General features: G+C 49.6%; 37 protein-coding genes across 37 annotated transcripts; 23 read left to right on the top strand and 14 right to left on the bottom strand.

The window, feature by feature from the left end:
- Positions 1 to 3855: 3855 nt before the first annotated feature.
- On the top strand, positions 3856 to 5564 carry PG994_009546 (uncharacterized protein; the record flags this gene model as incomplete). Its single annotated transcript, XM_066860955.1, has 5 exons — positions 3856 to 3957; positions 4040 to 4178; positions 4273 to 4491; positions 4586 to 4653; positions 4737 to 5564. 5 exons carry the CDS (start codon positions 3856 to 3858, stop codon positions 5562 to 5564), a joined length of 1356 nt encoding a protein of 451 aa, XP_066713125.1.
- Positions 5565 to 6513: 949 nt separating this feature from the next.
- Positions 6514 to 8183, bottom strand: PG994_009545 (meiotically up-regulated protein; the record flags this gene model as incomplete). The annotated part of the gene is made up of 3 exons (XM_066860954.1): positions 6514 to 7739; positions 7807 to 7977; positions 8057 to 8183. The coding sequence occupies 3 exons, from the start codon at positions 8181 to 8183 to the stop codon at positions 6514 to 6516; spliced, it is 1524 nt and encodes a 507-aa protein (XP_066713124.1).
- Positions 8184 to 10348: 2165 nt separating this feature from the next.
- PG994_009544 (uncharacterized protein) lies at positions 10349 to 11215 on the top strand (the record flags this gene model as incomplete). The annotated part of the gene is made up of 4 exons (XM_066860953.1): positions 10349 to 10395; positions 10477 to 10486; positions 10553 to 10694; positions 10935 to 11215. The coding sequence occupies 4 exons, from the start codon at positions 10349 to 10351 to the stop codon at positions 11213 to 11215; spliced, it is 480 nt and encodes a 159-aa protein (XP_066713123.1).
- A 966-nt stretch (positions 11216 to 12181) lies between these two features.
- On the top strand, positions 12182 to 14027 carry PG994_009543 (5'-nucleotidase domain-containing protein; the record flags this gene model as incomplete). Its single annotated transcript, XM_066860952.1, has 2 exons — positions 12182 to 13281; positions 13340 to 14027. The coding sequence occupies 2 exons, from the start codon at positions 12182 to 12184 to the stop codon at positions 14025 to 14027; spliced, it is 1788 nt and encodes a 595-aa protein (XP_066713122.1).
- Positions 14028 to 15266: 1239 nt separating this feature from the next.
- PG994_009542 (uncharacterized protein) lies at positions 15267 to 16076 on the top strand (the record flags this gene model as incomplete). Its single annotated transcript, XM_066860951.1, has 1 exon — positions 15267 to 16076. One exon carries the CDS (start codon positions 15267 to 15269, stop codon positions 16074 to 16076), a length of 810 nt encoding a protein of 269 aa, XP_066713121.1.
- A 941-nt stretch (positions 16077 to 17017) lies between these two features.
- On the top strand, positions 17018 to 18177 carry PG994_009541 (oxidoreductase; the record flags this gene model as incomplete). The annotated part of the gene is made up of 2 exons (XM_066860950.1): positions 17018 to 17596; positions 17641 to 18177. The coding sequence occupies 2 exons, from the start codon at positions 17018 to 17020 to the stop codon at positions 18175 to 18177; spliced, it is 1116 nt and encodes a 371-aa protein (XP_066713120.1).
- A 270-nt stretch (positions 18178 to 18447) lies between these two features.
- Positions 18448 to 20427, bottom strand: PG994_009540 (ferric reductase like transmembrane component-domain-containing protein; the record flags this gene model as incomplete). Its single annotated transcript, XM_066860949.1, has 1 exon — positions 18448 to 20427. The coding sequence occupies one exon, from the start codon at positions 20425 to 20427 to the stop codon at positions 18448 to 18450; it is 1980 nt and encodes a 659-aa protein (XP_066713119.1).
- A 1295-nt stretch (positions 20428 to 21722) lies between these two features.
- PG994_009539 (uncharacterized protein) lies at positions 21723 to 22369 on the top strand (the record flags this gene model as incomplete). The annotated part of the gene is made up of 3 exons (XM_066860948.1): positions 21723 to 21770; positions 21837 to 22118; positions 22151 to 22369. 3 exons carry the CDS (start codon positions 21723 to 21725, stop codon positions 22367 to 22369), a joined length of 549 nt encoding a protein of 182 aa, XP_066713118.1.
- Positions 22370 to 23449: 1080 nt separating this feature from the next.
- PG994_009538 (HRQ family protein) lies at positions 23450 to 25075 on the top strand (the record flags this gene model as incomplete). Its single annotated transcript, XM_066860947.1, has 3 exons — positions 23450 to 23945; positions 24020 to 24488; positions 24586 to 25075. The coding sequence occupies 3 exons, from the start codon at positions 23450 to 23452 to the stop codon at positions 25073 to 25075; spliced, it is 1455 nt and encodes a 484-aa protein (XP_066713117.1).
- Positions 25076 to 25443: 368 nt separating this feature from the next.
- Positions 25444 to 25892, top strand: PG994_009537 (uncharacterized protein; the record flags this gene model as incomplete). Its single annotated transcript, XM_066860946.1, has 2 exons — positions 25444 to 25711; positions 25822 to 25892. The coding sequence occupies 2 exons, from the start codon at positions 25444 to 25446 to the stop codon at positions 25890 to 25892; spliced, it is 339 nt and encodes a 112-aa protein (XP_066713116.1).
- Positions 25893 to 27025: 1133 nt separating this feature from the next.
- On the top strand, positions 27026 to 27552 carry PG994_009536 (uncharacterized protein; the record flags this gene model as incomplete). Its single annotated transcript, XM_066860945.1, has 2 exons — positions 27026 to 27246; positions 27342 to 27552. 2 exons carry the CDS (start codon positions 27026 to 27028, stop codon positions 27550 to 27552), a joined length of 432 nt encoding a protein of 143 aa, XP_066713115.1.
- Positions 27553 to 29537: 1985 nt separating this feature from the next.
- Positions 29538 to 31080, top strand: PG994_009535 (fucose permease; the record flags this gene model as incomplete). Its single annotated transcript, XM_066860944.1, has 7 exons — positions 29538 to 29781; positions 29852 to 29922; positions 30078 to 30175; positions 30244 to 30337; positions 30416 to 30538; positions 30624 to 30702; positions 30755 to 31080. 7 exons carry the CDS (start codon positions 29538 to 29540, stop codon positions 31078 to 31080), a joined length of 1035 nt encoding a protein of 344 aa, XP_066713114.1.
- An 862-nt stretch (positions 31081 to 31942) lies between these two features.
- On the bottom strand, positions 31943 to 32227 carry PG994_009534 (uncharacterized protein; the record flags this gene model as incomplete). Its single annotated transcript, XM_066860943.1, has 1 exon — positions 31943 to 32227. The coding sequence occupies one exon, from the start codon at positions 32225 to 32227 to the stop codon at positions 31943 to 31945; it is 285 nt and encodes a 94-aa protein (XP_066713113.1).
- A 1085-nt stretch (positions 32228 to 33312) lies between these two features.
- On the bottom strand, positions 33313 to 34671 carry PG994_009533 (uncharacterized protein; the record flags this gene model as incomplete). The annotated part of the gene is made up of 1 exon (XM_066860942.1): positions 33313 to 34671. One exon carries the CDS (start codon positions 34669 to 34671, stop codon positions 33313 to 33315), a length of 1359 nt encoding a protein of 452 aa, XP_066713112.1.
- Positions 34672 to 35976: 1305 nt separating this feature from the next.
- Positions 35977 to 37849, top strand: PG994_009532 (major facilitator superfamily domain-containing protein; the record flags this gene model as incomplete). Its single annotated transcript, XM_066860941.1, has 4 exons — positions 35977 to 36141; positions 36275 to 36661; positions 36730 to 37002; positions 37028 to 37849. 4 exons carry the CDS (start codon positions 35977 to 35979, stop codon positions 37847 to 37849), a joined length of 1647 nt encoding a protein of 548 aa, XP_066713111.1.
- A 1210-nt stretch (positions 37850 to 39059) lies between these two features.
- On the bottom strand, positions 39060 to 40203 carry PG994_009531 (uncharacterized protein; the record flags this gene model as incomplete). Its single annotated transcript, XM_066860940.1, has 4 exons — positions 39060 to 39177; positions 39251 to 39309; positions 39335 to 39788; positions 39854 to 40203. Coding segments are annotated over 4 exons (981 nt in total), but the record flags the coding sequence as incomplete, so codon positions are not given.
- Positions 40204 to 42011: 1808 nt separating this feature from the next.
- PG994_009530 (polyketide synthase) lies at positions 42012 to 50856 on the top strand (the record flags this gene model as incomplete). Its single annotated transcript, XM_066860939.1, has 5 exons — positions 42012 to 42347; positions 42430 to 44015; positions 44059 to 47429; positions 47482 to 49904; positions 49972 to 50856. The coding sequence occupies 5 exons, from the start codon at positions 42012 to 42014 to the stop codon at positions 50854 to 50856; spliced, it is 8601 nt and encodes a 2866-aa protein (XP_066713109.1).
- Positions 50857 to 50898: 42 nt separating this feature from the next.
- Positions 50899 to 51400, top strand: PG994_009529 (NRPS-like enzyme; the record flags this gene model as incomplete). Its single annotated transcript, XM_066860938.1, has 2 exons — positions 50899 to 51186; positions 51239 to 51400. The coding sequence occupies 2 exons, from the start codon at positions 50899 to 50901 to the stop codon at positions 51398 to 51400; spliced, it is 450 nt and encodes a 149-aa protein (XP_066713108.1).
- A 14-nt stretch (positions 51401 to 51414) lies between these two features.
- Positions 51415 to 52133, top strand: PG994_009528 (lovastatin nonaketide synthase; the record flags this gene model as incomplete). Its single annotated transcript, XM_066860937.1, has 2 exons — positions 51415 to 51483; positions 51540 to 52133. 2 exons carry the CDS (start codon positions 51415 to 51417, stop codon positions 52131 to 52133), a joined length of 663 nt encoding a protein of 220 aa, XP_066713107.1.
- A 44-nt stretch (positions 52134 to 52177) lies between these two features.
- Positions 52178 to 53911, top strand: PG994_009527 (lovastatin nonaketide synthase; the record flags this gene model as incomplete). The annotated part of the gene is made up of 1 exon (XM_066860936.1): positions 52178 to 53911. One exon carries the CDS (start codon positions 52178 to 52180, stop codon positions 53909 to 53911), a length of 1734 nt encoding a protein of 577 aa, XP_066713106.1.
- Positions 53912 to 54825: 914 nt separating this feature from the next.
- PG994_009526 (uncharacterized protein) lies at positions 54826 to 55758 on the top strand (the record flags this gene model as incomplete). The annotated part of the gene is made up of 1 exon (XM_066860935.1): positions 54826 to 55758. One exon carries the CDS (start codon positions 54826 to 54828, stop codon positions 55756 to 55758), a length of 933 nt encoding a protein of 310 aa, XP_066713105.1.
- Positions 55759 to 56198: 440 nt separating this feature from the next.
- PG994_009525 (uncharacterized protein) lies at positions 56199 to 58171 on the bottom strand (the record flags this gene model as incomplete). The annotated part of the gene is made up of 4 exons (XM_066860934.1): positions 56199 to 56352; positions 56431 to 57242; positions 57423 to 57688; positions 57754 to 58171. The coding sequence occupies 4 exons, from the start codon at positions 58169 to 58171 to the stop codon at positions 56199 to 56201; spliced, it is 1650 nt and encodes a 549-aa protein (XP_066713104.1).
- Positions 58172 to 59355: 1184 nt separating this feature from the next.
- Positions 59356 to 60864, bottom strand: PG994_009524 (uncharacterized protein; the record flags this gene model as incomplete). The annotated part of the gene is made up of 1 exon (XM_066860933.1): positions 59356 to 60864. One exon carries the CDS (start codon positions 60862 to 60864, stop codon positions 59356 to 59358), a length of 1509 nt encoding a protein of 502 aa, XP_066713103.1.
- Positions 60865 to 62725: 1861 nt separating this feature from the next.
- PG994_009523 (uncharacterized protein) lies at positions 62726 to 64547 on the bottom strand (the record flags this gene model as incomplete). Its single annotated transcript, XM_066860932.1, has 5 exons — positions 62726 to 62982; positions 63046 to 63418; positions 63600 to 63702; positions 63770 to 64230; positions 64485 to 64547. 5 exons carry the CDS (start codon positions 64545 to 64547, stop codon positions 62726 to 62728), a joined length of 1257 nt encoding a protein of 418 aa, XP_066713102.1.
- Positions 64548 to 65084: 537 nt separating this feature from the next.
- Positions 65085 to 66317, top strand: PG994_009522 (uncharacterized protein; the record flags this gene model as incomplete). The annotated part of the gene is made up of 2 exons (XM_066860931.1): positions 65085 to 65835; positions 65908 to 66317. The coding sequence occupies 2 exons, from the start codon at positions 65085 to 65087 to the stop codon at positions 66315 to 66317; spliced, it is 1161 nt and encodes a 386-aa protein (XP_066713101.1).
- A 482-nt stretch (positions 66318 to 66799) lies between these two features.
- On the top strand, positions 66800 to 68184 carry PG994_009521 (uncharacterized protein; the record flags this gene model as incomplete). The annotated part of the gene is made up of 2 exons (XM_066860930.1): positions 66800 to 67397; positions 67454 to 68184. The coding sequence occupies 2 exons, from the start codon at positions 66800 to 66802 to the stop codon at positions 68182 to 68184; spliced, it is 1329 nt and encodes a 442-aa protein (XP_066713100.1).
- A 347-nt stretch (positions 68185 to 68531) lies between these two features.
- On the bottom strand, positions 68532 to 69439 carry PG994_009520 (2-5-dichloro-2-5-cyclohexadiene-1-4-diol dehydrogenase; the record flags this gene model as incomplete). The annotated part of the gene is made up of 3 exons (XM_066860929.1): positions 68532 to 68751; positions 68813 to 69080; positions 69145 to 69439. 3 exons carry the CDS (start codon positions 69437 to 69439, stop codon positions 68532 to 68534), a joined length of 783 nt encoding a protein of 260 aa, XP_066713099.1.
- A 3245-nt stretch (positions 69440 to 72684) lies between these two features.
- Positions 72685 to 73874, top strand: PG994_009519 (uncharacterized protein; the record flags this gene model as incomplete). The annotated part of the gene is made up of 2 exons (XM_066860928.1): positions 72685 to 72802; positions 72916 to 73874. The coding sequence occupies 2 exons, from the start codon at positions 72685 to 72687 to the stop codon at positions 73872 to 73874; spliced, it is 1077 nt and encodes a 358-aa protein (XP_066713098.1).
- Positions 73875 to 74293: 419 nt separating this feature from the next.
- On the bottom strand, positions 74294 to 76348 carry PG994_009518 (uncharacterized protein; the record flags this gene model as incomplete). Its single annotated transcript, XM_066860927.1, has 2 exons — positions 74294 to 76000; positions 76223 to 76348. 2 exons carry the CDS (start codon positions 76346 to 76348, stop codon positions 74294 to 74296), a joined length of 1833 nt encoding a protein of 610 aa, XP_066713097.1.
- A 2920-nt stretch (positions 76349 to 79268) lies between these two features.
- Positions 79269 to 80870, top strand: PG994_009517 (glucooligosaccharide oxidase; the record flags this gene model as incomplete). The annotated part of the gene is made up of 3 exons (XM_066860926.1): positions 79269 to 79735; positions 79787 to 80324; positions 80397 to 80870. 3 exons carry the CDS (start codon positions 79269 to 79271, stop codon positions 80868 to 80870), a joined length of 1479 nt encoding a protein of 492 aa, XP_066713096.1.
- A 105-nt stretch (positions 80871 to 80975) lies between these two features.
- Positions 80976 to 82162, bottom strand: PG994_009516 (uncharacterized protein; the record flags this gene model as incomplete). The annotated part of the gene is made up of 4 exons (XM_066860925.1): positions 80976 to 81439; positions 81489 to 81678; positions 81780 to 81934; positions 82042 to 82162. 4 exons carry the CDS (start codon positions 82160 to 82162, stop codon positions 80976 to 80978), a joined length of 930 nt encoding a protein of 309 aa, XP_066713095.1.
- A 14222-nt stretch (positions 82163 to 96384) lies between these two features.
- PG994_009515 (uncharacterized protein) lies at positions 96385 to 99021 on the bottom strand (the record flags this gene model as incomplete). Its single annotated transcript, XM_066860924.1, has 3 exons — positions 96385 to 96483; positions 98433 to 98642; positions 98668 to 99021. 3 exons carry the CDS (start codon positions 99019 to 99021, stop codon positions 96385 to 96387), a joined length of 663 nt encoding a protein of 220 aa, XP_066713094.1.
- A 936-nt stretch (positions 99022 to 99957) lies between these two features.
- On the top strand, positions 99958 to 100248 carry PG994_009514 (uncharacterized protein; the record flags this gene model as incomplete). The annotated part of the gene is made up of 1 exon (XM_066860923.1): positions 99958 to 100248. One exon carries the CDS (start codon positions 99958 to 99960, stop codon positions 100246 to 100248), a length of 291 nt encoding a protein of 96 aa, XP_066713093.1.
- Positions 100249 to 100535: 287 nt separating this feature from the next.
- PG994_009513 (uncharacterized protein) lies at positions 100536 to 100718 on the bottom strand (the record flags this gene model as incomplete). The annotated part of the gene is made up of 1 exon (XM_066860922.1): positions 100536 to 100718. One exon carries the CDS (start codon positions 100716 to 100718, stop codon positions 100536 to 100538), a length of 183 nt encoding a protein of 60 aa, XP_066713092.1.
- Positions 100719 to 101816: 1098 nt separating this feature from the next.
- PG994_009512 (uncharacterized protein) lies at positions 101817 to 102096 on the top strand (the record flags this gene model as incomplete). The annotated part of the gene is made up of 2 exons (XM_066860921.1): positions 101817 to 101883; positions 101948 to 102096. The coding sequence occupies 2 exons, from the start codon at positions 101817 to 101819 to the stop codon at positions 102094 to 102096; spliced, it is 216 nt and encodes a 71-aa protein (XP_066713091.1).
- A 957-nt stretch (positions 102097 to 103053) lies between these two features.
- Positions 103054 to 103317, top strand: PG994_009511 (uncharacterized protein; the record flags this gene model as incomplete). Its single annotated transcript, XM_066860920.1, has 1 exon — positions 103054 to 103317. The coding sequence occupies one exon, from the start codon at positions 103054 to 103056 to the stop codon at positions 103315 to 103317; it is 264 nt and encodes an 87-aa protein (XP_066713090.1).
- Positions 103318 to 103453: 136 nt separating this feature from the next.
- On the bottom strand, positions 103454 to 103798 carry PG994_009510 (uncharacterized protein; the record flags this gene model as incomplete). Its single annotated transcript, XM_066860919.1, has 2 exons — positions 103711 to 103798; positions 103454 to 103681 (listed from the first exon to the last, which is right to left on the bottom strand). The coding sequence occupies exons 1-2, from the start codon at positions 103714 to 103716 to the stop codon at positions 103454 to 103456; spliced, it is 234 nt and encodes a 77-aa protein (XP_066713089.1). The 5' UTR covers positions 103717 to 103798.
- Positions 103799 to 121896: the final 18098 nt, after the last annotated feature.

The raw sequence follows: 121896 nt of genomic DNA, 5'->3' as shown, positions 1-121896 counted from the left end.
GTTGTCAGGAGACGAGGATAGCTAGACTGTTCCTTTTTTTTCGGCTGGAGGGCCGGGACAATGATATATCACAAATCTACCCCAGGCCCGGGCTGCAGGCTGACAGGAGAGGTGCCATCTGCAGGTTGAACAGTAGTCTTCTATTCGTCTCCTGAATCCTCGGCGAACTGCTTAACTGGTCGCCACGGACTTGAACACCGTAGCACCACATAGGTAAGGCTTTCAGAAGGCTTGGTGTTCCTATGGAAATTTTCCAGAAACTTCCCTGGGCCTTTCGACTTGGTCCAGGCAAAGATTGTTGCCCAAATAGGGGTGCTATACTCGGTAGCATACTGTCAAGAGGTTGCTATCTGCTCGTTGGTGCCAGGCTGGTTCGGCATTGAATCGAATATGGAGAGAAGAAGAAAAAAGGAAGAACCAACGGCAACAATGCATAAGCAAGGGAGCCGTCTCTGCCCAGCTGGTACCATCGACTCCCGGCCATCGCTGCTATGCTTTGACTCATTGAGCATACGACTAACCGTGTCACAATCTTGGCACAATTACGCCATGGTCGAGAGAAGGTTAGTGTTGAAAGTACTGATCGTTTCCCCAAAGAGAATTGGAGATATATACCCCTAGATGACCTTAACGCCACACACGCATAGTCTCTACAGGTATCTCTAGCATTATGTACTAATTAACAAAGCTGGATAATATAGCAATGTCTGTCCATATTGGCAGGAAACCTGTTTACTTATGTTGTCGACCGGTTTGACAAGGTTGACACATTTTGCTGCTTGTAACTCGATTTTGAGTGTTTCTTATACAACCGTGATTAGGCGTAAAAATGTAGGAACACTCGTTAAAGAAAACTCGGCCTCCTCTCCTGTAATGTAATTCACCATTTTGGACCTTGCGGGAATTTCTACCTGACGATTTGCCGCCGAACACAGCTTACGAGGGGTGGATACTGGACTACTTAAAGCCTGTCGTTGTTTCTTGACTTACCGATGCCTCTTGACGATATATGGTTCAAGCCTAGAAGGAAACAACAAAGTTTCAGAAGGGCAGGCTGTTTGTAAACAGAGTTATATTAACGTGATCTAAAACACGGTGCGATGTCAAGGTACTGGTTTAGGTGACTATACTGTATATCATCCTCGTTTCTAGATCGCCTCTCAGATGTAGCGCCGTAAACGCCGGTAGGAAGTCGAGGTAATTAAACCAGCGAATTCAGAGGAGACATCCAATAGGTTGCTTTGTCTCTCGGACTCGGCGAGGCGCCACCATTCTCGAAGGCTGGAGTTATCAAGCCGCCCGCGTCGTCTGGTTTACTTTGGCCGGTGCATTACCTAATAGACCTGCCATGTAAGATCATTCACGTCCATAGTCACACTGCATTCCGGCATTCGTCCCGGGAGAGTCGGGGGTTCCACACCGCCAGATACGGGTAGATTATCGGCTGTTGTCACCCCAGCACGCACATGGCCGGTCGCCCCTTGCCCGAGAGCAGCATGTACATACATGATTGATTCACCCCTTACTTACGAAAGCAGCCGCCTCCTAAACAGAACTGCTGCAAGTTGATGAAGTGCAAAGTCGAACCATGTTGGCGAGCAAGACCAATGAGTCCCACCCACTGCCACTGCAACACACTTTACAAAAACAATTTTGGCGAGTGTTTCATGAGCATCCTGCACGCTATCCTGGATCCCACGAGGTGGTCGACCCACCGCTTCGAGTAATGTGTTCAGACTAAAGCTATACTCCTTATTCGTGGCAACTAGCGGGCTCTTAGTGCCTTGCTCCCTCGAAGCATGTCTGGACTAGATGGAAACCCACCAACTAGTATTGGGTAGAGCACGACGGTGGCTATCTCAGAGGCGATGAGGGGGGGGGGGGGGCCGATCAGTCTTCGTAGGACGGGGCAGGCGGGGTTCAGATTTCGTCCATGTCCTTTCTACCTGGAACTGTCCTCTTGAACAAGAACGAGGATGGCCGGCACTTCCTGGATGCCAAGATGCGCCTCTGTCTCCTAGCGGCAGGTTCTTTACTAAGCTAACCGTGACAGAAAATCGGTGCCGCACTAGATTACTATTCGTATGGGCAAGCTAGCGAAGCTTTTTTCGTATAGACGGTGCTAGTACGAAGTAGAGTGAGCCCAAAACCGCTATTTGATGTGATATGGCGTTGTCGGTTCTGACGGCAACGATGAGGTAGGTGCTGTGTGGGTAGCTACCCCCTCAACTGCACGTTGATTGGCGCTGCCGTTTTGAATAGACAGTCTGGCAAAAAGTGCGGGTGCGGGCTATTTATCTGTCAGTGACAGGCGGAGGACGATCTAGGTGACTTCGGGCGCAAGAACTACGTTTTATAGCGGCTGTCAACTAGATGACAGGTTGACAGAGAAGTAGGTGAAAGAACGGCTGGAGTTACTGACAGATAGCCTAGAGTCGCTGACAGATAGCCTGGAGCGAACCATGGTGGCTCTGCTGCAAGTGTCATCTATCTGACTACTGGTGTTTCCACGTGTGTTGGATGTAACACCGTCGCAAAGCAGGAACAAGCCAATTGCCAATTGCATGATCGCAAAAGAAGAATCTCCCTCTTTCCCAACACTCTCTGGTCGGACTTGTGCCGCCCTTAGTGGATGGATAAGCTAGCACCCGAGCTTGGCAGGATCTATTGACCCAAGCCCACTAAGACCGATCCAAGTGGGACACACATCTTAACCTGCCTTCGAACCTACCACCGTCTTGGGACTAGAAACGGCTATGTTACAGTTGCATCTGGCAATGCCACCATGTTACTTCCCGGAAACTCCCCTTGCTTCCACGATGGCAACTCGCTGGTTCTGTGAAAGTGGCCGAACATGGACACTAAAGATAACAAAATTGGACTAAAAGACACGGCAGAACGAGACGATGTGGAGGCTTTCTCGGCTCCGACATTGAGCTCCGTGCCGTGTTGGTGGGTAGCAGCTGCGCTAACATGAAATCTAGACAGGAAGTAGTATGAATTGAGAATCCAAGAAGACCAACACCATAAAATTAGGTAGAAATGCAGCTCAGTCACTTGTCAGCCATGCAGTAGTGGCCGTCTCATCACGCTGCACGAATCTCCAGGCAGGAGGATGCTGCTATTCCCGGCAAACATCACGGTTAATTGGAGCGGCATACTCCGTATGTCAACAGGGATCTTCGCAATCCGCATTGACAATCTCAGGCACGCTAATCCCCGGGAGCGCCGCGCTACCGCAATCGACGCGGGCGGGACAGGCTACTACGATTCGCTGACTAGCTGAAAAGCAGCCTTTCCAGTCAATAACCACTGCGACGATCCGATGCTCTAACGGAAGATCCCATGCACGAGGTATGCGAGGTATGGCGATCGGGGAACCCAATCGCAAATCCCGTAACCCGTTTGGGCGGATCGCGGTTCCCCTTCTTGCCTTTTTAGCATCCCCTGACCGACTAGCACACCACGAATCGATCCAGAAACCAGGGAAATTCGGTAGTGCCGTCGTCCGGGTAGATTGATTGGGTCGGTATGGTCCGTCCGCGCGAGAGAGCGCACCGCACTCTCACTGTATTACATTGTGTGTGGAGAACCTCGATGTAATAGTAGGCGGGAATCCCTTTAGAAAACATTGAAAATCCTCGTGGGTTATATGAAACCCATCCATGGTTCCCCTAATGCTGTTCATGTCATCCTCATTACCGTCTAGCATGAATCGTATCAACTCGACCTAAATGTACGACCACTGCCACCACATGCCTTTATCGATACCTGGAACTACTGCTCGGTACCACTAAAAGACGAGTGCTGGTGCCCGCCGTTCCGGGACGTCGAGTAGGGCGTCACCCGCGCGCCATGAGGCATGGACGGGGATGTCTCCTGATACTCGTGACGCTGATATTCTCGCTGTGTCAAGCAAGTCTGATCGAGTACACGGCCGAGATTCCTAAATGCGGGGTAAGAACGAGAGATCTGTTTCTTTCTGGATTATGATATATACCAAGAGAAAGAGAGACTGACGTCGAGGTTGTCTCGCTAGTTGACCTGCTTGCGGCAAGCCATACCCGCATCGGTATGCCACACCTTCACCAACGAGACATGCATCTGCACCGACCCGGACCTGCTGGAAGCCGTCACCGAGTGCGCCTCGAAGCAATGCACCATATTGGACCAACCTAGTACGTTACACCCCGAAGGATCACCAGTAGTCGCAACTCGCGGACAGGAGAGAGAGACTGAGGGCATTCACGAACTGACCCGCGAGTACTCTAGAGTTCGCCAAGGTTCAAGAACAGGCATGCAACAAGCCACAGCGGCGCCGGTCCATGGTCGACGAGGTCGTCTACGTCGTCATCGATGTCATCACGTTGATATGCATCATCATCCGCATAGTCGTGCGATACCAGATGACTTCCACCATGGAGTTGGACGACTGGGTTGTCCTGGCCATGGTGCCGGTATGGGCCGCTTTCTTGGGCCTGGGACATTACAGTACGAACCCCCCCCCCCCCCCCCCATCTTGTCTATCCACTTACCTCCCACTGCTGAGTCGACCTTTCCACCGGCTAACGTTCTTCGGTCGCAGTTCGCATAGTGGCAATGGGTCGCGACATCTGGGATGTTGACCCGCAAACAGTTACTCGCGTCCTAAGGGTAGGTGGTCTTTCCTCTTCCTTTCCTTCCGCAGGAGCGATCAATAAGTTAGATATGCTGACCGTTGCGCCTCCCCCAACCAGGCCACCTTCATCGACGAGCTCCTCTACACCCTCACCCTGTCGCTGTCCCGGATCGCCGTCGTCATGTTCCTGCTGCGCGTCTTCGACCTCGCCCGCTTCCGCGCCATCGCCTGGGCCGTCATCGGCTGGATCGTCCTGTACGCCGCCGCCGTCCTCGCCGCGACCATTTTCCAGTGCGTGCCCGTCGAGTACAACTGGCTCGGCTGGACGGGCCAGTACTCGCGGTCGTCGTACAAGTGCATCGACGTCAACGCGCTCTCGTTCGCGGCCGCGGGCATCGGCATCGCGCAGGACTTGGCGATTCTGGTGCTGCCGCTGCCCATCATCGTGAACCTCAACATGGCGCTGCGCAAGCGCGTACACACGCTCGTCATGTTCAGCCTGGGCTTGCTGGTCGTCGTCACCAGCGCCGTGCGGCTGCGCCACCTCGTCCGCTTCGAGACGTCCGACAACCCGACCTGGGACAACGTCGACGCCATCATGTGGACCCACGCCGAGGTCAGCGCCAGCGTCATCGTGGTCTGCTTGCCCACGGTCCGGGCTGCGCTGGCGTCGTTCGCGCCGCGGCTGCTCGGTTCGACGGCGGCCAAGACGCCCGGGAACTCGTCGGACAAGACGCCCTTGTCGGGGCCCAGCGGTGGCGGGGGTTCGAGCACGGTGTCGGGGTCAAGGTCCAGGGCGCGCCGGGAGCGGTACGAGGGTCTGGACGACCAAGACGGAGGAGAGGCCGGCCCCGGGAGGTTCCGGTCAGCAGGAGACGACGATATTGAGCTGACCAGCAGCCATAGGCCGATATATCAGAGAGGGCGACGACGACCACGACAATAAGGCCGTCAACATCCACCACACCTTCTACCATAATAATAGCTCGAGCGGCATAATACTGGAAAACGAGAGGAGGGTGGCGGTGGTGTCTGGAGGAGGAAGGGAGGGGGGCAAGCCGGCGCTTCCGAACTTCAGTCATCCTCCGGGGCTAAGGTAGGCCAGGGGACCGTGCAAAACGCTCAGGTCTAGGAGAAACGAAAGCATGATTTGATGTAGCAGTAATGAAAACGAAACCAATATACCCAAGATCACGCCCACTTAAGCACACCGCAAGACATATTTTCTTGATTGACGCGCTTACTTACATACGAAACGAGAGTTGTGGCCATATGACCCTTCAGTCCCCAAACTGCTGGCTGTATGGACGGAACTTTGAGAATCCATCCTAATTGCCCAAGCGACAGAGACAAGTCGACTACTTATCTGAAGAAGTCAAGCCGAGTCAAATAACCTCGTCACGAATCGAGAGAGATATGAACAAATAGAGTCTTTGCAAGAAATAGCATTATCTTCTCTCGGCTGGCGAGAAGAGGATCCAGTCCCTAGATTCCGTATCCTTGAGTTCGCTCATGCGCGCGCCCATAGTCTATCAAAAGGAAGGAGTATTCGTCGGCAATCCCAAGACATAATATAGAAAAAAGAAAACTCCAAGCGCTATGCGTTTCGTGCGGGAAAAGCTCTCCACACGTCGTCAAAGATCCACACCACCCTCCCCTCGTTATAGGTTTTCCTCCCTCCTGACTGAAACTGTTGATGTTGATGATGTTGTTGTTGTTGTTGTTGTTGTTGTTATATATTTATATATAGAAACCAATCCGCTTGCGTGTATTAAAAACAGATATCCGTAAATCAACTTCGTCTTCGCCTTCTCCCTCCCTTCCGGTAGAGATTATACCACACCAGAAGCATGAAAAGAGCGAGACTACTAATGTGAATCGACAATTTAGGCAGACTACGATAAATAAGCCAAGTCCCGCTTCGCCGGGATAGAAGGCGGGGGCTTCTTCGCACGGCTGGGCGGCGGCGGCGGCGGCGCCTTCTTGCCCGTGACAGGAGCCCCCGTCAGACCGACATTGCTCGTCGTCCGGCTGAGGCTACCGTAGCTGGTGGCCGGGCTCTCACTGCGGTCGTACTCGGGGCTGCCGCTGCTGTTGGTGGCGCCGTCGTAGTCATCACCGAAGACGTCGTTGCCGTTGTTGTTGCTGTTGGTAGAGATACGGCTGACGGGACGCAGGTTACCCCGCAGCGAACCAATGTTCTGGGGCGCGGGCAGCGTCGCCGGCCGCGGCAGCGAGGGCGGCTTCCGGTAGCTCGTGGGCGAGGTACGAGAGGGCGAGACGCTGTTGTTCTCGTAGGCGCTGTTGTAGGTCGAGGCCCGGTTGATGCCCGGCCGCGGCGACACGGGCGTTTCCGCGCGCGGGTTCGCCGTCGAGAGGTAGCTGTTGGACCGCTCCGAGCGGTTGGAGCGGATGGGCATGCGCACCGGCTCCGGCTGTGGCTCCTCCTCCTCTTCTTCATAAACGTCCTGGCGACTGGCCCAGCGCTCGACGCGGTCGCTGCTGCGCGCCGTGTTGCTGCGGCTGCGGCTCTGCTGGCTCTGGCTGGGCCGCCGCGACATCCCGCCGCCGCCGCCGTACTCGGACTGCCCGCGGATCGTGGGCACGGACCCCTGGCCCGCGGGCCAGCCCGCGCGCGCCCGGCGCAGCTCCTCGGCACAGCGCTCGTGGTACTCGAGCTCGGCGTCGAGGAAGTTGGTCAGGTCGTTGACCGTCTCGGTCTCGACCTCTTTAATATCCTGCATGCGCCGGAAGACGTCCTCGGACGACTCCTCGTACTTGGCCTTCGCCGCGCGCAGCTCGTCCTCGAGGCGGAAGTCCTCGCGCTTGGCCTTTTGGACTTTGGTCGTGGCGGCGTCGTAGGCGAGGCGGCGGTTTTCGAGCTTTTTGCGGGCGGCCTGGGGAAAAGACGTTTTAGCTTGGGAGTCTCGTACGCGGCTAGGGAGGAACCGCAATGTCTGCCTGAGGGGAGGGCGGTTGCAATTGCCTGTACTTGGGGAACTAACCTGGTATTCCTTCATCATGGCAAGCGAGCGCTCCAGCGACTCAAGCCAGTAGGCTGTCGCCTGGGCCGAGTAGTTCTCTTGGATACCGGCAATCGATTCGTTGGCACGTCCCATAACTAAAGCAGAAGGAGAGATATCAGTAAACACGTCTTGCGCTCTGTATGTGTAGGATGCTGTACATACCGATGAGGCAGTTGCCAAACTCGGAATCCGGCTCGAAGTCCTCGCCATGGCTCATCATCGTCCGGCCCATGTAGCTGATCGGCAGGCCCTTCTCTTTGTCTTCGGCGCTCTCGCACCGCTTGGAGATGGACTTGGAATAAATGTTCATGGATTTCTGGAGGCGGTCCATTCCTGTTCAGAGAGAGAAATGCAGTAGTTAGCGAGCTGTCGCACACAATCGGAGAAAAAGGAGTCTGTAGTGAGGTTGTACCGTCATGCCGTAACGCCATTTCCGTCTCCAAGTTCTTGAAGTCGTCCGTCATGGCCGTCTTGGCCTCGGAGCCCATCTTCTCCCCCGCCCATTGGAAGGCCCGGTCGAATTTCTTGGTGATACGCATTTTCGTTAGGGGTTGGGTGAGTAGTATGAAGCGTGTGACGATATCAATTGATTATGGCCAACGCTCTCTCTCTCTAATAATAAGAAAATGAGTTGCAAGGAAAAAAAAGGGGTTGCTGTTAAACCAGTGACAGCAGCAATAACAATAGTAAGTAGCAGAGCAGCAGCAGGTCCCTTTTGATATGTATATCTGATACAATCAATGACAACTTTCCACAATCACCCGTTATCGCAGGCGTGGCTATGCTGTAGCGGAATGCCAGACAACACTAGCTAGGGGCAGAGGGGTAAGGGGACGGTGGTCTAGAAACGTAGATCAAGGCAGTGGCAATGTGCCGAGATTAAGGTGTTCGCTGTGTGTGGAGATGATCGCTCTCGTGTTAAAGCCAGGCCTGGCTAGGGGGTGGTTGGCCGTGTGCCGGGGGGCGTGTGTGGAGGGACGTAACCCAGAGTGGGATTCGTGAAGTCACTTTGCTCCGTATTGCTATGGTAGAGGAGTACGTTACCAGCCCCCGTTAAGCTGTCACGTAGCGAGATGACGGATTCTGGAAGGCTCAAACCGTGGGGAGAGAGAACGGCCGAGTTTCATACACCAATTTGTTCGGGACGAGAGGACGTGGGTGGGACTGGGACTGGAGAAGAGAGTTGTGTGTGAGTTGGGCGAGGGCGTGTTCTTATGATTCTTATGCTGCTTCTTTATTACTGATTAGTTCGAAACCCTGAGACGCCAGATCGAGTAGCGAAAGATTCGGTTGAAACGTCCCCCGAACAAAAAGGCCAGCAGGCTCGCCAATAGCTGCGACTGGGGGCACGTCCAGACCGGCAAGCTTATCGCTAAAAGGGCCTGGTTCTTATTAGAGTTGTGGTAGCAATGGAGTATGCAATGCTCTCTGCAGGGACACCTGCATCACGAATATGCAGAGTAGTAGTATATGCAGGTGGTTGAACAAAGATGGGAGGGGGTCCAGTCTCCAAAGGGGGCCAGGCCAGGCAAGCAGGGCGCTTGATTCGCCGAGGGCAGAATTTAGGCTAGATTCTAGCGACGAATTGGTTGGGATGGTCCCCGGGGAAGGGCACCGTTTAAGGGAAAAAAGGTACTAAAGAAGCAAGCCGTTGGAAACAAGATGTTGATAGTCGGCTGTCGCCGTGTCGCTTGCGCAAGCTCTTTGTCGTCTAGTTCGTGTTTTTATTCGAGGTTGGTTCGGTATTAATTTACCTCCTATGATAATTCATCATCCATCAAGGTTGTACGGAGTACTGGATGAAAATTCCATGATTGGCGACTGATGCCAACCGCCTTCTTTATGGCTGGTTGCTACGCAGCTACGTGTCAACGTGTACACGAGCATCCAACATGATCCCAGTTCATATCGTCGGATATGAAGTCGTATGTGCTAGCCACCAATTAAAAAAACGTTGCTGGTTACCTGGTTCTGGTTTTTGTTGACTGTTGATTGTTGACCTTGTTCAGTCGTCTCACCGAATATTCATTAGGGAAAATGCGAATGCGAATGCAATCTCGCGTCATCCTGTCGATGACCTGATATTGATCCCACCGACTGGCTATTGCACGCCGTGGAACTGCCCATGTTGCTGCCATATCACGAGGGGACGCAGGCCTCAACTGCGCCTCCATAGTTTCCAAAAGCGCGCGCCTTTCTCCAGTCCTTTTCCCACGTCTGCTCGTGTCTTTTGCTGGCATCGTCTCGTCCGAGGCATGGCTGTTCCTGAGTTGGACGATTCGTTGGCCAAGATCCAGTCTTCCGGTCCTGGGTGCGCTGTAATGTAAATGTACCGGCCGCGCGGCTTGGCGGGTTGGCCCTGGGAGCGGGTGCCCGCCAAAGGGGAGGGGAGGGGGAGGTCTAGTGGAAAAGCTCAGGGACCCTCTTTTCTTTGTTCTATTTTTCCCTTTCCACTCTTTGCTCGATGTTCGATGCAGAGACCCAGAAGCATAACATAGCATGATGTGCGTCTGCAGCCTGGCTTGAAACAAGCGTCCAGCTGGTGCAGAAGAAGAACACATGATCTGACGAAATCTCTTTGTCTTTTGCTCAGTAACCTAACGTACTGGATTTGGAAATGTTTCCTGCGACATCGATATCGGCAGGGGTAGACGAAGGGCCCAGGTACAACCACCCCCTCCACCCCTTCCCGATCTGCAGAGAAATGCTCCAACAACGCGCACCTGCTGGAGAGGGAATAGCCTATGCAGAGTGCGTCGAGAGGCGTCATCGGGAGAGCTGCCCGTCTGGGGCATACGGCCCGAAAAGATGCATCTCGTAATAATCGCCAAGCTTTCGTACAGTACGTATATCTCATTACTTGATATGCTTATTCAACATACTTACCTACGGAGACTATGTTCCTTAGCTCCACGAGGGGATATGGTGGTTCGCAGTCAGTGGTAGGTTCAATTTAGGAGACGCAACAATAGCCGCTGGCTTCCACGCCAAGCACGTCACCCTCAAAGAGAAATTGACTACTCGTGAGAAGGGTGTCCCTGAAGAAGAAGGTTAACGTTATTACAGTAATGGTAGAGGCGCTTGACTCAAGCCGTCAAATCAATCAATCAATAGTAGGATTGTGGTTGTACTGTATCCAGTTGGTCTGGCCTAAGTATTGGAACCACACCCCATTACGTACAGCCCAATGCGTTAAAACAGAGCTGCAGTCACTGGACCAACCACTGGACCGCTGCACCGCTGCACCACTAATGAGTGCTGCTGAGTCCTGAGACTGGCACCTGCTTCAGGGCGTCTCGCTGGCGAAGCTTCCACCCCCAATAACAGCACTCTCCCCCCAAACCGTTTCAGCCTCAAGAGCGCTGCACCAATCGACGATCATGCATCAACTGACGACGGCACGGAAAAGGGAACTATCGATGCCCGTGCCACCTTCAGACTCTTTCGCATTTTTGGCGCCCTGATGCGTGATGACGACTCGCGCCGATTATTTATAGCGTGGCCCATTGCCTGTTTGGTTAACCTCGAGGGCAAATCGCCAGCGCTGCACGCTGCTGATGCCCACAGTTGAACTCTCCGTCCCATCTCAAACTTCCAGCTGGCAGCTTCCGTCGCCCGTGTCGGGAAATTCGTAATGGCCCTGCGCCATCCTGACGGGAGCGGCGCTCCTCTGCACGTCCGAGAGCAACGCCCAAAGAGTTTCCATGCACTCCTATTGCATCATTGTCACGGCTGCCCGTCAGCGAGACCGCAGATTGCTATGTCATGCATACAGGAGTCGGGACACTTGTTACGTCGTGCATGATTCTAGACATCCAGAAGGGCCATTTGATGACTGTCTTTTTTCTTTTTCCCTCTCGTCTCCTTTTTTTGAATGCCTGGGTACGGTGGTTGGTTGACTCGCCTGCTGCTTGACCCCCAAAAGCACTGGACTCATTCCACTGGATAGGCCCTCTTGGCACGCCATCCCAATTGCGACCGACAACCAAAGTTCCTGTCAATTGGCGACTGGGATGGATCGCCCACCAACGGACACCGGCGGTTAATGATACCTGCCGAGCCCCAAGGTAAATGTGAATAATGAAGGAGATATCCTTCACCGCATGGAATATATACCTTATGTTTCTACATATCCGTACAAATCTCCCATCTCCAAGGCCGGGCACATCCCCCCATTGCAGCAGCTGTCTCGGAGCGCCAAGCAGCCAAGATGCAGGCCAAGACACCTCGTCCTCGCACGTGGGAGCTCTGATTTGTCGAAGCTGCACGCGGCCGACACCGCTGCCCAATTCCCGCGCCGCCGTGATAAGATGATGCAGGCCCAGATCGTCGCCAGGCTTTCGGCTCGGCTGCCGGAGCTGATAACGAGGCATGTCTGTAGGAAGATCGCCGGTAGGATCTCAGTAGCCAATCGTTTAAAATCTCGGTGATGGATGTCTTGCCATCGTAGGAATCGTGTTTCTCGTGTTCTCTGCTCTGCAGGCTTCTCCCGTCATTGCCATTGAAATTCACCGTTATGGGTCGAGTAACGTCCACGATGTGCACGCTCGTGACCGCGGCTGCTGCATTGGCTGCTGGCCTGGCTTCGGCCGAGGATGCGCTGTACAGCCGCCATCTGTCCAAGCGGTTCATTGACGATGCTGGGAACTTCAACATCTCGTTCTATCATATCAATGACGTGCACGCCCACCTGGACGAGTTCAGCGCCGCGGGCACCGACTGCACCAAACCCGAGCGGGGCTGCTTCGGCGGCTATGCCCGCGTCAAGACGGCCATTGAGGAGACGCGGCCGGACCACCCGGACAGCCTGCTGCTCAACGTCGGCGACGAGTTCCAGGGCACGCTCTTCTACACCTTCTACAAGGGCGAGAAGATCGCCGACACGCTGAACGAGATCGGCTTCGACGCCATGACGCTGGGCAACCACGAGTTCGATGGCGGAGACGATGCGTTGGGCGACTTCATCCAGAACCTGACGTTCCCCGTCGTCGCGGCCAACATCGTCTCGGACCACCCCGTGCTGAACGCCTCCATCAAGCCGTACCACGTTTTCGACGAGTACGCGCTGGCCGTTATTGGTTTGACCACCGACGCGGTGCCGGACATCAGCAAGCCGGGCAAGGGTACCAAGTTCGGCGACCACGTCGCGAGCATGCAGGCCACCATCGACCACATCCGGGCCACCGAGCCGGACGTGAAGAGGATCGCCGCCATCACCCACATCGGCTACGACGAGGACATCAAGCTCGCACAGGCCACGCGCGGGCTGCACTTCATCATGGGCGGGCACTCGCACACCTTGCTGGGCGACATGGACGGGGCCGCGGGCAAGTACCCGACGGTCGAGACGAACCGGGACGGCGACGAGGTCTTCATCGTGACTGCCTACCGCTGGGGCGAGTATCTGGGCTACATCGACGTGACCTACGACGCCGAGGGAAAAGTCCTCGCCTACCACGGCGCCCCCGTCCACCTCACCAATGCGACCAAGCAGGACGAGGACCTCCAGGAGCAGGTCGACGAGTGGCGCAAGCCGTTTGACGCCTTTGCCGCGCAGGAGGTCGGTACTGCCAACGTCGAGCTGGACCAGACCAAGTGCCAGAAGGAGGAGTGCTACCTGGGCGACTTTGTCTGCGAGTAAGTTCTTTTTGGCCCCTATCATATGACTGATTGGCTGATCGCCTAACACGGATAGCGCCATGCTCCAGTATCGCCTCGACGGCGGCTCCGACGCCGCCTTCGCCTTCACCAACGCGGGAGGGATCCGCGCCACCATCGACGCGGGCCCCATCACGCGCGGCGAGGTGCTGACGAGCTTCCCCTTCGGCAACGCCGTCGTGGAGCTCACGTACACGGGCGCGGAGCTCTGGAAGATTTTTGAAGGGGCCGTCTCCAAGGTGAACCAGTTCAACGGGAAAGCGCTCGGCGGGTTCTTCCAAGTCAGCCGCGGCGTCAAGGTCGAGTACAACCCGCAGAACGCGGTGGGGAAGCGGCTCGTGCGACTTACGGCCGGCGGCAAGCCTGTCGATATGCAGAAAGAGTATGCCGTCGTCACGATTGATTTCGTCGCGACGGGCGGCGACAATATCCTCGTGCCCGTAAACGAGGGGAGCATCGTGATTCTGGATACCATGGACGAGGTCCTGGTCGACTACATCAAGGCCAAGAGCCCCGTCGACTTCGAGCTCGGGGGCAGGATCGCCGTGGTGGACGGGCAGGCGGCTGAGGGTGGTGCTGCTGGTGGCAACGCGACGGGGACGACGCCGAGCACGGGCAGCCCGGCCGGGCCTACGCCTACTAATGAGGCCTACCACATTTCGGGGGTGGGCTCGTCGTTGGCGCTGCTGATCTTTACGGCGATGCTGTATTACGTCGTGTCGTAAGCTTGCATTGTACATAGAGAAGCGAAGAGAATAATAGCGTAATGACGCATGACGTACTTCGAATGAAACGTAATGAGGGAATGCTTCGTGTCGGTCAACATCGAAACAGCGCCCCAGAACACACACTCTTGTTTCTGGTCATGCATTGTCTAATCATTCAACACCAAAAGCTTGACTGTTGTTGGTACTTCTCATTACTTCAGTTGCCCTTCCCCTTACCTTTTTGCTACCTAGAGTCCATCTTGCATCTAAAAAATTCACCGCGAGGCAATCAGTTCTATTGGGTCAATTTGTCTTCGTGGATGTCTTGTTCAATTGCCATGTTTCTGCGATTACCAGGAACTCTATCGTCTTCACGAATATATGTATCTCCGACCAGGCCTCCTACCATCGCCAACCACAGTGCCCCGAAACCTTAACACCCTCGAAAAGAGTTCGCCAAACACGATGACAGAGTCCACATCTACTTTACTGTCCAACATGGCTAGATGCAGTTGCTTGATGCAGTTGCGAACCGGCGATATACCTCGCTGGATCAGGCAAATCTCAAGCCAGCAGTGGTTCCAGGAAGAAATCCAGCAATCCATTCGACAAGAAATACGCAACCATTCAATTAATCATCCTCTATTTTGTATTTATAGTAGAAATCGGAGAAAGTCATCGTGGATCAGACTATAGGCATCACAGCTCGGGTACGGTTCATACAGAACTCAAACATATGGGACTATGAGGATGTCCCGGAGATAGCTTGAAGAAGGTATATATGAACCTGTCCAGCTCCCATTTGTCAGTACTGCTGCCAATCATCCCTGTGATGTCCCGTACATTTCCTTGGTGGCTCGAACACAGACTTATCGAGCCCTGTCCTTGGTTCAGCAACGTGTATTTCCTACTACCTCCTATTCGTATATCGAGAAGTAGCGACAGCGACATACCGACGCATTCTTCCTTGAACCAGTGAAAATGCCATCTAAACGATCGCCACCACGCCTGCCGCCTCTGAGGCCCCAGACAGAGGGACTACCACCAGTCCCGCCTCTCTCTCCTCTACCCCCCCCCCCCCCAGCAGCATCCCCTCCGTTGCCACGCGCCGGTATGCAACCAGTCCCTCGCGGCCTACATCTCGACCAGTATCGGCTCGACCAGTATCGGGGGCTAAACGACATACGTCCTGACGCTCCAGAAGGACCCCTGAAAAGATGCACATGGCTCAGGCTGCCAAGGACCCCGGAACTGGACATGTCCAATCAAGATATCGCCGCTAATCCTCTGGGGGAGCTTCCCCTACGACTTGCAAAGAATCGTGATACCCCGGTGGTTACTGTGCCACTACCTCGCGTCAAGGCCTCCCCCACGGCCCCTGTGGGGGCAGGCATGGCAACACAAATGAAGGAAGAGAGTGGCAGTCCGCCGAGCGTGTCGTCGCCACAGCTGCCTCCTCCTCCTCCTCGGCAGCCTCGCCTACGCGGCAGGCGTCAACCTTTGCCTCAGTCCAGAGCCCAGGCTACGGCTAGGGATGCATTCCAAGTGTTTGCCATAACCGCGAGAGAGGCGGATACCAACCTTTCCAACTCGAGCCCAGCATCATCGTCATCACCACCAACTGCCCCTTCTCCGGTGTTGGAACCGTCCGCACCGGCGGCAGCGGAGGCGGCACGCGAAGGGCCGCACCGCAAGACGGATCGCGCGAAGAAGAAGGCGGCTGCCATAGACGGTGACGAGGGTGAGACCAACCCCAACGGGCCGTGCGACCACTGCCGCAAAAGCAAGGACAGGAGGAAAAGCTGCCGCACCCCCAAGAGCCGCAGACTCGGCATTGCGTGCAATCATTGCACTCGGCGTAAGACAAAGTGTGAGCAGTCGCCATCGGCCCAGGGGCCCGTTCACGGGGGTGCGCCTAAGAAGGGGGACGCTATGGAAGTGGACAGTCCATCACCCCCGAGTCGGCAGGACTACGATCCTGATGAGACAGAGAATGAATACATAGAGGAGGCCGAGGAGGGGGCCATGTATGAGACCATGAGAGATGACGCAGTGTCTCCCAAATGAAAGCGACAGGCCTTCGAATCGGATGAGGACGAGGAGATACATGATGATGCATGAGTTATTTCGGCGGTCATGCATTCATGACATGAAAGCCTAAAGCTCATTAAGCTTCTTCGCCAACCGACTTCTGTCGTCCTGTCCAACGAATTTGTGAAGAAGAGATCGGCGATAACCCAAGAGCGTCATGCTTAAATGGCAAGCTTCCTTTTCTGTGGTCTTTTGTGTGACGAGCCGCTACGCGAGCTTCTGCCCGAGCTAGATTGAGGTGAGTGAACAAGAATAACGTGAGCAGGCAAGGAAAGGCTTGCTAATGTGTGCTGCACCTTCAGGTTTTACCATTCACCACGACGCCGGTGCCGTCGCAATTGGTGACGGGGGCAACGCGATCGCAGGCTGGATTGGAACCAGAGTGCTTTTCTTCTTGTCACCTCCTTCCGTCGTACTAGCAGTTTATCACTGTGTATCTCTTTAATTCTAATCTAATCATATGCCATCTTGTTGCTCCCTTGCAACATCTCATCCCCATCCTTTCCGGTTCAATCGTACTACTGCACTCGATTGGTCCCTCACCTCAAGTTGCGATCTCGTGGCACTGCAAACGAGCCAAAACGTCGGCACCAAGCCCATGTAACGAACGCGCCTGCCTAAAGGGGCAAGGGGGGCCACAGATCTCGGCGCGCACCGTCGGATCCGGGGATCCTAACAAACGCACCCCTGCGACAACCGAAGATAACAGTGTTATGGTTGATTGATTATTCAGTCAGACCGTGGAGACATACTTCCCCGGCCGGAAAAAGGGAGAGAAAAAGATAGAGTAAACATTCAATCTGCATACACACCAACACTTCGAAAAGTTTCTTGTTTCCCGAATGCGAGTGGGCTGGTGATGATCTAGACCCCGTCTGACACAACCAACTGACAGCCAATCGCACCACCCTTTCACCATGGCACCAGTCAGCACCACCGCCCTCTTCCTCACCGCCGCGAGCTTAGTAATACTGGTTGCCGGCTCACCCACTGCTGCTGACCTGCCCAAGCCCGCCTGGACCCTGACCCCGACCCAGAGCACCCAGCGCTTCCGCGGCCTCGCGCCCGTCTCGGCCAGCACGGCGTGGGTGGCCGGCACCAACGGCACCATCCTGCGGACCGAGGACAGCGGCGCGACCTGGATCTCGGTCGGGCCTTCTTCTTCTTCTTCTCCTCCCTCTTTCAACTCTTCCACCGCTGCCGAAGAAGAAGCAGCATTGGAGTTCCGCGACATCGCCGCCTGGTCCGCCTCCCACGCCGTCGCCCTCAGCATCGGCGAAGGCCCCGCCTCGCGCATCTACGCCACCACCGACGGCGGCGCCTCCTGGCATCTAGCCTTCGCCAACGCGGACCCGGCGGCCTTCTACGACTGCCTCGCCTTCTCGGAGACGGACCCGTCGCACGGCATGGTCATGAGCGACCCCGTCGCCGCGGAGGACGGCCATTTGCATTTCCGCCTGCTCGAGACCCGAGACCAGGGCCTTTCCTGGAACATTGTCTCCTCCGCCCAAACGGGCATGCCCCCGCCCGCGACGGCGAGGCGGGCTTCGCGGCCAGCGGGACCTGCCTCGAGACCAAATCGGGTCGGTGGTATCTAGCCACCGGCGGCGCCCCGCCCCTTGGCCGCGTCTTCGCGAGCGCCGACGACGGACTTACCTGGAACTCTTCCGTAACCGAGACGCCCATCCCCGCTGCCAACGCCTCGCAGGGCGTCTTCTCGGTGCGGTTCCGGGACGCGGCGCATGGGCTCGTGGTCGGCGGCGACTACGAGGACCCGACGCGGTCGAGCGGCACGGCGGGCTGGTCCGACGATGGGGGCGTCACCTGGAGCCCTGCCGATAAGTTCCCGGGCGGCTACCGGTCCGGTGCGGCATGGGTCTCCGGTCTGTGTTCGAAGGGTGCGGCTGGTGCTGGCGCCGCTGTGGCGGTGGGACCGACGGAGTCAGACTTCACGCTCGACGGGGGCAGGACGTGGCACGGGTTCGACGACGGCAGCTTCGACGCCGTCGAGTGCGTCGGGGGGCGCGTGTGCTGGGCCTCGGGCGAGAAGGGCCGTGTGGCTCGACTGGTGTTTTGATTTCACCCAAGAACCATGTTAAGACTTTTGAGTCTTGTACTTCTTGTAGAATACTTCTAATACTAATTATCAATCCCATCTTGACGGCTCTTCGGGATCCTGCTTGAAACATGGCAGCAAAGTGTCAAATACTACAGTCACGAAAGTAAGTCATGTGAGACTCAACACCAAGTAAGTTCAAAAGTAAAATTCGTTATTATCATAAACAATCAAAAGAATGGTATCATTCGCATCATCATCAAACAGGCGGCAACGAGCCACTAACATCAATCACCACTCTAGTCTATCATCACACGTCAATCCGACATCGTACCGCTCGTTCCCCTTCCACACCTGCGCCCCCGAGTTGCACGCCGCCACGATGGACCGCAAGTCGCTGACCATGCCGCCCGGCCCGCTCGCGAACACCGTCGTGGGCCCGCATATCGTGTTCTCGACGAACGCGCCCACAATCTTCTCCAGGTCCGGGTGCGTGTCGAAGTTCTCGCTGCCGCCCAGCTTGCGCACCTCCATGGACTTGACCGACGCCGACGAGGCCGTCGAGGACTTGGACGAAGACGCGCCGACTTCTTTTACAGCGGGATCCTCGTTCCCGGTCTTCTTCTCGTCGCGCAGTGAGGGCGCGGGACTGCTGGACTCGCGCGTCACGAAAATGTGCACGACGACGCCGTGCGTCCGGCTCGCCCGGTGGATGGCGTCGAGCTCCTTCTGCACCCACTGCATGTCCGGCTTTTTACGGATGGCCCAGATGAGCTCGATCTTGCGGTTCTTGGACCCGGGCTGCGCGATCAAGCTGAGCAGCACGGGGAGGACGTAGGTGATGCCGGTCCCGCCCGCGACGCAGAGCACGTTGACGTCGGGCGTCAGGTGGTCCGTGATGGATTCGCCGTACGAGCCCGATATGACGACGGGCGTGGTTGCCTTGGCGTTCTCGGCTAGTTTCGCAGCCGCGCGGTCCGCCAACTTCTTGGTCTCGCCCTTCTTGGCGCGTACAATGTACGAGTGCTCGACGACGCCGTCGCGGAGCTCGGGCAGGTTCAGTGGCGTGAAGGGGTGCGACTGCCAGATGCTGCACTCGGGGAAGCAAAGATAAAAATGCTGGCCGATCTGCCAGGCCTCCTGGGAGTGCGCGAAGTCGAGGCGCAGGATGTCGCCGTGCTCGGCGTCGGGAAAATGGGTCAGGGTGGCCTGGGCCGTCTTAAAACCGGTCTTGCCGTCGGGCAGGATTTGGTAGTGGGCCAGGCCCGTCCGAACCAGGCGCACGGCGCGGTCGAGGAACCAGAGGACGAGGGCCGGGATCATGAAGCATGACAGCTTGTCCCAGTGCGCGTAGCAGGCGCCGATGTAGATCATGGCGAGGACGTAGTGGGCCTTGCGGAAGAACTCGTAGCCGGTCAGGCGGATGACGGGCGGCAGGCTCAGGACGAAGATGAGGAGCAGCAGGATGATGGCCACGCAGCCCCAGATCATGTAGGTCTGGGCGATCCACTCGGCCGCCACCGACGGCTGGGGCTGGTACAGGTAGGCCTCGATGACGGTCCACGAGATGGTGTGGAGCAGCCCCTGGATGCAGATGATGTAGCCCAGCCAGCGGTGCAAGAAGTTGAAGCTCTGATACGGGACGCCGGTCAACAGACTCAAGATGGACTCGCGGCTCGAGAGCATGATGGAGAAGGGCGTGAGGGCGTAGGCGAGGATGCCGATGCGGTCCGACCAGGGGCCGAGACTGGTGCGGGTGTTGTAGACGCCGGGCATCTTCTTGACCGGCGTGACCCAGGTCTCGTAGACGAGGCCGACGAGCGAAAAGATAAGCAGGTAGCCGGCGCAGACGGCCAGGATGAGGACCTGGAGCCGGGTGGTGCGGCCGAAGACGGCGCGCACCGAGTCCGGCAGCAGGTAGGAGCGGACGAGCGCGGCGGCAGTCCGCTTGACGCGCGAGCCGCGGCTCACGGTGGTGGCGACGAACCGCTCGCTGTCCAGGACCAGGACCTCGTCGGCGCGCCGCGAGGGCCAGAGCTTCCGGCCGAAGGCCCACACCAGGAGGATGCCGCTGACGACGGCCCACAGGATGCCCGCGTAGAGCATGCTCACGTCGTGGCTATGGTAGACCAGGTCAAGATAGGCACATGAGCCGGCGTCGTTGGTGCAGGGCAGGGCGCGGTCTGGGTAGCCCCAGTGCTTCTCGAAGGCCGTGGCTTCGCTAAGGTTCTGGATGTGGCGGCCGGAGAGAGGCGCCGCGATGTCGGCCATGGTGTCAGTGGTGGAGGGCGCACACACGTCAGGGGTAATGGGGGTAAAGGAGGGATACAAAAGAAGTCTTGCTTCCCCGCGAAATAGGCAGTGAACGGACGAGGCCAGATGGGCTGACGGTTTGTTGACTCGCATACGCATGAGGATGATCAGATCAGATCGAGTGACGGGAACGTTCAGGAAGATCTATGTAGGTACCGACCAGGCGAGCGGCACCCGATATACTTAAATGGCGTTGCATCTTGCGGATCCATGGCCGTGGGTTTCGCTATCCGACGGAGCCTACGGGGAGGGACTTGTTTCGTCCGGTGCTTAGGCGACCCAGACCGACCCAAGCGACCCCAATGGAGCAGGCATACCGATGGTGAGAAGGTTTCTTCATCATCGTGCTCACAGTCACAGTAGTAAGTGGTACATACATGATAAGGGTCCCCGCGTGTAAACCAAGAAGGGCCAAGGTACTGGCCCAGAAACTTGCTCAATTGGCTACGGAGTCCCTCACCCAGTCTTGGCCCGTATAGGAGAGTTTTGAGTAAGGCGATTGGCTAGGGAGTGTCGGAGTGTTTCGAGAAAAGAGCTCAAAAAGGACAGATGCCAAGGTGAAGATGGAAAACAATTGGGTTTGGTAGAGAATGGGAAATCCACTCTCGCCTCCCGTGTCAGGGTGCCATCGTGCCGGCGGAGACGTGCCCTCGAGATGGAGCCTTTTGCTGGAGTTGGCCAGCAACTCTCGCTGTCGCTAGGCCGGATGCAGCAAGACGAGAAGAATTGAGCACATTTCTAGGCTCCACCGCGATGCCCGTAGCGCCGTCTTGGCGAGCAAGTTTCCCGCTCATGCTTGCAATTTCCAGCCTGAGCTCCGTCCGTTAACCTTCGCCGCCGTTTCAGGGACGCCCTGCCATTTGCAATATCAGTAAAAGTATCAGCAAAAAAGTCAGCGCCACGGATCCAGGTCGCTGGAATAACCGTTGATATTCACCGAGTGGGAGAGGAAGGTTCCAATGCTCTGGGTCCCTCGCTTGACACCGTCATTCTGCTTGGTATCTCCGTTAGGAATGAGGAATGAATAATAAGTAGGCACTAACGCCCTGCAATTTCCCTCGTCGATGTTTCGGTTACTGCCATTGACTGAACATTGAAATCCATCAATTGGAGCTTACTTGAATTCCTCGCTCTCCATCAACACCAAGGACTTACATAACAACATCTTGCTATTGATTGAATTCATCCGGTCAATTGGGAAAGGAAAATCACATCGCCTGCGTCGCCGAGACTCTCGTTAATTAACAGTCACAATGGACATGAACATGGACCATGGCGGCGATACTGGCTGCAAAGTATCGGTACGTACCCCTCCGCCATCTCCTTTCGGCGACAGAGCAGCAGCAGCCAGCTAACAAGACGCATAGATGTTATGGAATTGGAACACAATCGATGCCTGTTTCCTGTCCTCGTCATGGCACATCCACAGCGAGGGCGCCTTCGCCGCGACATGCATCGGCGTCATCGTGATGGTGGTGGTCCTCGAGGCCCTGCGGCGCGTGGGCAAGGAGTACGACGCCCTGATCCTGCGGCAGTTCCAGCGCCACGTCGCCGCCCAGCGCCTGGCCGCCTCCAAAGACAAGAACGTGAACGCGACGTCGTGCTGCGGCCCGCCGGAACCGGAGGAGGCCACGCCGAACCGGCCGCAGGTCATCACGTTCCGGGCGTCGCCCTGCAGCAGCTGACGCGCTCCGTCATCCACGCCGTCCAGTTCGGCCTGGCCTACATCGTCATGCTGCTCGCCATGTACTTCAACGGCTACATCATCATCTCCATCATTATTGGCGCCGGCATCGGCAAGTTCCTGTGCGACTGGATGGTGCATAAGGTCCTCATCGATGGCGAGGACGGTGCCGCCAAGGTGGTCGGCATTGAGGAGCCTACCGTCTGCTGCGGCTAACAGCCACTGAGTGTATCAGAAACAGCGTTGCGATGGATACATCATCTTTTGGGGCATCCCATGTTCTACTTTTATTTATTAAGCCATCACGAGCTTACGACAGCGTGGCGTTGGGGGGTTTTGGTTGATCTGATTTGAGGTAGACTTCGGTCATCTCAGCGGGGAGCACTGAGAAGCACTAGGCAGCGTGACAGTTTTCCAAGATACTTTTCGAACTATCATCATTCTTCCTGTTCTTATTATCATTTACTGCGAGATCTGCACGTATGCTTCATGCCGTGGCAGATTAATCTGATCATTACAGGTCGTGGTTGTGATGGGATGATGGTTATTCCAGCGGCTACTGGGTGAAACGTTGGTGTAATCATGGATTGACAGATGTTGTTGGAATAAGTAAAGTATGTTAAGGGCAGAACGGTGGACTAATACCGCAGCCCTGGCTTTGACAAGGTGCCACTGCCTGCTTCTCTATACTCCAGTGCCAAACTGGTCAGCATCCAGCCAAGGGCGTCTATTTGCACGATACGCTGGACCTTGATGAGCACTCATAAATCCATTCAGAGGGAAGTGTCAAGTCTTATCTTCCAGGCCTGGAGGCTTTTTGTACTAGATGCGGCACTCTTGTCTTATCTTAACCCCGCAAACAGCGCCGGCTCTTGGAGCAGAGTAGGGAGGGAGGGGCATTTATTACTATATCCGGCAATCTCACCCCCCGCCCTGCTAACCCATCACCCACTGCGGCCGCTAAGATATCCCCCGTCTGCATCTCTCGTGTGCGCGCCGTGCTATTGCTAACGTCACTGGTCTGGCGCTGGGGGGAAATCAGCCCAGATAGCGGGATGCATTGCGGGGTGATGGCTGGTTTTGCCCAACGTCGGGGTGCGACAACATAGTTACACCCTGATACGGAGATATCAAGAGGACGCAGGGAGACAAGACGATGATGAAGTATAAATGATTGCCCATTGATGAATCTCCCTTTTTAGTGGTGCTGGACCGTACAGGAAAACCTTATATTGAGCTTCACTTTTGTTACAGGTCTGTCGTCCGGTCTTTTTGCATCACATCACGTTTCGAAAGATGGATTTATATCACGTAGCTGGCCCATACCCGGCCTTGAGCATCGGGGTTCTCCTCGCCGTTTTGGTAGGCTTGGGCGTCACATTCATCAAGCGTAGGCGCCTGAGCCTATCGCCACCACCCAGTCCGACGTATAGCAAGACTTCCTATTCTAAGAAAGAACCGTACCCAAGCTCTGTTGTCTTTCCGCCATCACGCCGCAGCGCTCTGGCTAAACTTTTACCATCGTCGAAGCTGGCCAAGAAGGACACGACCCTCGACGTATCCGAGTTGAGGCGCAAGCAGCTTCCCACCACACAAACGCAGGACCTCGACAAGCCCGACCAGTACACCCCGACGGGCATCTCGACCCAAGAGATCAAAGCCCTGGGCGCCTTTCCCGACTATTCGGTGCTGAGCGGCGTGCCGTACCCCAAGCCATGCCCTTCTTTCGATATCACCAAGGCCGCCTTTCGGCCATTTCGACCTTTCCGATGGACCTACCACCAGACAATGGGTAAGTAGGCTTTTTCTAATCATGCACTTAGCCCCACACTTCAACAGCATCTGACATCGGGTTACTTTACAAAGCGGTCATGAAAATGGAGCCCGACTACTGGCTCGAGCTGGAGAGCAACTACTTCCGGCGCATGAAGCAGCGCCAGGAGCTCCTGGCGGAGCACGGCGAGAAGATCATGTTCTGGACGCCCGGCTCGGAGCTGGCGAGCCGCGAGCTCATGGAGATGGTGCTGCAGTTCCTGTGCCACAAGTACCCGCACTACTTCCAGCTCGAGAACGACAACAAAGTACTTCGAAACCAGCTGCTCCAGACCACGACCGACATCGCGGCGCTGCACCCGCTCGAGGTGCTGTTCCGCAACGTGCCCGAGGACTACGCCGTCATGTGCCGCAATGAGCAGGACGGGCTGTACTACCTCCGCAGCGCCATGATCTGCAGCTCCGTCGGGTGGAACATCGGTCTGCACAAGAACAAGGTGTTGCGGGCCATCCACGACAACGTGCCCCAGTGGGAAGAGAAGATGGCCTTTTCGGTCGACAGGTAAGCCAGGGTCCTCGAACAAAGCATTGCATTCTTCACTTCCCAATCACGCATCATGGCCGAAACTATATTAGCTGACACATGTTGGATTAAACAGATGGTTCACCAAGCTGCCCGTCGACCAGCCCGTCCAGCGTGGCTCCTGGGGCATCGAGGACTGGGAAGCCTTCTTCGCCCCGAACGGCACGCCGCGCAGCGCCTTCGCCGGCAACGAGGCGGCCTGCCGGATCGAGGACCTGCAGCTGCGGTGCGACTGGCAGACGCTGCGGCGGCTGCCCGTGTCCGGCGCCGTCATCTTCAACTTCAAGGCCGTCTTCAACAAGCTGACGGACCTGGCGGCGGAGCCGTACGTGCCCGCGCTCGTGCACCGCGTCGTCACGCTGGGGCCGCGCGACCTGATCGGCTACAAGATGGAGCGGCACGTCGAGGCGATCGCGGCCGAGCACCTGGCGAAGTGGGCGCGGCAGCAGGTCGAGGACGGGCTGGTGCCGGCGAATTGGGATGTGGGCACGCTGGAGCAGCACCCCTATTTCCCCGGGTGGAAGGACACGATGGTGGATGGCTTCCCGGCTTGTCCGTGTGTATAGTGTTGTTGTCAGTGACAGAGTAGCGTGAGATATGAATTGACAGAGTCCGAAGCCTACAGGTATACCAACGAAGTGTAAGCTGAAGATGTCCTCACTGTTGCTATTGAACCCCTAGAAGCCGACGTTACAGGGCAGCCCCTCCACTAAATTTAGGCCTGTCAGTTCAGACTGGGGTGGACTCTCAGTGGACCTACTTGGCACTTGGGGGAGTCTAGGCCCAAACTGATAAGCACGGCAACTGACCCCACTAAAATTTTATTTTCGAGCATCCCACTTGGAATCCAGCCTGCCAGAACTTTTCGCCCGACGTACTTTACTTCTTCCAATTCAACTCTGAGCATTCCCACGAACGAGCGACTTTGCCCAACATGCCTTCCGTCAAGAACCCCAACGGCCCCTCCAAGAACCGCCTGGCCGCCCAGCGCGCCTCGGCCAAGAAGAAGGCACAGAAGTCGTCCGCCGCCGGCCAGACCCGGATCCTCAAGAGCGACGCCCGCCGCGGCGCCCGCGAGGGCATCCTGCCCACGAGCGGGCCCAATCGCGCCCTGAGTGCCAAGAAGCAGCGGAGGGTGGAAAAGGCGCGGGCGCACGCCCTGAAGCGCAAGATAGAGGCCGAGGGCGAGGTCGAGACGAAGGGTGAGTTGCCTTTACTTACTACTGCGACTACTGCTTGCGCCGCCGCCCCCGCGCTCAGAGCATTGAAGAACAAAAGACAGCCCTTGCTAACGTCGGATCTTTCTGCGCAGATGCTGCTGAGACTACCGAGACGAAAGAAGCCAAGGAGGACATGGACATGGACGCGGAGAACATTTCTTGAGCCAAACCAACTACGGCCAATACTCCACACTATGCAGAGAGCGCCCAGCCGACGTATCGCGGCAAACGAATAAGTCTGCTGGCCTAGTCGCGACATGATGTTCGAGGCCTTTTCCTTTCCCCTGAAATCGCCGTCCGATTTACGAGGCCCAAGATGGAATGGTCAGGTCAAAAATACTACAAGCTGCCGGAGAGATACAGTTCTCTGGACAATGGCGCTGTCCGGATGATTTGTGAAGGACAGGAGCGGCAGCAAAAGATGCGACAAGCAGATATAGAACCAAGGTGCTTGATCAGATACCCGCGGTACAGAAGTGTACTGGACGAAGCGTTATTGCAGAAAACCACAAGGCAAGCATAGCCGTAGGAAACCATAACCCCCATGGAAGTCTCAGCTAGCCGAGATGCAATGAGACGTGAAATCAATAAATTATATCCCAAAATCCCCCATGTTCTCTCGATGGACGATTACTTCTTTGAGCGGCCTGCCGGTCGAAATCACCAATCGATTTGCGCAATGCAACCTAATCCATATTGTCCAAGCAACCCTATTCGGCGACTCTCCACCTTGTCGCCTCTTTATCCGGCCAGCTATCTGACCTGAACTCGAGATCGTCAGGGACCTAGAAGGGTATTTTTAGCATCAATGGCATGCACATATAGCCTAAACCCGACTGCCCCTACTTACCCAATCCTCTCGGTCGCCCCCTTATCAATCTGTTCTTGGCCTTCATCTTTCCTAGCTTCACACCAGCACATTCGCCAAGGGTCCTCGTCCGATAACGATCATCAGCCCACAACGGACTCATGTTACCCGGGGATTGAATAGGGATACATCGCCCACGTCTGCTGGATTTGGAAGGGACGATGCGACCTTATCCGGGATCCATGGGAGATAAGGGAATCAAGAGATATCACCGAGACGGGTCCTGAAGTAGTCCGGCCGGATTAAGATAGATAAATATGTAAACCTGAGGCTACTTTCTTGCTTGTTCTGACATCAGTTTTTTCTTCAGAAGAAGAAAGAAGAGGGGAATTTCGACTTACCTCCGTGCCACTCCCTCCAACTTCGCCACAAAACTGAGCCGCCTGTCTCATGAGACCTCAACTGCCTCCCCAAACGACCTCTCCAAGATGACGAAGACCTCCGCGTCGCTTTTCGTCAGCCTGGTGCTGCTACTGTCCTCGCCGGCCGCGGCCGAGAACTTCGGCGCTTCGTGCGAGATGGTGACCGTCCAGGTCAGCGGCCGCACCATGACGGGCGCCTGCCACGCTGTCTCGGGCGAGCTGGTGTGCTCGAGCCTGGACCTGAACGGCTGCGTGACCAACTCGGACGGCCAGCTCGAAAGCCCCGGGTAAGCCTCACAAGCCGGCATTTCTCGTGTTGATACCTTCCCTGAGAGCTTGTCGTCGTTCCCCTTGGAAACTCATGCTCAATACATACTTGTAGGGACGGATACTTCTACAGTTGCCGTAACTGCTCCAACGGCAAGACGGACTCGGGCTTGCTCTTGGACGACCCGGCGTTCCTCCACTGCGACTGCAGTGCAGGGGACAGCAACTGGAACTGGCCCATGGCTGTGATTGATATGAGTGAGTCCCCTTCCCTCCTTTCTCCATCTTCGTCCAAGCAGCTCCTGGATAAGTACGGCAGCATCTGAGATGGGGAATGGGCCACTTCGGATGAATGGGCCAACCATCAAATTGGATTATAGACACATTTGTTTCAAATTCGAATGGCCGGCTTCAATGTGGGAACTCTATTGGGGCTGTCATCGACTGTTGAGTCAGGGGCCCCCTTATTGGGGTGTTCACTTGCAGAGATGTATGCTAAGGGTAGGACGTTGGGGAGCCTGGAGACTCAGTCGGTCTCAATGGTAAACCATTACGGCTTATGAGATAGCTGGCAATAGACAGAGACGCCCTTGGCCATTCAGCTTATAATATGGGCGCATTCCTACACCTTCTCAGGGATCCCGTGAAACAAGTGAGGGATAGTCTCTTACAGACCACCACGAGGCCCAAACATCCCCAAGCCACCCGTGTATCTCACCGACTCTGTTTCATTCAACCAGAGTCTGCACTAATTCTTAACGGCTGCTGTGTTCTGATCGCTGATATACTTCTGCGTATCTACTATCATATGCCCGGTGGGCTGAACCTGGGAAGATTCCCCGTTATTTTCTGTCGATGGAATGAAAGAGCACAACACTGGTTCTGTACGGCCGTCACTAGAAAATAGAACGTAAACGCCTTCATCCGGCCCATATCTCCGGTAGCTGTAAGCTTTGCTCGAAATCTAGAAGGAACAACTCAATAACTGACCAATCCGGAATGACGTTTGAAACTGGTTGCGATCCTCATGTCTATACCCACAAGGGGGGGGGGGCAAAAAACGAAAAGAGTGGTACTGCGAACTGCCTTTGGGTACATCTACCCGAAAGTCAAAACGAGCTGTAACGCAGAGACGCACTTTCACCGGACTTCGGTCCGCAATCCAATGGAAGTCAGGCGCCAGGGGTATGGGAAAGATGGGGGTTCGCGAAAACCTACCTACACTGCCACGCAAGAAATGGTAGATCGTGTATGAGCCTTTCCTCTAGACTGGGGAAGAGAGGACCTACTTACTATATGAGTTCTCAAATCTTGAAACTCGGAGAAGCAAGTTCACCGGAAGATAAGTGCTTTAGTCAGGAGACAGAAATGTATATTTTGAGTCTGAACTTCATACTACCGCACTTTACTCTCTTTCACGCTCAGTTAGCCAATCGTATCATCTCTCCGAAATCAGTTAATTACGTCACAGTTGGGACGAAGAGCCTATGTGATGAAGTAGCGTAGTGAGATCCATACTCGACATACTTGACCCGCTCAGCAAGACTGGAGTCAGGAAGCCATCCGAACTCGACAGATGCCGAGTCAGCTTGTACACTGTAGTGGTTTCAGTGCGAATAATTCTGGATTTCAGCATGGCCCGATGTTCAGCCTCACCACTTAACCCTGCTCAAAACTTCCTTCATCTGATCTAGACCATAGCCCTGAAGCGCCGGCGGAAGCTGCTTCCCGAAAGCTGATTCGCTGCCCTTCTATTCGTGAATGGCGATGTGATTGTCCACCGCATTCCAAGATGCCTCCGCCAAGCACGTTATACACGCCTCCGATAGGCTCATCTAGACACATCAGATGATCATCGGGTTGTGTGAGCCGCATGAAGCAAGAATTGGAGGCGGTTTTCTCTCTTTGTAACCAATGGGATTCTACATCGGACTAATGAGAAACATGACTGCGCCCATCCGAGCCACTTGCCACACGTTGACCTGCGGCACCGCGTTATGATCAACGTATCGAGATTTGGGCCAACCGTTATTAGAGCGACTTAGAACGGCTTTTGCATCAAGCGGCAGAGGGGTAACGTGAACCATGGGGCCCGGAATTAATTAGGGAGATCATCCATACCTGGCCAGGACTTGGCCACTTGGGACTGTCCTTACTTTTATCTGGAGAGCAAAGGAAAGGAAGAAGATACATAAATAACCCAAGAAGCCAAGCGGCGCGGCGAATCTTCGTCCCCTCTTGTCAGACTACCAATGCATCCCGTGGTCAGTCAAGACCTCAGCACCTGACCGGACAGCAGTATTACATAACCATGGACAACCTCTTGGACGACCGCTACATCAACACCGGCGACCATAAACAAAGTTTCTTCGATCCCGAGTCCAAGGTTCCGACCGTCATCGGCGTCTCGGTGTTCTTCATGGTCCTCGCGGCCACGAATGTGGCGGCTCGACTCTATACCCGTGTCCGTATACTGCGGATGACCGGACTGGACGACTGGTTGATCCTATTCGCCTCGACCCTTGTTATTGGGCATGGAATCACACAGTGTTGGAGTACGTTTCTTGCAGCAGCACATTGGTGAGACTGCCAGCATATCCCATGATGGCACTAACCAGCTTGCAGTGACGAACTTCAACCTCGGGCGCCACGTGGGATTCATGACCGGGAAAGACGAGTTCACAACTTTCATGAAGGTATGTCCTGATCCAGCCTGGAAGCCGGACATTCCCTGTTCGAGACAGCATTCCTTTTAGATGTCTTATTCTCCTACCACGGTGCTAACGCAGACGGGACCAAGTTGTTTTATGCCTCTCTGATCACGTATAATGCCGCCCTAATGTCCATCAAGCTCGCGTTCCTTGCGCAGTTTTATCGCATAATGCCCGGAGGAGGAACAACCAGGCGCATTCTCATCATCATTAGCTGTGTGATAGGACTCTGGTCAACGTATGTACAAGCACTATGTGCATGTAATGCCTCAAGTATACTGCTGCTGACGATTACCAAACAAACAGGTCCCAAATGGTCATCGTTATTCTCCAATGTCATCCGGTTTCTGGTTTCTGGGCTCCCACGCCTGATACCGTCTGCATTCCATCCATCCTGGGTGTAAGTCAGGAAGAGATCGACACGAAGGGACAGACAACACATAGCTGACAGATGCTACTTCTACCTAGTATATATTAGTGCCGCAGGCAACATCGCAACGGATCTCACCATCGTCGTGCTGCCTCTGCCCATGATAAGGAACTTGCACCTCTTTCCGGCCCAGAAAGTGGTCCTCTCGCTTGTGTTTTGTCTCGGCCTGGTGTAAGTTGTCCTTTTATCGCCGATATTAGTACAGAAGCAGCGTCGAAAAGGGAAACCATGCTAACTTGGCGCGTCATATCCCTAGCACAACCATGATCAGCCTCCTTCGACTCCAGTACCTCAAAGTGTCGCCCGACATGACCTGGGACATCGCGAATTCCAACGTGAGCTTTCTCAACTCACTCGGTTCAAGTTTGCTGCTGACACCCATGACAGTTATGTTCCCTAGCCGAGATCAGCTCCGGCATCATCTGCGCCTGCCTCCCGACCCTCAAACCGCTGGCCGCCCGGTGCTTCCCCAAGCTCTTCTCGACCCTGCGCTCGCAGTTCGCGACGATGCGGGCGCCGAGGCCCGAGTGGAAGCCGCGGAACCTCAAGTCGGCGCTCCAGGACGACCTGGGCTCCGCCCAGGGCCTGCCGCTCGCGTACCTCTCCCTCGAGAGCCTGAAGCTGGCGCCGCTGCCGCTCCGGGACGAGAAGCCGCCGATGTTCCCGCCCCACCCGGCGGTCATGCGGAAGCCGAGCAACAGCAGCAACAGTAGCAACGGCACCGCCACCACGCAGCAGTCTAGAGGCGACACGCAAAAGAATGGGCACACGGTGGAGATTGGGGCGGCCAGGTCGTCTTTTTTGAGCGCGTCGGATGGTGGTAGGAAGAGCCAGCGAATCAGCCAGTCGAACTCGTCGATATATGTGAGGCAAGAGGTTACAGTGGAGGTGGAGGACGAGGAATGGGAACCACATTTCTATAATTTTTCAACAAAGTAATGAGAGTAATACCTCTCAGCCACTTCCTCTTCTTCAACATCATCGAAATCTGATACAGCTTGAAGCCTATGAAAGAAGGGATCAAATCGATCAAGCTCAGGTTGAGGCCCAACTCCTGAGTAGATATGTATAGTCCAATCTGATATCCAAACCTACCAAACGCCAGAATGATGCAATGCAACAATGATTCTTTCCCTCAGGCAGACTACCAAAGAGCCTCAATACATGGGTGAGATCACCCCTCCTAAGCGTGGCTTCGTCATCCTAGTTCAGCAAAGCGGACCCCGGCCTGCTTACCCTCTGGGCGATGCGTCTTATAGTAGACCGCTATGGCCGGCAGACCGGCCTTCCTCTCTACTGTCCGAGACTGGGTATATAAGTCAGACATAGCACGCATTGTAACGAAGCCTTTGCTCTAGTGCTTCGAAGGAGAAGGAAATGTCCAAGGGGGCCAGCTTACCTCAAGCTGTAGATAGTCGGCCACGGTTATGGACTCGTCCGTCACCTCGACCCCAGTTGCCGTGCAGAAGATGTGCTTGGAGGGGAACAAGGGTCTCCGCCGCCCAAAACATCAGCATGACAGATCTACCATATATAATCTTCTTTGAAAAAGCCCCAATCTGAATGGAAGATAACTCACATCCTCGCGTAAATGAGAAGCCGCTCGCGCAGGCTGGCCAAGGTCATGGTGCTCATGTCAGAGATGGCCAGCTTATTGGACAGCACGAGCTTGCGGCTGTTGCTTGCAGGGGTGGTGCCTGCAGCAACGCCGTGTTCCGAGATGGCGAGCACGAATTTCGCGGCCGAGAGCCGGGCTGCCGTCGCCGCCGCTGCCGGTGAAGACGTTGAGGTGGATGCCCCCTGGTCCACGCCGGACAGGGACCTGCCGTGATACGGCCCTTTCATGACCACGCCTCCCATAATCGGGCCAGAGTGACTGGCTGTTCTCGGAATCCGCAGAGGGGATCGTGTGCCCGAGGGGTGGATCCCTATGAGGCGGGTAGCTTCGGTGCGGGCGGCGCGCTGCCCCTCCTGTTCGATACGAGATGTACGTTTGCTTGCTGCCTCCACTGTGGGCGATAAAACGAAAAGCGAGCGTACGAAGTAGCGAATGCGAGGAAGAAAGCGAACGGTTACCCACTGACGTGTCACCACATGTCGTCGAAATAGAGTGTAGGGGTGCTGGTTCCCTTGCCTACTCATCAAGGTCAATGGTGCATATTATGGATACAGTACAGTATCTTTGCCCCTCCACTTATCGGGCCACGCGCATCAGCATCAGGCGGTCTGATAGGGAGGGAACGGGTCGGACTGCCCAGCGAAAGCCCAGTTCGCTGGCTGGCTGGCCCGGTTTCCAAATGTTGAGGAGGGGGTGGTTGCACATCTGGTTTGGTGGCCTTGATTTGTTGCATGTGACAGTCAATGCTGGCTGTTGTTTGGTTGTCCTTGAGGAACTGGTGGCTATTGGTGCTCAGCTTATGGCGCTCGAACCTGTAGCGCAGGCCTAAAGAGCACTGGTAGTGGGGGGCGTCGTGGCCACCAAAACCCTGTTTTGTCAAGTCCGCAAGTCCGGCAGCAAACCCCGCCAGGTCACTAAAGAAGTGCCCGATTGCTGTAACATGATGCGGCCGCCTTCGATATCGGGCTCTTTATGGAGATTGCAAGGTCCGGTAGATGCCATAATGCCGACATACCCAAGATTTATCAAGCTCCGGCCGGTTGATGGAAGTATTGAGGTATGGTAGGTTGGGGTTTGGTCGGCATTGGGCATACTGGTAAGCAGATATAAACATTGGTAATAACTCCATGATCACTCAGCAATAGTCAGTCCTATGTCCACTCATCTTGCCCAGGCTAATAGCGCACGTGGAATATTATGGTTGTGAAGTGTTTTGTATTATAATACTTCTATTGTCCTAGTACGTACAGTCCAGCCACCAAAACCCGCTGTTATAAGAGAGAAGTCCTAGGCCTCCAGAACAGAAATGCTTACCTACTTAGATTTATCATGAGAAACACTTAATTTCCGAAACGGCGTCCCCTCCATCGCGGCCTTGCCCCCCACATTGAATAGCTTGAAAAAGAAATAGTAAAATAGCAATCAGAAACCCCCAGGCCGACGTCATCTTTGCGCCCATATCGTCCGACGTGACGCGCACGATGTAGTCCTCGATCACCGTGCACGGCGCGCCGGGCGTGAACAGCATGAGCTTCATGATGTCCTCGGTGAAATGCTGCGCCGCGTGCGCCCGCTCGAACATGCCGGCCTCGTACTTGCCGAGGCACCGGCCTAGTTGCTCGGCCGTGCTTGCACCGTTCTTGACCGCCAGCGAGATCTCGTCGGCCAGGCCCATGGCGTCGCCCATGGCCGCGTTGACGCCGAGGCCGACAAACGGGCACATGACGTGCGCCGCGTCGCCCAGCACGGTCACGCCGGGCCGCGAGTCCCACCGGATGCCCGTCGGCAGCATGACCAAACTGCGCGGCCAGACGCGGGCCTCGTCGAACGACGCGATCAGCTCGCGCAGCTCGGGCGCCCAGGACCGGAACTCGTCCAGCAGTGCCGCCTTGACCTGCCTCGGGTCCGCCACGTCGTAGCCCGCCACGGCCGGGTCCATCCACGCCTCGGCCTTGACGCCCCACATGCTGATGTACAGGTCGCCCGAGCCGAGCTGCTGGCCCATGAGCACCTTGCCGTCCGAGTAGGCGAACAGGCTGCCGCGGTTGACCATCTTGGTCAGTAAGGGGCGCGCCGCCTCCGACTGCTTGCACAGCATGTTCCACCCGCCCACGCCGCTGAAGAAGGGCTGGTGCGGCGTCAGGAGGGGGCGCACCACGCTGTAGGTGCCGTCGGCGCCCACCACCAGGTCGTAGCGCGTCGACGAGGCCGAGCCGTCGCGGAAGTGCAGGACTGAGGTCGCGTCGGTGGGGGAGTTGACCACTTTGACGACCTGTTTTCCCCAGGTGATCATGTCCTGAGGCAGCGACTCCAGGAGTAGGCGCCGCAGCGCCAAGCGGTCCATCTCGGGCTTGCCCTGGGCGAACCAGCCGCCGTCGGCGGTGCTGGCGATGTTGAGCCAGCGCCGCATCTGCTTGTCGCACAGCACGATGGCGTCGCCGTCGCGGCGCGCAGCGGCATCGAACGCCGGCGTGTCCATGAGGCCCGCCGCGCGGAGGGCGGCCAGACCGGTCTCGTCATGCAGATCCAGCGTGCCCCCCTGGTCTCGGTCATGGAGGTGCGTCTCACGCTCAAAGATCTCGAGCTTGGCCGATCCTTCGGGCAGGCTCCGACGCAGCAGGTGCGCCAGCGTGCAGCCTGCCGGGCCGGCGCCAATGATGGCGATGTTCAGGGGTTGCGGAGTCATTGTCTGTCTACTTCTTCTTCGAATGTATGTACGTATGTGATGTAATGTATGTACAGAGTAGGCAGTTGTCTATCTTTTTGGGTGAACAGCTTGAGGGACTTGGCAGTTCAGTTGGATGGAGATGCAGATCCTTCTTCGGTTTTGAGCAGATCTAGCCCCGTACTTTTATCTAACTCGGACGTACGATGAGCCCCGAAAGGGTACGCACGATGGCATGATTTCACATACGTCACTCGGTGAAACACGGAGTCGCAATATAAAGCCCGGCCTCTATACCGCGTATAGGATGACGTCTGCGGCGCCGCAGGAGATGGGCAGGGTAAATCAGATCTGGGGATACACTACCTCGGCACACCCTAAGTATGTAGCAGGTGGTGGTAGGTAGGGCGGCGTATCGGGTCGGTTCCGTTGCAGAAACCCTTGTAGCGCCTCACCCGCAGAAGCTCGATGGAAGGGAGATCTGGTTTCCTCGGCAGCGTCGGGGAGGGCTAGTGCAGTGATCTGCCGACGTGTTGCTTCATTGCGGTATTAAATTCGAAATGGCTGTGGCGGAAATTCGTCTTTCTCCCTTGCATGCTTCCCGCGCGTCAGCCAAGCAAGGAAATTCATGTCGTCGCAATCTGACAGCGACACACTGCATGTCTCGTAAAGAAAAAGACAGGCGGTCTGACAACCCGAGCCCGAACAAAGACCTTGAATTTGCCGATTTCAGGAGATATCCCGAAAATATCTTCAGGACTGCACAGTGTCTCCTTGAATGCAACTTCAGATCGGCCGAGAAAAAGGGGCCTGGTTGATTCGTGCAACCTCGCGGGTCGGCCCCTCGGATCGTACTGCTGCCCGACAGGTCTGACAGGTATCTCTGATTGGCAATCGGCTCCGACTTTTCACCCTGGAAGGCGCAACTCCTCCATCTCACGGCAAACATCCTGCCCAGCCCAAGATTACGTCAACTTTCCAGCCAGATCTCCATTCTTCGTCGCCAAGGACCGAGAAATCAGCAGCAAGCAGCGTCTTGGGAGGGGATCTCACCACAGAATTCTTGATAGGATTCTCGACTACACACTCACACAAACGACTCAGCAGAGTTGCGAATGCGAACCTCAGGCATTGAGTATGATGCCTTCCTTTCGACTCCGTTATATCTGAGTGTAAATCTTGATTGTTTTGTTTCTGCAAGAACCCACTCAAGATTGGATCCAAGTAAAAGCTAACAACAAGAACGAGAATCCACACCAATGCCCGCGCATCACGATTCTCTCACCACCCAGAAACAAAATGACACAAGATAGACCAATGCCCATGATGAGGCGTAGTATGGAGGGCACCAATCAGTCTACGTCCAATATCACCGAGGCAAACGCGGCGCCATTCAAGCCAGGCGCCAAATTCTGGATCGCATTGACGCCTGTGTTGATCCTTGCCATGATGGTATCGCTGGACAGCACCTCAGTATCGGTGGCCTTGCCGGTGAGTTCTCACGGCATCATACACTTCCCGCTTCCCCCTTTGGGTCCCAAGGCAGACAGATGGGTACAAGGCATGAAAGGGAAGGGGCAAAATCTCCATCCAAGACGGGTCTTGCTAACACCTTGGCACCTAGCTCATGTCTCACGACCTCCGCGGAAGCTCCCTCGAGGCCTTCTGGACCGGCACCGCCTTCCTGCTGGCGTCGGCCGTGCTGCAGGCCCCCATGGGCGCCCTCTCGGACATCGTGGGCCGCATGGGCGTGCTGCTCACCTGCACCTTCCTGTTCCTCGTCGGCCTCATCCTGGCCGCCGTCGCCCAGTCCTTCCTCCTCATCTTTGTAGGGAGAGCAGTCCAGGGCGTCGGCGGCGGAGGCATCATTTTGCTGAACGACATCATCGTCACGGACCTGGTGCCGATGCGGGACCGCGGCAAGTACTTTGGCATCATCGGCGGCATCTGGGCACTGGGTAGCGTCACGGGGCCCGTCATCGGTGGGGCGTTAGCCTTCAAAGTTAGCTGGGTACGTTCTATTTACTGCAAATCTTCTATGCTATCACAGTCACTTCTGACTTTGTATCTCGAAACAAGCGCTGGCTCTTCTGGATCAATGTCCCGTTCGCCGCCGTTGCCATAGCTGCGATTCCTTTTTGCCTGCGCCTGTCGAGACCGGCCGGCTCCATCGCGCCCAAGCTCAAGAAGTTCGACTGGTTCGGCAGCTTCCTGTTCGTCGGCGCCGCCGTCTGTTTCCTCATGCCCCTGACCTGGGGCGGCGTGCAGTACGCCTGGACCGCCTGGCAGACGCTGTTCCCCCTGATACTGGGTATCGCCTCACTCATCGGTTTTGGGTTTTACGAGCGCTACGTGGCCCGGGAACCCCATCGTCAAGGTCGAGCTGCTGCTGGCCAACTACGAGATGGGCTACAGCCTGTGGTCCACCGTCATTAACGCGGCCATCGTCTACGGCGCCCTCTACTTCCTGCCCCTGTACTTCCAGGCCGTGCAGGGCTACAACCCCATCCTCGCGGGCGTGGCCCTGTTCCCGGCCACCTTCACCGTCGCGCCCATGTCCATCCTCGCGGGCTTCATCATCACCAAGCGCGGCGAGTACCGTTGGGTCACGTGGATCGGCTGGGCCGTCAGCACGCTGGGGCTGGGCCTCATGATCCTGCTGGACACGGGCATGAGCGCGCCGCAGTGGTTCTTCCTGACGTTTGTCGTCGGGCTCGGGCTGGGTTTGTTGTACACGTCGCTCGCCATCATCAACCAGGCCGCGGCCGCGAGCGACGAGCTGCTGTCCTTCGCCATCTCCATGTTCATCTTCGCGCGCATGCTGGGCCAGTGCCTGGGCGTGGCCATCTGCGGCGTCGTGTTCCAGAACGCGATGAAGAGCAAGTTGCAAAAGACGACGACGCTCGCGGACAAGGCCGACGAGTACAGCCGCGACGCCAGCGGGCTCGTGCCGCTGCTCGAGGACATGCAGGCCGGGCTGGAGAAGACGGAGCTGGTCCAGGCGTACGCGGACGCGCTCAAGGTCGTCTGGATGGTCATGTGCGTGCTGAGCGGCGTCGCCATGATCGGCAGCTTCTTTATTAAGCACATTAGTTTGGATAGGGAGCACAAGACGCAGCATGGCATCATCAACGTGGAGAGTTCGGACTCGAGCCAGACTACGGAGAAGCCTCCGCATACTAGTACTAGAGCAGTTTGATTTGGGAGGTGGAGGCCCAGCAGGCCACCGATGTATTGTCACTGAAGTTAAACATATCCTCATTTTCGTTGTGTATATTGTTATAAAAGGGCGCCTCAAAAGGGGATGCAATCTAGTACAGCTCTTAAAACGCGACATTCACATAGAAGTATTAAAATGAAATTCTCTTACTGAATAATCGGATAACAGAAAGTTTCACGCTGAGGGTATCATAGCGAGACTGGAGCCAGAGAGATCAGCGACCACTCAGGTACGGAAGTCTATCCAGTTCGCCTATAACTTTGCATTTTCTCTATCTAGCGCTATACCGCAAGAAAACGTGCAAATACTTTTTCTAGTGGCTTTTTTTGCTTTAGTAAATGTAGTAGCAAAAGTAGGCAGGTGCTGACTTGGTCTAAAATCACCCCTGTTGGGTAAGCATGCGATTCTTTCCGGTCCCACCCATGATGCAGTGTATATTGGCATGTCAGCCACAGCCACGTTGGGCCAGGAAGAGCCCCAAGATGTCCTTTCACGTCGATCCGGGTTTCGGCGGTGATCCGGTCCCGGACCTTTAATCCCTCCGCCACGTGGAACATTTGATGAGGGATTACCATTACTATCACAATTGGGAACCATACCTGCACGTCCTCGTATTCATATATGATGTGCTTATTAACTAAACACAGTAAGCCCAACTGTCTTGGCGATCACGGTCCTCAGTTATTGGCACCAAACTGTCCTTCTAACAGCTCCGAAGGAGCCGGTGCGGTGGGTGACGCAAGGGGCAATGTAACGGGAGGGAACAGGACCCGGTTACGGTCGATGTAAGGATCCTGGGAAGGATATTGGGGGCAGGGGTTGAGGTAAGGGACCACCAACTCGAAGTAAGGGCTTCGGGCTAAGTCGGTACCGACGGGGTAGTAATAAAGTAGCCGGCTTCGACTGGGCCAGCTAATGACCAGCTACCGGCGAATATACAGCTAAGGCTATCGCGAGATCTACGAAGGCAAAAAAAAAGCTGTAATTGAGCAAAGTATTGCTATATTTCACTGGTATAGACGATAAGACAAATTACGAGGCCGCAGAGTCACAGGTATTAGAGTGCTTTATACGACTAGGAGAATATCGTGACTTGACTAGCATATTTTGTATAGAAAACTCTGTGAGAAAGAAATACCTCGGGTAATATCTGACCTACAAATTTGATCACTGTCTATCAGCAATTTCTTCAACTGCCAAGCCCTTCTCCCATGCGGCTGTCCAGCTTTCGGCCCTTGTTGACGATCTCAGCCCACAGCTTCCTAGTAAACTCACGACCTTCTAGCGAGTTCGCGAATGGTGCCGGACTACTTAAGGAAAAACAAATTAGCTTCGAGGTCTATCAACTTTAAGGGTTATAGACTTTTTATTTAAACTTACTCTTGGATCTTGCCGTCGGCCATGTAGACACCGTTCCAGCCGTTGGCCGATCCGGGTGTCTGCAGGCCGCCTCTCGCAGCCCACAAGACGGCGCGGGCCCCGTCGGCCACAGAACGTCCCCGCGCGGCCCGGTTGAGGTTCATGGATGCGCACGTAAAACGGGAGATTGTTGTCGGCGCCCGTGGCGACCGTGCCGGGACAGACGTTGTTCACGACCACCACGGCGTCCTGGTTCTTGGTGATGCGCTCGGCCAGCTCCCGTACGAAAAGGATCACGAATAGCTTGGTGTCCGAGTACCGGCGGAAGCGGGAGTAGGTGTCCACGGAAGAGAAATAGTCCAAGATGCTCACGTTGTCGGGCACGAGGGTGGCCAGGTCCGGAGAGTGGAAAGCGTGGCCCATCGAGCCCAGCCAGGTGATGGTGGGCCGTTGGACAGTCTCATCAGCGGCCTGGTAGTATTTCGCCGACGTCTGTTGGATCAGCGGCAGCAACATCAGGCTGAGGAAGCTGTTGGACAACAAGTTGACCTGCATGCATCTATTTAGGGGAAAAGTATTGTTAGTAGTTGCGAGTAGATGACACTTGGTAACGGTAGCACTCACGCTTCATTGCCGTCGGGTGTCTGCTGGTATTCCGCCAGGTTGATACCGGCGTTGAGGACCAGCAGGTCGAGCCTCTTCTCGGGCAAGTCCAGGACTTTCTGCGCAAACGCCACCACGCTGTCATATCGCGTGAGGTTGAGCTCGAGGATGGTGACATGGGCCGACTGGTTGAGCTTTTGCACCCTCTCGTCAGCCAGCAGGCTCAGGCGCGCCGACGCACCCCGTTGCAGGCTGCGTACGCCGATGATCAGGTGACTGAGGCCCAGACGCAAGAGCTGAAAGCCAAGCTCTTGTCCAATGCCCGAGGTAGCGCCAGTGATGATGGCTGTCTGGCCCCGGAGCGAGGAGGTCCCTAGGGGGATTCAGGGATGGTGGGTTGGGCGAACATTTTGGTCTGCTTGTTGGTTTCTTTGTTGTTCGTTAGTTAGATGTGAACAATTTGGTGGGAACAGTGTAATATGGTTGACCTAATTGTGGAAGATTCTTGCTGGAAGGATCATGATCACGGCGGTTGTTATTCATGATTCTGACTTGACTTTACGTTGCTGAGCTACAGGCAATGGCTTGGCTCGACTCAGCCCAGTGCGAATTCTCATTGCATGCGGCAGTTAGATCGCACCTTCGGATCTCTCGCACGGGTGAATCTCACGCGTAAGCCCCGGTTGGGTAAGCCCCTGCTCAACAGGGGGCTGCGCGTCAGCAATAATTAATCCGGTCCAGCCCGACAGCCGGTTTTTATTGGACCCTGGCTACGAGGTACATAAATACGTCTATAGAGAGCGCGTGAGTAAGCTGTCGTGGGACGTTACACAAGTACCACTTGCGTAATGCCAACCGCGGACGAGGTAGGTGTAAGGGACACCAAGACATTACTAGTCGTAAGGCCTATGGTGAGTACTCCTAAAATAGCGGAGCTGCCCGGGTGCTGACCACGTGCGGCAGTTCCGGCATGATTGGCTGAGACAAACACGTTTCACAGGACTCAACCATCGTGGCTACTAGTGCGTGCATGTACGTATGTGGCATTTTGCTTGTGGCATCTATCTCCCGAGATATCGAGATCTATGCTCGCTATACTATGCTGCATATGCTGTTCCCGAGTGTTCGGTTTGTTCTTGTGGGACTCTGGGGTTTCGTAGTATCGACCCTGGTTTTCCCACGAGGTATGGTGGGAACACAAGGTTTAAACAACGGCTTGGCATGGGGCCATTGTTACGTTAGCCTCCCCGTCATTCGGCCTGCGGTAGGTAGGAGGACCCCTATTGCTTTCATTGGGGGATGGATCTGCCAAGCCGCACCCAACATGCTGCCAAGCAACGGAGTCTGACACCTCCCGCCGAAAATAGCCTGTCAACCGTCAACCGAATACCAACCAGACGCATGCTCGCATTCGTTCCCGCTCGCATTTCCGTAGACTTACTGACGCGGACCGCGGGACTGCAGGAACGAGAGCTCTCACCTCATATACGCAGCGCCGCATCTTGTGTGTTGGTGAGGAATTTGCTCCGACTTGCTGATCTCAGATTCACAGGATTTATAGTCCTTGTTGGCTACGTTAGCGAATGGTGGGCCAGCCAAGGTCTTATATCATGTCAGAATCGACATAACTTCGGTGCCATGGCCAAAAACACATGGCTGATACTAGCAATTTTGCCGCGCTATCCTCAGTAACCTGGCTGACCCACGTCCTTCTTCTGGCCTTCTAGAACTCAGGGCGGCAGGGCTGAGGGGCCGAGGCAGTCAGGATACTCTTGGCATCTACAGTTTGGGAGTTCCAAGCCCGAGCACTGATCCGAAGAGGTGGTAAGAGAGGAAGGATGAGAAGGACTTTGTGTTCCCATCACGAAGAACATCGCGAAAGGTCGTACAGTGCTGAAGGGATGAGATTTCTGAAGTGGCCTGTATGGCCTCATGTACAGTAATATCTGTTATGTTGGGTGAGGGCAGGAGAAGTATCTTTGTTGGCCAGACAGCTTCTCGAGGGCATATATAGTATAGCATCACCTGCCCATGGCTTCGAGAAGTTGTTTGATAGCACAGCATCCCTTCTTGACCATCACAACTTCAGAACCTGAGTGTCCTACCCGTTGCACCAATAACAACGAAACAAAACACTAGATTCTACCATCATATCCCCTCCGAGCCCCTAACAAACAAAATGGCCGCTACTTCAACCCCCAGCTTTCCCTTTGGCGCGACCCCGGCTGAGACGCCGGGCGAGACCCCCTACGGGCAAACGCCTGGCGAAAGCCCCTTTGCTGGCTCGCCCCCCTCGTCGGCGACCTCGGTCTCGGCCGCCGACTCCGAGGACATGGCTCCCACCGCCGCAGACCCCAGTGCCATCGTTGGTCTGGCGTTCCGTCTGCCGGGGGCCAAGTCGATACCCCAGCTGTGGGATAACGTGGTCACCAAGAAGGACCTGCAACAAAAGATGCCCGAGGACCGCTTCAACGTCGATGCGTTCTATCACCCCCACGGCGATAATAAGGGCACTGTAAGTCTACTTCTCTCACCTAACATCACGACAACTTTACTCTCTGTTATCATACAAGATCGCTCGACTAACCTTAACACAGACCAATGCCCGCTACGGCTACTTCCTAGAGGACCAAACTATGAAGGAGTTTGATAACGAGTTCTTCCACATCTCCCGCAAGGAGGCCGAGGCCATGGACCCCCAGCAGCGGCTGCTGCTCGAGGTCGTCTACGAGGCCCTGGAGGACGCCGGCATCCCCATGAAGGACATCAAGGGCTCCCGCACCTCGGTGCACGTCGGCTCCTTCACCAACGACTACAGCGCCATGACCACCAAGGACCTGGAGATGTACCCCAAGTACAACGTCACGGGCGTCGGCAACGCCATCCTGTCGAACCGCATCTCGTACTTTTTTGATCTGCACGGCCAGAGCATGACCATCGACACGGCCTGCTCCTCCTCGCTCGTCTGCTTCCACCTGGGCAACCAGGGCCTGCAGCACGGCGAGGCCGACATCGCCATCGTTGCAGGGTCCGCGCTGCACTTCGACCCCAATATCTACATCACCATGACCGACTTCAGCATGCTGTCGACCGACGGCCGCTGCCGCACCTTCGACGCCGACGGCTCCGGCTACGTCCGCGGCGAGGGCGTCTGCGCCATGGTGCTCAAGCGCCGCAGCAGCGCCGAGGCCGCCGGCGACCGCATCCGGGCCATTGTGCGGGGCACGGGGTCCAACCACGACGGCGCCAAGTCGGGCCTCACGCTGCCCAACGGCACGGCCCAGGCCCAGCTGATCCGCCAGACGTACAAGGACGCCGGCCTCGCGCTCTCGCAGACCGACTACTTCGAGTGCCACGGCACCGGCACCAAGGCGGGCGACCCCATCGAGGCCAACGCCATCGGCAGCGTCTTCGCCGCCAGCCGCCAGCGCCCGCTCTATGTCGGCTCCATTAAGTCCAACCTGGGCCACCTGGAGGGCGCGTCGGGTCTGGCCGGCATTACCAAGGCCCTAATGTCGGTCGAGTCGGGCAAGATCCTGCCTAACATGCACTTCAACACGCCCAACCCGGCCATCGATTTCGACGGCCTCAAGATCAAGGTGGCTACGGAACTCACCGACTGGCCCGCCGCCTCGCAGGACGTCCGGAGAGCTTCGATCAACTCCTTCGGCTACGGCGGCTCCAACGCGCATGTTATTATCGAGAACTACAAGCCTACCGTGCCCGTCGCGAGGCAAATCATTTCCAGGCTATCGGCGACGCCGCAGCCGCGACCTTACCTGGTGCCCTTGACGGCCCACAACGACAAGGCCGCCAAGAGGCGTGTCAGCGACATCCTGCAGTACATCCAGTCAAACGAAGAAATCACCGTCGTCGATGTGGCCCACAGCTACAGCGTGCGGCGGTCGATGCAGCAGTCCCGGTCCTTCGCCATCGGCCGCGACCTCGAGAGCCTGGCGCAAGCGCTCCAGAACCCCAAGCCCGTATCCAAGTGGACGAGCCCGGTCGGCGACGCCCCCAAGATCGGTTTTGTTTTCACCGGCCAGGGCGCGCAGTGGCACGCCATGGGCCGGCAGCTGCTCGAGGAGTCGGCGCTCTTCCGCCAGACCGTCGAGCGCTGCGACAGCATCCTGGCCAAGCTGCCGGACCGCCCGGAGTGGACCTGCAAGGGCGAGCTCCTGAAGTCGGCGGAGGACAGCCGGCTTGGGGAGAGTCTCCTGTCGCAGCCCCTGTGCGGCGCTGCAGCTCGCCCTCGTCGAGCTGCTGAAGGCCTGGGGCATCACCCCCTCCGCGGTCGTCGGTCACTCGTCCGGCGAGATCGCTGCTGCCTACGCGGCCGGCATTCTTACGTTTGAGAACGCCATTATCTGCGCGTACTATCGCGGTCTCTACATGTCCCAGGGCTCCGGCTCCGCGCTCCGCGGCGCCATGATGGCCATCGGCATGAGCGAGGCCGAGGGCCAGGCTGTCATCGCCCCCTACAAGGGCCGAATCGCCCTGGCCGCCGTCAACAGCCCGACGAGCCTGACGTTGTCGGGCGACGAGGACGCTATTGTGGAGCTGAAGGCGAAATTGGACGAGGAAAAGGTGTTCAACCGCCGACTCCGGGTCGAGCAGGCCTTCCACTCGCACCACATGGACCCCTTGGCCCCCGGCTTCAAGAACGCCCTTTCCAACACCCCCGGCTTCAAGGCCGAGGTGGCCAAGATCCAGATGGCGTCCAGTGTGACCGCACGAGACTCGAGCGCCCGTTCTATGGACGCAGCCTACTGGGCCGCCAACATGACCGGTCGCGTCCGCTTCTCCGATGCGCTGGCCGGCATCCTCCTTAGCGAGAACGACGAGCAGAACATCGACATCCTCATCGAGATCGGCGCGCACCCCGCCCTCAAGGGCCCCGCCCGCGACGTGGCCAAGAGCGTCGGGCTCGAACTTCCCTACATCGCCTCGTTGGACCGCAACGTCCCGGCGTTCGAGAGCCTGCTGGCGACGGCCGGGCAGCTGTTCACCCTGGGCTACAACGTGGATCTGGTCGCTGCCAACAGCGACCACTCGATCGACATGTTGGGCCACAGCCGCATGACCACGGCCGGCGCCCAACTCCAGAACCTGCCGACCTACCCCTGGGACCACGAGCGCCACTGGGCCGAGACCCGCCCCATCCGCGACCACCGCCTGCGCAAGACCCGGCACACGCTGCTGGGCGTGCAGGTGCCTGGCTCGGCCAAGGCCCAGCCGCTGTGGCGGAGCTACCTGCGCGTTAGCGAGATCCCCTGGCTGGCGGACCACGTCGTCGACGACAAGGTCCTGTTCCCGGCCGCCGGCTTTGTGTCCATGGCGCTCGAGGCCGTCGCCGCCATGGTGCCCGCCGAGTCGACCGTCAGCGAGTTCCTGATGCGCGACGTCGCCTTCAAGAACGCCCTCGTCCTCAACAGCGACGACGCCGGCACCGAGGTCCTGCTGCAGCTGCAGCCGCTCGTGACCTCGGCCAAGAGCGTGTCGAGCGAGTGGTACCGCTTCGCCGTCATGTCTTTTGGCGAGAACGACGTCATGGTCGAGCACTGCCACGGCCAGATCCAGGCCAAGACGGGCGCTGCGGCGCGGGCGGCTGGCCCCACCGCGTCCTTCTCGGAGCTGCAGACGCTCACGAACAAGCGCAAGAACGTCGACCTCTACTACTCGCACCTGCGCCAGGTCGGGCTGAACTACGGCGAGTGCTTCCGGCTGCTGTCGGCGCCCGTCGAGAGCGGCGCCGGGTTTGCGGTCGGCAAGCTGGCCTTCGATCCGTCCAAGGTTGTGACCTACCAGGGCGACGAGTGCATCCTGCACCCGACCGTGCTTGACTCGGCTTTTCACACCATCTTTGCCGCCATCGGATCCATCTCGAGCCAGGGTCTGCGGGAGAGTTTCGTGCCTACCTTCATCCGCCATGCCGTCATTTCGGGCCATCTCCTCGAGCAGAAGAGCGAGACCGAGGTGCGCCGTCTCTGGGCCGATTGCCATACTGAGATGCCGGGTCTGCGAGTCGCCCATAACGATCTCCGTCTGTTCTCCGAGTCCTCCTCGTCGTCGAGCGATGAGTTAATGGTGGACCTGAAGGGTCTCGAGATCACGGCCCTCGGCAATGACACCTCGACGCCCGAGTCCCAGAGGGCCGTCTTCTTCAACATCCGCTGGCAGCCGCTGTTCTCGCAGCTCGCCACCAGGCTCCAAGACCCTGACTCCTGCGACCTAGCCAACGTCGTTGATATGTTCGCTCACGAGGTTCCCGACTCCACCATCCTGTACGCGACGCCCGACGTGAGCTCCGTCCGACCCATTCTCGCGTCCTTGGGCGGCGCCGGCGGTGCCCAGAGACGGTTCAATAGTCTTACTCCGTGGATGGCTGTCGACGATGCCGAGAAGAAATCTCTCGAGTCAAACTGGCCTGGCCTGATCGACTTCGCCGACCCGGAGGCTGAGTCCTACGACCTCATCGTGGTTAAGAATGCCGTCCCTACCAGCGATGTTACCAGCTTCCTCAAGCCCAATGGTTACATTGTGGCCGAGAATGTCGATATCGCGCAGCCCACCCTGAAGAAGGTTTTCAGCCTCGGCGGCTTGGATTGCTACCAGCTGGCCAGCGCCGCTACTAACAGCACCACTGGCACGGACGAGCCGCTGACCGTCATTGTGGCCCAGAACGCGTCCGAGAACACTCGCGCCATCGTCGCCAACATCACCCGCACCTACAAGGGCCCCGTCGAGACCATCAAGTTCGGCGAAGGCCGCGCCTCCCACACTGCGCAGGTGGTGTCGCTCGTCAACCTCGACCAGGACACCTTTTTCAACCAGGGCTCCGTCCAGGAGAAGCTCGCCCTCGAGGAGATCCAGAGCCTCGTCCAGGGCCCTATCGAGAACGTGGTCTGGGTCACCAAGGACTCGACCGGTGACGTCGACCGCCCCGAGCAGGCCATCGTCACCGGTCTCATGCGCACGATCCGCAGCGAGAACATGGACCTCCGCATGGCCACCCTCGACGTCAACTCGCGGCAGTCCCCGGCCGCCGCCGACCACACGGCCTCGCGCGTGCTGCAGGTCCTCTCCGGCTGCCAGAACGAAGACGAGTTGGCTGAGCGAGACGGCATGCTGTTTGTGCCCCGCATCCAGATCGAAACGGAGCGCAACACCAAGCTGCCCGGCTCCGCCAACCGCGAGAACCGCCTCGAGCCCTTCCGGGGCCAGGGCCGCCACCTGGCGCTCAAGATCGGCAAGGTCGGCCTGCTCGACACCCTCGCCTTCGACGACGATGAGGACGTCGCAGACCCAGCCCTCCAAGACGACGAGGTCGAGATCGAGGTGCGCGCCTCGGCGCTCAACTTCCGCGACATCGCCGCCTCCATCGGCATCATCGACGACTACCGCCTGGGCGACGAGGCCGCCGGTGTTGTGGTACGGGTCGGCTGCAACGTCGACGCCGCAGAGTTCCAGCCCGGCGACCGGGTCATGCACACCCGGCCCGGTCAGGGCGCGCATCGGTCGCTGGTGCGGGCCCACAAGGCCTACTGCCAGAAGATCGGCGACATGGACTTCGTCACGGCCGCCTCCTTTTTCGCTAGTGCTCATGACGGCGTACTACGGCCTCATCGACACGGCCCGCCTTCACAAAGACGAGTACTGTCTGGTTCACGCCGCGGCCGGCGGTGTCGGTCAGATGGCCGTCCAGCTCGCTCAGATGGCGGGCGCCAAGGTCATCGCGACCGTCGGGTCCGTGGAGAAGCGCAACTTCCTCAAGCAGAACTTCGGCATCCCCGACGAGATGATCTTCTCGTCCCGCGACGACTCCTTCGTCGAGGGTGTCATGAAGGTGACCGACGGCCGCGGCTGCGACGTCGCCCTTAACAGTCTGGCGGGCAACCTGCTACACGCCACCTGGAAGTGCATGGCGCCCCTCGGCCGGTTCCTCGAGATCGGCAAGCGCGACATCCACGAGAACACCAAGCTGGACATGGACCCCTTCCGCCGCAACGTCAGCTACGCTAGCGTCGACCTCATCACTCTTTACAACTGCAGCCGCCCCATCTTCTCCCGCGTGATGCGCGAGTCCTACCACCTCATCCGCGACGGCAAGATCAAGCCGCCGGGCCCCATCCTGACCATGAGCTACGGCCAGGCCCAGAAGGCCTTCCGGACCCTGCAGATCGGTAAGTTCTTCGGCAAGATCGTTCTGATTCCCGTCGACGATGAACTGGTCCCTGTGGCGCCCGTGCTTTTCCGCGACGTCCCGCTCTTCCACGCCCACAAGTCGTACCTGTCCGTGGGTGGTCTGGGAGGCATTGGGCGCTCGCTGTCCGAGTGGATGTTCCGCAAGGGCGCCAGGGAGATCGCCTTCCTGTCGCGATCTGGGGACAAGTCGACGGACGCCAAGGAGACGATCCAGTGGCTCCGCGAGCGCGGCGTCAAGACGCAAGTCTTCAAGGGCGACGTTTCCAACCGAGCCCACGTCGACGAATGCATCGCGGCCCTCAGCCACAACCTGGGTGGTGTCTTCCAAGCCGCCATGGTCCTCCGCGACAAGCCGTTTGGCCAGATGACGGCCCAGGACTGGAGCCAGTGCGTGCACCCCAAGACCATGGGTACGGCCAACCTACACGCGGCGACCGAGAAGCTCGACCTGGACTTCTTCACCTGCTTCTCGTCTTCGTCCTCCGTCGTCGGCGCCGCGGGACAGGCCAACTACGCGGCCGCCAATGCGTACCTGGACGCCCTCATGCGCCACCGACGCAACCGGGGTCTCGCCGGCACCACCATGAACGTCGGCGCCGTCGGCGATGTCGGTGCGGTCGCAGAAGATGGCGGCCTCGGCACCATCCTGCGCCGCATGGGCTACGACTTCATTAGCGAAGACGAGCTTCTGTACCAGATCGAGGAGGCCGTCTCCGTCTCCAAGCGCCGCACCAGCACCGTAGAAAGGAGCGGCGTTGACGAGCACCAGGTCATCACGGGCATTAACACCCTGCGCAAGGACGTGTACTGGGCCTCCAAGCCGCTGTTCCGCAACCTGTACGCCAACCTGGATCTGGCATCTGACGCTAGCCAAGTCAAGGGGACCAAGTCGCTGTCTGCACTGCTCGCAGCCGCTGGCGATGTCGAGGAGAGAATCAACGTTCTCACGACGGCCTTTATCGAGAAGGTCGCCGCTGTCTTGGGAACGCCGGCGGAATCCATCCAGCCGTCGCAGCCCTTGACTGCCTACGGTCTGGACTCCATCGTCGCCGTCGAGTTCCGGAAGTGGTTCTCGACCTCCGCCTCGGTCGACGTCCCGCTCTTCGACATCCTGGGCGCCAAATCCATCCGAGCCTTGACCACCAAGGTCAACGAGAAGCTCAGAACGGAGGCTGCGGCCGACACGACCGCGAAGGATTCGGACAGCAGCGCCGCAGCCAAGGCTGAGCGGCCCGCCAAGGTCGCTAAGAAGAGCCGCGCGCCCGAGTACGCCATCGTGCCCAGCGGCAATCAGAACCCCGTGCCCTTGTCCAGCTACCAGACCCGAATGTGGTTCCTGCACAACATGCTCGAGGACAAGAGCGCCCTGAACTTCCGGGTCTCCTGCCGCCTTACCGGCAAGCCCGACCTGAGTCTTCTGCAGGCCGCCATGGACGAGTTCGTCGCGCGCAACACCATCCTGCGCACCCAGTACTGCGAGGGCGACGAGTGCACCGAGCAGGCCGTCATTGCGGCCTCCAAGACGCGCATCGCCTTCGAGGACCTCTCCCACGAAACCGACCCGGCCACCGCCCTGGACGCGTCTATCGAGCGCATGCGCCAGATCGAGATCGACATCGAGGAGGGCGAGTCGATGAACTTCTGTCTTTACAAGCTTGCCGATGAGGACTACCGCCTGGCTCTGAGTGCCCACCATATCGCCTTTGATAACGGCAGCACCAAGACGTTTATTGACCAGTACATGTCCCTGTACGACGCTTTCAAGAAGGGCCAGGACCTGGTCTCGGTCCCCGCGCCGCGCTTCTCCTACGCCGACTTCACTGTCTGGCACAACGCCTGCCTCCAGGAACCCGAGGTCCTCAAGGACGTCGCCTGGTGGCAGGACAAGCCTGGCCGGCGCGCCTGAGGCCTCGACCCTGCTGCCCTTCGCCCAGTCGCAACGTACCGAGGGCCGGTCCGCCGAGCGCCCGGCCGTGCACGCCTCCGTCGAGCCCAAGATCCTGAAGCGCCTCAAGCGGGTCTCGGCGCTGGCCGGCTCTACCCCATTCCACTTCCTCATCGCCGCCTTCCGGTCCTTCCTGTTCCGCTACACCGAGGAGGAGGACCTGACCTTCCTGATGATCGACGGCAACCGCCCGCACCCCGAGGTCACCGACATGATGGGCTTCTTCGTTAACATGATCCCGCTCCGACTTAAAGTGGCGGCCCGGGACGCCTTCGAGACGGTGCTGGCCGACTCCTCCAAGGCAGTCGTCAGCGCCCTCGAGCACAACACGGCGCCCTTCGACAGCATCGTCAGCGCCATGAACCTCCAGCGCAACAGCCAGCACTTCCCGCTCGGCCAGATCGCCGTCAACTACCAGATGTACGGCAAGCCGCCCGCCTACTCGAGCGCCGACTTCACCATCTCCGACTTCACCGTCCAGGACATCCCGACCCCGTGCGAACTGGCCCTCGAGGCCACCGAAGACCCGGAACGCGGCCTCGAGCTGCAACTGCAATTCGACGCCAGTCTCTACGAGCACGGAGCCATGGAGCGCTTCCTCGAGAACTTCGTGCAGTTCCTGGCCAGCGCCGCCCGGGACCACCGCCAGCCGATCGACGAGGTGCCCATGTGCGGGCCCAAGGAGCTGGCCTTCCAGGAGGCCCAGTGCTGGGGCACCGCGGTCACCCCGGACCCCTGGGCCGGACAATCAATTGTAAGCAAGATTTTGGCTATCACCCACTCCCAGCCGCAAGCCACAGCCATTGAGACTAGCGACAGGGAGACGATCAACTACAGCGACCTGACGGCACGCGCGGGAGCGGGTCGCCATTGAGGTGGAGCGGGCAGGGGAAGGCCGGGCGGACTGGTGGGCGTCATGTTCCCGCCCAGCATCGACATGGTGGTGGCCATGTTGGGGGCGGCGTTCGCGGGTCGGGGCTACGTACCGCTCGACCCGGACTTCGCCAGGGAGAGACTGAGGCACATGACGGCGGAAGCGGGACTGCGACTGATCCTGGTCCAGCCCGAGTTGGCTGAGCAGGCGAAGGGCCTGTCGGCAGATTGTAAGATTGTGGAGGTGTCGGAGAAGAACAAGCCATCGCACGGTGTGTGGCTGCATCGAGAGACCGCCACCGACAACCCCTTTTACGTCATCTACACCTCGGTAAGTGATGAATGGCCTGCTGGGTTGAGGATTTACTGACACCATAATACAGGGAAGCACTGGCAAGCCCAAGGGCATTGTCCTGAGCGAGTCCAACACACGTGCAATGTTGACTTCGCATAACGAACACCATCGCTTCACCCCTGAAGACCGCATCCTCTTTCATAGCTCCATGGCATTCGATCTTTCGGTCGCACAGCTCTGGGGTTCCTGACCTCGGGCGCGACGATGCTCATCGCCAAGCGCAACGTCCGCAAGGAGCCGCAATCCCTGGCCAAGTTCATGCGCGAGGGCCGGGTCACTGTGACGTACTTCCCCCGACGCAGTTCGCGACGGTGCTCAGCGTCGGCCAGGACGACCTGAAGCAGTGCTCGACCTACCGGGACGCCATCTTCGCCGGCGAGTTCCTCCCTCCCCGCGTGGTCCGGGCCATCTACGACCTGGGCATCCAGGGCCTGATCGTCAGCAACCAATGGGGCCCTAGCGAGGTGACGGTGCAGACCTCCTGCCACAACCCTGCATACCCCGCCGAAGACGCCACCAACCTGCCCATCGGCCGCGGCCTAGCCAACTGCTCCCACTACATCGTGGACGCGCTGCTGCAGCCTGTTCCCGCGGGTGTGATTGGCGAGATCTGCCAGGGCGGGCCCCAGGTTAGCAGAGGCTACATGGGGAGGCCGGCCGAGACCGCTCGCGGCTTTGTCCAAGATGTCTTCGCGGGCCCCGAGTACATCGCCCAGGGCTGGACGACTATGTACCGGACCGGCGACCGTGGGCGATTCCTGCGCCACGGGCAAATGGAGTGCCACGGCCGCATCGCCGGCGACACCCAAGTCAAGCTCCGAGGTTTCCGCATGGACCTCGCCGAGGTCGAAAACGAGTTCTACGCCGCCGCCAAGCGCCTCGGGTCCTCCGTCGTCGACGTCGTCGTCGTGCCCGCGCCCTGAGCCCGGAGTTCACGCCCGACAACGCCGCAGCAGCATCGGACTCCATGGACGACCGCCAGCTGGTGGCCTTCGTCGTCACCAGCCACGACATCGTCGACAACAAGGCCAAGCAGGACCTGGTCAAGCAGTTGCACGTCGAGGCCGCGGAGCACCTCAACCCCTACATGCTGCCCAACGCGTACCACCTGGCGACGCAGCTGCCGTCGCTGACCAGCGGCAAGCACGACCGCATCGAGTTACGCAAGATGAAGCTCGACCCCGTGTTCCCCCTCATGGCCGCGCAGTGCACCGACCTGCCGGCCGAGGACCCCCAGGACGAACGCCTGCAGATCCTGGCCTCCGTCACGCAGGTCTTCCGCGACGTCCTCAAGCTCAACCCTAAGATGCCCATCGAGCCGTCGCAGAGTTTCTTCGAGCTCGGCGGCCATAGCGTGCTGGCGCTGCGGGTGCTCGCCAAGGTCCGAAGCACCTCAGGCCTGCGCATCCAGCCCAAGGACTTCTTCCTGACTCCTACGCCTGCCGGGGTGGCCGCCATCGTGATCAAGGAGCGAGGCTTCGAGCCGCTCCAGTGGGACAACGCCGGCGCTTCCCCAATCGACTGGCAGATCGAGGCCAAGCTGCCCGACACCCCCGAGTTCTACCCTACGAAGCGAGCCAACCACGGCACCAAGATCCTCTTGACGGGAGCCGACAGCATCGTCGGGCTCTACATGCTGATCGAGATCCTCAACCAGGACCCGAGCGCCGTCGTCATGGCCATGGGTACCGAGGTGCCCTTGACCAAGGAGGCACTCATCGCCGACATCGAGCAGCATGGTCTGGGCGACAGCAAGGCTCTCGCAGAACGGGTACAGCTCCTCCCGGGCGCCCTTGCGATGCCCGAGCTGGGACTTTCCACCGAAGAGTCCACGCGTCTCCGAGACTCCGTGAAGTCCATCTTCCACTTCGGCAGCCGCGTCTCGCTCCTCAAGTCGCACAAGGAGCTAGAGCAAGTCAACCTGCGAGCCACGAAGGAGATCATCCGACTTGCCGCCGCTGCTGGGTCTGACACGACCATCCACTACCTCAGCACCTGGAGCGTGTCCCACCTGCAGGACTGGCGCACCACGCACCGCCTCGACGGCAAGAAAAGCACCACCGTCAAGACGGAGCGGGCGCCCGACTTCTTCTACCCCGTCGGCTCGGACCTGGCCTACTTCAAGACGCGCTGGGCGGCCGAGATGATGATGACGAGCGCCGCCAACCGCGGGCTGCGGACGCTGATCTACCGAGCCTCGGCCCTGTCGGCCGCCGACGCCGACGCGACCGAGGAGTCCAACTTCTTCGCAGGGCTGATGCGGGACATCGTCAAGACGGGCTCAGTCCCTGATTTGGGTGGCGACGACGGGCTGGACATGGACGTGGTGCCGCCGACGTACATCGCCCGCACCATCCACCAGATTGTGAGCAAGCAGACCAGCGGCAGCGGCGTCTTCCACATCAGGAACCGCAGCCCGCTGCCGGTCGGAGGGCTCATCAACGCGCTGCACGGGATGAACAAGGAGGCCAACAAGGTGCCGGCCAAGGAGTGGCACAAGCGTATCGAGAAGCAGGGGGCTCTGTACGCCGCGGTGGCGGCGGAGTATGTGGACATGGGACACAGGATATTCTCGCTGGACGACAGCGAGACGAGGAAGCTGTTGGGCGGTGATTTTGAGGAGGAAACGACACGGGAGGGGTTGTGTGAGCCGGTTGATGCACACTACATACAAAAGGTCATGAGCAGTTTGGGGATGTAAGGTTTCATTTGTCACATGCATTTCAATCTGGAGTTACTGGTGTTTGGGGAATGACGAAACGAAGAAGAAAAGAAACAAGAAACGAAAAATGGCATGCACTGGGATCGGCTTAGGTATTCACATAGAGAAAGGGGTTATGGAAAAGGGATACTAGATCTCATTAGAATATATGTTTAATTCTCACGAAGCAATACTTTCAGCTGTCCATTGATGCATGTGGATGAATGTGATGATGGATCGCTGAAGAGAAGAGCATCCAGCAATGTCCACTGAAAGGGGCCCGGAACTTAGTGGGTGAGCGCGCCGACAGTGCAGTGGCTGCTAGCCTTTGTGGCTGAAACCCCACTGTTGCTGCCTTAAGGGGTTTGCTTAAGTATTCACTGCAGCTTGAGCAAAGGGACACCTTCAGCAACTTGAATCTGACCTCATCCAAGAAACAAGAACAACACTCGCAACATGACTTGAAGGTTGTTGTAATACAGTCCCTCAGCTGGGGACACGAATAATTCTCTTTCTTCCAAGCTTCTGTTCCATTCTCTTGTTTTCAGTCATTCGACATCCAACTGCAGCTTTATTTGTGCCACCACCTTCCACCAGCCTGTCCAACAATGTCTTTCGTGTTTCTCTAGGTGCAGACAACGTCTACGATTGATACACCACAACAAATGCCTTTGTCGGATTGGACCTTTCCTTTTATAATAAAGCCTAGTGAGAAGACTATCACAGCTACCCTCGTTCTTTGATTGGTTACTGTGGCCAAAAATAGATTGCATCAACATCTCGGAAAGCCATCTGTCGCTGTAGGGCAGAGCCAGTTCTCCACTACACCGGAACAAGCAGCATCCCGCAACAATACTTTGGAACTGATTATATGAAAGGCTGGCATACATCACACCACATTCTCTGACACCAACATGCCCTCCTACAACCCCAACGTTGAGCCCGTCGTCAAGGTCTCGTCGCCCCTCCCCAAAGGCTACATCTTCGTCCCCAAGGGCGACGTCTACATCACCGGCAACTGCCGCCGCCAGACCCAGGCCGCCAAGCAGACCGTGTACGCCGTCGTCAACCACCAGCGGAAGAGCGTCGGCATCCGCGTCCCCGCCGCCGTGCACGCCCGCGTCCTGCAGGATGAGCGGGCCTCGCGCGCCGACCGGGCCAGCACCGTGCAGAGGCGGGACGCGGCGCTCGAGAAGCAGTTCCGCGACGCCATCCTGAGCCAGTTCCCGCAGACGCCCGCCGCCGACGTCCCGCTGGTCGTTAGGCGCGCCATGCTGAAGGGCAGCGGCCGCGTCGGGCGCACCGGCAAGTTGGACATCAAGACGAAGGCTAAGCTGGCTGTTCGCGCCCACATCCGGCACGTGCACACGGAGTACGATAACATGCTGCGTGCCAAGACGCATAACAAGGGCAAGGCCCGTGACGAAACCCTCTCCAAGGTCAACGAGATTGCCGACAGTTGGGGTGGCAAGGCAGAGGGTCGCCGTCCTCACAAGCCAGGCAAGAGTAGAGACAGGAGAAAGAAGGCAAAGGCAGAGGGCGAGGTCAAGGGCGAGGTCAAGGCGGAGATCAAGGGCACCGCTAAGCAGGGCCCTAAGACCAAGGAAACACGCTCCAGCCGACGGAGATCCAGCCTCGTCAAGAACAAGTCACCAATGCAAGTGAAGAAGCTACAAGTACGACTAGCGAGGCAGGACGGAAGCAATTCAGCGAAAGTCCAGATCGGCAAATCACTGCGACAGCATTCTTCCGACTCGGACGAGATGGATGATGAGAGTGACGAGTTCGAGTGGCTCGAGTCCGATGACGACAGCGAGGACAGCGACTCGGAATGGGCCGACGACTGACTCCTGTGGCAGACTAGTGATTGAGTTCGCACCTTATGATGGAGCGCAGGAGTGCCATATGAGTTGATGCTCACGGTAGTATCACAACTGTACAACAATGTCTGATTGATTTGAAGTGTTGGAAGCGACACCACGGTTTTCATTGATACCCAATGGATGGAGTAGGATTTTGGAACGGAATGGACAAGGCGTGAGGCTTAATTTTGACGAGACAAACAATTGCTTGATGTAACGATACGTACCCTGGCTAAAATTGAGACCGGAGTACAGAGACTGGAGTATTATGAACCTTGCATATTTCCTATCTGTGACGACTGCAGAACATTGACACCCACCCACACGCCTGCTAACCAAACAGCACATCTAGTGTTCTCTCGAAGCGACTCCTGGAAAGAGGTCAGTTCATTGTCACGTTGCTAATTGAAGAAGCATGGTGTTACTCACTTTGCAGGGACCACCACGAAGTTCTTCGTGTATTCTTCGATGCCCGCGAGGTCTTGCAAGAGATCCGCCTCGTGCGGGTTCACGAACTTGGTCTTGTGGATCAGCTTCCACCCGATGTAGAGGACCGGACAGATGAACAGCATCATGTACCTTGAGCAAGCAAACGTTAGCATATCCGTGAATGCTATACATGAGAAGAAGTGGCAAGAAAAGGACAGAACAACTCACGAGAACAAGAAGCTAGGCACATCCCACTTCCCCGGCAAAAACACCGTGTACCCGCCCATCCACGCCATGACGAACGTAGCCACGAGCGCGTAGTACGCCGCGTACGGCTGCCCAAACCCGCGGTACGGCAGCGAGCTCCGGTCGATAGCCTGGGCGCGGAGAGCGCGATGAAAACAAATATAGGTGACGCACATGACGCTAAAGTTGATGAGCTGGGACGCCGTCACCAAGGACACGAACCAGCTGAGCACCGTCGCGGACCCCTCGGACACCTGCAGGAACGACAGCAGCGAGATCAGCAGGACGACGCCGACGCTGTAGATGGGCACACCGTTGCGCAGGCAGACGGTCAGGAACCGCGGCGCTTTCCCCCTCAAGCGCGAGGCCGAACAGCGAACGCGACGCGCAGTACACATAGCTGTTGCCCGCCGAGAAGGCGGCCGTGAGCACCATGGCGTTGACGATGTGGGCAGCACGGGGATGCCCAGGCGGCTCATGGCGATGACGTACGGCGAGGCGGCGGCGCCGGGCTTATCCTTCTCGAAGGCGTCGGCCATGGTGGCGTCGTCGTAGGGGACCAGGATGCCGACGCACAGGGAGCCGAGCATGAAGAAGGTCGTCAGCCGGTAGAAGACGGCGTTGTAGGCGCGCGGCATCACGAAGCGCGGGTTCTCGGCCTCGCCCGCCGCCATGGAGACGTAGTCGGGCCCCGCGATTGTGAAGGAGGCCTGGATCAGGCACTGCAGGAATCCCATGAAGCGGCCGAGGTCGCCCGTCTGGTAGAACGTGTTGAACGAGCCTGGGTTGTTCCACTGTGCAGAAGTGATTAGCATATTGATATCTGACTTGAATACGAGGAGACGATGCATCTTAATTGAGCAACGCCCATAAGGCTCAAGGATAGTCACTGAGATCCTAACATAACAGTCACACCACGGAAAGAAGACAAAGGGGTAAAGTCAAGCGACAACTCTGTACGTACATAACGGAACCCAAAACGATCGTGCCTGGGGGTTGCCTCCAAGCATCACGATGAAGGTGAAGACGATGAGGCCGATGATAAGCAAGACCTTGCCGAGCGCGGCCCAGAACTCGCTCTCGCCGTACCACTTGACGGCGAGCACGTTGATCAGCGCGTACAGCATGATGACAATCGTGATGATGGCCGCCGTCGGGACCGCCTCGCTCCAGAAATGTATGATGACGTTGCACGCAGTAATCTCGAAGGGCACCAGGGCGGCTTCAAATACGAAGAAGTCTGTGGCCAGTTGGCAGCAGTCAGCACATTGGATATGGAAAAGCAGCGGGGACGGCAATGCATACTCCATCCAGCCGCGAAGCCGAAAGCTTCATCGACCCAGCGGCCAGCGAAGCGGATAAACGGCGACGAGATGGGCAGGTACGTGACCATCTCCGCCATGCACAGAGTGACGGCGAGGATGACGGAACACCAAAACGTGAAAGCCAGAAACAGACTCGCCGGCCCGCCCTGGAGCAGGCCCCTGCCGATCTGGACGTAGAGCGCGGTGCCAATGGTGCCGCCGATACCGATCAGCTGGATGTGGCGGGATTTCAGTTTGCGGTGCGTCTGGTCTAATGCTGCACCCACAGATGCCGACGGGATCCGAGCCGGCGGCGTGCCGAACTCGTTCTTTTCTGCATCTGAACCATTGCCGCGGTCCGTCGCATACTGTTGAGGCGACGGCGACTTCTTAGCGTAGTCAGTGCCGGATGAACTCATGGCGAAAAGAGGCGCGCGGCCAATCCCAATTCTAGATCAGGCTGGCTGGCGGTGGTGGGAAGTTTATTCGCGGGACCTCGACGAAACAGCTTTGCGCACTTAAGACGTATGCGCCTGGAAACGTCTTATGAAAATCGGACAAAATGGAGCTCAGCGAGACGAGAAGCCGCCAAGAACGAGAACGAGGAAAAATGGGTAGTGCAAGAGAACATGCTCCCGCTGCTGAGGACACGGCCGAGTTTTTAAGAAAGCAAATGGCAGCGTCGTGTAGGTCTGTCTAATCCATGCTGTGCAAGGCGAGGAGGTCAGATAGCAGCTCCCAGGCCAGAAGTCCTTCCAATTGGCAGACTTGCATATGACAATCCTGAGTGGTGCATCGCCAAGCTGATTCTAACTAATATGGGGGCCGGGGACCCTGGCTCGCTCGACTGCGCGGGGCTCGGACGATCGAACTGAACACTTGGGCTCAACTCATGAGACATGCATGGATAAGCACTTGCGAGTTTCCTAGTGGCATGCCGAGTCGGGGCAGCTGAGCGAGCCTGGGCGAATAACGTTCAGCAGCAACTGGGAATGCCTCCAGCCCCGCATGGACATCTGGATGGCATCTTGTAAAGCCGAGAGGGTGCAGTTCGCGAAAGTGGAAAATCTACCTACATAGAGTTGTTGATGGTGGCTTCTTGACTTTTAGCTCACCGGGAATCTGTGGGGTGACCAATGGGGGGGGGGTTGTTCACAGCGCTAGTCGGCGCAGTCCTTATCAGCTACCCGGTCGGTGGTAGCGCACGGCAGCCGACGAGGCTTTTTGAGCGCAGCCGCTGTTTGGGGAAGTATGCCTTGGGTGTGGTGTGGCAGAAAAGGTCGCTTCTTACTTATATAGCTCAATTTAGTGGTAATGCTCAAGTTGCCATGAAATCTGAATGCAAAAGAACCCCAGGTTATCGGGCGTCGATTGCTAGAATCGCTGACAACATGATAAAAGCTCGGCGAGAGAGCTTGTCTGACCACTCACTTGGCTATGCAATCGCTGCGCATTTATCGGCATTCTTGGCGCGGAAGGAACGATCGTGATCATTGGGTCGCCTCAGCGAACTGCCCTGGAGCCATCGCGCCTCTTTCATTGGCTCTCTCTGGCAAGCCAAGAAAGAAGAGACTAAATTGAGCTGCTTGCTGTGCGCGGGAGTTCAATCATCGCGAGCACGGCCAGATTCGTAGAGCGTGGCTGTCCGCGTCTTCAGCACGTCATGGACGTTGCTGCCGACAACGTTCGCAAACTGGACAGAGCGGAAAAGGATGCCGAGCTCTTGACTCGTGAACCAGCTGGCGCGGTCCATGTTGCCCGACCCCAGCACCGTGTACTCCTCGTCGACAATGGTCAACTTCAGATGAGATTGCACAGGCTCTTCCGAAACGCCCCCCGCTCGGTTATCATTGTCTGGCCGAAAGTACGCGATTTGAAGACGGCCCAGTCGGGGTCTGCCCGCTTCCAAGTCCATGTCGGGGTTTGCTGTCAACGTATCATCGCCTGGAGATGGCGTCAAAGTCGAAGCAGAAGCGTCGAGGTTGTGGTAGCGACGAATCAGAGACTTGAGACAGCGACTGGTAGTAGTGCCGGCCGTGACGATCTGTTCTAGAAACATCATATTTTTGCCGGTGACGATGGTGACATGAATCCCTCGGCCCAATGCCTGCAAGATGCCATCCATCACCGAAGCCGAAGTCAAATTGGGCGTCTGAAGATAGATGGAATGCTGGGCCATCTCGAGCAAGCAGCTCACGGCGGCATTCAATGGCGTCAATGGCGGCTTGGGGTCGTCCATCCAAGGAAACGGCCGAAAGCACGGGTTCTGATGATGAGATGATGGCAGCAAGACGGTTGGGACGGACTCCAGGGACAGAGGCGCAAAGCGACTGGCGGGGCTCTGGATCGCCGTCAGCCAGGACGAGGGGGCAAGTTCAGGCGATGATGGGCTGGCGTTTCCGTCGTCCCGTAAATCGGGAAGGCTGTTTTCCCAAACGTTCTGGTAGAACCGCATCAAGCTCGAGACGGCACCGCCGGATATTTCGACGCAGCCTTCAAGCCATGGCTCCCAGCTCACATTGCAACTGGGGAGCCAGGCGCGCTGGCGGTCGATCACCACAAACTTGGGGTGCATGACGCTGAAGGGGAGGAAAAACAGCGTCTTCACTTGGAGGTCAATGGCGCCGGCTCGGAGCGCCTCGGCAGCAGGCAAACCCAATTGCGAGGGCCAGGTGTGCGGCGGGTAGACGAAGCCATCGCGAGAGTTTGGGTGGAACAGCTTCTGCAGCAAGGACCGCGAAGAGAAGCAGATGCGAATCCGGAGGGGCTCGATGGCGGCACCCGACTGGCTACTGATGAGGCGTTCCCTCTCTTGGGCGAGCTGGGCAATGGCGTCGCTCAGCGCCGCCAGCGTGTCGGACTGGGCCCAGAAGCAGCTCACCAGGATGATCTCTCGGCGGGCCTGGAGGAGGGCAGGCAAGATGGACTGGGTGTAGATGGATGCGCCCGTACCGAGATGGAAGGAATGTACGTGGGAAGCGGTGATCAGTGTGTCGGCATCTGCGCCGTGGTCGGGGAACTGTGTTTTCCTGGTGTCCCGGAACTTGGAGTCGCCATTGTGGTCGAGGTGGTATCTCCAGGGCGCGACGAAGGCTTGCAGTGTAGCGCTCATTTGGTAAAGGGGCAGGAAACTGATAATTGAGAAGATGCGTGCTACGTTGCAGTGTCTAGCAAGATGGATTGTCGTAAATGGTTTTATACACGAGTGCAAGTTGTTGTGGTGTTCCAATATGACGACGCGTGTTCTCTGGCACTGCCCTGATGCTTCCAGAATTGGCCAAATGCGCTATTGTTGTTGGTGGAGGGTCCACAGGTGTGCTGTAGCACCTAAAGCGGAAGCGGGCCGTGTTGGCGTGGCGCCCAGCTTGTCGGGACGTTGGACGACCACCCGTCATCTTCCACATTTGCCTTTCCGTGCCCAGCCACTCTGGCAAGTTGGCATCAAATTATCTGACTTCACTCGATCAAATAATTTCAATACTGGCGCTCTAGTGGGCTTGTACGCTGAAGCTAGATACGGCAGTTCTGATCCAGTGTAGGCGCACCAGTAGTGAAAGAGTTCTTCGACTTCTACTACAAAACTTGAACAGCAGCAACGGAGCTCCGGTGATCAGACAATCCCAGTCTATTCAATTGGAATGGAGCCTGGCGTTAGCTGTTAAGCTCCAAAAGCATTCTACGGTGTGCCTTCCAGTTGAACATCAATCTTCCGGGACCATAACCGGAGCTGTGCAAGTATGATAGACCTTGGCATACAATCCGAAGCCTTTCTTTCCACTACAACCCCACGTCTTTTACATAGCCCGATGCCGACACGATGTCTTCATCACTTCTTCCCTTGGGCTTGAGGAGAGTAAAAGACCACTTGACCCCGTACAGATTGTAAGCTTGGATCATGTTGAGACTCTTGTGCAGCCCCTATACCAAGATCTCATCATAGCCCAGACCCTAGTGAGTGCTGGTTCTCACAACAGCACACAGATTGCCGAGTATAACATCGTCCTTTCTTCGCATAGGACCACTAATTGATGCCGATCCGTACTCATTGGACTATCAGGGGGTCGTGCATTGGGACTGGCCAACCGAAGGCACCTTTTCTGTCCCTGCTATAGTTCAACCACTTCATCCGGCAGTTTTGCTACATTCCACGGGCACTTGGCACTATGGAAAGTGGGAAAACATGTATTTATGATGGAGTGTGATTCATAGAACCTGCGCATGGCACATTAGCTAACCTCCTCTGTCCCCAACGGATTGCAGTCTTTTGAGATAGTGCTGTTGCGTCTGCCAACAGGACCCGTGGGTCTCAGGAACCTTATCAAGCAGAGATGTCATACCATAGATCTAAACAAAGCAATTTTCCTATATCAAATAAGTAAATACGGGCATGCAGTGTAATGGTTGCATTACCCAGCGTGAAAGGTTCCATTGGGGGCGGAGGTTCGAATCCTTCCGTGTCTAACACTTTTTGATTATTTACCCCTTTTTCCTCTAATATTAGACATGCTCCATCTTCTATACTCGCAGGAAGTATATGATCCAATCAAGCGAGCCACTATCAATAACAGGGCACGTGGTGCAGTACGCCAGACTGTGGGTGAGTCAGAGTAGATCTGGCGAGACACTTCTCGCCGAGACGCTGGTTCAAGTCAAGTCATTCTTTACCGTTTTCGGTCACCCCCTCTCCCCTTTTCCCCAGGCAGATCTGCTATTATGGATTCGTCGTCTAAGGCAAATGAATATTCAAAGAGCACTTGTACACCACACAGAACGAAGTAGGCGACATGCGGACATGCAGTTAATTTGATCTGTGGGCTCTTCGATGAGGACAGCCATTGATTCTGTGTTTACTTCTCGGTTCCTACACCATATCCTTCTTGTTACACCAGCTGCGATACCCTGGTTGGCTGTAGACCCACGACTACCCACGGACGTGCGTGAATGCGGTAAACCTCTATCATGCTCTCAATCCCCTAAACCCCTTTCGCCCTGGCCCCTACCTCGTCCCAAGTAACCGTGATGGGTTCGTGGTCACTCGAGAACCTGGTGCCTCCGAACCAGAGCTCGAACCGGAGATCGGCCGGGGCCACGATGACGCGGATCTCAAACTCGCAGATGTAGAACTTGTACCCGGCCTTGAAGCAGGTGCCGCGCTTGTGTTTCATGGTCAGCTGGTGCTGCTCCACCCCTGTCAAGTTGCTCTTCACTTCGCAAAGTCGAACGGCACCGGCTGCGGGAAACGAATTGCTATTAGCCAGCGATTCGAGACGTGCAAGGGTTCAAGGCATCTCACCATGTTTCAAGCTCGCTGGTAAGAAGGATGGTTCATTGTGAGATACCACGAACTTGGTATCCCAGGCCCGGGTCGTGTCGTCCGCCGCCAATCGGATGTGCAGCGTTTTGACGAGCGGGTCTCCCGGCGTCACTGTGTCGCCCTTCTTGATGAGCCACTGGATCTGGTTGAGGGCGAACTTGGTCTTCTTGTCGAACCGGTCCTCCTGGACGTCGGCGTCGAAGTGCTGCACCGCCGAGCAGACCTGCTTGACGACCACGCCGTAGCTCGCGCGGGCGATCCGGCTGGCGAGTACGGATTGGTTGTTGCTGCCGGACTCCATCCGCTGCTTCCGGTCCTCGAGCAGGCCCCGCACCACCACGAGCTGGGGTTCCTGCGCGCACAGGATCGCGACGCGGCCGGCATTCGGATGCCCGGAGTTTTCGAAGTGCTGTCGCAGTTTGGTTTGCACGTACTTATTGCTGCCGAGGCCCCCTGAAAGGACGAAGTACTTCTGATTGATGGAGTTAGGCACTAGGTTCAGAAGTATGGGCTTGGATTCAGGGGCACTTTACCACTTCTTCTGTTCTCCCCCGCCTTTGGAGCCAATTCAGCTGTTCCGTCACGCGGCTCACAATGCCTTGAACAGCTGGGCCAAAAAGGGCCTCGAACTCTCCACTGTAAGGATACCGGTAAGCATTTTGGATCAGTATCCTTGTTTTGGATGACAACCAGAAGATCTTACATGGTGAACATCATCCGACCTTGGTCAATGCCCGCCTCCGCGTGGCTGAAGTCGCAAGACACACCTTCCATCTGGACGTAGTGGCGCGGCAGCTCCATAAAGGCCCGCTCGCCAAACGTATACTTCATCATCCGGAAGTAGGGGCTGCGAGCCATGCGTGCGGGCAGGTTCTGAGGCACCTGCGTCAGCACGTCGGGAAACGCCGAGAGCCGCTGCGCCACGAGCCGGGCGAACAGGCGGTCGACCTGCGTCGCGCCGATGCCCGTACCCTGGACCTCGGCGATCTGCCGCATTTGCGGGAACTCGGCGTCGACGCTCGTGACCTGCATCAACGCAAGGTCCGTCTCGTAGACGTGGCGGAGAAAGTCCGTCACATACTTTCGCGCTTCGGCCGTCGTTTCGGGCACGGCCGAGAGTCCCTGCCGCCGGGTGGCCTCGAGGGTATCCTGGTCCAGGAAAATCTTGAAGAATTCACGCCGTGTCTAGTCGCAGCTCTCGTTATACAGGCAGCTGTAGCCCCAGGACGACGGCGTGGTATGGCCGTGGGGATACAGAAGGATGGTGGGCACCTTCTTTTCACTTCCATCTCCGGTACCCGGCCAGTTGTGAAGAACGTCGATAGGTCTTCGCGGGGTTGTCCATGCGACGCCTTCAACAATTACTCGGTCAGTGGTTACATGATCTCTGAGGAGAATGCATTCAGAAACGACGAAACGCAGCGCTCACCGGTAAATGTCGTGCCCAAGTCAATGGACACTATGATATCTGGGTTGCTCATTGTGATTCCGCTGGTGGCTCTCCTGAGCAGTACTTGGTTCACTGACTCTGAGCTCCAAAAGTTCTCTAACACTGACCGGTGTCAGCAGGCGAGGGGCTCCTGGACACACGGCCTGCGTCAGGCTATAAGATGGGACTTGCATTCAATGAAATAAAATAAATGTCTTTTTGAGCTGCAAGCCTCGTGGGGGTGCAGAACCAGCCCACAGTAGAGCCTGGCCACTCTATGCTATTTTTAGAGACCAAAAGGCTTTTAAAAGCTGAACTCGGTGAGGCAAGCGCTTAAGGTAGGTAGTAATTTGGCTCCTACCACCCTGCCTCATATTACATGGTGTTCTCACTTGCGCCACCTTTGTGATACCCTGGCAATGGTCCAGCCTGGTGTCTGTGGTGCACACCAGGTCGTGGTTACCATCACTTTCCCAGATATCGAGTGCTGTCGCTTGCTTATAATGAGATGAGATCTTGGACATAACCTGAACTACCATATTCATCGCGGATCTGGACCTTCGGTTTATACCTCACAGACTCCAGCGACATGGCTTCATCTAATGCTCCAGGCGCTGATGGCGTTGTAATTGGCTCTACTGCTACTCCTCCTATGGCTCCTCTTACTTCTACTTCTCCAATTTCTGCCGCTTCCATTACTCCTACTGCCGCTTCCCCTGCTGCCTCTGCCTCTTCCACTGGAGCCCCAACTCCACCTGGTTCGTCTTCCATCACGTTCGGCACTCTCGCTGGAGCTGCCGTCGGCGCCTTGGTAGGCGGCTTGCTCCTTGGAATTGCCATATCGCTACTCGTCTTCAGGCTCAGGAAGCGTAAACGCCAGCCTGCCGGCGCTCATCCACGACCTAAAGAGACACACAATCAGAGGGTTGATCCCAAGGGCCACGGCCCCTTCGATGCATTTTCGCACATCGACCCGTTCTTACTCGATGCGACACCGGACAGGCAGCTGGCGGAGGAATACCAAAACATATTCAAACTGCTCCAGCAGCACCTCGCCAACTTCTATCACCACCAGCCCGTTGATGTGGATGCGGTCACTCTCCAACATGCCACAGAAAAGCTCGGACTTGTGCCCAACGACACCTTGCAGCCCGATGCTATTGTGTCGCTGGCGCTGGACCCGCGCACCCGTGCTGCCGCCCTTCAACATATCATCGCGCAGGTCTTGGTGAAGAGCATCGACTTCAGTTCGCGTAGCCCCATGTCGATACTGCCTCAGCACGTCGCTGGTTTTGTCAGATCTGTCCCTGCTGTCGAGCGCGGTGGTGGGAACTCCGATGGTACGTATATGATATATTTTCCTCTTGCTCTCCTTTATTTCTATAGACCTGAGCTAACCATTACCCGGATAGTCTTTGGAACAGCCTTGTATCGGTGGCGCACTCTGACAGTCTACCTTATGCAGCCGCACCGAAGCCATCGTCTACCACTTGTCCCGAAAGAAGAGGCGGTCAAGCCTCAGGTGGAGGTGTTGACATCTGTGCTGCTGGACTTCCTCGGTCCATTTGTCAATGTCGATGGACTGTCTCGGGCAAAACAAAGAAGCCACCTGCAGGCCGTGGCCTTCGAGTGCGCCAAGTTCGGCTACATCCTACTTTCACAGCCTTGCGAGTGGCAATTCCTGTACACACACCCAAGTCAGGGCCGAGGTCAGCACGAGTCCTTGGTGTTACATCCAGGATTACAGAAGCTGGGCGGCCAAGGGGGCGAGAGGCGTGGCGTCCCACGATTGGTCGAGGCTCCCGTCGTCGCCAAGATCTGAGCGCTTGTGGTTGGTCGTTGCTTTTCGTTCTGATATTACCCCCCTAATTCGATGTCTTCTTTCACTCGACTGCAGCACCCATACCGGCGTAGACGACCAGGCTGGACACGTGCCATGCATGAAGAGGATCCTACAGCCTGACCTTTTTACGCCTCGAATGTGACGTTAGTGCTCTTGTGTCACGTTTCTGGGGGTCAGCATGCGCCTGGTAATGCAGGTGAGCCCCCATGAACTTCAGTTTCGCCGAGCCAGCCACTGAACAGAGGGTGACAAAAAGTAATCAATCCAAGTCTCGCTTTTCTTACACTCCATACGTGACCCCCCGCTTTCTATTTGTGGTATGTAAACGAGGCTCTCGGATTCTGGTCAGGTAGGAAAGCTACGCTCTCCAGGACAAGAACCAACTATCCGACCTGTTGCTCCGTTACATGGTCAAGACGAGGTTCCGTCATCTGTTTATTGAAGCAATTACAAGCCTGAAAATGGAGACTCCGCAATCGTGTCTCCAACTTACGCAAGCTGGGGACACCATGGAGCTAGCACGTACCGATGCCGCAGCATTTCCAATGAAGCCATCGCGACTCCTCTCGCTGGTCCTCGAGTTTGACAAGGTCCCGGACGACATCCGGTCCTGTCTCGAGCTCGTCCGAGTTTGTCACACGAACGTGCAGAAGCTGATCGTGAAGCGCAACGAGCACATCGACCTTCTCACCCGTCATCGTCCCAGCGACCTGGCCCATGTCAATCACGTCATCGAGTCCGCGCTTCGCAGCCTGCAGGACGTGGCCGCCCTCGTGGAGAAGAGCCGGCCCGAGATGCACAGCGGCAAGACCAACTTCGCCAAGCGGTTCTGGTGGACGTACTCGGACAAGGAGAGCTTTCGCAAGCATCTGCCGCTGATCAATCACCACCACAATGCCGTCTCCTCGGAGTTGGCCTACCTGCGGCAACTGGGAAGCAGCAGTGCCTCGGATGCCAAACAAAGTGATCCCAGCTTTGGACGCATTGAGCATAACCGAACCCCTCAAGACATGGGCCTCTTGATCGAGCTGTTAGGGGGATTATCGGTTCCATCGGAGGGTATGCGTTCGGTAGCAAGAGAGGTCAAGCACTCAAAGCTAATCTATCTGTCTCAGTTTGTCAAGTCGGCATCAGCGCTACTTCGAGTACGAGCATTCACACCGCATCGATAACGACGACATCATCACATTCGATGCCGAGCTCAACTGCTGTCCATCCGCCCTCGTATGAGCAGTTGACAAGTGGCACCGGTGCTTCCGGTAACTTTGCTGCCCCTTTTCCATCCATACAATCGAAGAAACCAACCCAGGAGCCATTGATTGCGGTTTACACGGGTGACAAGGCACAGTCACTGGGAACGGAAAGGCCAGGCAACACATCAATTGACGAATCTGGGCTCGCGTTGTTGCTGTCGGACTACACTCCATTGCCGCAGTCGAAGACTTCAGTAACTATCCAGAAAACCATCTTCAACACCCCTGTAAACATTGTCATCAACGTAAATGGTACTAATACTGGGGAAGATACAACGGCACGCCTTGTCGAGGATACACAGGCCGCTGTCCAGGCGGGTCTTAGGAATGTGATATTCTGCGGAGGACTGGTTATTGGGTCTCCTCCTATTATGGCATCAGTGACCAAGGAATCTCATCTGGCAAGGATTATCGATATGGGGACCGTGATGCAACTGCTCCTCGATCACCGCCACCTTTACCCCCTAAGACCCCTTTGCACTTCTCAACAAAGCAATCCCATTCTGGATCGTTATACTGTGCAGAACTTCATGGCCATGATGCATCGCAAAGGCGTGTATTCGAGCTGCCAGCAGAGCCAAGGGGGAAAGTAATTAGATGAAGGACTTGTGTACCACTAGGTAGGTAGAGTCTATTTTTGTATTAAAGTGAACATGGATATAGCGTGGTTGTTTCTATTGATTCTTCTTTGCAATATTCCAGTCGGAAACATTCGCTATCATACTCAAGTCTCGGGTTTAACCCTGAGCACATCCGGCTCAGCTCGGCCCTTGAACCTCAGTTCGTCCTGTCTCCACGCCGGGCCGGGCTTGCCGCAAGTCGGTGCCGAGTCCGTGTCGCAGACCCTCCGGATGCAGCCTTGACCTGGCCAGTTTGCTTCATTGAACCCTTTTGGCAGCAAAATCGAACGCAACCCCAGCTCGCCAACGCCTTGCCTCGTCTACGAGGTGAAGTTGCCCTCCAGCCAACCTCCGTCGATGTAGTACGTCGCCTTGGTGATGAACTTGGAGTCGTCGCCCAGCAGGAACGCAATGAACGCCGCAATCTCTTCGGGCTCTGCCAGGCGCTGCATCAAAGTCGGCGTCTTCTCCGGGGTTAGGTAGAAGTCGCCCTTGGCCGTCTCATAGGCCTGGGTTATCATCGTGGTGTTGACGGTGCCGCTGCGCGGGTAGAGAACATGATAAGCAGTTTTTCTTCCTTTGAGCAATCGGACAGACTTACGGGCACATGGCATTCACCCGAATGCCCCGAGGCGCACCCTCGAAGGCGGCCGCTTTGGTCAGGCCGAGCACGGCATGCTTGGCGGCGGCGTAGGCCGACGTGCCGGCGCTGGCGTAGTTGCTGGCGACGCTGCCTAGGTTGACGATGCTGCCCCCGTCCTTGACGACTTTCATCTCCTCCTTGAGGCAGTGGAACAGGCCACAGACGTTGACGTTGATTATTTCGTGGAAGTAGTCTCGTCCAGATCCGTCATGGGGTAGAGCTTGCGCTGCTCCTTGCCTGTTGTGCACCACGAGTTAGCACAGATGCTTTTGAGGGGAAACTTCACTGACCGGCGTTATTGCAGCACCCATCCAGCGGGCCGAATTTCGCCACCGTCTGCTCGACCCAAGCCTTGACCGTTTCCAGCTTGCTGATATCCACGACGCAGGTCATTACCCGGTCTTTGGCGTCCGGGAGCTCTTGGTGGATCTCCTCGAGGGCCTTGGCCAGGTTCTCGCTCGACGTGGCGCACATGGAGACCGTGGCCCCTCGGGCGAGAACGTACTTGGCCACTGCCAGGCCGATCCCGCGGCTAGCCCCGGTGATGGCGATGACCTTGTTCTGGAAAGTGGCTGGGAGCGACATGTTGGGAAGGAGGTGGTCACAAAGATTCTGAAGATGTTTCCCGTAGACTTTTTGTTCTCCGTTCGTCGGAGTATTGCAACCAGAGGCATGCATGCGGTCTTTATTGCGAGCTCCCCCGAATCTCCCCTCTCGAACCCGCCACTCGGGCTGCCCGCCGCTGCAGATGCGGAGTCCGAGGTGGAAACCCTTTACTCAATTCTCCTGCCCGCATGAGAGCCGGCCCACTATGCCGGTTAATTAGCTTGCGGCACAGCAACGGTGCTCTCCACAAGGATCCTTTATCTCCCCGAGAAGATCGGGGAATGTGACCATTGTTCACAGCACACATTCAGACAGGGGTGGATGGCGGCCTGCATACTATCCTTGCAGCCCCCGCTTCGGTCCGATCGGTAGATGCAACCGTGGCGAAGGATCGTGATCGCTGCCGGATACGTTGGCTCATTTTTGTCATGTAGGCCGGTCGGGTTTGTAGTGCAGACATGATAACCTTGTTGAGTTGTCTTGTCGGGCGGCTCAGTCTTTGCTTCAGGAGTTCGTCGGTTTCGTCACTCTTTTCTTGCAACCTGCCTGCTTCTTACCCTTTGGTTTTGGCAACCAGTGTCATCTCGAGATGTCAGCGATGTTGTCATGTGCAGGCCGCTTGCGGGGCACAAGATCTCCGGATTAGTATCAAACATATATGCAGAAGTGATGCGACAGGCATCGTAACAATGGTTGCCTCGATAGCCACTGGCCTGTGTTTATTCAACTGGGAGCCCACGAGTATAGCTTCTCATCTCTGGCATCTTGTCCTGGCTGTCTAACTGACCCCTATTGGACCTGGCCATAGCAGCCATGCTGGGTCAACTTTACATGTAATACCATACGCGCTAACGAAATCGACCAGAATATAGACGATGATACGACATCGCTTGTCTGGGGTAAGCCGCAGGTAGAGCCCGAAGGAGGAGAGCTAGGCGAAGATGAGGGAACAGTTGATACAGGAGTCGTCAGCTAGGTCTCGAATGTTCAGCTGATTCCGCGGAGAAGTAGGCACTCGACTTCCGAGTCCAAGAGATAGAGGTTTAGGTCATCTTCACATTCTGAAATCTACTAGTCGTGGCTTTTAAACAGATATCAACCTCCAAAGAAGGAGAGGCTGACGACAAGACACTAGTTGTGACCACATACTTGGTCATAATCTTACGATGCCGGACAGTGGTTGTATTCGATCAGAGCGACACAGACGAAGTGGTGAGATCCTGGCTTCGTGGGTAAGGTAAGTAAGCCCATCGTATGGACGTGCCACGATGGCGGTGTGAGTGGAAGGGTCCACCGTAACATGAGCAGTTACATATTGGGACTCCCAATCAACACCCCGGCTTCTGATTGGTCCCAGGCAGCGCGAAGGGAAACGACAGTATCTGGAATCAGTCCGTAGCAGTCTGGTGATCAAAGCTGCCCATCTCATCTGCTGTGGGGCCGGAAGGCGTTGGATCCGTCGGAGTCGGGGCCGGTGACGAGCAATGGGACAGCGGCAGACGAGCAGCATTGCAAACACAAGGGGCAGGCAATCAGGTTGGCGTCGAAGAGCCTCTCGCTTGACTCGGGCTTTTAATCAATACACACATATCTCAGCTTGTGGCGTTAATATCCATATTGCTTTGCTTTTTTCAAGCGACAGATGACAGACTCGAGTCTTCTGGGGTGAGGTGGAGGCGGGAAGGTTGAGACGGGAAACTTGAAGGGTGAGGCGGCAGGGTTGAGGCTCAGCACTGCAACTTCCATTTGTCACTACCTAACGGCAAGCAGAGACGATTGAATGTACAGTGGTACACCGCCAGAAACTTCCCAACTGCTTGGCACCGCGGCATTCTCACCAGTGACAGCGACAAGGACGAACCAAGTCCCTCAGATCGTGTCGCAGCGTGGTCATCACCAGATCAGCGTCAACACAGCAATAAAGTTCGACGTGCGACGCCCGCTTTCTCTTGTTTTTCCGCGGCGCGTCTAGGGCCCCTTGGACTTTTTTGCTTCTTCTTCTTCCTCTTCTGCATGCGTCTGCTGCTGGCGGAATCCACAGGAAAGAATGAGGGCGCCAAGCGTTTCCGACAAACGTGGAAATGATTGCGGCGTGATGACTCGCTGGAACGGGGCGGAAATATATGTGCAGGCAGTTTACATTGGCAAACAGGAAATGTTCAAAAGTTAAGGTAACAGAAGGAACAGGAAATAGCACATGATTGAAATGACTGACTAGCCGTCGGGGCGCGCCAAGTGTTTGCCCGCGACCCCAAGTGTTGCGTTGCGTCCCCCCCCCAAGTGCCAACGAGGCCGGCTGCGCACTCGCCAAGCGGGTTGGCAAGGTCTAGGCGGCGATACCAAGCGGCGTCGGCGTCTGGCCTGCGGGCGTAGTTGGGATTGGCAAAAGGATGGGCCTTGTCCGAACGGGCGTGGGGAGGGATGGATCTGCAGGGCCATGGCCTGTCCAGAAACCAAGGCCCGGCTTCGTATGAGTTATTGATAGAACTTGACTGATTTCACTGCCCATTTGCGGCGGAATGAGCCGGTTGGTTTGCTGCTTGCTGTCTGGACTTGCTGGACAACTACTTGGCTGTATGTTGGAGTACATGTAATCGTCGTCGTCGTTGTCAGCTTCAAGTCACCGAGTGCATATGAAGCCAAAGCGATGATATGAGGTAAGCATCTAGGTGCATGTAGGTATAGAATAGATGCACCACTTTTTGACCCCTTCTCTTGAGTACCACATCGACTGTCTTTTTTCATTGTTTCTTTTTCATTCTCGTCTTGGCAAACGAGAGAGTTGAGATAGGAAGAAAAGAGGGCGAAGTCTGCCGAGACTTTTGGTGAGCAAGCGAATGCTTGGCCATGGTCTTGGCTACTTGGCTTTGACGCCTACGACTGAGGGCGAAGGACTGCCAATTCCTCCTTAAGTTCTCGACTTCTCTTGGATTCAATTTCTCCTCAAACGCACTCGTACGTTGGTCAGGAAAAGACTGTGACCCGTCGTCCACTTAATCCCATCTGTCTTCCCGCTCCTCTTTTTCTTCTTTTCCCGACCTCATGCCCCGATGCAGTTCTCCTTTTCTGCATGCTTGACCGTGCGACTTGCACATCGCCCGCCGAAGCGACCACACCGTCACAGCAGTCCAAGCTAGTGGAGAGAGAGACGAAATAAAAAAGAAGAGACAGCAGCTTTGCCAGGCCCTCCACCGAGAAATGGGCTGGCATTCCTCACCGACACCATGACACGAAAGACCAACTTGGAAAAGGGAGTCCGAGAGTTCTCGCAGGTTGAAGATTTCGACCGCGATATCAAAGTCGAGAAAGTCGACAACACCTCTTCAGGTGCTGCTGTTCCAGGTGCAGCTACAGTGGGGGGGTCTCCACCCACTACCGCCGCCAATCACCCCAAAAAGCCTCCAACCTCCGACATGCCGACCACTGAAGATCGTCATCACCATTTCCACCACCAGCAACCACCAGCTTCGCCCTACAGCCCTCGAAATCTCCTGACACCCCCTCCTCCTACGAACCATCCTACTACAACAACTTCGTCGACGATGGCAGCAACCGCCACATCATAATCCACAATGACGACCCCGAGCGACCGACCACGGTCACCTCTGCGCGACCACCCCTCCCCCGCGACCAGCGGCGCCTGCCCCCCTTCGACCCGCGCTGGCACACTATCAAGCGCGTCCTGACCCTGCTCTCCATGACCTGGTCTGTCGTCATTCTGGTGCTGTCGTGCCTCTTCGCCGTGCATGGTGGGCTCGCCGACGGCGTCGGGCTCTGGTCGCTGCCCATCACCATCGCCGCCCTGCTCTGGAACAGCGCCGAGCTAATCACCTACTGCGTGCGACGCTGCTCGACCTCCTCGTCCTCCCAGCTGCCGGTACGCCGCGGCATGCACCCGGGCGCCCACGTCGGCGGCCACCTCTGCCTCTGGCTCACCTGCGCCCTGGCCGTCTACCTGAGCTCCTCGGTCTACAGCGACGTGCTGGACACCCGCCGAGACTGCAACGCCGTGGCGGCGGCGGTGGCGGCGGCCGACGGCGTGGCCATCGACACGGCCGGCTTCGACGCCCTGCTGCGTGGCCACTGCAACAGCAACTACCACTTCGCCTCCAACCTGGGCCTGTACCGCGAGGGCTTCTACGTGCCGGGCCTGCAGGCGCTGCTGGCCATGTTCGTGCTGGCCACCGTGACGCACTTTGCCCTGTTCGTGCGCGCGTGCGTCGAGGTCGACCAGCGGAACCAGCTGCGCTTCTCGAACGAGCCGGCCGAGCAGCAGCAGGAGGAGCAATACAGAACAGCTTCAAGAAATGGCAGGCGGGAGCCGAAATCCAGTACATCGGCTTGCTTTTACGAAGAATGGCGTACGAAGAGGAAAAATAATGGCATGAGGCCGGCAATGACGCAGCACGTGTAGCGATGCTATATCGCTAAATGTAATTATGAGACATGTTTACTATCGAGATACTTCCGAAATATGATACCCCACTATATGAAGTTTACCAATGCTGTCAAGACCTACGTGTGCCAGTGTGTCCGCTCCACGTGGGAAATAACTAATGTTCTTCAATATTTGATCAAGTTCAATGATTGCCTAATTCTCAATGGAAATGAAATCCTCTCTTAATGTACTCCGTAGTCGTGGTCAAATATCACGGTCCAATGTTACCTAATGCTTGCTGAAGAACATATCACTTTTGCTTTATGTAGATAATTGGAAGTGTTTTGAGATGGTCATTAGATTGCTTCATCGCAGCTAATATACAGTATTAAGTTACATGTGTAGTGGTATCATAAGTTTTCTTATCCATTCATTAATGCTTCTTCTCTCCACCCTTAAGACATCCGGTAGGCAGCCTCCTTGGAGAAGTACCGCGAGATGTCGTTGTCGTTGCCGCAGTGGTCGCAGCGGTGCAGCACTTTGGCGCTGGCATGGCCGGGACCGTGGTGGCCGTCGCCCATGCCGGGCATGCTATTAGCAACACCACCCATGGGGCCGCTGTGGGAGGAAGAGGTGTTGTTGCCGGCGGGCTTGGAGCTGGAGCCCATCGTGTTGGGGATCATGTGGCTGCTGCTGTTCAAACCACCAGCTTCATGAGGGACGCCTCCTCGGGTGGTATCATGAGGAACGCCACCTTGAGGCATGTCGCCCTGAGCAGCACCATGATGACCAGTCATTCCCAGCTCAGGTGCACCCGCGGCGTACTCGTTGATGGCCCCGCCACCAATGTGCGGCGCCTGGCCGGTAGCCATGCCGTTGCTGCTGCTGCGGTGGCCGTGGTGGCTGTGGTGGCCGGTGTCGTGGCCGTAGGTGGTGCGGCTGGTGGTGTTGTGGGGATCCAGCATGCTGGTGTGGCCGGCGGAGCCAGTAGCTCCGTGGGTAGTGGCGCTGCTGCCGGTCGGGTCGAGCATACTGCCTGAATTGTTGTGGTGGTCGGGAACACCGCCGGAGTGAGGGGCACCAGTGTTGCCGCTCATCGTGGGGTCACTGTTGTGCCACCGGCCCGCCGTGTTCAGGCCGCGCTCGGTCGAGGAGGCGCCTGGGGTGTTGTAGGCGCCCATCTCATCCTTGTGGTGACGGTTGGCCAGCTGGGAAGCGGCGACACCGCCAGCAGCACCAGCGAGACCAGCCTGGCCGCGCCCGCTGCTGTTGGTGGGGGCGTCGTACTCGTCAACCTTGTGGTCGCGGCGGGTGGTGTTGGCGCCGTCGGCTGGGCGGTGGGCCATGTTGGAGGTCATGCCGGGTCCGCCGGTGCCAGCTGCGGCGCCGGTAGTAGGGGTTCCGGGGTTGATGCGCTTGTCGTAGCGGTTGTCGTGGCTGCCGGTGGCGCCGGTCATCATGCCGGGAGTGCCGTGGTGGTTGCCAGTCATTTCGGTGTTGGCACCAGTCATACCGCTAGTACCGTGAGAGCCGGTCATGCCAGTGCTGGGTCCAGGCATGCCGGAACCGTGAGTAGCACCAGTCATGCCGGTTCCGTGGGGAGCGCCGGTCATACCCGTGCCGTGCTCAGCACCTGTCATGCCAGTGCTGCCACCAGTCATGCCACCAGCGCCGTGGCTACCGGTCATGCCAGTGCTGCCGTGGTTGTTGCCAGTTATGCTAGTAGTACCGTGGTTGCCGTAAGCCTCCTGCTGGGTACCAGTGCCGGTAAGACCACCATGTGTGCCGTGAGCTCCGCGAGTAGAAGTAGATCCGCCTACTCCAGTTGCGTACTCATCGTACGGAGCATCCTTGCTGAGCTTGTTGTGACCGTGGGTGCCGGTGGTGTTGTGGCCCGAGCCCGCAATACCGACATGAGGCTTGCCCGATGTGCTGGTCACGTCGCCATGTTGGCTCAGACCACCCTCGTGTTGGCGGCCGTGGCTGCCCGTGCCCCCGGTCAGGGAGCTGTCCTTGCCGCCGTATGTGTAGTCGGGAGAGTGCTTGTCGCCGTGCAGCTTCTCTGTCCGGGGCTCGCCGGCCGATGGAACTGTAGAGGTGGTGTTGGTGTTGTGTGTGCGAGGGACATCGTCGGCGGGGAAGGCGCCGGGGTCTTGTTGTGGCTGGTGGTGGGGGGAGACTGCCGCGTGGTCTCCTTGTCGCCGTGCATGGCTTCCTTGATCTTAGTGCCGAGACCCATATTGAATGATAATTTGTTTTTATGAAGTTATGTGGATTGAGGTAGTAATACGGAAGTCGTTGTATGGACTTCTGGATGTAATAGTCAAGTGTAAGAATGTTGTTGGGGTATAAGTTGATGATTGTATTGAATTGTCTCTACAAACTGCGAGGGATGAAAGATATATATACAGGTCAGTTGCTTCTGGGCCAGGCCGCGTGATGTCCACGAACCCGATAGAGCAGCCGTTCGCAAGCTGCAGAGCCTGTTCCTCACCAGGCATCAGTGACATCAGGCAGGACCCTGAAACAGGGCAGGTAAACGGGACGGACGGCCGAAGGGCTGGATCGTCGCGAGCAAGCTACGTAATGGGTCTTGGAGAGGAACGTCACAGCCAAATCAGACAATGCCATGCCTGCATGCCACTTGTAACCCAGTAATAACTTAGGTTTTCGATGCAAGACACACACCGAGCTCTGAGCGAAGCTGGCCCGGAAAGCTGGGGGTCTAGAACAGCCTGCCCGTTGAGAGTCTCCGTGGCTGGTGGTGTGGGATCGCCGGCGCGTCATGGCTGCGGCGGGGTGGAGGGTTGATGTCAGAACCCACTTTGTTCGACCCCAGAATCCAGAATCAGGGCAGAGACAATGAACCATCGATCATCGCGGAGGCCAACTCCTCTCAGATCTGACAGTGGCTGTGCTTCCCTAGTGCCGTTACCCGATACTGGACAGTCCCAACGATTTTCAGTCGCTTTCGAACATGGCGGTTTCCTGTTTTCTTGGCGCAGTATTGCGTCAGGTCTTGCCGATAGATGATGAAATTTCCGAGAAGCCACTCTTTCCCCTGGTTTAGTGGAGGGCGGGGCAACGTCTTTGGTGTTCCGACTTTGAAATTGTGGCGCAACCACGGTCGCGAGGCTTCACTTCGACGTCTAGCACGTTTTTTGTTCCTCGAGTCAAGTATTCATGCTCTGTTCCAATATAATCATAGCTGTTGTAGTGACATGAAACTCCTTTATATGTGTGGAATGTAGAAGGTCCGGTAGCATTGCGTAGTTCCCTTCTCCGCCTGACAGTTCGAGACTTGTCAGACTGTAGTTGTGGACGACCAGACTCGGGGAGTTGGAGTGACTTCTGGAAGCCCGCGAGCGCAACGTCCCACGCACCCCCTCACAGCGTGCTGCTTTAGATACGGCCGTAGAGCCTTGCTTCTCCAACGTCAGCGGACATAGCTCAGTTGGGAGAGCGCCAGACTGAAGAAAAACTTCATCAGCCTATCTGGAGGTCGTGTGGTAAGCAACCTATTGCTTACATTGTGTATCAAGAGTCAGTTAGCTAACGAGACTCTAGTTCGATCCACACTGGCCGCAGTCATACCTTCATTTTTTGTCCTTTTTATTCATGCTTGAGAACAGAACCAGATCAATGGGTTGGACCTCAACCAGTCGCATTAGCAATATGGCCGGCCATCCTTTCTCTGACCTTACTAGACACACAGCTTCATGACACTCAATTGCTTTCTTAATAGAATGCCAGGTGGGGATATTAGAGTAGCAGGACATGCTCATGCATCTTTTTCAATTGCATGCGACCGTGGATAAGGTATCTCCAGCCTAGAAAGGAGGCGTCCAAGACTACCCCTCAATTTGACAATCAGTGGAACCATTTTCCTCTTTCATTCCACAAGACACAGCATCCGCACCAAAAATGAAGCTTCAGGCCGAGCGTCAGCTACGCAAACATGCCACCTGCGCTTGGCGCTTGAACCATTGGGCGTGTAGGTCAAGGTGTAGATATTTGGGTTATGTGGGAGACGAGCAGGATACACCTGGCGCCGGCAGCCCCGCGACTCCGGCCAAGGCGAGGCAAGTCAGACGCATCACCATGATCACGACGGCGTCCACTTCTCTAAACCCGGGTCCGGAGGATTGGCGAAACGAACCGGCCACAACATGCACTGCATTAAGCACTTAGAGGACGCCCACGACGCGGCCCAAACTGCCAACATCGTGAGGTTACAAAATATTGCGACATACTGTGGCATGCATCGCGTCAATGAGCCAAGCACTCTGGCTCAAACGCAGTAGGAGATTCTGCACTTAATGGACTGCCGATCAGCGGACGGCGGACTGCGAAAACGTGCCTTGCACACCTCCTTCCGTCTACTTGCCCAATGGGGAACACTTCGGAGCCTCCTCCCGTTGAGAGTGGGACGGGCGCCCAGCTAAGGAAGCCACAAGTAGGTCGCCCACTACTGCTCATTCGTTTTAGCCTAATCCTTCCGTTCGACATGCTACCGAAGAAGCAATGCCCAAGATAATTTACATGGCAGGAACTACTGCCAGAATGAGTTGCTTTTCCGTTTCAAATCAGGGCCGAAGCCCGTCAACGCTGGGCTTCTTGAACTTCTCCATCCGGAGCAAACCTGCGGAACCAATGAACCCAGCAGCCAGGTCTACCCAAGTTTGATTTGGCACTCTCCGTGATGGTCTTTACTCAGCTCAGTTGCAAGACTGTCGGCCCATTCTCATAACCTGGCAATATATATCCGTCATGTGTTGGATAAATGTGCCGAGACGCTGGGTCAGTCTACTTGACGCCCCTTCAGCTACATGCGCATCTAATCTGGGGTATGTAGTACTCTGCAATGACACCATCGGCACGTGCTGAATCCCTGGGGAAAGACCAATCTACACACTACGGTGAAACGATCTCCCCTAATGGGGTTCAAGGGCAGTTCGGCTTCCCATGCCGTCTCGACAGCCCGCCGGCCAGCTTGGGCCCGTGGAACAGCTGATGTTGGGCCGACTCATCAAAGAGAGGCTCCTGTTGGCGAAGAAGAAACGAGATACCAATGTCGAGCGCTACCAGTCACGGGGCTCGATTTAAATGAGATGGGCCACACCTTTTATGCCCATCTGGCCGTTACCGTCTAGCGAAGCAATGGACTCGATCGGCATATTCACTGCAGCCAAGATCGCCTTACTTTCTTGGCGGCTGATTAGAGCAGCTTCTGCCCGCTGGATTGGGCTCTGGTGAGTATGGAACCCCCGGATGAACTGACCGAGATCCCACGAATGGCAGTTTCTCGTGTAGGGCCCACAGTCCGTCTTCAAGATATAAGACTCATGGTCGTGGGTGTTGAGTCTCTGCTATCTCCATCCCGCAGAGGCCAATACCATCCACCCCAAGTCCACCTTCTCATCCCGGAAGATGCACAAGACGACGCTCTGCCTCGGGCTACTGGCCCCTCTTGCCCAGGCTGCGGCATTGGACAAGAGGTCCTCTCTCGACGAATGCCTGCTGGCCGCCGCGGTCCCGGTCAACGCGCGGAACTCGACCAGCTGGGCCCAGGACGCCCTGCCCTTCAACGACCGGCTTCACTACGTCCCCGTGGCCATCGCTGTGCCCACGATGCTGGAGCACATCCAGGCGGCCGTGTCGTGCGCTGCCCAGGTCGGCATCAAGGCGACACCTAAAGGTGGCGGCCACAGCTACGCGTCCAGTGGGCTTGGCGGCGAGGATGGCCACCTCGTCATCGAGCTGGATCGGATGCATAATGTCGCCCTGGACACCACAACGAACATTGCCACGATTCAGGCGGGGGCGAGGCTGGGTCACGTCGCCACCGAGCTGTTCAAGCAGGGCAGGAGGGCCATTTCCCACGGTACTTGCCCAGGGTAAGCTCTTCCTGATCAAATCTGTAACTGGTATACTGAAATGTTTCACAGGGTCGGCATCAGTGGCCACGCCTTGCACGGCGGCTTCGGCATGAGCTCGCACAAGTACGGCCTGGCCGTGGACTGGATGGTGGGCGCCACCGTCGTGCTGGCCAACGCGACCGTCGTCCACACCTCAGCGACGGAGCACCCGGACCTCTTCTGGGCGCTGCGGGGCGCCGGCTCCAACTTCGGCGTCGCGGCGTCGTACGAGTTCGACACGTTCGAGGCGCCCGCCGAGGTGACCTACTTCAGCATGCCGTTCCGCTGGAACCTGACCACGGGCTTCGCCAACCTGGCCAAGGTCGAGGCGTACGCCAGGGACTTGATGCCCGCCGACCTCAACATGCGCCTCTTCTCGTCGGGCTTCTCGTCGCAGCTCGAGGGGCTGTTCTACGGCGACATCGCGGGGCTCCAGGCCGCACTGGCGCCACTGCTCAACACGACGACGCCGCCGCTGAAGATCATGCAGGCTGTCAATACCACGTGGATGGAGGCCTTTACTCATTACGCCAATGCGCCGACGGATCCCACGCATCCTTATGCCCAGGTAAGAAACAGCTAATGATATGAATGCAACTTTGGATATGAATGCAGCTTTGGACACTGACTCCGACTACAGCAAGAGACGTTCTACAGCAAGAGCCTCGAGCTCAAGGACCTTAGCGGCGACGTGGGCAAGAGCTTCATCAACTACTGGTTCAACTCGACGTCCAAGAACACGCGCTCGTGGTGGTTCCAGCTCGACATCCACGGCGGCAAGCACTCGGCCGTGACCAACGGCGACCACGCCCTGTCGTCGTACGCGCACCGCGACAAGCTGTTTCTCGTGCAGCTATACGACCGCACCTACTTCGGCGCGTACCCGAAGGACGGATTCCCCTTCCTGGACAAGTGGGTGGACGCGACAACGGCGCCCTTGGCGAAAGAGGATTGGGGCATGTATATTAATTACGCTGACTCGAACCTGGACCGCGCGACGGCGCAGCGGGTGTATTATGGCGCCAACCTGTCGCGACTGCAGTCGCTCAAGGCCCAGTACGACCCGAAGGAGATCTTTTACTACCCGACCTCGATCGCGCCGGCTGCGGAGTAGTTGATGGGTATGAAGAAGTGGCCGATGTCGAAGAGAAGAATACGAAGATCATGAATTCGAAAGAAGGAAGATATACATGTAATAATTGATTCCCATACATACCTCTCACCTAACAATCTTGTTCCTCTCCGCAGTCAAGACCGCCATTTCCGGGCCCGGCCAGCTGCCTGAACCGATAGCCTGCAACAGGTCCATCGTCCCCTTCACCGGCCGCCAGCCCGCCGTGTTGTGGAAGACCAGACGCCTGCAGCGCCGCTCCTCCCAGGTCAGTAGATTGCTCCAAACTGTGTTGCTCTGTCCTGGTGCTTCGTAGACGACCTCCCAATCTTCCATGAAATATTCCAGCCTCTGGATTTCTTCGTGGCCGTGCCCCACCGTTCCCTCGTCATTGCTGGTGGGAATTTGAACCTGGTGAAGCTGGAACAAGAGCCGCGCGGTTCGGAGGGAGGGCATGCGCATCAGCGCCTTGGCCCAGGCCGCAAGCAGCGGTTGCATCGTGTCCTCGTGCGGCACATTGCGGTCAAGGAGCTCCTCCTTCTCCTCGTTGAAGACCCCGGTGGGCTCGTCGTCTGGCGGTTGGTCATGAGGATCCATGGCGGGGTCGATCGGGGGGCATACCGTAGGCCGGTTCGCCTTTGGACATGAAGTACCACCATCCAGACGGGGTGTTGCGTTCGAGTTGCACGTCAAAATGCTGCAGGTTGGGCCATTGCGGCTCCTTGACCCCACCACCCTCGTTGCTCTCTTGGGGCTGAGGCCAGAAGAGCGACCCGTCGAGGGCGCCGTGGACTCGGAAGCTGATTAGTCGCTGCGACCAGACACGAGTGAGGTGCCCAGTAGGTCGTATCCTTGCGGGTATGTCAGATTCGGTTGCCGTACGAAAGGCCCGCCGTCAGAGAATAGGGTTACTCCAGCATGAGCAATGCCCTTGGCCTGCTCCGAGTACGCAGTTAAGGCGTCGGCTAGGTTTCGGCGGTCCTCCCGGCGAAGTGCTGGGTATGGCATCCTCTCCGCATACAGCCAGAGGCCCAGCGTGGCAAGACCCGGCATGCGCGCCCCGATCTCTATTTGAACACTCGGCGCTGCCTACGGCGCCAGTCGCTAAAAGTCAGGTGGCGCACGCAATGGAGTTCAGGAAGCTGGTCCGCCTGAGGTAAGGTAAGGCGCGTACGATCATGATGGTATCCACCGGAGTCCTTGCCTTTGTACTCCAAATAATCTACCTTGACATGGGCCACCTCGACAAGGCGTAGACGTATATTCAGGTCTTCCTGTCTGTGCGGCCCATCCATTATGTCCAGACCGTGCAGCACGCCGAACAGCCGGCGCATATACCGGCCGAAATCCGCTCTCGTGGCGACGTGTTCTACTGGGAAGAGGTAGACGCTATACTGAATTTCCCTGAGGTACCCCGGACGACGCCCTCGGAGGAGTTGCGCGCATTCTTGAAGGTCCAAATTGCTGAGCAGCAGACATCGCCAGGTGCGACGTTGCACCGCCTCGAGAAACTGGGGGAGAGATAACGGCACAGGGCGATAGTCGCGGCTAGCGATCTTCTAATGTAAGCTAAAGCACCCCCCCACGGACCACCCCTTCGCGGACCAGAGAACTTACTAAATACACCCTTTTAATTTAAGTTATTTTTATAGTTAAAATTAGTTAAGATATGTTATTTTTCGTATTTTTAATAATAATATAATCTTTTATTTCCGTTTTATTATTTTTTATTCCCTCTATATTATTCTACGGTTTATTTAATACCTCAACGTCGGTAGATTCGTCTTTAAATACGACCCTACCTTTTAACCTACGCTTAGCCCGTCGTATATCAGCTATATAAACAAATCGCTATCCTCGTACAATTTTTACCTTTTAACTTATCTTAATAGTTTTCTTATTAACTTTAATTTAAAAATAATTAATTTAAATTTCGAGGCTCGCGATTTTATTAATTTATTTATTAAAGGCCTTGTTAATTTTATAAATAAAGAATTTTTAAAAAAAGAAATTAAAAATAAGGTTTATAACGACTAATTTTCCACTATTATTTCTTAATACTTAATTATTAAAAGGTGTTTCGATAAGCGTTAAAATTAATTCGGTAACGAAATCGGGCGTTAATTCTTTATTAATTATAAGGGGTGGTTTTAAATGTAGTCGAATAATACTTTTATCTTTTAAGATAATATATTTTAATAATAAAGGTTTCGATTAATCTCGGAGATAAATCCTAGCTATTTTTTAAATATTTTAGATCGTCGATAGAGTTAAAATATTAATCTTAATTTAGCGGTATACTTTTAATATATTTAATTTAATAAGTTTAAATCTAAAGACCGCGTTTAAGTACACTTTTAAAAGGATCCTTAGCTTTTTTTTTAATAACTTAAAAACCTTTATATTTAAAACCTATATAATATAATTATAATATAGCTCGTTAAAAACGAGCTATATTTTATTAATAAAATAAAACTATAAAAAATCTTTATTTATATATAAATTATAGCCGTTATAAATTAAAACGGCTTATTTATTACGGTGAAAAGACTAAATATAAGGAATAAAAATATTTTAAATCTAGTTTAATATTATAAGATTATTAATCCACCTTTTAATCGATGCTTTAAACCGCTAGTTATCTTAAAGATAGCCGTTTTAATCTAAAAACCACTAGCTTTAAACGTCGGCCCCTTTAAAAATAACTAGCGGCGGGAGGGCTACCTTATTACAGCTTATATATTCTAAGGTAGTAATCTATTCCCTTTTTTCGACGTCTTTTTTAAAGGATAGATAGCTAATAGCTTTAATAACCACCTAATAGTTACTAAAGCTTTATATTACGACCTGACCTAATCATGCGGCCAAGACCTATAAATCACCGGGCCGGATTTACGATACCCCGCCCAGGCTACGATATCACGGCCACCGACCGCGTTACTAGTTATATTAATATAAACGCACCTATACTATAAAGACGCACGACGACTACGACGACAGTATCCCGAATAGCAGTAAGCTGGACACGACCTAAAAGAGCAGCAAAGATAACGTCACGTAAAGGATCACGGGGATCACTAGGGACGACGAAGTGAGCCGGTGATCCAACTAACGAAGGGATCACCCGGATCACTAAAATACGAGGGTGAGCCAAGTGATTTAACGGATTAATAAAGGAAGAGATTAAATATATAAACGATAAATATTTTTTATTTTAATAATTAATTTAAATATTAATTTTAATTTATTAATAAAATAAATAATTTTAATAATTTTATTATAAATACTTTTAAAGTTTATATATTTTAATTATTTTTATTTTTATAAGCTATTACTTATTATATTAATAAAAGCGACTTTTATTACACGTTTAAATACTTTCTCGTATTATTAATATAAACTTTAATACGTTTTACTCGGTTTTTTTTAAAACTTAAATAATATTCGTTATATTTCAATTACTTTTATTTTTATAAATTATTACTTAAACTTTTAAATAATAATATTATAAGAATTATATCTATACTTAGCCTTAATAATACCGTTCGATAAAAAAAGACTCCTATCGCTACCTTTAGTACCTTTTAACGAGACCTTGTTATAGATATCGATAGCGACGATAATAATAACGAACTTACCCGATAAGTATTAGTTAAGCGAATTAAGGAACTCGAGTAGGAGAGCGCTAATTATTAGTATTATTACGTTAAGCTCGAAAAAGAGCGTAATAAGCTCTTAATTAAAGGCATTTTAAAATAAATACCTTATAATATTAATAAGTTATATAAAAAAGTACGCCTCTATATAATTACTAATATTATTTAAACCTTTATTATATTAAAAAAGGTATAAAGATTAATACGTTAATACTTTTCGACGAAATAAGCGGAAACTTCTAAAGTTTTTTTATTTAAATTAAAACCTATTAATAATTTTATGAAGGGACGTTCTAAAACGCTACCTAACGAGTTATTTACGCCGCCTCGTTTTTTAAAAATAAAGTACTTATTTAATTTAAACCTTATTTAAACGAACTTATAAAAAACGATTAATAAATTAAGCTATACCGCACGGAGGTATAACGTATTTTCGAAAGTTATAACGGCTTCGAATAAGCTTTTAAATCACTCTTTTAAAACCCCGACGAAAAACGATAAACGAAGAGGGAATTTAAAACTTTTAAATAAAAAAGATTAGCCGCTTTTTATATAATCGAGTTTCGACGTATTATAGCTCGACTAAATTATATCGAAATTATAAAAATTATAATATATTATTAAGAATTAAAAGATAATATTAAGAACGAATTTAGCCGGCTTAACGCTTTTAATAATTTTCTCTCGTATATAAAGCTTATTATTAAAATCGATATTTGTATATACGAACGACGTTATGAGAAATAAGGCGGACTTTAGCGGTAAATTAATTAAACCTAAATTAATACGGGGCGACTACGTTAATATAATTATATACCGTTTAAAAATATTATAGCGTATAGTTATTATAATAAGTTTATAAACTTTAACGTTATTAAATATAATAAATAAAATAAAAAGTTATGCGGTATTTATTATAATTATTAAAAATTAAGATATTATATTTAAAAATATTAAATATTAAAAAAAGATTTTCGATAAGTTTTAAACGGATAATAAATTAATATTATTAAAGTAAAAAACACTTTTATAATAATTATTAAAAATAATAACGTTATTATTAAATACGGTAGCTTATTTTAAATAGCTTATTATAATAATAGGTACATTTTTTATTTAGCGGATAAAGAAAGTATCGGATAGTTCTTTAAAGCCCCGGAAAGTAAGAAGGACTATAGCCGAAGCGTTGTAATAATGCGAAGGGAACGACCCCTTTTTTATAACGAAAATAGTAATTTAATAAACGATATTATGAACTAGTTAAAATAATTTATAAATTACGAACGCTTAATAAGTATATTAATAAATAAATTAATATACGAAATCGTTAAATTCAAAAATTTAAAAACTAATAAATAATTAGTTATCTTTAATATTCTTTATTTCGATTCGAAATACCTACGTTAAATATTTATTACGGTTAGGTTTAATTAAAAAATCTACGGTAATTATACCGTAAAGGACGACCTGCGGATTTTTTTTACGTACGAAAAATACTTTATACTTTTATAAATCTCGTATATATATAACGTTTATATAAAATATTTTATAAAAAAACTTAAGTATAAATAGTTTCTTTGAAAGATTGGTAAACGATTTATTATATAACCATACCCGAACTATATTATTAAAAAAATCTGAACGTCGATCCCTAATAAACGACGCGCGTACTTATTAATATAGGAAAACTTATAATAGTTACGATAATATTATTTAAAAGGATATAATTAAAAGGAGTGTTTCGAAAATTAATACTTTAAATACGTTTAAAAAAATCGCGAGCTTATAAACGTTTAAAAAAGAGCGTTTAACGTTTTTAAAACGTATAAATATATATTTAATAAAAAAACCCTTTTAATATATTAAAGAATTTATAAACCGTTTATAAATTACCGCGAACTTAATAAATTTTCGAATTATTTAAAAAACTTAGATTTTAAGTATTAGGGATAATATTTCGTACGGGGAAGAGTATAAAAATACTCTTATTAATATACTAAAAAGCGCTTTATAAAAAAGTGAGGGAGTGATAGTAACGATACGAAGATCGATCGTAAGAGATTATTAATTATTTATAAGAGCAATGTTCGGAAAACGGACGCTATTTATTATAAAAAAACGATAATAAGCGGATTAAAATAAGTTTTTATATTAAATAATAGATAATCGAGTTATTTATAAATATATTATATTAATAATAAATATAAAAAAAGTTTATATTAAAGCGTTACTCGATAGCGGAGCGTAAAGAAATTATATTTTATTACGAATTATTAATTACCTTAAATTCGAATAATAGGAGAAAAACGCCTTATACCGATTTAAAACCGTTAATAAAAGATTTATAATTTATAATAATAAAGAAGTACGGAAAGAAGTTGCGAACTTTTTAATCGATATCGGAGGACGTTATAAATAAATCACGTGTAATATTACGGACGTCGCAAGATACGATATAATTTTAAGGATATTTTAATTACGGGTAAATAGTTTTAAAATTAATTAAAAAATAGGCTAACTTTAATAAAATATATTAAAAAGAGGTTTAATTAATAAATAACGGTTTAAGAAATAACTTTTTAATAAACTTAAAGTTTTTAAGGTATATATTATTATTAAGGAGCTTAAATCGAACGTTATAATAATTATATTAAAAAAGTATCGGTAATTCGAAGCACTTTTTAATAAGAAATTAAAAATAGGCTTACCGCTTTATATACAATAAAATTATAAAATACCTCTTAAAAATAGGAAAAAACCCCTATTTATACCTATATATAAACTTAACTAGGAGTACGAATAAGCCTTAAAAGAGTATATTACGAAAAATTTTAAGAAAAGAGTTATACAACTATTTATATTATTAACAGGCTTCTTTATCCTTTTCGTTCTAAAAAAGATTAAGGACGGGAAACCTAAGTGGCGTATATATATTAATTATTAAAAGTTTAACGAAATTATTATTAAGAACCGGTATTTTTTATTTTTAATCGGCGATTTACGAGATAAATTACTATATATTAAAATCTTTATAATATTCGACGTTTTTAATATATATAATTTAATTTAAATTAAAAAAGGAGAGGAATAAAAAACCGCGTTCCGAACTAAGTACGGCTATTTCGAATATTAAGTTATGCCGTTTAATTTAATTAACGTATTAATTAATTTTTAATTTATAATTAATCATATCTTATAAAAATATCTCGATAAGTTTATTATAATATACCTCAATGATATCCTTATTTATTTAAAAAATAATAAGTAATATTAAAAATATATAAAACTAATACTTTAAAAGTTATAAAACGTTAACCTATTAATTAACTTAGAAAAGAGCGAATTCTATTAACGATTCGTTACTTTTATAAAATACGTAATATCTTTAGGCGAAATTCGAATAAAACCTTTAAAAATTTTAATAATTAAAGAGTAGCTTACGCCTATAAGCGTTACGGAAGTCAGATTTTTTTTTAAAACTAGCTAATTATTACCAGATTTTTATCCCCGGATTTAACAGGATAGCGACACCTTTAACGAACTTAATAAAAAAGGACGAACTATTTTAATAAATAGAGAAAAAAAATAAGGCTTTTTACGATATTAAGGAGCGAATTTTTAACGAATTAGTACTTCGCGTAATAAACCCGTCTAAGCTTTTTAAAATTAAAACTAACGTATTAAACTATACGATCGGAGGATAACTTAATTAACGAAACGATAACGGAAAATTATACCCGGTCGTATTTTTTTTAAAAAAGTTTAACGGATTAAAGCTTAATTATTAAATTAATAATAAAAAATTAATAATTATTATTAAAACTTATAAAAAATTAGAAATATTATTTTAATAAAATAATAAAACTAATTAAAGTTTATACCGATTATAAAAACCTTATAATATTTATTATTATTAAAAAACTAAATAAATAATAAATATAATAGTTTAAATTCTTATTAAGATTTAACCTTATTATTATCTATTAAAAAGGTAACGAAAACGGTCGCGTTAACGCACTAAGCCAATAACCGGACCATTAAAAAGAGGTCCCGCTCGAAACGCGAACTATCCTTATTTATAATTAAAGCGGTAACCTTATACCGTCGAAATAATTAAACGTTACGAACCACGTTTAATATAATAATAATTAAGTTATTAAATTTTAATAATTTAATTAAACTCCCGACCCCGCGAGTTACTTTAAAAATCACTTCGAAAACCACGACGGTCTTATTTTTTACCGAAATAAAATCTATATCTCTAAATAATTTTACAAAGATTTTATTAAAGAATTTTATGAACACTTTACCTATAAATATTAAAAAATATTTAAAACTTAAAAACGAATTCTTAAATAATTCGATTATAAAAACCTTAAACTAATCGTAACTAAAATAATTAATAAATATAACCTCTATAATAAAACTAAAGCTACTCAACACCGGCTATAAAAAGAGCTATAACTAATCCTATTATTAAATAAAATATAAAAAATTATTACACTTGATTTCGTTATTAAGCTACCCTTATTAAAAAAACCCCTAACTAAGGTTAATTATAATAACATCCTAATAATTATTAATAAACTCACGAAATATACCTACTTTCTATTATATAAAGAATTTAACAATACTAATAACTTAACGTACATATTTTTTTAAATAATCGTTAATTAATAAGGACTACCCGAAACGATTATCTCTAATAAAAATAAACTATTCACCGCTAAATTCTAAAAATCGCTTATAACACAACTTAGTATTAAATATAAACTATTTATAACTTACTACTTTTAAACGAATAAATAAACCGAGTAAATAAATTAAACCTTAAAATAATACTTACATTATTATATTAATTATAAATAAAATAATTAAATATAATTATTATTTATAACCTAATTTATTTATAATAATATAAATAATAAAGTTACGTATATTTTATTATTCCGAGTAAACAACGGGTATAACCCAGAGGTTACTAAGAAACCCTTAAAAAAAAACTAATACTAATCGCGACCATATAAATTAAAAAATTAAAAAATTAAAAAAACTTCAAATTATATTATAATAAAACCTCACCTTCTTTTAATAATAAACAAAAAAATACGCTAATTAAATAAAATCGAAAAAACTAACCTTTAAAAAAAAGAGAAAAGGGTTATTTCTTATAACGAAATATTAAAATAAAACGATTAAATAATAAATTAAATTTTAAAAAGATCGGATTATTTAAAATCGTAAAAACTATTTTAAAAATTAATTACTAATTATTATTATTTAAAATAATATAGATATACTTTATATTTTATATTTTATTATTTAAATTAATAAATAAAAAAACTTTAATTAATATATAATTAAAAATCTAAATAAATTAATACGAGTATAAAATCGATAAGATTATTAAAAAAAAAAAACGAAGCTTTTAATACCTCGTTTAATAAAAAGGTTATTTATTAAAAAATAATACCTAAAAACTTAAGAAGCACTTAGCGAACGCCGCGGAAAAACTACGAGAGTTTAAAAAAGGACGAGGTCAAAGTTTATCGCGTTTTAATTCACTATTTTAAACGCCTCGAAGGATTACGCCTCGACGACCGCCTCGGACTCGGCGTGCTCGGCCGCCTCTAGCTCGTTTAGAGAACGAAGACCACGCCTGGCCATCTTTACGCCGCGCGTTACCAGAGAATTCCGCTGCCGCCGAATCCGCTCCAGTCGCTAGAAGGCCCCTTAAGCCTCCCGGTAAGCCTTCTTCAGAGCCGCGCTCGCCTCGCGTAGAGAATCACTAGCCGCCTACTCTTTAAAGCGTAGGCGACGGGACTCGTCGACGACCCGAGATATTATAAAAACCGATAGACTAGAACTATTATAAAACCGACCACGACGGACGTACTCTTTATAGCGAGAAATATTATTTAATATAATATATTTTTACTTTTCTTTTAAATAAAAAAAGTATAATATAGTTTCGAAATTAAATTCGTTAAAAAGAGTAATTAAGTTATAATATTATTCGGTTTTTTTAAACTTTATATAAAAAATAAGTTTTTTAATTCTATTTAATATAATAAATAAATATTATAATAAAAATATAATAAAAAAAAAGAAAAACTTATTAAATCTCGATATAATAAATAGGTAAAAATATTTTAAAAAAAAAACTTAACGCTTCGAGGATAAAATAATTAAAAAAAGGAAAATAATATTATAACTTAACTTAATTATACGGCTAAAACTTATAAATTACCGGGCCGGATTTATAATACCCGTCTAGGTTATAATATTACGGTTATTAATTATATTATTAATTATATTAATATAAACGTACTTATATTATAAAAACGTATAATAACTATAACGATGGTATCTCGAATAATAATAGGTTAGATACGACTTAAAAGAGTAGTAAAAATAACGTTACGTGAGGGATTACGGGGATCACTGAGGACGACGAAGTGAGCCGGTGATCTAATTAACGAGGGGATCACCCGGATTATTAGAATACGAGGGTGAGCCAAGTGATCTAACGGATTAGTAAGAGAAGATATTAAATATATAAATGATAAATATTTTCTATATATTTTATATAAATACTCTTTATTTTAATAATTAATTTAAATATTAATCTTAATTTATTAATAAAATAAATAATTTTAACGATTTTATTATAAATACTTTTAAAATTTATATACTTTAATTATCTTTATTCTTACGAGTTATTATTTATTATATTAATAAAAGCGACTTTTATTACACGTTTAAATACTTTCTCGTATTATTAATATAAACCCTAATACGTCTTACTCGGTTTCTTTTAAAACCTAGATAGCGTTCGTTACATTTTAGCCGATACCTGTTTTATCGGTATTATAAAAACGTTTAAAAAGGATATTAACTAGTTTTAAAGTATTAAGTCTAACTTATCCTATAAGCGAATATCCTACATAAGCGAATGTCCCACTTTTATAAATTTCTTTATAGCTTCAACCTTTTTTTATATTCTTTTACGTCCGAAAATGCTACAACTTTAAAAAAAAAGTAATATAATTTTAGTGTTTTAAGCGCTCTAAGAAGACTTAACTTTAAGCGTACGAAAGGCTGTATTAATCTATTACGTTTTATCGAAAACTTTATAGCGTAGACGAAATAGCTAACCTGTACGACGCGAAATACTTACGAATTCTCGAAAGCTTTTAAATTCTAAAGAAGATACGATTATTCGATATATTATTAATTTAAATACGCGATCGTTTCTTCCCCGGCTAAGTGGTATAAAAATATAACGAATCGATTATTTAGTTTACGCGATGCGGGACGCGTCGACGTTAATTGGGCTTTTAATTTTATACGATAATAACCAGACCTCTGGACACGTTTTAATTAAAGAATCGATTATTAAAGAGTCCTTTACGAAAATCCCGACGCGTATCGCGCGTGGTTTACTTTCGTATAAAATATAATTTATAAGTACGGGATTTAAAAGGAGGATATTTATAATTTTAACGAAACCGGTTTTCTTATAAGTTAAATCTCGTCCGAAATAGTTATAACCACCTCTGATTAACGCGGAAGGCTTAGGGTAATATAATAAGGGAACCGGGAATAGGTTATAATTATCCAGGGCGTCGGATTACACGGTTACGCCATCCCTCCGTATATTATCTTTGCCGGGAAAACGCACTTCTCTTCTTAGTACGAAAATAGCTTATTGCCGAAGGATTAGGTGATCTTAATTATTAAAAATAGCTAGACTACGAATAAAAGAGGCGAGGACTGGATTCGATACTTTAATTAATATACTAGGTTTCGTACGAAGGGTCGTTATCGCCTCTTAGTCCTGGACGGCTACGAAAGCTACTACTCGATAGCTTTCGAGCTCTATTATAAAGAGAACTCGATTATTATACTTTATATATTTTCTTATTTATTATATAAGCTCTAGCCTTTTAATATTAATTATTTTTATATATTAAAAAGGGCGTACGGGAAAGAAATTAAATGTTTTATACGGGCGTATATTATTTATATCTTAAAGAAGGACTTCTTACTAGCGTTTTTAAAAGCGTTCTAAGCGATTTTTACCGTTTCGAATATACGAGGAGGCTTTCGAGAAATAGGACTCGTTTTGTATAATCCGGAATATATTATTTTATAATTAGATATAAAATTACGTACTTTAATACTTCCGGGGACGTTTTCCGACTTACCTCTTCCTTAAGAATTAAAGACTTTAAATAACTTAATTAAGGCTTAATCCTAAACCGAATACGTTCGAAACCGTATCGTACGGTATTAAAATAACTTTTCGACGTTTATTTTAATTAGCTTTAACTAGATTATAAAGGCTATAACGTATATTATATACCGAGTTACTCTTTTAAAAAGTAAGAACGCGACACTTTAAAAAATAAATAAAATGCTTAGCCGGCGTCGTTATACGAAAAAAAAACGACTATAAAATAAAGGATTACTTCGTATATAAGCTAAAAAAGACTTATAGTTTTAAAAAGACGTTAATAAATAATTATAAAACAAATCGTGTCGAAAGAGTAGTTATACAAGGACGTTTAGGACACGCTTATAACGCTATAAAATTTACGGAGAGCCTAGGTATAATACGCGTACTTATTAGAATAATATAGAAGTATCTAGAAATAAGGATTCCGATTAATTTTAATATTTTAAATACGTTATGGTAAAATTAACTTATATTTTATTAAAAAGGGTGTAAAAAAAATGGGATATTCGCTTATATAGGACATTCGCTTATGGGATACGTTATTAAAAAAGATATTAATATTAATAAGCTAGCTAATAGTGCTACGGTCACCTTATATAACGGCGACCTTAAAAACTAATAATAATATTATATAATAATAATATAAATAATTTAATTAAAAATTAATATAAAATCTTAAAAACATCGTTTTAGTCTCGAAACGCTTTTATAACACTCTTAATCTTAAGTTTAGAGTTAGATTTAATTATAACGGCTTCCGGCGCCGATAATAAAAGAGTAATAGCCTAGGGTTTTAATATAACGCTATTTATTTCCTTTTTAATTATTATAGTATCTCGTATACGCGTAAACTTTTAATTAAGGTTAGGTATTACTCTTTTCTTTTTTTTTACCTCTTTCTTTCTTTAAATTACTTTTTAAAAGTGACTTCTTATGCTCTAATTAACCGATTTAGCCGTTTAAAATATTTAGACTTTTTTAAAGCTTCTAGAATAAAACCCGGCGCGTCGCGTTATTAAAAATAGTATTATTATTACTAAGCGTATCCGCTAACTTTTTAATTTAGCGGTTAATTATAAGTATTAGTAACGCTATAGAGGAGAATTATTTATCGGAAACGTTATAGGGAGGCTTAAATAATCCTGCCTTTACCTAGTCTTTTATCCTCCGGTTCCGGCTATTAAGGGGCTTATTAATATCGCGAAGGAATATATTAATTACGGCTTAGCCGCTAACTATTATATACGGCCGAAAAGTAAACTTTTTAGCTAGCACGTAATACCGGAAAAAGTCCCTCTTACTTATATTTATATTATTAAGCCCTATTTAATATAGGGTTACTTTTTAATAATAAATATCTTTTAATATATTAAAAAGATTACGATTTAAGGGTTATAATAAATATAACGAGTATACCGGAAAAAAGAGAAGCTATATCTTATGTTTTAAGTACGTTATAATAAAGTCCTCGTTTACATAGCTAGCGTAGCTATTTAAAATAATAAGCCGCTATTAATCCTCGTTTTTAAGTTTTATATAAGGGATAAAGACCTTATTTAACTATACTAAAGCCAGCTCTTTATTAGTCCAGCCTTTAAGGGATGCCGTAAAAACCTAATCCTCTATAATATCCGTTAGTTAGTCCTTCTCTTCCGAAAACCATTACTACTAGACCTATTAACCTTTAAATATAATAATAAGAGGCAAAGCTCGGCTTAAATTATTATTATATTCGACCGTAGAAACCTATTTTCGGTTAAAAGAGTCTATAATTAGTATTTTTTTTATTCTAATAGGTCTAATAATTATTATATTCGTTCTATAGCCGAGCTAGTTACCGATCTCGTCGACGTTGAACCGAAACTCCGAAGGATTAATTCTAAAATAGGATTGTTAAGCCGCTCGAAAAACTCGAAAATGTTTTCTACGGAAGTTACGGTAAGCCTTAAGAAATCTATCCTTTTAAAAAGAGTAGTACCGATAAATAAATAGCGAGTAATAAATCTTTTAACTTAATATTTACCGAATATTATATTAATTTCTTTAATTTAAAAACTTTATTAAGTAAATATCCGGAAGATAACGTACGCTGGTAAATAGCTTAGATTATATTAAGTAAGGTACTAAGTTACGATCTAAAACTCTTCCGTTATTATTAAAGCTTAGAAGGACTTATTCCGTTATTTTATAATCTTACGGCTGTAAATTCGAGCCCTTAGAGTTATTTTAAGAATATTATACTTCTCGGCGGCTTATTTTATTAATGAGTTATTTATAATATTTTAAATCGCGCGTTATAATATTAACTCGTTAAGTTTACGGCCTATCGAAAAGAGGAAAAGAAAAAAAGAAGATGGTATTATTTAATTAATTATAAATTAAAAGCTGACTAGTTTATATACTAATTTATATGTGGTGTTATCAAGGGCTATTTAAATTTAAGGGTCGCCATTAAATAGGGTAACCGTAGTACCGTCAGCTGGCTTAATAATTATTTCATCAACGCGGTTATAATTAATTATTTTAAACTTAATAGTTTTAATAAACTCGTTTTTAATTAAAAATTGAATATATTAACGTTACCTTAGCGTATAAAACGCTTTAAAAACGTTTAATATTTATTAAGCTATATATTTAAACTTAACGAGCGCTAACGCGAAGCCTAGTCTAGCTTAGCCGATAACTTAATTCGTTAATTAAGTCTTTAAAAATAGTAATAATATTTACCGGTCCTTATTTAGCTCTTATAGCGTCGGTATACCGGCTAGGCGCCGGATAATACACGATCGGTCGGTATCTTATTTACGGACGGCTTCGCGAATACTTAGTTCGAGCTTTACGTCACGTATCGTAGCTTACGCGCGTCTTTAAATATTAAACGATAATATAAAGAAATAATTAAAAATAATAATTAATATAATAATAATATATATAATTAAAAAGTAAAGGTAATAAAAGAAATCTATATTATTATTTAAAGGTTTAACGCGTTTATAACGCGAAACGCGGTGGTTTATAAAGGGGTGGTTCGTAGAGGGGTGCCTTAGCTTATAAGCATTTAGTCTTAGTAGAAAATAAACGATTCTATTAACGATTTCGAGCGGTAAGTCCCGCATTATATTATATAATCGAGAGTAATAAATAATATATAAAGTCTTACTTAACGAAAGGTAAAACTACGTATAATTAAAATATTCGTCTCTTTATTATATATAAATAAAAGAGAGGGGCGAGTTAACACGTAACCTTTTAAAAGAAATCAAGGAGTTCGAATATAAGTATAAAGCGTAAGTTTACCTTTTACTTAAAAATAACTTACGCTACTTAACTTAACCCTAAAGTAGTACTATAGTCGTAATACCGTGGCGGAACCCACTAGTCACTTGTTAGTTAAGTGTTAAACGACCGACAATAGCCTTTAAATGAACTTCGTACATATCCACGGCCAACCGTCCCTAATTACTCATATCCATAACATAACACATGGAGCTATCTTAAAGTAGGCACGCCAAGGAAGGGCTTTTCGTGTCTTAGCCCTTCTAGTTTTAGTTAACTACAATAGATAACAAGCGGTCTACGAAGTCGCACCGCCCTTTCCGCCTTTACCCACGACCACTGTCTAGACGACGTTGCCGGCTGCACTGGTGACGATGTTGACCATCGCCTTAAGCGGCGGATAGGAGTAGGTTCGCTGCGTCAGGCCCTCGTCTAGGAACGTCTGCGCGCCCGTAAGCTAAAGCACCCCCTCACGGGCCACTTTATTGAGCTACCCTTACCCCTGTAATTAAAGCTATTTCTACGGCTAGAATTAACGTAAATATATTATCTTTCGTTATTTTTAATAATAATACAGTCCTCAGCCTTCGTGCTATTATCTTCTATAGTTTTTATAGCGTTGCGAGGCCCTCTTAGTACTTCGATATCGCTAATTTCGTCCTCGTATACGACCTTACCCTTTAGCCTCCGCTTAGCCCGGCGTATATTAGCTATACGAATAAACCGTTATCCCGGTGCGATTCTTACTTTTTAACGTATTTTTATAGTTTTTTTATCGAGTTTAGTTTAAAAATAATTAATTTAAGCTTCGAAATACGCGATTTTATTAACGTTTTAATTTAAAGTTTTACTAACCTTTTTAATAAAGAGCTATTAAAAGGGTATTTTAAAAGTAAAGTCCGTAATAATTAATTTTTAATTAATATTCCGTAATTTTTAATTATTAAAAGGTGTTTTAATAAGTATTAAAACTAATTCGGTAAAAAAATCGGGTATTAATTATTTTTTAATTATTTTTAATAGTTTTAAACGTACCCGGGTAACCCTTATATCTTTTAAGATAAAGTATTTTAACGATAACGGCTTCGAGCGATTTCGCGAATAAATTTTAACTGTTTTTTAAACGTTTTTAATTATAAAAAGAATTAATACATTAGTTTTAACTTAGCGGTATACTTTTAATATATTTATTTTATAAGCTTTAATTTAAAAACCGTATTTGAAGTATTTTTTTAATAAACCGAAAACTCTTATATTTAAAACCTATATTATATAATTATAATATAGTTTATAAAAAACTAGCTATATTTTATTTAAAAAATAAAGCTATAAAAAATTATTATTCGTATACGATTTATAGTTATTATAAATTAGGACGATTTATTTATTATTATAACGAGACCGTATATAAAAAATAAAAATATTTTAAATTTAATTTAAAGTTATAGTATTATTAATCCACCTTTTAAGTAACGCTTTAAACCGCTAATTATCTTAAAAATAGCCGTCTTAGTTTAAAAACCACTAGCTTTAAACGTCGGCCCCCTTAAAAATAACTAGCGACGAGAGGGGTACCCCCTTATAGCTTATACACTTTAAGGTAGTATTTATTCCACTTTCTCAACGTTTTATTAAAGGCTAGATAGCTAATAGCTTCGATAACCACCTAGTAGTCACCGCCAACGCCTTAGCCGATACTTATTTCGTTAATATTATAAAAGCGTTTAAAAAGAATATTAGCCAGCTTTAAAGTATTAAATTTATCGAAAAAAACGTGAATATTTATTACTATAGCCCTATTAACCCGGCTATAATTAATTGTTTTTAACCTTATAGTTTTAACGAACTCGTTTTTAATTAAAAACGGGTATATTATTATTATCTTAAAATATAAGAGGCCCTAGAGGCGTTTAATATCCGCTAAACTATAAATTTAAACTTAATTAATATTAATATAAAACTTAACCTAGCTTAATTAACGGCTTAATATATTAATTCGTTTTTTAAAAATAATAATAAAACTTATTAATCTTTATTAAACTTATTTTTAATAGGTATACCGGCGAAACGGCGTTAAATATATAATTAAGGGGTTAATTATTTACGAGCGGATTCGCGAGTAATTACTCTAAGCTTTACGTCGCGTACGGCAGCCTATACACGCTTTTAAATATTAAATAAAAATATCGTTATAAAAAATAAAAACAAGCGAAAAAAATAAGGGTAATAATAACTTTAAAAGATAAAAAGTAATAATTAAATTAAAGAGTTTTCTAATTAAGATATACGGTGAAAAAGACGCGTTCGTGGGGTAAAACGCGGTGGCCCGTAACGAGGTGGCCCGTGAGGGGGCGTTTGGCTTATAGGTCATGTTCTACTATAGTTGCCTACAATCGTCGCCGACCCGCCGTCCGCCTCCTCCACGATTTTACCCAGGTTGTCAATCATGACGTGGACTGTCGCGCCGCCGCCTTCTTTGGTGATGGACCCCAAGGCCCCGTCGACGGCGCCGACCACCGTGGTGGCCAGGCCGGTCGCCGTGTCCAGCACGTTGACGAGCAGCGGGTTCAGGTCGAGGCTCTTGAGCGTGCGGCTCACGATCTGGACCAGGTTGCCGAGGGCGGACGTCGAGCTCAAGCTCGGCATCGACGTCGGCGATGGTGATGTTAACCTTGCGGACGCCGACCTGCACGCCCGCGTTGATCTCGACCAGGCCGGCGATCTCCGCCGCGAGGTTAACCTCGGCCTGCATGTCGTCGACGTCCAGCTCGATCTTGCCCACGTGCAGCTCGAGGACCCGCAGGAGCACGTCCGGGGGGTCGGCGGGACGAGCATGCGTTCCGGCGTTGGGGCCGGCGGTCGCGGTGGCGCTAGCCGACACCGTCGGGTCGAGGGTTGGGGGTATGGACCCGATTTGGGCCTCTGCGAAAGGATTCGCCAGGAAGCCCCAGAAGAGCGAGAGGAGGGAGCAGTTCTGCATGATGAGTCGGGCGCTGTACAGAGGTCGATGTGTTGACAGCGTATCGTAGAAACTGAGAGGGTACTGCACACGCCGTGAACGCTCTAGATGTTTATATTATTCAGTAGGCATGCCCTTTGAGGTAATGAACTGGGATGTAATGCTCCTGTCTCGTTGGGATCGGTGGACAGTCGTAAATTCTATCGCATCTTGCCTGTTGAGCAAAAGAAACTGGATAGTGACGTGACCAAGCTCTTCTTCCCCCTACCATCTTAACCTTTGCTAGACTCCTTGCTTTTTGTTTACAGGCGTCGGGATGGCTTGAGTAATAGGCCTTGAAGAACATGCGAGCCTCTACCCGTCACACTAGCAACGCAAAGCATAAGCCGTACTGACGGAACGCAAATCAAGGCAAATGACATGGATATGAGCGACCCTCCCTGCGCTTTGCAGGTTGGGCAATGGATTGTCAATAGTCACGATCTATTTACTTTTCATACGCTTATTATGACGGCAACGGGTGGGGGAAGTGCTGAAATGACGGAACATGCTTTTGTTCTACGGTGGGAGACACCGACCTCCGGGAACGGTGAAAGTCCGGACCTGTCGCTCCACTGCCTCATATTAGGTTCCGGGACACGGGTCAGCTGCTCGCATATGCCCATCAAACTAGGGCTGCCACAGATGGGGACAGAGTTTGGCTTCAAGCTTAGAAGCTGTAACTAATGCAGAGAGCTACAGAGACTTGCCGTAGGCATCACGCTATCAAATAACCTTATAGTTAGCCCTTATCCCCTATGGAGTTACAGGCTCTCTCGTGGAACTAATAAACCAATGTACCATTTGTTTTCGTGCGGTCCTTTGATAACTCACCCATTCTTCGAGTAATACGCCGAACACAGCTGCGCATCATTTTGTCTACCTAGCTCTAGCCTCTCTCTTAATCCACTGCCCAGAATGAAATCACCATTGCTGAGGTCGCTGGCCCTGGTACTCGTGCCACTTTGTACAGCCATTCAAGCAAATGAGGGCTACGACGGTTACCTCTTGCATCAACACGGAGACCCTCCCTCTGCCACGTACCAGACGGCCAACACCCTGAAGAATAATAACACCCTGCCACTGGCGGCGCCCGACGTGTACCTGAACCCGCTCGTGGCCACGCTCGGCAAGGGCGTCGGGAACGTCGTGGGCAATGCGACGGGCGCCATTGGCAAGTCAAACATCATCCCGGGGGCGGCGAAATAGCGGCATGGGAGTTGGCCTGGGCCTCTAGCGATGCGTGATAGAGAAGGGAACGAGCATCGCGATACTAGTTCAGGCATACGTCAAGGCCAAAAGCCGGAGGAATTGCTTAGCAAGAAGAGAGCTGGTTGGTGATGTCAAGTTTATTTGTCTTACATATGTTTCTTATTCTACCCTTAGAACCCAGACGTCCGGGATGGTTTGATGTCTAAAGTGTCACAGCCAATTAAGAGGCACCGCAACGTCGAGCATCGCCGCAGCATTAACGTTATTCCCCATCGAGATCCATCCTATCTTGCCACGTTCGCATACCCGTAGGCGGCGTTGGAGAAGTTCTGCCCGGGTTCAGGACGCTTCTTGGCGGAGTGCGAAACCTCGAATCCCTCCAAAGTGACTCCGGTGCCAACGTAGGAACGGGCCAGCCCACACTTGAAAAGGGTAAAGGACTCGTCCGTGAAGTCAGTGTACCGCATCTTCGGCATCAACGTCGTCGCCTTTTGGAAGATTTCTTATGCTAAAAAATGCGCACGATTCGGTCAACGACTACGAGCGGTAAGTCCTTCATTGTCATGGGATTGGTGGAAGCGGAACCAAAGAGACGGGAGCATCTCACGGAGGGGAGATGCACAACGCTATCGGCGGCAATTCAGCGGCACTTGGCAATCGGGCCCTGCTAGCCCCCATGCAGAATACCTATCGATTATGTAAGTGCTTAGTTAGTACTGATAATATCAAGTCGCAGCCCGTACTAGCTAAACTGGGGCTGGCACGGATGGGGCACGCCGCACGAGACCGAGACGACACGACACGATTCTGCTTGCTGTCAAGTGGGCCTGGAGTTGGGGCTCCCCGCGAAATCATCCGTCATCACATGTCCTCCGCTGATTCAGGCTATGGAAGAGACAATGCACGGCCGCCGGCATACGTTTACCGCGAATGGCCTGCATTGGTATGGGCCACGTCGTATTTGCCGATGTAACCGCAACATCGGAGCCGGCCCCGAACAGGTCACACCCCCGATGTTCTTGCTTACCTCCGTTGATCAGCGTCAATAATTATTGGATCTCGCCGGGAATGTTACTCATGCTGGTCCGGAGGTCCAGACTCTTTCAAGTAATGTACTATTTGGCTGCCTTGCTTTCTGCTGGACGGGTGTGGCTTGGCGGGAACTGAATGCAACACAACCTTGGCTTATCTCAATCTGCGCCCCCCTGGGATTCATGCCCTATCTACTGCCCTATCGAGAAGGACGCATTGTGGCATTGACAGCCAGCCCCGGGTGGAAGCCTGCCCCAGACTAGGCATAAGCTCCGCATATGCAAGGTTGATACCGATCAAACCGGGGTCCAGCGGTGACTATTGAATCGGAAGCTACTCCGTCTACAGCAACGCAACCGGGAGCTGCATTCGATTCTTGTTGGTAAGTATAAGCCCAGGAGTTGCTCAAAGGGAGCACCGATTAGTATAAAGACCAGCTTGTTTCCTTCACATACTCTGACTGCTTTTCCAATCCATCCTCATCAACACTCACATCACCAACAAAACAACCAGCCCCTCATCCACCTTTCAACATGAAGATGCAATTCGCTTTCCTCGCCGCCCTCGTGGCCGTCGTTGCCGCCGCCCCGGCCACCACCCGTGAGTTCTCTGATCTATGTGTCCCCACAAACAGGTTGCCGTTCTCCCACTAACCCCGCGTCAGCTGCCAACCCCATGGCCGTCGAGGCCCGCCAGTGCGTCGCCCTGGGCGGCAGCTGCGACGCCCACAGCCAATGCTGCTCCCACAACTGCCGGTTCGGCGACTATCCCAACCAGTCCACCTGCCGGCCCCCTCTGAACGGCCCCAACTGAAAGCTATAGAGGGCTGGGACGCGCAACTTCCTCGAGACGGTTTCAATGGTGGGAGATGACATCATGACGATTACGGAGAAGGAGGATATGTGACACTTGACTCTGGGTTCGGGATGAAGATATGCACAGCCAACTGGTGCATCTCTACCATAGGCTTCCAGTCCATGAAAACACGAGTTCATGCCTCACCACCGTGCAGTAATGCTTAGAACACGTCGTGAAATGTAATTATAACGTCCATATTGCAGTCAGTGTTTCCTCATGTGCCCTGGAAAGGTGTTTCAAGGATATAGGTCCCTTGGAAGTAGTAGAGCCCGTTTCATAGGCTCCAGTAGACGCTCACATGAACCTGGCGGCTGAAAATATGGGCGTGATGGTTTAGGTGGCCCAGCATCTCCAATGCTTTCCTTGCTGCATGCGGATGATCTGATTACACGTGAATGCCTTTTATATTTGCTACACTCCAGAACTAAGAGCCAGTGAAGCAACGGTCAGCACGATCCGGGGTTATCCTCGGACTACATACCCCTTGGCCGAGAGGCACAGACAGTTACATGGTGACCCTACACTGCACATCGTGGTTTCCTCAGTAGGGGCTTATCCTCATCGAGGCCTGTATGAGACGTGGTGGATTATGATACTCTTCCATGATTCTCATTCGCGATGCTTCCGAGGCACGTCAGCGTGACTAACCAGGCATTGAATATTGAAGATGTGACAAGTAAAGTCCTCAACGCAGTTCAATAGACATTCCAATATGTCGGCAAGCGTCAATTTGCATGTATATTACAGAACAACCAACATCAATGCGAATAAGTCAGGCATCCCATCAGGTAGTATAAAAAGGAGCCCCAAGACCCGTATCCGAATCTATTTTCTCAAACCATAGAAAACGAGACCACAAGAACGTAACGCAAGCTTCATAATCTAAAAGAACAGAAAGTAAGGAAGCCCAGAATGTCATACGACCCGTATTATTGGTCCCAAAATCGGTGGGGCGCCAACCGGTTCGCCGACCGACCCAGCGCCTACATCCGCCCGGGCGTCGTGGACTGGAGATCGCCAGGCGCCGGCTATCCGGGCTATAATCCGAACGACATCAGGTGGAGGACTGCCTGGGCTGACTACAACAGGCAGCAGAAGTATCAGCGCGACTCGGCAGCGCGCCTGCGACCCAACAACATCACGGCGTGGGCGGAGCAGATGCGAGGATGGCGGTAATGGCACGGCCACTAGGGGGACAGACCTAGGTGTTAGGGGTCAAAGTAGATGAAGTATACCCAGTAGAACAGAAGTCACCTTGGGGAACCGACAGGGCTTAGTTAGGAATACATATGTTGCATTGTACTTGCCATGTTCAGTGGTCCCATTGAAGCTGCCCCTGAATCGAGACCTCAAATTCTACTTGGTCCGCCATGCATAGCAGTTCTTGCTTGGACTCGAGATTCTTGACATTGGCCGTAGCTAAGGTGTCCTGGCATATGTGTAGATCTGTGGGGCTTAATGCCTCGACATGATCGTAGGGGGCTGGTTGGACAGGCTCTGCGAAAAACGGAAAGGAGAGACAGTGGATCTTCAATATAAACTGCTTTACCATACAGATCCAACACATACGACCATATCCTGCTGAATACTAGGGATCCCGTCTGCTCTCCCATATATAGCAGCAGAGAGCTGAATTAGTACTAGGGTCGGTGACGACCTGGGAATCCTTGGTGTTGTATGTTTTTGGTTTTAGTCTCGTTTTGCTACGTGGCTTCGACGGATTTAGGCAAGACGCGTTTTCGCATTTAGTATTTGATACTATCCGATCAATACAAGGCACCTGGTTAGCGGCCTAAGATAATGGGCACTTTAAGAAGAGTTATATCTAATAATTGGTGTTGCTACTAATGCGTTATCATCTCCTGATAAGCACTGTGAAACCTGGTGAAGGATCATTTGTAATCACAGACAAGAGTACTATTGCAGTTAGGTAAAATCAGGGCTGAGACCTTAAGATGGTAGCTGAGCCATTTTCTTAAAAGCATAACTGCTATAGGGTTATTACTCGGTACATGTATAATTAATAAGCGATAAATACCTTTCGTATAAAACCTTATATATTTATTAAAGTATTAAATCTAGTCCTCGTTTTTCTTGTTCGTAATTTAGCCGTTTTTAATAATTACGATTACTTAATCCTTCGATAATAAGCTATTTTCGTATTAAAAAGAGAAGTACGTTTACCCGGTAAATATAATATATAAAAGGATAGCGTAACCGTACAATCCGACGCCTTAAATAATTATAACTTATTCTCGGTTTTTTTATTAAATAGCCTTAAATTTCTCGTATTAATCGAAAGTTATAACGATTATTTCGAACGAGATTTAACTTATAAAAAAGCTGGTCTTATTAAAGTTATAAATATCCTCCTTTTAAATCTTATATTTATAAATTATATTTCGTATAAGGGTAAATTATACGCGATACGCCTCGAGATCTTCGTAAAGGATTATTTAATAATTAATTTTTCGATTAAAACGCGTCTAGAGGTCTAGTTACCGCTATATAAAGTTCGAAGCTTAATTAACGCCGACGCGTCTCGCGTCGCGTTAGCGAAATAATTAATTCGCTATATCTTTAATATTACTTAATCGAGAAAGAAATAACCGCGAATTTAAGTCGATTATATTTCGTACGATTATATCTTCTTTAAAATTCGTTAATTTTCGAGAATTAGCGGGTATATCGCGTTTCGTAAAAATATTAAGCTATCGGTTACGAAAGGTTATATAAAAGACTTTATACGTTTAGGCTACGCGTTAAAAACTTAATTTCGGGTCGTTTTTAAGCGCTTAAAGCGCTAAAACCATTTGCCCTTCTTTTTAAATATTAATTATAATAGGTGGTAAAAGAATTAAGTTATAAAAATTATTCGTATAAAATTTAGCGAAAGTGGTTAATTCGCTTGTGTGGTCATTTCGCTTATAGGGTACGTTAAAGCATATCGACCTAGGGGGTTAAAAACTCACTAAGCTAAAGCACCCCCTCCACGGACCACCTCTTCGCGGACTAAGAAACTTACTAAATACACCTTTTTAATTTAAATTATTTCTATAGTTAAAACTAATTAAAATATATTATTTTTTAATATAGAAAACGAGCTATATTTTATTAGTAATATAAAGTTATAAAAAATCTTCGTTTATATATAAATTATAGCTATTATAAGTTAAAACGACTTATTTATTATCGTGACGAGACCGAATATAAAGAATAAAAATATATTAAATATAATTTCATATTATAAAATTATTAGTTCACCTTTTAAGCGATTCTTTAAACCGTTAGTTATCTTAAAGATGGCCGTCTTAGGCTAGAAACTACTGGCTTTAAACATCGGCCCCTTTAAAAATGACTAGCGGCGGGAGGGCTACCCCATTACAGCTTATATTGAAAACACATAATCCGTACTGCTATAGACTGCGGTCGGCACTCGCAGGTTAGCCCCTTATTGGGCTGCCTGTACGCGGCCTTCTTTCTAGGGGGAAACATTATAAGAGTAACGAAACGAACGTCTAAGTGTATATTAAAGAGTATATATTTATTATTTAATTTATCGCATGTCGAAACGGATCGCGAAATTAATATTATACCCCTCTATATTATATAATTAACAGTTCGTGTTTTAAGCTACGATTTCTTAACCCTATTATACGTCCCTTAATTTCGTCGCTACTACCTTTAATAAATAAAATTCTAATAAGGTAAAATATATTCCTTAATTAGTTTATTCTATTATTATATATAACCTTACGCAGTTTTATAGTCACTTTTTTTCGAGTTTATATACTCTAGTGGTAAGCTCTTTTTATTAAATGAGCTCTCGTACGTACGGTGGTTCCGGTTTTAATCGGGGTTTAATCGTTCTTATTTTATTATTTATATTTATCTTTAATACGAGCTATAAGGGGCATCGTATACCCCTTTTAATAAAATAAGAAAGGGGTTCGTATACGTAAATACGTAGCACCCTTTTTAAAATAATATAAAAAACCTTAGTTCCTATTATTTTAATACTAGCAGTCTTTATTTTAATAATAAACTTAGGTAGCTCCCCTTTTTAAAACGAGTCTTCCCTCCGTAAAAGTCTCGTACGGATAGGTTATACTAATCCGGTATTCGGTACCTGCTTGAGTCGTATAAGTAATATTATACCTTCTTAACGTTAACTTAGTTAAGTAGTAGGTCCTTTAATAATAATAATAATAGGGAAAATTATTATATATTAATATATATTACTTCCTTATTATTAATTAAAACTATTAATAGTAATAAAAATAGTAATAATAATAAAGGCTTTATTATATATCGCGATACGTTACACCCCGTTAAAGAAGAAGATATCTCTCTTTCTCTCCTCTCTTTTTACTCGCTGTACGAGTTTAATCTCTCGACGTACGTATTACGACCTAGCCTAATCATGCGGCCTAAACCTATAAAGCAACCGGCACGGAACTATTATAACCCGACCAAGCTACGATATCAGCGGCGTTAATAAGACCGCCAGCTTTATTAGTACGAGCTCGCCTACGCTCCGTAATTAACCACCTCCCCTTACGGAAGCACCACGATTAGCGATGAGACGAATAGGTACTTAGAAAAAAATAAAGAACGCGATTAATCGCGTAAGTTACGTAATGGCTTATCGGATTATTAATTTAATAAAAGTAAGTTATTAAGTTAATAAATTTAAGAGGCTTAGAAAATTATTTATTAAATTAAAGGTAAGTTATTAAGTTAAAAAGAATTAATAAAAAAAGGGGTTAAATATATAATTATAAACGTTTTTTATATATTTTATATAAATATTTTTTATTTTAATAATTAATTTAAATATTAATCTTAACTTATTAATAAGGTATATTACTTTAACGATTTTATTATAAATACCTTTAAATTCTATACTTAATTACGATTTAATTACGGTTATTATTTATTATATTAATAGGCGACCACCTGTTATATATCTAGATATTCTCTCGTATTACTAATATAAACCCCCGTACGTTCTACTAAGGTTTTTATTAGACCCCTAATAGCGTTCGTTATATTTTGATCACTCTTGTTCTTACGAGTTACTACCTAAACCCTTAAGTAATAACTTATAGGAACGATGTTTACTCTTGCTAATAACGCCCGTCACGGGAAAGCACCAGTTGCCGGACTTAGCACCGCGTAATTACCCCCTCGCATAGACGTCGACAGCGACGAAAGCGACGACGAGGCCCCGGCACTTAAGGAGAAGCTCAAGGCCTTGGAGTAAGAGAATACTAACTATAAAACCTACTACGCACGCCTTAAGGGCGAGAACACTATCCTTAAAGGCTACTAGCGGCCCGAGCCAGACAACGATAACGACGTGCGAGAACTAAAGGAGGAGGTTCGACTCCTCCGCGTAGCCGCTAATATTATTAAGACCCCCGTCGCGCCGAAAGAGGGAGTTAAGATTAACACCCTAGCCACGTTCGATAGGACTAGCGGGAACTTACAAAGCTTCCTAGTCTAAGTTAAGGCCTATTAACGATTTTATAAGAGAACGTTCACCGACTTTACCTAACGCGTAATACACGCCGCCTCGTTTTTTAAAGGTAAAGCACTCGCCTAGTTTAAACCCTACCTCGACGAACTCGTAAAGTACGACTAGCAAGTCGAACTCTGCCGAACGGAGGCATAACGCATTTTTAGGAGCTACGAAGGATTTGAAGACGCCCTTAAATTACTCTTCTAAAATCCCGACGAGAAACGACAGGCCGAACGAGAACTCGAAACCCTATAACAGAAAAGGTCAGCTACGAGCTATACAGCCGAGTTCCGACGCATTATGGCGCGACTCGATAATACCGAGAACACCAAAATTATAATATACTACCGAGGCCTCAAAAAGGAGGTTAAAGACGAACTAAGCCGACTTAACGCACTAAAGGACTTCCTCAGCTATATAGAACTAACTATCAAGATCGACACACGACTCTACGAGAGACGCAGGGAAAAGTAAGGAGGCCAACCAAAGTAGAACAGCCGACCCCAAGTTAACAATAACCGAGCTAATATCGGATAACCACGATAATTACGACCGCCATTTAAGCCCCGAACTATTATATATAGTTACCATAGCGGACCTATAGACCTCGACGCTACTTAACGAGAAAAAGACGGCAAGAAATAAAATATTACTTATTATAACTATTAAAAGAAAGAATATTACGTTAAAAAATACCGGAGCTTTAAAAAGGTATTTTAACGAGTCCTTAACGAATAATAAATTAACGTTATTAAAAAGGAACTAACCTTAATAATTATTAAAAATAATAACGCTAATACGCTTAACGTATTATACGGCAGCTTAACTTAAACGGCTTATTACGATAACGGTTATACTATATACTTAATAAATAAAAAAGGAACCGGATAATTCCTTAAAGCCCCGAGATAACGACGTACCTTATAGACGCTCGCGATAACAAGAAGGAACGACGGCGATAGCGATAGCGACTTTATTAATAATAACCTTAGAGCCCTCGTAAAACTAGCCGAATAACTTAAAAAACCCGAAAAACTAATTAAGATACCCGTTAACGAACTAATTATAAAGCTTATAAAGACTCGAGACCTTAAAATTAATAAATAACTAGCTATCCCCGGAATTATAAGCCCCGATTCTAAACGAACACGACAACGGCTTATTACCGCCGGATTCGAATAAGGGATCCACGGAAATTACGTTATAAAAGATAACCCACGGGTTACCCCGATTAACGAGGGATACTTTACCCTCTCTTAAATATCCTGCATCCACGACGGGTATACGGAACACCTCGCAAAGAAACTCGAGAACGAATAGTTTCCCCGACGGATCGGACGAAACCTAGTTAGGCACCTATACGCCGACTACGACATCGGGAAAACCCGAACTTCTATACCCGATAAACGACGAGCTTACTTATTAGTAAAAAAAGACCCGAGGTGGCCCCGGAAATGCCACCTGGACTAATAAAACTGGAAAGACTGCACGGAGGACCGATGCTTGGAGCACGCATAGGAAAAATCCCGAGCCCACAGACGACTCCAGGAAAACGCGTAGTACTTCCAGGAAGCACAAGCCGGTCAACCCACACAGAGGTCGGGAAATGGACGCCGCCTATTGTAAAGGGACAGCACCAGGCGGGACAAAACAGGTCCCGTGCCACACCACGGATAAACGAAACATCCACGAGTATATTATACTAATAATAAACGTAAAGAGAGTTTATATTAGAGCGTTACTCGACAGCGGAGCGTAAAAAAATTATATCTTATTACGAATCGTTAATTGCTTAAAATTAAAATAATAAGAAAAAGACGCCCCTTACCGATTTAAAACCGTCAATAAAAGACTTATAACGTATAAAAATAAAATAATACGGAAAGAAATCGCGAACTTTCTTATTATTATCGATTAACGATACGAACGAATTACGTATAATATCACGGATATATTAAGTTACGATATAATTTTAAAGATACCCTAATTACGGGTAAATAATTTATAAATTAATTAAAAAATAAGCTAACTTTAATAAAATATATTAAAAAGAGACTTAATTACCGAGCGGCATCTTATAAAAGGAGCCCCGAATAAGCTTATAATACTTAAAGCCTATATTATTACTAAAGAGTTTAAAATAAACGTTACGGTATAAATACCGAACGAGTATAAACAGTTTAACGACCTATTTAATAGAGAATTAAAAACCGGACTACCTTAATATATACGCTAAAACTATAAAATACCCTTAAAAAAAGGGAAGGAACTATATTTTATATTAATATACCGACTTAACCAGGAGTATAAATAAGCTTTAAAAAAGTATATCGAAAAAAACCTTAAAAAGGGATATATACGGCTATTTACGTTACTAACTAAATACCTTATACTTTTCGTTCCTAAAAAGAGTAAAAACGGAATACTTAAATAAAAAATATATATCGACTATTAAAAACTTAACGATATTATTATTAAAAACCGGTACCCCCTTCCCCTTATTAGCGACCTACGCGACAAGTTATATAAAACTAAAATCTATACCGCCCTCGACTTACCTAACGCGTACGGCCTTATACGGATTAAGGAAAGAAACGAATAGAAAACCGCGTTCAGATCGAAGTACGGATATTTCGAATACCTCGTTATGCCTTTCGGCTTAATTAACGCACTAGCCAGCTTTTAAAGTATAATTAACTACGTATTACGAGAGTATCTCGATAAGTTCGTCGTTATCTACCTCAATAATATCCTAATCTATTCCGAGAATAAAAACGAACACCGATAATATATCGCTATAGTTTTATAAAAGCTCTAAGACATTAACCTCCTAATTAACCCCAGAAGAGCGTATTTTATAAAGAGATAGTTACCTTTATAAAATATATAATATTACCTGGAAAGATTCGAATAAAACCCTTTAAAATAGTAATAATTAAAGAGTAGCCTATACTTATAAGCGCTATAAAAATTAGGTCCTTCTTAGGACTCGCTAATTATTACCGGATTTTTATCCCCGGCTTTAATAAAATAGCGACACCCCTAACGAACTTAATTAAAAAGAACGAACTATTTAGATAGATAAACACGGAAGAGACAGCTTTCCAAGCTATTAAGGAGAGAATCCTTAGCGAACCAGTGCTTCGTATAACAGACCCTACACGACTATTCAAAATCGAGACCGACGCATCGAACTACGCGATCGGAGGCCAACTAAACTAACGGGACGATAGCGGGAAGCTGCACCCGGTCGTATTCTTTTTTAAAAAGCTGAACGGACTAGAGCTTAATTACTAAATTTATAATAAAGAGCTTATAATTATTATTAAGGCTTATAAAAAATAAAGATATTACTTAAGCGGTATAAATACCTTAGTAAAGGTTTATACTAACTATAAAAACCTCACTTCGTTCATTACTAATAAAGAGCTGAATAAACGATAAATACGATGGTCTAAATTCCTGTTAAGATTTAACCTTACCATCATCTACCGGAAAGGTAGCGAGAACGGCAGAGCGGACGCACTTAGCCGACGACCAGATCACAAGGTAGACGTTCCCTTAAAAACACAAACGCTACTCACACAAAACCAGGATAGTAATCTTGTACCATCCCGGTAATTAAACGCCACTAATAAAGTATAGTACTACGACAAGTAGATAAAAGAGTTTAAAAAGCATATTCTAAACCCCGCTAATAGCTAACTCAGCACCTAGAATAACGCCACCTACTACCGAAACAAGACCTACATTCCAGAGCCATGCCGTCTAAAATTCATCCAAAAATTCTACGAACACCCCGCGTATAGGCACTAAGGAATATTTAAAACCTAGAAACGCATCCTTAAGCAATTCGACTACGAAAACTTAAAGGCCGCCGTGGCCAAGGTAGTTAACAATTACAACCTCTGCAACAAGGCGAAGTCCGCCAAATATAAGCCCTACGGAAAGCTATAACCAATCACACCCCTAGACAGGGCCTGGGAGACGATTGTACTAGACTTCATCGTTAAGCTACCCCCGTTAGAAGAACCCCTAACGAAGGTCCAATACGATAACATCTTAATTATTATAAACAAGCTCACTAAGTACACTTACTTCCTCCCCTATAAAGAAGCAAGCGACACCGACGACCTCGCATACACATTCCTAAGGACGATCGTTAACCAGCACGGGCTACCTAAAACGATCATCTCGGACCGAGACAAACTGTTTACTGCCAAGTTTTAAAAATTACTCATGGCCCAATTAGGAATTAAACATAAGCTATCCACAGCTTACCACCCCAAGACCAACGGCCAGACTAAACGTATAAATTAAACCCTAAAACAATACCTACGCTGTTACGTGAACGACGAGTAAAATAATTAGATACGACTGTTACTAATAACCCAGTTCGCGTATAACAGCGCCGATAACGAGATAACGCGCATATTACCATTTCGAGCGAACTACGGATTCGACCCAGATATCACCAGACAACCCCTAGAAAGAGAGCTAGCACCGATAGCGACCATACAAGTCGAAAAACTGAAACAACTCCAGACATCGCTACAGGAAGACCTCACCTTCCTCCAAGGACGCATAAAAACGTACGCCGACCAAACAAGGTTAAAGGGACCAACCTTTAAAGAGGAAGAAAAAGTTTACCTCCTACGACATAACATTAAAACTAAACGACCTAGCGATAAACTAAACTTCAAAAAGATCGGACCATTCAAAATCGCAAAAGTCATTTCAAAAACTAACTATCGACTATCACTACCCAAAACAATACGGATACACCCTATATTTCATATTTCGTTACTCGAACCAGCCCCCGAAAACACGAAAATCGACACACAGCTAAAAGTCGAAACAGATCAATATAAATACGAAGTCGAGAAGATCATCGATAAACAAAAGAAAGGAGGAGGCTTCCGGTACCTCGTCCAGTAGAAGGGATACCCACCGGAGGACAACACCTAGGAACCTAAGAAACACTTAGAGAACGCCGCTAAGGAGCTTCGGAAGTTTAAGGCAAGGACGGAAACGAAAAATCAACATCCGTCCCAAACCAGTCCACCACCCCGAAGGCACCAAAGCTATAAACGTCAGCCACGGCCTCAGACTCTACGCGCTCCTGCGCCTCCAACTCATCCAAAGAGCGAAGGCCACGCTTCGCCATCTCAGCACCACGAGTCACCAAGGACTCTCGTTAAACCCTGATCTGCTCCAGGCGGAGGAAAGCCTCTTAGGCGTCACGATGAGCCCGCTCCAGGGCCTCGCTAGCTTAACGAAGTGAATCACCGGCTTCCTGCTCTGCAGCACGAAGGCGACGGGATTCGTCCACAATGCGAGAAACAGCCGACACCGACGTCCCCGAACCATCGCAAGACACCCCAAGGCGAACGCACTCACGGCAACGACCTGAGCTCTCCATCATCTTGCACGTCCATTTTCGGGACGAACACAAGGAACAGGGCATAACCTCGACGCTAAATTCGTCAATAAGCGCAATAAGGTTATAACGCTGTTCGGTTTTCTTGGACTTTAGGCGAAGAGAGGATTTCTCGACACGACTAAACACTATAATAAGTAAACATTATAATAAAAACAAGAAGGAGGGAACTTATCAAAAACCCAAAGGAACGGAGAGACAAGGGTACTTATAAAACCTAGCGCTTTAAGGACAAAGCAGTTAGAAAAGGGAGGATAATGTTACGACCTAGCCTAATCATGCGGCCTAGACTTATAAAGTAACCAGTACGGAACTATTATAACCCGACCAGGCTACGATATCATTAGCGTTAATAAGACCGCCAGCTTTACTAGCACGAGCTCGCCTACGCTCCGTAACTAACTATTTCCCCGTACGGAAGCACCACGACTAGCGATAAGACGAATAAGTACTTAGAAAAAAATAAAGAACGCGATTAATCGCGTAAGTTACGTAATAACTTATCGGATTACTAGCTTAATAAGAGTAAGCTATTAAGTTAGTAAACTTAAAAGGCTTAGAGGATTATTTATTAAGCTAAGGGTAAGCTATTAAGCTAAAAAAAATTAATAAAGGAAGGGGTTAAATATATAATTATAAACGTTTTTTATATATTTTATATAAATACTCCTTATTTTAATAATTAATTTAAATATTAATTTTAACTTATTAATAAAGTATATTACCTTAACGACTTTATTATAAATACCCTTAAATTTTATACCTAGTTACGATTTAGTTACGGTTATTATTTATTATATTAATAGGCGACCACCTGTTACATATCTAGATACTCTCTCGTATTACTAACATAAACCCCCGTACGTTCTACCAAGGTTTCTATTGGACCCCTGATAGCGTTCGTTACAGTACGCTTTTACGCGTACGGTTAACCTATTAATTAATACTAATTATTCGAAAGCTTTATTTAGAAATTTTTTAATAAAGGCGTCTACGGGGTTATTTCGGCCATCGATTTAATAGATCTCTAAAATCTCCCTTTTTTTATACAATTCTCGGAGCGATATAATATCGATTATTAGTCTTTTTTCGTTCGTCGTTCCTAGTTTAACTAAGTATTCATAAAATAATCTCGAGTTTATATAAAGGATTATTAATACTTCTTAAAATCCGAGGTTTCGTACAATTCTTTTTAACGTGGTATTAAGTGTAATACCGCTATCGATATTAGAAATTATACCGTATAATTCGTTAATTAATACGCTTCGAGTAATTCTTTTATATTTCGTCGAGCTCTAATAAATAATATTGCTTTAAATTTCGAATTAATCCCTCGTACGGTTAAGCTCTTGGTTTAAAATAACTAAGTATTCGAGCTAGGACGTCAAGTCTTTATTATTTACGAAAAAACCGTCGGTAAAAATATATATCTTTATACGGTAAAGATTAAGCGGGATATATTTTAAGCCGCGTATCGGATTCTAAATTTATTAATTAATCCGTATATTCAGGCTCTCGATATCTTTATTTTTTAAGGTTTATACTTAAGCAGCGGTAGATAAGTCGTACGCTGCCTCTAGTTAATAGATAGATACGAGATATACTCCTTTCGTACGCTAGGAGACGTATTATTAGCTTTTATTAATAGTTTTCGAGTTAATAAGTTTTAATTAGTTAACCTATCCCTTTTATTCGAAAAAGATATCGTATAATTCTAATCGAATTTTATTTTCGTTAAACTCGATCGGCGTATTTTCGGTTAAAATACTTTTTAATTTTATATGGAATTATTCCTTTATTAACTTTTTTTCCTCTTTTTTAAAAAAAAGGGGCTATAATAAAGCTAAACGTATCGTTAATTTATATTACTATAATACCGAAAGTATCCGGTCCCTCCGTAATAAATAATAAATAAGCGTTATATATTAATATAGTTATTCTTAAATTTTATACGTAATAATTATAATACGTTTTAAACTAATAAAATCTTAACTCTGCTAGTCCGTATAGGGGTAATACGATCTAAAATAGCGTTCCTTCGAGGTACTAGGTTTTTAGCTTTACTAATAAACACTAGGTTTTTAGCTTTACTAATAAACGTGCGTAAATTAATCGGTTTAACTTATTATATAACTAAGTATACGCCTATATAATATCGCGTAACTCGCCTTGTACGTTAAAGTTTCGGATTAAGGTCGGTCCGAAAGCTAAAAGGAATCTTTGGCTTATCCGCTGGATTATCGGTGACTAGGTCAAAATAGCCTCCTTTTTTATATCTCCATAGCCCTATATTACGAGCCTAGACTTCTCGTACGGCTTCGTAGTTTTACCCTTAATCTCTCGTGTAAGCCGTATTTTGAAAATTTTCCGGCCGGTATATATGTTCGGGTCGAATCGAATAAATTCGAAAACCCTTCGTGCGGCGAAATTATTAATCTCTTCTATATCGAACTCTTAGAACGGGTATTTAAACGAGGTAATAACCCTGTTTTATTAAAGCTTAATTATTAGCTCGTAATTCTCTTATTCTTTTTAAGTAAGGAATATAACGGCTTAAGCGTTCCGGAGTAGATATTTTCTAAGTCGTCCTCGGCCGCGTTATATAAGAGCTACCGTAATTTCCTCGGTTATCGGTTCGGTATTTAGGGTATTTGCTAGCTTTTCCGGATCTGCTTATAATTCCGGTTAATCGTATGGTTCTCTAGCTTCCTCCCGGTAATACGACTTGATTTAGGTTATTCGAAAGGTTTTTAAGCCGTTTAGGGTATTTACTCGGATCGTATAGTCTTCGATAATTATTATCTTGTATGGTCCGGTTTATCCTTTTTTTTCTCGCCAAATTAGGACTTTACTCCGGAGCGGGAGTATTAAGATATTTTAAATAACTGGTCTATTCCGGGTATTTAAAGCTCGGTAAATATCAATATTTATATATATTTTCCGAAATATCTTTATTACTTTCTATATAATTTCTTCTCGTACTTAAATTTTTAATAATAGTCATAAGTTCCTATCGATACGAAGGTATATTCCGAACACGAGTAAAGTAGGTATTAGGCCGTTAAAGCCAGCAGTATCGTTTAAAGCTTTAATTATTATTTAAAATATTATTTCGGTATTTATATAATAACCGAGATCCTTTTATAAAATATCGAAGGCCCTACGTAACGCAATATACGTTTATTTAACTTTACTTATTACCTAATAAGCTTCGATAAGTATTTACTTATAAATAATTCTTATTATTTATATATAATCGCGAAACTCTCTTTAAAAATACGTACCCGGATTATACGAAATATAGTTAAGAGGTCCCTAGTATACGTATATCCAGCATTTATAAAAGGTATTCTAAGTGTTTCGTACGCTAAGCGAATATAGGAATATAGCCGCTTAAAAGGACGTACTCGAATCGATTACGTAGAGTACGTTCTATTTATTAATATAAACAATGTTTATAATCATTTCGTAATTAAAGTCGTATTCGTTTTATAACGAGAATTTAAATCTTTATAACGCCGGATTATATAATTAATATTAGGAGCATAACTTCTAGATCTCGTCGAGAATAGTAAGGTCGATATCGTCGTAGCCGGCGTTCTTTAAAAAAGTATAGAGTTTCTCTATATAAAAGTGTTTAAAACGTCCGTAGAGGTATCGAAACTGTTTTTTAATAAAATATAACGTCGTTTCTATACGGCCGGTATTAAAGAACAGGTATCCCTATTTCTTAATTATAAGGAGTATTTTGCCGTCCTTTTATATAATAAAATTAAGAATATTATTATAATACGTTTTAAGCCGGTTAATATTATATAATAAAAATAAAAAAAAGGTTATAATATTTAAAATATAATACTTTATTACTCTTAATAAGTTTTATATATTAATTATTTTAATTAACGAAATAGGTTTTAAACTTCCGAACTTCATCTCGGCGTTTCCCGGGGTCTAGTCGATTCGTACGTTTAAGTTTTCTTATATATAGGCCTCTACTTAAGGCTTTCTAATTATTAAAAACAGGGCGGTGCCGGTATTTCAAAGCTCTCTTTAATAAGTCTAGCTATATAGGCTATTAATGTTAAATTAGTCGGCCCGTACGGTAATTTCCGAATAGATATCCTCGTTAATAAGCCGGTGGTAGAACGCGGCGTCTATTAGGTAAGTAATACCTTATCGTGCATCTTTTAGATCGAGGTATTCGTACTCTTTTTTATTATTTTTTAACTCTTCTTTATCCTTTTCTTAATCCTAAACGAACGTTTTGTATTTATCTTAAAAAAGGGGGCTTTATCTAACGCTATCGCACGCTTGGAAATATTAGTTCCTTACTCGGAACTATTTTTCGGCTAAGTGGTTTATTAATTAATAGCTTTATTTATAGCAGATTCGGCAGGTTCCTCGTTCGAACTTCCGGTTCTTATACGGTAATCTTAATCGGAAGGTACCGGCGGGTCGCTAGATCCTTTCCTATCCTAGTAGTCGGCTATTATACGATAATCTATTATCGTAGGCTAGTCGGTTTCCTTTTATACGATTATTTATAAACCGTTTATTAATTAAGTACGTATCCTTAACTAGGTTTCGATATAATTCTTCCGTTAAATATTATTTTAATAATATTTAATCTATTAATATATTTAGTAATACGCGAAGGTCCGAAAATAACGTTTCGTATATTAGCTTTTAATTAATAAGGGCCGGTATAAGCTTTAAAACTTCTCGGCAAGCTTATATAATTAAGGTATAAAGAGCGATCTCTTTTTCGAATCCTTTTCCGAAGGCTCGTTATACGAATTAAAGCTTATTTAATAAGATTTTTAAAATTTCGATAAGTTATTTCTCGGCGTTCTTACTTTTTATTTATATAAAAAAGGCTATCGTTTAATCCGTAAAATATTATATATAATTTATTATTATATTAAAGTACGAGTTTATTAAATAATATATCTCGTCTTATCTTTTTTCGAGTCTAATATAGTTAAGATAAAATACCTCTATACGGCCGGAAAAAATATCTAGGAAAACTATATAGTATTAGTTTTTTAATATATCTAGCCGTCGGTATGTTCCGATAAATATCCGTACTCTATCGCAAAAGATGTCGTATAGTTTACCGGTATAGTTCTTTTCCTTCCTCTACACCTTCGAGAAAGTAATAACCTTATTCTAATCGATTTTACCGTTATAAATAGCTCGGTTTAAAAGGATATCGTATTTCGTAACGTATACTAGACCAGATAATCGTACGGTCTAGTCCGGTAATACCGGAGTTAGAAAAAAAAAGGGATAATATTTTATAACGTTTAGGTATTTAAGAATTTAAGGTTAAACGTTAAGCCTAGAGTATCCCGTAATATCGCGGACGATTACTTTATACGGAGACCGGGTGTTTCTCGTTTAGGCGGCGGTTATTCGATTATTTATTCTAAGGAAGAGTATAAAACATCCCTTTTTCGGGTTTCCGAAGTCGGTTCTACCGGTCGGTCCTATTAATATACGGGAGCGGCCGGTAATATTAGTTGTGCGAGCTTATTTTTAAAAAATCCGCCTATTAGGATATTAATTCCGTTTTTTTTAAAGTAATAATAAAGCTTTTTTTAAAATATACGGTTAATTTAATTAAACTAGTATTTAATTTATCCTTCGAATTTTATATTAAACGCCTTTTAAAAAAACGTTCTTTTTATTTTTTATATATAATATTTTAAAAAGTATTATATAAAATATATTATAAATAATTCGGGTATTATCTTTTTAAAAAATATTCTTAAAAGTTCGAGTTTTTAAAAAACGAGGTTAACGTTCTTTTTTTAAACTATTAAAAAAATCCCGGTATTTTAAAAAACTTTTTTATATATAAATAGTTCGGGGTCTAAAGTTATCGGTTTATCTAAGTTCGATACGTCCGGGCTTAATCCCGATTCGCCGACCGTAATTAATTCTATTTTAATAAGGGTTATTATCTTATAAATCGTATAATAAAGTTATTTAAATATATAATTATATATAGCCTAGCTAGTTTCGCGTATAATTCGAAACCTGGTCTCCTCTTTATAATATACACTCGGGAAAAGGGGTTCCTCTTCGTACGGTTAATTTAGTTCGGCTCTTCCTCCGAATCTCTAACGGGCGGAAATTCTCGGGGCTCCTTAGCACGGTCGCCTTTACGTCGGTAGGGGCGTAGAACCGTTTCTTCACTCTTACTAATCTATAATCGCCACGGGCAACCACTAATTAGTATTAAATAAGCTCTCGTATATACGTACAGGTTCCGGTTTTAATCGGGGTTTAATCGTTATATTTTATTATTCATATCTATCTTTAATACGAGCTACGAGGGGTATTATATACCCTTCTTAATAAAATAAGAAAGGGGTTCGTACGCGTAGGTACGTAGCACCTTTTTTAAAGTAATATAGAAAACCTTAGTTCCTGCTATTCCAATAAATATAAATAATTTAGCCCGGTATTACGCGCGCGCCGTATAAAATCGGTAATAAGCGCGGTAAATAAAATTATAATAATATTTATATTAACATATATTTCGGGTAACGCCGGTAATAAAAATAGTACGTTTTTCCTAGCCCTTATTAAGAGTATAACGATAAATATAAAACCTTTTCGTATCGTTAATACTCGACGGGCCTCGTTTTCTTATTTTATTAATTATTAACGCGCCCTTTTCTCGAGTAACGTTTTAAGCACGCCGTTAGCTTTTTATTATTAACGCTCGGCCGCGTCGTCGAGAGCCTTTTCGAGCCGTTTCGCCGCTCGTTCCGCTTATTAGTCTTTGTTTATATCGTTTCGTTTTCGGTTTTTCTCGCCGCCGTTAATATTAATACCTGTTTTCCCTTCGCCGCCGCTATTATTATCGCTACGTTTAAAATAGCGGTATTAAAGCTAATTAATTTCGTAATAATTAATTATTATTTATAATTAAAGCTAGTTCGGGAATTATATATTAATAGCGTAGTATTACCGCGCGATCGCGTTATTATATATTACTTATAGATTTTAAATCGATTCGAACCGCGCTTTTATATATGCCTCTTCTGTCGCCGCGTTTTTTATAGCCGCCCTATTTTTTCTCCTCCCCTCCTTTTCATTTTTGTTTACGAGATCGATTTCGAGTTACCGTATAACGAGCCCGCGGATTATCCGGCTTAGCTCGATTGCTACGTATCGGTAGTCCGCCGTTAATAACTCGATTTCGACGTGCCGGCCCGTTACCTATACGAGCTATTTATTTAGTTCCGCCGTTTGCTACGCGCCCGCTTACCCGTCCCGTTAGAATAGTAATTTAAGCCCCGGCGCCGGCCTTTATACGCCGGTTAATATTTAAAGTAGCCGCTTAAATAAGAGTAGTTAAACGATATATATAATTATTATTATATCGACCCGTATCGAGAGAAAGCGCGTTATTTTTTAATTAATATTTTAAATTACTTTATTTTTATCGCGATTATTAATGAATAATACGTTATTATTAATAACGAAAATATGCCGGAGTACTTATTATATATTATAATATTATAATATTATAATTTGCGGCCTTTAGCTTAGCTACCCGTTTTAAATATACGTATTAACGAAATAAACGCGCCGGAAGTTTTATAGCCGGTCGAGCTAGCGCCGTATAGGCTCGTTTTATTATTCCCCTCGCTATTCGTTTTATAATATTATACGCGTAAGCTTAATTAGCCGCCCGTATTTTAACCGTAATTAACGGTTTATTTTATATATTATAAATAATTAACCGGCCTTTTCGAATATAACTATATTAATAATTTACGCGAAATTAAATAATCTCGTTAATACGCTTTAATTATTAAAATAAAGTTCGTTTAATAACGCTTTCGCTTTATTTATAACGGCCTGTACGTTTTATTAAAACGCTTTAATACGGATCCGTTATTCGAAATAATATAATACCGTTTTTTTTTACCTCGTTTTTTATAGTACCGCCGGCGTATTAATTTTTTTTAACGGTACTTTTTTTTATATATTATTTAATATATAATTATATTAACCGGCGTATTTAATTTATTTATAAACTATACCCGGTATATTTATTTAAAATATTCGACCGCGTTAATATTAATTATTTCCGCGTTTTCCGGTTACTTTTTAAACGCCGCCTTTAATAATAATACCCGCGTATATTAAAGCAGCTTTATAAGCCGGCCGGTATAATTTTTCGCTTATTATTACGCGCGCCGCTCGGTATCGACCCCGAGTACGGCCGCGAAGTGTAGTAGCGGGCTTTTAAAGATTTAGCCTTTTAATTTCTATTAGAGCGAATAGACGTAGAACTGAAAGACGGCGCGCCTAAGCAGCCCCCTCGTATCCCGGTCTTCCCTTTCGTCGTCGTTATCGTCGCCCTCCTCCCTCCTTTTTTTCGTCGTTAAGCGTTTCGACCACGTCGCCGAGCGCGTCCCACTACCGGTCGGCGAACCGGATCCCCCGCTACGTTTCCGCCTCTTCGCGCCCGAGCCTATACGCCCGTATGTAATAATAAAAATAATAATTTTAATACTTTCGATATTATATTATTATATTAGCGTGCTTTTCTTATTTAAACGGCCGCCCCGCCGGCTTATTAAGATCGATACTTTCGAGTTAACGTAGCGTTTCGTACGGTACTTATACGACCCGTTCGAATAACCGCGCCGCCTCGCCGTCGAACGCCCGCGCGAGCCGCGTTAGCCGTGCTTACTCGGTCCGCGTATCGGTATCGCATAGCTTCGCCCGGGTCGCCGGCGGGAGCGGCGCCGCGCTTGCTTCGTAT

Source organism: Apiospora phragmitis (genome assembly GCF_038363925.1).
Source record: "Apiospora phragmitis strain CBS 135458 chromosome Unknown utg000009l:1.0-1189150.0:1.0-1190623.0, whole genome shotgun sequence".
Classification (NCBI taxonomy): domain Eukaryota; kingdom Fungi; phylum Ascomycota; class Sordariomycetes; order Amphisphaeriales; family Apiosporaceae; genus Apiospora; species Apiospora phragmitis.
The sequence above is the reverse complement of the archived record's forward strand: the minus strand, read 5'-3'. Positions and strand labels throughout refer to the sequence as shown.